We start from the raw sequence: 144,179 nt of genomic DNA on the forward strand, positions 1-144,179 counted from the left end.
ATGAGCTTGGCCTCCACCAGATACTGATGGCATTTTAGCCCTAGCCGTGCCCATTGCCGGAGGCCCTTCACCGTCTCTTTATCAAGCGTAACACCGGAGTCAGGGGTGGCCATCCCCCACCCGGTCTGAAATGGCCACCCTAGTACACTTTGCACCCCGAAGTAGTCCCGCTTCCACATCGGGACCTTGTTGGGAAGTTCATGTAAGAGCTTAAAACCCGGGTGAGGAGACAGGTAATACGCCTGCCTACGCCTGGGAAGGGGACCCGCTTGTTTCTTAAGCATTAAAATAGAAGAAAATATCTCCAAGTCTAAAGGAAAGCCATGTTCGCAAAATAGGGAGATTGTCCCCACCAAGTTATGAATGGAGTTCGGGTGAAGCTGGCCGACAGTAACGCCGAAGTGATTCATGACCTCGACAAGAAGGGGGTGGAAAGGCAGTTGCAGCCCCACACTGAGCTGCTTTCAGAATATCACGATCTCTTCAAGACCGTGTTCCCAAGGAAAGCTACCCAAAGGTATGAAGTAGGCGTACTCCCCAGGCAAGTTGTAATAGGTAATAAGGGATTGGAGCCCCTCAGGCGTCATGGTTGAAGGACCAAACCTGTCTAACATTCGAACTCGACGAGAGGTAGACGCAAAACTTCCAGAGGTGGCTCGGCCTACGGGCTCAAACTCTTCCTCAAGTTCTACCTCAGGTTCGCTAAGGCCGTCGGGGGATGCAACTCGATTCGTAGAACCTGCATCAGACCCACTTGAAGAACCGTCTGAGCTATCCGAGCTAGACATCGAGGAGAAAAGATGGATTCCAGGAAAGTATTCACCCGAAAAAAGGTTTGAACAGACTACGGGAACTGGAACACGAGCAAAAAACCTTGAAGGCGAACTAAAAGCCTAGACGCGAGCTCAAGAAACAAAGCGCAGAAGTGACAAAGCGACTGGGGTCCCCACTATTTATACCCATAGTGATCGAGAACCAATAGTGCAGATCAAAGCCAATTGGACGACCCACAGTCGAGCTGACCGCACGTCCCCTGAGACCGAGATGTGATTGGCGCACGTCTTTCTGAAACTGACAAAACACCGACGCATGTCTTCCTGAAACTGACAGAACACCAGCGCACGTCTTTTTGAAACTGACTGAACACCAGCGCACGTCTCCTCGCATTAAAAATGGCAGCGGCGCATTTTTTTCAAATTCAAAAAGACCCGTTGTCACGTCTCCCAGTGGCGCGCTTTTTTGAAATTTAAAATAAGCATGCACCGCCATGTCTGTTAGCTTTTGTAGGTAGGTCGGCACGTTTCCCGTCTTTTGGGCGCTCGAGAAACCCAAAGAACCCTGACAACGCACCTCGCGCTATCGAAATTCGAAGTATGGGACAAAATCCACCTGCCACCTTGCGAATTCCCTGCGCCAGGGCAAGACCCTTAGCACGAGGAGTGGGGGGCAATTGATGAAGGAAGATTTGACCCAACCTCGTAATTACGCAACACGTGGCAATGGCAACAACTCGGCACAACAGCGCGCCCAAGGCGCGAGCACCAAAGGGTGGAACTAGCGGTCTGAACTCCCTACTAGGAGCCCGAACTCTCCCTTAGGCCTCGAGCCAAACACAAAGGGCAATAACCCGAACTGGCCTACCCCATGGCAGTTCGGGACACACCTCTATCCGAACTCAAGACTTCACCTCGCTCACCACTCTAGCACTTCGCCTCCAGGATGCCAAACTGAACAACCGTACCATGCCTGACACCGAGGAAGTTCATATCCAGGGCGGCGCACCTGACTAACTTGGGATCTAACCCTTGACAGCCGCACTTCAAACGGCCACCTACCACCGCCATCCCCAGTTACAGAGATGGCTCCGACAAGGAGTAGTGGCGGTTCTGTCCCAGCAGAGGAGATGACACCCGAACTGGCAGAGCACAGAAGTAATCATACCTGACCTGACAGAAGCCTCGGAGTGAGTGCGCAAAGTGGTTATAAAAGGCTCCCTACCCCCAAGAACAAGGTATGCGAACTTTGCGCCATCTAGTTTTATCTTGCCTTTGAGAGAATACTAACTTGAGCTTCGGAGCAATCTCACCGGGTTCCCCCCGGAGTTCCCTCATCTTCTCCGTTTCAGGTTCCCTATAGTTCTGTTAAGAGGCAAGGCCGTTGACAGCTAGGACTGGTCAGATTGCACACCATCAGAAGGTATACACAACAATGCAATATCATCTAAATTTCTAGCTCCTAAATTAACCTAGGTTAGCACCAGGTGCAATTCAATAAGGTATAGAAGTAGTTCCAAATATTCAAGTATAACAACAGCTAATAAACAGGTTAAATAAAAAAATTAAAAATGGTAAGGAGCTATGATACCATAAGTTGGGGAGACCAGAGAGAGATTTCAAAAAATGGTCCTAAAATGCATTGTAGGAAATGAGACTGTTAACATGTGGTAGAACATCATCGGCATCGAGTTTTCAATCTTTCGATTGAAAAGGTTGTCTTATAGAAACGTAAAACTGGAATCCACACACATGGCTAAACAAGTTGCAGAAAGATGAAGAAGACGAGCCAAATCTAAGATCTAAGAACCAGAATAAAAGAACAAGTTGCAGATCTAAGCACTAGATAATAAATCGTAGATCTAATAAAACATAGTAGAAAAACAAATCTTAGATATGTTTTTGGGTTGTTTCCAAATCTGAAACGAGTTGACAACATTCCCTCTAGATCTGAATGACAATGTCTAGATCTGTACCTTCTGTTCATTGCAAGATGGAGATGATGAAATGCCTAAGTGCGTCCTCTATTCTGAGATGAGTTCAAACCTGTGAGAGAAAGAGAATACGCAATGAGAAAAGAAGAGAAAGAGCAAGAGAAAGGGAGGGATTGGAAGAGAAAGGGGTGACCAAACGGTGGTGGAGGGTGCTAGTCGGTTGTGCTCGAGAGAGAGAGAGAGAGAGAGAGAGAGAGAGAGAGAGGATCAGAAGAAGAGACGAAGAACCGTTGTGTTTTTACACCGTCATTGTTTCGATCGAATTTTACATCGATAATCAAAGTAAATAAATCTTGAAATTGGTTTTTACACCGATCTTCGGTGTATTTTTACACCCCATCCAAATGGCCACAAAACTGGACCGGAGTGTAAAAATACACCGAACCGGGTTTTACACTCCATCCAAATGCAACCTAATGAGATCGACACCTTATGTTTCCAAACCTTTTGAGAGTTTCTATGAAAGTTGCCTTCAACCTCCAAAGACTCCCTCACCCTCTTAAATTTGAGATCTTTGATCTGAAACTCTCCTTGCAATCTCTTTCATCCTTTAACCTTTTCCAAGTGTCATCCATTATCTTTCAAGTAAACAATTTTTGTGCTTTACCCTAAAGTACTATATTTAGAATCTTCAGTTCCTTTGTCTAATTATAGAGAGCGTAAGAGAGCTATAACCTTGGAAAACAACCTGTCTATCATTCCAGAAGACATGATAGAAGAGAAATAACAGCAGCTACCCACTAATGTGCAATATGAGTAAGAGGATAGTGGAGAATTATAGATCCTCGCAGACAAGGTATACAATCTCACCAACTGAGTGATCGGGATTGAAACAAAGTTGGAGGGCATGAGTGATGGACTTTAGAAGGTGGGTTGCCTTGAACAACAATAGAACATGATGAGGGAAATGATTAAACAACTCCTCTTGCAACCACACCAACAAACCCAACATGATCAACAACAATAGCAATTGAGACCACCACCAAACTCAGTAGCTCCTCCATGTGCAAGGGTTGATTGTAGTCAGTTAAGGTAGGTCCACATCGGCACTATATTTCAAAAGCCCTACTCTATTCACATTCTTCAAAAGTCCTACCTGGTGGGTTACCAATACCATCCTCTACAATAGTGGTCACTATATGATGGGCAGTCTAGAAGCCCACAAGAGAATATAAGCAATTTTGAGAACTTGTTAGGCCCCTTTGCTCTAGATGAGGATTCCAAAATCCCTCAGGGTCCTACTTATTCATGGTTTGTAAATTCGGTTGTAGGCAATGTTCATCCCTAAGAAGAAATGGTGAAAAAGTTCAATGACATGATTCATTAGAGTATAGGATAACCATGGCTAACCTCAGAAATGCCAAACAAGGGTACAAAGAAGAACTTCACAACTATGTTTTATGCTTTAGAAAGGTTACATATGTTGTGTTTAATGAGCACATATGAGAGAAGGACTTTGTCGAGCAATGCACACAAGGAATATGACCCTAGTTCAAAGTCATAATAGAAAAACTAGGAGTTGCCTATCTTTTCCTAGCTCTAGAAATGTGTTGAGTGCATAGACAAGACAATGAAGAGGCCATAACCAAGATAGAACAAACCCTAACAACAACATCAAGAAACTTGTAATAGACAAAAGGCAATGCATGGCTCATGGGACTACACGTAGACCATACACCCGACCATAGACCTAAGGACACAAAAATGATGAACCACCGCCACCCCTACCACCACCTTTTGGTTACATAAAAAATGAGATAATCTTGATTATGAAGAAATCAGTGGAAGATGGCGTTATTGAACTACCCCACCATTGTCATGCATACATTAATCTTCACAAAGACAAACATGGCAAACAATTAATGATGTAAGTTCCATCAGACAACCTTGCACAATATTTTGTGATGTTTCACCCTTCAACGAATTTTCATAGCCAAAGTGAAGCTAAATGATTAAATCCAATATAAGCCTGTAAAAGTGGAAAACAACCCTCTTTCAGGCCATGTACTAGGAGGTAATGTTAACATGGTAAGCATAATCAATTATAGCACATCTTTAGATACCCATGTTGTCCAAATAGCCTAACCCAAGAGGGGAGGTGAATTGAGTTCTAAAAGGACTTCCCCCAACTAAAGCCTTCTAAAATTATGAATGCAAAATTGATGAGAAAAGGAAGGCTATGTATGTGTGTAATGCAATGTGATGCAACTAACAAGATAAATAAACATATAAAGCAAACAATTGTAGAAAATAAAGCACATAAAGATTTATAAAGGTTCGGCCAAACCTAAACCTACATTCTCTCCTCAAGCAACCTCCTAAAAATTTCCACTAAATAGCTAAACTTCTAGGTACCAACTGTTAAAGTTCACAGAACAAGGGTATTTTGGTCATTGGGTGTATCTGTGTGAGAGTGAAAGGTCTATTTTATTTAGGTCTAAGTTGTGTGCCCCATCACTTATGAGGGGCAATATAGTCTTTCTTGTAACCAAACTTATTTTGAGATAAATACAAGTGGGTCGACTAGAGAGGACAAATTTTCCTCATCTGGCCGAACCCTTCTTCTCCTTCTTATTCTCTTCTTATCTTCTTCTTCTCTACTTTAACCTAGAATCGAATAGGGATTTTACATGGTACTAGAGCAATAAAACCTAGTTTTTTTTTTTTCCTTTTTTCTTTTTTCCTCACTGTTTGTCTTCTTCTTGGTTTCGTCTTTAACCATTTCAGCTTTCTTCAGTTTTCTTCTAGCCTGAGTGGAAGCTCGACAAGAGGCCAAAAAGGAGTGGTTGTTTTGTCATTTTGGAGGTGAGTATGCCTCCAGTTACTGTGGTGGTGGTCATTGAGGTGGTGTACTAGATGCCCTCAATTATGTGATACGAAGAGGGTTGTTTGTGGATAGGTATGAATAGTTATGTTTTTTGCCCAAATAGTGGATTGTAAATGGTGTGTTTTGGTTCAAAATATTTTTTGTGGAGGTGTGAAGTGATTAGTATGCATATCAGCCTTGTCTTCCTCTGTTTTTACCTTGTATGTGTGCTGAAAGTAGGTTTTTTGGCAACTGAGGTTCACGACAATAGTGGTGTGGTGGTGGTTGTACTATGTTGAATGGTGTGTGGATGATTCTGAATAGTTGAAAGTAAAACCTTGTGTCGTGTGGTGGTGCTCATACTGATTTCTGTGGTGGTGTTCATACTTCCTTGTGAGGTGAGCAGATTTAGTTGAAAATATCGTCAACCAGAGATGGTAGTGACAACAAAATTGGGGTGATGATCTCTCCAGATTATCTGAATGTTCAAATGGCATCCATTAAGCTGAATGGTGAGAACTATGTGCCTTTGGCCAAGTCGGTGGAGGTGTTCTTAAAGGCCAAGAAGAAGGTGAAGCATGTGAGAGGAAAAACCTTCCTCTAACTCTCTAGGGTTTAGTGACTAGGAGCAGGAGGATGCTCAAATTATGACATGGTTGTGGCATAGCATGGAGCCGAAAATTAGTATGAACTTTATGTTCCTAGATATAACTAAAGAGATCTGGGATCATGCTAAGAAACTGTATTCCGGGCAAGACAATACAACTAGAGTGTATCAGTTGTACCAAGAGTACCTCAATCTGAAGCAAAGTAGCCAGAGCTTGGAAGAATACTATGCAAGTTTGAAGAATATTCGAAATGAGCTTAATGTGTATCATCCTCTGACATCGGATGTTTAGGTTCAGCAATAACAACATGAGCAACTTGATGTAACAAGGTTTTTGGTGGGTTTGAAGGCTAAATATGAACTTGTCCATGCACAAATACTGGGAGGAGGGGTCTGCCATTCCCTCACTTGAAATAGTGTTTGCCCATCTTAGGAGGACATCTATTGAGTCTACAGAGCATTCTTCTCTCTCAGACAGATCTAGTTTGGTGGTGGCTAGAGGTGGAGGCCGTGGAAATAGAGGTGGTGGTGGCCATGGGCTTCCAGAAAAATGAGGTGGTTCCATGTTTAATCGGGTTGGTGGCCGGAGTGGAGGTCGAGACTCAGGGGAAAGTCATGGTAAAGGAAGAAGTAATGCTCCTAGGAAGTGTACATACTGTGGATTAGAGGGGCACACTGTTAATTTCTGCTATGATTTACATGGTCCACCCAACACTTGGGCTAACCATACTGTGAGTAGGGGCAATGGTATAGTTAGTGAAAATCAGCAAACGGATCAGACTCCCTCCACATCAATTGGTGCTTCTAGGAAGGAGATGGTGAGTAACTCGTGCAGTATATGAGTAGTTCCTTTAGACATCTTCTCAGCAAAACACAACTACCCTTACCCATTCAGGTATGACTTGCTTGGCTTCCAAGCCTTCACACTGGATTATTGACTCCGGAGCCTCGGACCATATGTCTGGTACTCTAAATGTATTCTCTTATCTTTCTCAGTCCTCCACATCTTAAGCAGTTACTCTTGCTAATGGTTCTACATCTCCCATTTGTGGTGTTGGTGATGTTGATCTCTCTTCCTTATCTTTGTCATTTGTTTTATATGTTCCTAAGTTTCCTTTTAACCTTATGTCAGTCAGTGGATTAACCAAGTCACTTAATTGTTCCATAACCTTTTATCCCTCTTCTTGTGTGTTTCAGGATCTCAAGACGGGGATGAAGATTGGTGGAGGGCATGAGGTAGGTGGATTGTATTACCTTGATGGTGGTGGTCCTCTAATCGCCTTTTAGTTGTCTCTTACTCCTCTTCAATGGCACTGCAGACTTGGTCATTTATCTCTCAAAACTTTGAAGTTGTTGGTTCCTTCTTTGAGTCTTCTTTTATCATTGGATTGTGAATCGTGTCAACTTCGGAAACATCATAGGGTCTCTTTCAGTCTAAGAGTTGATAGTCGTGTTTTGAGTCCTTTTTCTTTAGTTCATTCTGATGTTTGGGGTCCAATCAAAGTGATGTCATACAATGGCTATAAGTATTTTGTAATTTTTGTTGATCACTTTTCAAGAATGACAAGGATTTATCTTATGAAAGATCATAGTGAATTGTTCTCAATTTTTTAGAAAATTTATGCTAAAATATGTACACAGTTTGGTGTTCATATTAAAATTCTTCGCTCCGATAATGCAAAAGAGTATATTTCATCACCATTTCAGCAATACTTAGAGCACCATGGGATAATTCATCAAACCTCATGTTCCTACACCCCATAATAGAACGGTGTAACTGAACACAAAAATCGACATCTCCTTGAAACTACTCAGTCTATGATGCTTAATATGAATGTCCCAAAGTGTTTTTGGAGTGATGCTATCCTCACATCATGTTTTCTCATCAATTGGATGCCCATGTCCATCCTTGGAAGTCAACCCCCCTTATTCGTGTTGTTTTCCACCTTGTCCCCGTTTCCTTTTACCCTGAGAGTCTTTGGGTGTGTTTGCTTTGTTCAAAATTTGGGTCCTGGTTTAAACAAGTTAGATGCACGAGCTACTAAGTGTATCTTCCTTGGATACTCCAAGACTCAGAAAGGGTATAAGTGCTATAACCCTAACTCCCATAAATCATTTGTGTGCTCCGATGTCATCTTCTTTGAATCGATTCCTTTTTTTTTTGGATACTCTGGTTCCTTCTTCCCTTGTACTTCCTCTTCTTGTCCATGTTGAGGATCATCTTCCCGTGGTCCCCATTCCAGTTACAGTTCCCTCTGTAGTTCCTCCTCCCGTGCCAGTTACTACTGAGAGGCCATCAATCAAACAAGTATACTCACAAAAGCGCATTGACCCCTCCTCCAATCCAGCCCTCGTCGATAGATCCTATGGTTGCTTCTCCCTCGGACCTTGATCTTCCTATTACCCTACAGAAATGTAAACACAGTTGTACTTCTCACCCTATTTCACACTATGTTTATGTTGCTCACCTTTCTGCTTTCATCGCAACTTTATATCATTGCTATCATCTGTTTCCATTCCCAAGACTGTCTAGGAAGCCCTTACCTCCCTAGGGTGGCGGCAAGCAATGGAAGATGAACTATCTGCTCTACAACACAACTACACGTGGGAACTCACTGCTCATCCTCTTGGTAAGCATGTTGTTGGGTGTAAGTGGGTCTACACAGTGAAGTATTTCCCAGATGGTAGTGTGGAGCGATTGAAGGCCAAGTTAGTGGCCAAGGATTATTCTCAGTTGTATGGTGTGGACTATATGGAGACATTTTCTCCTATGGCTAAAATCGGTTTAGTTTGGGTGCTGATTTCCTTAGCTGCTATTTATGATTGGCCTCTTTTGCAACTAAACATTAAAAATGCCTTCCTGCATGGTGATCTCATTGAGGAGGTGTATATGGAGCAACCACTAGGGTTTGTTGCTCAGGGGGAGGACGGTAAGGTTTGTAGACTCAAAAAGGCAATTTATGGACTAAAACAATCTCCACAAGCATGGTTTGGCAGGTTCAGTGAAGTAGTGAAAAACTTTGGGATGAAAAAGTGTCAGATAGACCATTCTGTGTTCAGCCATGACTCAAAAGATGGGAAAATCTTGCTAGTGGTGTATGTGGATGATATTGCCATAACTAGGAGTGACAGTAATGGGATTGACAGGTTGAAGAAATTTCTACAAGATCACTTCAATACGAAAGATTTGGGTAAGCTGAAGTACTTCCTGGGAATAGAAGTTGCAAGGTCAAGACATGGGATTAACTTATGTCAAAGAAAATATGTTTTTGACATATTTGAAGAAACAAGATTGTTAGATGCTAAACCAGCAGAGACTTTTATAGAATTGAATGTCAAGTTGAGCGTTGATGCAAGTGAGGAATTTGATGATCCTGGAAGATATAGAAGGTTGGTGGGAAAGTTGAATTATCTCACTATTACCCAAATAGATATATCATTTGCTGTGAGTATGGTGAGTCATTTTATGCAACATCCTCGGATTCCTCATTGGGAAGCAATTCTAAGGATTGTTAGGTACTTGAAGGGTGCTCCAGGCTGTGGTTTGCTATATAAAAGGGGAGGGCCCCTTGAGATAGTAGGGTATACAAATGTTGATTGGGCTGGTTCTGTATCAGACAGGAGATCAATTACAGGGTATTGCACCTTCCTTGGTGGCAATCTTATAACTTGGAAGAGTAAAAAACAAATAGTGATGGCAAGGAGTAGTGCAGAAGCTGAGTATAAAGATATGGCTCATACCACATGTGAACTGGTATGTTTAAAGAACTTGCTACAAGAGATGGGGTTCTCAATTGACAAACCTATGAGATAACCAAGCAACTGTTCACATCTCTTCCAATCCAGTCTTCCATGAGAGAACCAAGCATATTAAGGTTGATTATCACTTTGTAAGAGAGAAAGTGATCAGTGGAGTGATAACCTCATCTCATGTGAGCTTGGGAAATCAATGGGCAGATCTCTTTACAAAGGGACTGTCTCGAGGCAGAGTAGATTATATTTGTGACAAGTTGGGACTATATAACATATACTCTTCAGCTTGAGGGGGAGTGTTAGAGTTCACAGAACAGGGGTATTTTGGTCATTTGGGTGTCTATGTGAGAGTGAAATGTCTGTTTTATTCAGGTCTAAGTTGTGTGCCTCATCACTTATGAGGGGCAATATGGTCTTTCTTGTAACCAAACTTATTTTGAGATAAATTCAAGTGGGTTGACTAGAGAGGACAGATTTTCCTCCTTTGGCCGAACCCTTCTTCTCTTCTTCTTCTTCTTCTTCTCTACTTTGACCTACAATTGAATAGGGATTTTACACCAACAAAACCTTACAAATAGTTAGACTTTCAGGTGCCAACCAAACCTTATACATTTGAACTTACAGGTAGGAATGAAAATAAGGCAATATCGAAGTGGGGCACCCCTCCTTGTCCTTGCCTTATCCTTGGTGGTGGTGGGGGGGGGGGTTAGGGTGGGGCACCCACACTCATCGAGGACAGGGAATCCCCAAATTTTCCCCACCTGGGGCAACCACCTAAAAATACATTTAACTTAGAGGTATTTTAGAAATAAGATTATGGAAATTTGGGATGTTTTAGGAATTTAATTGTAGAAATTTGTGGGTATTATAAAAATGGAATTATGGCATCCTAGGGTTTTATGAATTTGGGGGAAACTTAGAGGTATTTTAGAAATTAATATTAAACCTAGGGATCTTTTACTGATTTGCCATTGGGTTCTAGGTGGGTTCATGGAATTATATGCCAAACCCGTTTTGCCCCATCTATGTTTAAGATCGGAGAAAACCCACCCCATTCTGAGTGAGGCCCTAATTTTATGGGGAAAATTGCCATCCATACTTACAGTTACCAACAATACCTAATTAGTTAAACTTTTGAGTGTTAACCAAACCTAACCAATTGAGCTTATAAGTTCCAACCAAACCTTTAATGGTGTTCAAACTTGAACACACAAATACAACAAGATAATAAATAATGTAAAGAACAAATACGATAAATGAAGCCTCTAGATAGGTTGATAGAATTGATACAACCAAACTAAGACAAATGCAAGAGTATACACAATGCTATAGTTTCAACCACCTGAACAGATTCAAGAAATCTTAATAAGATATAATTAAGTCCAGAGGCTATAAACTTTTCTAACTTGTATGAACTAATTAAGCTCAACAATATCTCCTTCTTTGAAAACTCTTGCTCATAATGCTCTCTTTTCTACATAGCAAATTTCAACTAGCAAAGCTATTTTACTACTTTTTCTTAGGATTTTAATCCAAGAACATTGATTTATAGTGCTTGAGAGAAAGTGGCCATTATAAATCTATTGGAAAAGGTTAAATCAAACTTAGCAATGCTCAAAGCTGGTTTCCAACAAGGTTGAAGGTTTATTAGAAGAGGAAATAGCCATTGTGACTTCAGTCAGATTTTTTGCCAAGTAGTCAACTGTTACAAGCTAGTAGTTGACCACTATGTGTAGGGAGGGATATCTTTTGTCTACTAGTTGACTTGTAAAGTGGTGTGGTGGTCTTGGCTCTGCATTTGAGGAGATGATTATGACAAAGATATTTGGGTTCAATGGATGTTGTTCATCTTTGATATTACCATGGCAATATACGAGTCCATCCTCTTATATTAGCTCCTTGCTCAATAAAGGGCTTGCCCTTAGAATTCCTAAGAGTTACAAGAATGGAATTAGCCCTTACATTTCTATGAAATTTTAAGTTTTAATGAGATCCTGGGGCATTCCTAACGCAAGTTCGTATTTAGGGTTCCCAATGTCATAAAATGTAAATTTGAGACAACCATAAATGTTATTTTATCTTTTCCTAGCTTTAAGTAGGGGTATCTTTGGGCTTTTAGGTTTTTTAAGTCTACTAGGCTTAATTTTATTGGTTAAGGTGTTTTAATTATAGGCCTCAAATTAGTCCACCCTCTTTAGGATCTTAGGTTGAATTAGCTGAATGGGTGATTTAATATGGTACATTAAAATGGTATCTTTCTAGTTTAATGGTCAAACATGTGAATTAGGTCATAAAATTTAATGTATTGGGGTAGGTTTCTAAACATGGTGGTGAAGTCTAATTGGTCAAACAAGGCTTAGATAATGGAGATCTATGACTGATAATCTCTAATCAATGAGATTTACTGAAATAAAATCTTGGTTTAATAGTGGGTTAAATAAGGAAATCTTGGGAGAAAATTTGGTGGGTGGAAATTTTTGAATATCCCAAATCTGATGGAAATTATGTATCTTTGATTAGAGATTTGGACATAGAATAAATCTTTAATACAAATAGGGAGATCAATTTTTACAATTTAATAATCCATGTTTCTAATGGTTTCCAATTCAATAATTGATTTGATCAATTCAAGAATTAATCCAATATTTGAATTCTTGAAATTTTCCAACTCTTGAAAAGTTAATATTGATATGGATCAACCATCAACACCCCTTTCCAACAATTGAAAAATTGCAAATTGTTCTAAAACAAAAACAAAGAATTCAGATTAGCTGAACGCGATGATTGTTCAACAAATTGTGGAACTAATGATGAGGTTCTACATCAGTAATAAATTCATGACCTCACTGTAAAAGGTGTGGGCCCCATATATTTAAATACTGGTATGGAACCTTATCATTGATTCCACAGCATGTTGAACAGCCATCACATTCAACCAAACCTTACTCAAAAACAAAACCCTACATCTATTTCAACTTTGCCCATGAATAAGAAAATTGTAAGAAAAAAAAAACATCTTTCTTGGTCGAGGGAAACCTAATCCAGCAATTGCTAGAGTTCTTGCAAACCAAGAATCACCAAGATTGTAGCAAGATTGAATCTTGGTATGGTGTTTTCAAGAAAAGCTAAATCGCTATATTGTAGTAATAAGATCCAATCTTGTACATTAGCAAGGATGATGGCATAGATACCACTAAAAGATTCTAGTGGTTTCTTTAATTATTTATCGGCATAAATTTGAAAATTTTGAAGAATCTTGGTCAAACCAAGATCACGTCCATGGTAATGTACAAAACCATAATTAAAATAAATAAAACTATATATCTACATGTAGATCGATTTTCAAGAAAGGTGTGTAGAGAATTGCCTTGGTTTTTTTTTTTTTTTGTTTTTTTGTAGCCTTTCAATTGTTTAGCCTCCAAGATAGTCCACACAAAGTAGTGGTAGATCAAAGCTCCTAAATCTTTTAGAATTCGATCCAACAAAGAAAGAGGAAGAGGGAGAGTAGACCAGCTCTAAGGTTTTGCTAGAAATTTGTTTGTTTTTAGGGTTTAGAGTTACAACATAACAAACTTAATTAAACCCTAAGGATGCCCCATGCACTCCTTATACATCTCTTCTCCAATTGCAATTAGGAGAGCTTATTTCATAAGTTTCTCATAATTACAATTAGGTCCCTTCACTAAGACCCCTCTTAATGATTACACACTTACCTCATACTTTGTTTGCATCTTGCCCTTTAACGTGTGTGGCCTTTGAGGTGCTACACTATTAGGTAGTGGCAAATGATGCCAAACTCCTTTAGTATCCTTGATGGACTTCTACCAACTAAATTGAATTAAAACAAAATCTCCATTTGACATGCATAATTGATCATTATGCACATAGCTAGGTTTCACAAATCATGATGAGTGACACTTAATAATAGTATGTCATGACCACCTTAATAGAATCCTTTTGTCATACAGTGTCCCAAAAGAACAATGGGTCATGGTGAATATGTTAAACCCTACTAGTTCAATCATATTCCCACTAAATTGATGATGACTCATATGATGAAACTTAGAATTCTTTTCATAAATCATATTGCCTTGGCCAAGGACTTGACAAGTCATTAATTTCAATTGCATAGGACATTCCCTCTCCTCATGGAGACTGACAAATTCCACTTTGTGCATTCACATACCTCCATGTACAAGTTATCATAGCCGACCTATGTGTCCTTATATCCCCTGATTAGGGTACAAGTATCCGTGATGCTTCAGATCTAAGGATCATCTACACAACTATGATGATAAAATTAGTTATTGACAAAATATTCCATATAACTATTCTATTAATGAGGGTGCTCTCTAATAAGCACCCATATATTTATTTTAATGCCTCTACACTAGTGACCTGAGAGCATCACCGCAAAAAGGCAAGCATAATATGTGCCAGTCTATCCAGATTATCAAAGCTGTCTTAATAATCTTCAAACTATGAACTATTTAAGTATCTTGTACCAAGATAATCATATCTTAAATTCTTAACACACTTAAGAATACCACTTTCTTGACATAGATGTTTTGAACTATTCATGTAAAAGCCCATTTATTAATAATAAATGTAAATAGTACAATAATGTCCCTTTTAACAATATCATAACATTGGGTTTAGAGCACATGATAACAATATATTCATCCTATTAAACTAAAAATAATTGTGACAAATAATAATTATTTTTATATAAAAATAAAATAAATAATAATAAAAAAACATATTATTACTAGCATTACCATCATCATTATCTAAAATTGATACATGTGCATTTTGCTAATTTGTTACAAGGAAAATTGCTTTTGTTGTTGTATTTAATGTGGATTTGTGGGGTCATTAGTGTTGAGCGGTCTTGATCAGTTGCAGGTGGAGGTTGTCCACCTATATAAATGATTATATTTTAGGAAATATGGAAAAGAATCCATATTTGTTGTTGTTGTTTACTATGACGAAGAATCTTTAGGGGCTTGGCTATGTGCTTAAGATATATGTAGTAGGGAATGGCCGAGTTTCATTCTAAATCCTAATAGAACAGTCATGTTGATTGGTCATTTTTGGAAGGTATATATTGTTGTGGACTCCATTGAAATAAAAAGACTACATTAAGACTTATGTAGGATACCTCTGATTCCATGCGAATAATATCTACAATTCAAGAAGATACCTCACAAAAGAAAAGGAAAAGACCGTTAGTAGAAGCTATTGTTTTTAATGTAGGTGTCTATTACTGTGATCGAAGCAAAAGAAAAAGGAAGCTCAAAAAGGAAAAAAAAAAGGCGAAGACCCCATGATGAACATTCTTTTGCGTGTGTTTGGCAACAGTGCAATACTACATTTTTGCATTGACAAATGACAAATCAATGCATATTTACATTGATAACAAGATATAAAAATACATCAATAAAAAAGAAGTAAATTTGCATTCAAGTGGGCTTCTGATAAAAAAATAACACATGCTTTATTGGAATTCTTGTTTGCATCCATTACATCTAAACGTCTGTTTGGTAAGAAGATAAATTTGTCAGTACAAAACTAACCCAACTTTATAATTTATATTGACCATTTTAAACTCAACATATTTGCATTTATACTTATTTGCATCATTTCCAAACGTAGCCTTAAGAACCACACTGCTTTTTGGTTGGAAATAACTTCTATAATGTAGTCAGAAATGTAATGGGAGGAAAGAAGCTTTGAATGACATTGTCTAATAATTTGTGTAGATGAATTATGAGACGGAGTCAGCTACAAGACGATAAAGTTGTTGCATTTCTTTTATTTTTGTGTATCTGATTCAAAAATTTTGCATTTCTTTTATTTTTGTGTATGTGATTCAAAAGTTTTGTAAGGGTAATTTTGTCTTTTTATTTTTTACATGCTTATAAATTCTAATACATGTGTAATTTATCCAAAATTCTTTTAAATAATTTTTAATTAAAATTTAAATCTTAAGTGACCTTTCATCACTAAGTGGCTTTTCTTACTCTAAATGATTTTTTTATTTAAAGTGTATTTTTATTAAAAGTGTTCTTTTAAATATGTATTTTAATTTAAATTATTAATTTTTCATTGAAGTGCCTCTTCATTTAAAAGTGTCTTTTAAACATGTCTTTTATTAGTAACTTTTCATTAACAACTCTTCATTTAGAATAGTGTATGGCCCTCGTTCGGTTCCCAGGCTGAACGGTCCAATCATCCGAGTCAATGGCAGTTCGAAAACCTTGCCTCAAATCGTGTATGACCCTCGTTCTACTCCCCTCTGTCCGAGCTCGAATCCAACCCCATTTCCAGCAAGGGCAATCACTCCGGCTAGTTCACCGTTACTAGGTACACCCAGGTCAACAGGTTTTGTTTTACCCCAAACACAGTATTTGGCCAAAAACCGTTAAAAATGTCAACAACCCATTGACCCAAGCGATCAAACCGTCAACCAGTTCAATGATTTTTTACCATTTTTTTATTTTAATCATTTTTTATTTTTTAAATTTATTTACCAGAACAGGCCATTCGTTCAAACCAGACGGTCAGACCATCAACCCAAAAACCGATGGCCAAAATGGTTCTATTTCTAAGTCATTTTTTAAAATGTTGTATGGGAAAAATGAAGTTTGAACTGGGGCTACTTGAACGAGCTAACAGCCGCGGGAATGCCCCACTTCGTGCAACTGGACATATGACAGTCACACGTTGTGTGGGGCGGAGATGCGAACTCGAGTGGTTTTTTCTTTCTTTTTTTTTTTTTTTTGGGGGGGGGGGGGGAGGGTGCCAGAAGTTTACCCGCAATGATATTCTAATCAGCGTATCATTACATTTTTGCTTTCTTGGTAGTGTTTAATACTATTTAATCTTTCGCATAGGTGACAATTCTTGACTTGGCTCATAAATTCTAGATGGCTAGATCTCCATGTCAGTATTATTTATTTTTTTAATGACAGTAGCAAATTAGTGGGAAGACTCGGGTACATTCATGACATTAAACAGCAAAGTGGGGTAAATATTAGATGCAAAATGAGGGTCTTATCAATAAAGAGAAGCATTCTCATTTTTATTTTACGACTAATGATAGAATATTAGCCATTCTGTCGATACAGTGTTCACTGTTTTAGTGTTCTGTTGTCGATTTACAGCAGTAATGCAATAGAGTAGCTTGCACGGTCAAAGAATCATCGATGAATAATATCATTGAAAATGGAACAAATATTGATCATTTTGTCTCGTTGGGCACTTTCTTTCTTTTTTTTTTTCCATAAGATGATTATGCTACAGAATACAGAGCAAAACTCACAAGAAGACCTAACAAGGCACCAGCTATAACTTCTACCTCTGTGTGCCCAACTGCTTCTTTTAATAGAGCATTACTTTTGCAAGAATTATTTGATAACTCTTCTTCACCGTCAACTGTTAAGCTTGAGGACCGCATTGCACTTGATCTGCTCATTCTGCTCTCTGCTATAGTTAGTGAAGATGCTTCTTTTTGATTTGATGAATACAACCTTCCCGTTTCCTCTAAAGACAAAAGAGATGTAATAGTCTCCGAGTTTATTGGGGGTCTTCCAGTTTTAGAGTCAATCTTATCATCTTTAACTTTGTCCCTGTTGGGTACTGTGTTGTCTTGGGTCCTGAGCAATCTTCTGTTGAGTACCTTGGCATGGTTGCCAACTTCCCTTCTCACCCCCTGCAAGTCATTTGACAATCCAAAAGATTAAGTCTTGGTCTGTGCAACTGGTCTTAGTTCGAAATAATAGACAAGTATTTGGAGTAACGTGACTGAAATTTTGAATACTCATTTACCACAGCCAAAAAATGCAGGCAAGGCAATATCTGTTTCATATATTTCAAAAAGGAGAGCCGTCCATAAAACAGGGCCTATGATCTACAAATTAACCAATCACCTACCCTTCAACGGAGTGGTTCTTAAGCATACTATTTCTTATGATGTCTATTAACTGGCCTAGGGGATTAGATTGCCAATTGACCTGTGAAAGAAGCATGACTCTCCAGTGACATTTTTACCAAAAAAAAGACTCCACTGACATTTTCTCTTTCCTCAAAACCTACTGTCTGTCATTGCAAACAATCAATGTTCTCAGAACTTGTCTTTAGCATAGTAACTTTATATGTGAGAGCTGGAAATAACTACTTTCTATTACTGAATAAGATCATACACTGCCAAACACCCTATACCACCAATCAAAATGTAATTCAATTTGAAACCTCTCCTATTCCAACTTAACAATGCAATAATATGCCAATCAAACTTAAGACGGACAAGTGTAAGAAACCAACAAAACAAAGGATTAAGGTATTGATTGGTTCCTGCATATCATGGATGGGGAAACATAGACAACAAAAATAACTGCAAATGACATACAAAAATCATAGCAAACCTGTTCAATAAAAGAAATATATTTTTTAATCAGTAATGAAAGTAAGTATTGCATTAAGAAAGAAATGACTAAAGAATAAATTTTAAATATATAGATGTTGAACCTCAAGCCTGATCATATAAAGGGAATGATTTCAAGATAAATATTAGATCATACAGATTATTACAAACCTCCGTAGTAAGAAACCTGGATTTGTGGCATCTATGCACTACTATACCAAACATGGATCCTGAATTGTCATTTCATGCCCATGCTGGGGTGTTCTTGGGAAGTGACATGGGTAGAAATTATTTAAGCACTAATAATTTAACAGTGGATATGACTTTAAATAGAATAAATTGACAAAAACAGGATTCATGTAGCCAACAAGAATTACGTGGGTGAATATGAAAGCATATAAAGTAGTACAATTTCAAGACAGGCTAATAGTAGAAGGAAGGTGAAATCTAGATGAAGAGCCTAATGATATGTGGCCTAAAACGACCAACTATTTAATAAAAAATAATGACAAAAAATGGTTTCAAAGAACTTAAAAGGAAAATGGATGTTGCAAAGATTGGTAAAAGGGAAAGCTAAAAAGAAAGTGAGTGAGGCTAAATGCTGGATGAATGGATGAAGAGTTTTTCTCCTTTCAAATCTCTTGCTCATTCTTTGGTGATCAACAAGTTCTTTAATTGCTCTATATCCATTCATCATCATTAATCACTTCACGAAGTCCACCACCAAGTCTAAAAGTTGTAGGACCCCGTATTTGTCCTACACTAGAATAGTTCACCATAATTGAACATATTCTCCATAACAGGCCCATATGGATAAGGCCAAGATTGTTGATCTTGCAGGAGATGCACAGTGAAGGACATTTTAGATAGATACGTCAAAGCGTTGCCGAGTCTACGAAATGTCCAAAGGGGGACTTTCCAATGCTAGCCTCTATCAGCCACTTCCAGTACCAACTCACCCTTGGGCTGACATCAACATGGATTTTATACTTGGTCTACCTCACATCCCCAGGGGCGTTAATGTTATCCTAGTGGTTGTAGGCAGATTCTCCAAGATGGCTCACTTCATTTCGTTTATAAGGATGAATGACACCTCGCACATAGCCCAACTTGTTCTATATGATGAAGTGGTAAGGCTCCATGGAGTTCCCAAATCCATTATCTTAGACCAAGATCGAAAGTTTGTTGGACACTTCTAGAGATATCTCTAGGCAAGGCTAAATATAAAACTTATGAAGTTGGGAGGTTGCTGAGAATGAGTAAATTTCCCCAATCTTGGGACACTTCCTTGCCTCTGGCTAAACTTTATTACAACAAGACCCCTTACCAAAGAACCCAACTCAGCCCCTATCAAATTGTCTATGGGTTCAACCCTTTGGGTCCTCGAACTCACAGAGTTTCCCGTGAAAGTGAAACCTATCATCAAGGTCAATGACATGCTGACTCACCACAGAGACATCTGCACCAGAGTCAAGGAACAACTAGAAGCTTCAAACACTTACTACAAGGCCTAGGTGGACAGACACCAGAGAAAGATGGCCTTCAAGGTGGGAGACCTAGTTTGGGTGGTACACCATCTCCTGAAAGATTCCCTACTGATGACTATCACAAGCTATTAGAACTGGAAGATTAGCCCTTGTCACATATGCAATTGCATATGCCAGTATATGCAATTGGGATGATAATCTAGTATATGCATGTAGCTCAAACTACTCACCTTGCTGCAGCAGAACAAATTCTTAGATATTTAAAGAAACATCCATATAGAGGTATTCACTTCTATAAGCATAGAACCTGATAATGGAAGCTTATACTGATGTTGACCGGGCTGGAACAGTGGAAGACAAAAGATCTTCAACATGTTATTGTATGTTTGTCAGGGTTAATTTGGTGACTTGGAGGAGTAAAAAGCATACAATTGTTGCAAGATCTAGTGTGGAGGCTGAGTATAGAGTTATGCAATATGACATGGCAGAGATTCTGTGGATCAAGAATATTCTAACTGAATTGAGATTTAAAATACCTAGGCCAATGTCACTTTATTGTGACAACAAGGTGGCAATTAATATTGCTTTCAATCCCATGATGCATGAGAGGACAAAACAGAGGTGGACAAACATTTCATATGTGAGAAACTTGAATGTGAAGAGATCCGTATTCCCTAATGTGAACTCCACTGATCAGCCAAGTGATATCTTCACCAAGGGTGTGATTAGTACTAGTACAGGGATGAGTTTAAAAGATCAAATGGCTTATTAGCAATTTAACAGTGAACTTTCAATGGGAGAGGAGATCGGCCAATGGAATGGCTGATTTTCTAGCCAAGCAAGGGGTTAATAGGGGTCATTTACTCTGGGCTCAAATGTAACTTTTGGATGAGGTGAACCTCTCACCTCTCTCCATGGGAAGCTTGTATTGTTGATTCTCTGCTGTTAATAAAATTACTTTACTTATCAAAAAAGGGTGTGACTAGTACTCAATATGTTGACCTCTGTACCAAGTTGGGAATGATACAATGCAACTTGAGGGGTTATGTTGTTAGAGACTTAAGAATGTTTTTTTTCTTAAGTTGTAACTGATGGCATACTTGTAGTTTCTCCTTTCCTTTTGACACCGCAATATATAAGTCAGAATGGGGTGCCACCACACCTATCTTTTTTTTCTGTAAACTCTCGACTCTTTTATCCCTTTTCTTCCTCATTCAAACTATAATATCTTTCAGGTTGGAAGTGAGAAATTATGTGGAGGGATTCATGTTGTGGGTCAAGGCCCCTACTATAACTGTTCCCTAATTTGTACAACTTGGCCTACAATGAGGCCACAATTAAAGAAACCTATGAGCTGATTCGTGAACGGGCAAGTTGGACCCTAAGACTAAGGAGGAATTGTTTGACTGGGAAAGGCTGGCTCATTTGTTTGAACTGATTCATCATATTCACCCCACTCAATCTACTAGAGACAATAGACATTGGGATGGAGCAAAGTTTGGATGTTTCCCTGTAAAGTCATTTTTACGAGGCCCTTACCCACACTAGTCATGATCTAGTGCTATGGGGCTGGATTGGTTGGTTAAGGCTCCACCAAAGGTGAATTTCTTTGTATGAGCAACTATTCTCAGAAAAATTCACACCATCGACTAATTGCAAGTCAAAGGCTTGTAAAAGGTGAGTAGGATCCACCAAGAACAAATCACAAGCTGAATGGAAACCCCCACCGGATGGAGTGGTAAAGTTGAATTTCGACAGCAGATGCCAAGGTAACCCAAGGCCATCCGGAATTGGAGGGATTCTGAGAGACAAAGACAGCAATATGTTGTCTTTATTTTCAGGACCAGTGGGTGAAGGTGATTCTGTAAGGGCTAGTCAAATTGGAGTGAACAATTTGATAGTAGAAGGGGATTCCAAGGTAATAGTGGGCTGGCTGATAAGTCCAGAAACAGCTTGTTGGGGCTACAGGGATCTCTTAAAGAAAGTTAAATGGGTGACAAGAAATATGACCATCAGGTTTCAGTGGGTCAGCAGATCAGCAAATGCAATGGCTGATTCTCTGGCCAAGCAAGGGGTGTCAAGGGGAGATCTGTTTTGGACTACTTTGTAATTGTGTTCAGGCTTGGGTATGTTTAGTATATATGGTTCAGTCCTCGGGGGAGGTAACATCCCGTGCCTCCTCCTAGGCTGATTGTACTTTTGTTATTTGAATTAATAAAACTACTCTCATTTATCAAAAAAAAAAAAGGAGTAGGATCCATTGGTCAGAATGTTGTCTTGATAGTGGGTAGGGCCGACTGATATTAATATGTTTTGATGATGAGTTTCATCAGATTTATATAAAATAGTGAGTAGGACCCATTGGTCAAAATGCAAATGATGCATATTAGAACAGACTCAGTTAATGGTGGACAAGATCCACCAAATGTATTTTTGGAGATCAGACCAATATTGCATCCAATAAAAAAAAAATCATTTGGATATAAATCAGACCCATCCCATATTACATACAGAATAATGAGATTCAGAAAATCAGTCCTAATCCTTGAGGAGGTTGTTTCTCGATAAGACTGATTTAAAATAGAATCATATCATGCTTGGTTTCTTTTATCGACGTGGATAACAAGAATCCTAACAATGTCATAATTCTAGTCTTACCATGACTAGATAAAGAAAAAAAGTAATAGGACACAACAAGGAAGAGGTGTGTAGTTTTTAGAAGAACGGAAAAGAAAGGCTCTCCTTTCTCCCCCTTATATAGACAAGGGTAGATATCTAAGTAGCAGGAACTTATGAGAAGAGGAGTTAAAATAACCTCCCCTCTCTTCATATGTGGGAGTGGTTATCCAACTCCCTTTTCAATAACCACCTGATTTAAAAATTTAAATTATTTGAGAACTTAAACAACAATTCAGATTCAAATTATTGAAGGAGAAAGGTAGCCATATGAGGTGATGCTAGTGGGCCAGCAGTTAAGCCTGGCCTTTTATTTATTATTTTTATTATTTTTTTTTAATGGGGAAAGTCCAAAGCTAATAGGACTCTCCCAATGCTTTAAACACTGAACAGTTTTCAAGGAATATAGTTTCAGTTCCAGAGTCACATCTCCCATCAAGCAAGAATGGACTAAATGACCAATCTTGTCTTCTTTCTTAGGAGTTCACCTAAAATGGCATCCAAATGAGGGATAGTACCCTTGCTGAGAACAATTTAACACAACAATCAGATGAGGAATTTCCTAAACGAACCAGCTCAAACTCAGTCCACAAATTAACCAAGCCAGCATAATATTCTTGAATTTTTTTCTCCTCTTGATTATAAGAAAAATTTCAGTTTCAATTTGATATTGATGAGAAAATGTTGGATTATTGATACACCTCCATATGCTGAAACATCTCATGAGCAATTTGGAAACCTCTTATAGGGATTTCTATATTAGTTCCATGGAAATAAGAATCCAAGAAATAATTCTAGCATCATCAATCTTCCACCATTGCAAGCCCTTCAAATCAGATCAGCAAGCCTAGGAACTGAATCATCAATATAGCCCTAAAATACCTGTTCCTACAACATAGAATTGGAAGTGGAACTTCCAATAGGGCATATTTGCTCCCGTTAAACTTCCACAGATATAACTTCCTTTTTTCAAAAGACATTGTAGCCAAGAAAGCAGCAAAACAGAGCAGTTCAGACCAAAAACAGCAAGGTATTACAGAAACCAAAGACAAGGATATGCTGGCAGCCTTAGTAAACCTGATCACAAACTAATACAGCCTTAAACTTAAGTAACAGATCCAAAGAAGAAACTGCCCTGGGAAAATCAGTCCAGAAAAGCAAAGAACCAGTCTTCCAACCAGAGGGAAGGAATCAAAATCCTCCTAAACAAATCTGGTCTCAAATCAAATGAAAGAGACTGAAAGAGCAGGCTTGGGCGACACAAACTCCAAGGTTTTATGCAGATCAAATCATCTGATTGAGAGATCTAGATCTGAGATAAAAAACTATACCTCGTTTTACAGAAAAAAAGAGAGAGCAGATGAGTGCTGATTGAAACAACCCTAATACAGATCCAGAAAGTTCCTACAAGATGCAGAAAGAATCCTCTTGATTCCCTTGATTGCATGCTTAGATCCACAGGTCTGATCCCTTACTCAGAAGTAAAAGAAAGAATCTGCTTGATACTATGTCAAGAGCAGTTCCAACAAGAGAAACCAGATGTGATTTTTGGTACATCAACACCTTGGCACATGTACATCTTATGATATAATGTATAGAATAAAAGTTACAACAATATTCCCATTTCCCATTAGGGAAGAATTAGACATAAAATGGGCAATCAGCATGGGAGCCAAGGCCGCATGATTTGGTTCCAATCTTGCTTTCAGAATGTAAAGTTCTCAAGGTTGAACACTACAAGATTGGCTGAGGGCAAGGTGTGACCTAGATCTAACTTGTACTGCACAAACTTGTGATACTTATCTATTAGTGAAATGCTGCATTATGATGTGAAACATTGGAAAGAGAGAAACAAGGTGGAATTTGACAAGGCAGAGTTTAACCCTCATTTAGTTAGTAGTAAAGCTCAAACCAATTTTCTGATGGCATTGAGAACAGGGAAGAATTGAATGATTCATACTTGACACATCTACATCATATGGTAATTTGCAGCCTGCTCCAGGTTTTACTAAAGTAAATGTATATAGAGCAATTTCATTGAGCAAGAATGGTAAAGGGGTTGCCATTTGGAACCATGCTGGTAATTTCATAGTTAGAAGTAGGGGTGTAAATGGATTGAATTGGAATCGAATCAGGCAATATCCAAATTCAAATCCAATTAGAAAATTTGACATCTGAATTCGATTCAATATCCAACGGATATTGAAAATTAATATTTGAATATTCTATTCAAATTTGACTAATTAATTATTTTAGGTAATTAATAAATATATAAATAAATATTTTATTTATATAAAGTACATAAATATATAAATTATTTGTATAATTTAATTATTATATATACATATAAATATATAAAAATTTAAATATTTTAAATATTATATAAGAATTAAATAATTGGTCGGATTCGGATATTTATCAAATTGAATCAGGTCATATCCAAATTCGATTAGATTATGTTGTATCTCAAATTCGAAATCGAATTTTTGAAAACCGTTGACATCCCTAGCTAGAAGGGTTTGAACAATTTTCTGCTCTACTGTTGAAGAAACAGAATGCATGGATCTGTAGAAGGCTTAAAGCTTGCAAGTTCATTTGGCACTGCAAAGAATAGCTCTTGAAGGAGACACTAAAAGGATATGTGATCTTCTGTTGGTGGATAATTTAGAGCGACCTTGGTGTATTCATGACCTGATTGTGAAATGCAGAAGAATTTAATTTTCTTACTCATGCTCAGTCCTCGGAGGCTTGGAGTGTAATAAACTGGCTAATGTTCTAACTTTGGTTTTTGTTGAATGGAACCAACCTTGGAGCTTTCCAGGAAAAAAAAGGCTCCTTAGTGTCACAGACCTAGACTCTTTTAGTGTCACGTGTGGCCCTGCAATAGCACTCTCTTGCAGCACAAGTCAGCCTTCCCTCCTTGAGCACCCTCTTGGTTCTTGGAACAAGCAGGCACCACACCCACAAATGAACTAAGGCACATTCCTAGGCTACTTGAGACAAGGAAGTGTAAGTGGTGTGGTAAGGCAAATTATGGAGGTCTCCTTGAAGGATGAAGAAAGGCTAGGGGTCTCGGGTAATGGAAGTAGGCAAGGATCTTCTATGGACCGAATCTTGTGTTTGTTATGATCTACACCCCTTTTATAAGGGGAGATCCCAAGGCCCTGAAGGAAAGGAGCCAAAAGGGGTTTGACTCCTATTTGGAAAGGGGATCTTTGATTCAATGTTGGTTGTCGAGAGGACACTGCTAGGGATTCACCATGTGTCACACAAGATCTTTCCAGGACGAAATTTTCTTTTGTCCGAGGATTCTCATAGTGCACGTGCGCTACTTCCCTTCAAGGGTCTCCTGTATCGACATGGCACGGGTGATGTCAGAATTAGTCTGACGTGTTCTATTGAGTCTGCTAGATGTCCTGTTGTGAGCGGCTTTGGCTCATTGCAATCATGCAATGGTCCTTTCGTCCATCGCGGGTCCGCGATGACTTCGAGCTCATTGTGAGTGTCTGATGAGTTACAGGTTCATCGCAGGTTCGCGATGGCCCCCGTGATGGTTGTGGATCCATTGCGGGTCTGGTTTGGTGCCTTTGTCACAATCACCGTTGTAGGGGAACGTATGTACTTCCAGGAAGCACAGAGGCTTGGCAAAGTAAACTGTTCATTACTCTTGAACACATTCCTTGGACTCTTGGATCCTTGGATGTTCCTTGCAAATGGGGAGGGGTCCCTATTTCTAAGGATCTCTACCTCCATAGGGGTGAAATTCGGACCGTCCATTATCACCTCTTAATCTCCATCCATTTTCCACCTCATTACCACAACCACTGATGTATCACCTCCTTATCTCAACCACATGTTCTACCTCCTCAATTGAACCTTTCAAGCATCTTCCATGAATATTCCATTCTAGAATATTATAAGATAGTTACAAAGGTAAGCCTAGGATATTCTAGTTAATCCTACACTCTAGACTCCTCTACAACTCTAGACTACTCCAAACCCTTCAAGATGACTCTAGAAAGCTCCAAAATACTATTGATTTGGCTAGAAGGTTCTAGAATGGCCACTAAACCTCTAGCCAGATGCTCCTTTGCTGCTTAACTCAGGTGAGACATGACATCAGAGACACTAAGCATGAAATATAAAAAAATATATGGTCTATATAACAAATAACAAATGTAAAATAAAAGAGTAGATGTGTGCCTATGTATATACTTCTTCTCCATCAGTTTCACAACTCTTACAAAGATGCTACCATGAAAACAGATAAATAAGGTTATGGTACTAAAAGACCCTTCTTTTCCTCTTTCTCCATGCACCCACTACATCACCTAAGTTCAACACAAAGTGCGACTTGGTTCTTTGAGAAAAGGAGTTTATTATTTTTAACTAAGGCCTTTCCAAAGAAAGGAGTTAGAAGGGATGAATCAAAGAATGAAGTTATAACAAGGCAATTACCAATGTTGGTGCCAACTATTTGGGGTCTTCAAAGGGGTGGACTAGGTAATGGACCTAAACTTAAACTTTGGCATTTTTTTTAGCACAAAGTGACCACTCTCAGACTCAAACCTGCATTCTCAGACTCATCAACCCTGGATTTTACCATTACACTAAGCAATGGCCCCTATTGCCTTAAATTCACCACCTAGAGCATTTGTTGAGTTTGTGCCTTGACTTGAATGCAGCCTGCTCCATAACCCAACCCAACATCTGTGGAGAAAAACCTGAATGAGAAATTCCATTATGATTTGTGGTGGATGTGGAGGGCTTGGCCCAAGCCCAAAGCCCACCATTGACCTCCTTTGAGGGTGTGGGGGCAGTTCCAACTGCACAAACCTGGCCTGCTTCATATATGGGTCCCAGGTATATGTATATGTGTGTATCATGTTTCTAGGGTTTCTTATACAAAGAGAGAAAGCTTCAGATATGTACTGTGTATTAGGCACTAGGGTTTGTGTCAAACTGCTCAAGCTCGCACTCCAATTTACTAATATAGTGGCCATTGATCTCCTTTGAGGGTGCGGGGGCGGAGTCCCCGCTGCACAAACCTTCTGATCCATATCGTATATGGGTCCCAGGTATATGTATATGTATATATCATGTTTCTAGATTTTTTTTTTTGTACAAGGAGAGAAAGCTTCAAAGGTGTTCTGGGTATACTAGGCACTAGGGTTTGTGTTAGGCTGCTCAAGCTTGTACTCCATTTTACTAATATAGTGGATTTCTACTACTCCCTCTCTGATGGACATAGGCCAAAGGCCGAACCACATTAAATTCCTGTGTGCTCTTGAATTACTCTTTTTAAGTGAATGCCTGAAATGTTAGACCATGTATCTAGTGATTTCTAAATAATTAATGAAGTTGTGCTTCTTCTTGGGCTAAAGGGAAGAGTATGAAGGGGGGGCTATTTCTTTCTTTCCTCTTCTTTATGGAAAAGGATGTCCCTACTGCCTAGTTAAAAAGAAAAGGATTGGTGTGGCTTGCACATTGATTTTAGGGGTATGCCCAGGAGCATGTAGATGGTTTGGATTTGCAAAGATTTCAAAAGATGATGGTGTACATTAATGTAAAACAAAGTCAATCTATTTCTTTCCTTTTAGATTCATTAATACTATTTTAGTCCACCCCCGTAGGGGTGATCATGGGCCAGGCCCAGGCTGGTTTAACACCCATGATAAAGGCTTCAGCCTAGGCCCAGGCCCGGCCCGACACATACCCTAGGCCTAAAATTACAAGCCTAGGCCTAGCCTGCACATGGGCCTGGGCTGGGCTTACAAGCTTTCCACACCTAATAAAAAAATTAATTATTTAGAAAATTTTAAATTAAATAATATATAATATATAATACATGAAAAAAAAAACATTACACAAGCCCAAACTAGGCTAGGCTTGGTTTGGCTTTGGGCCTTTTGGACAAAAATAAAGGTAATGGGCCTCATTTAATTCTTAAGCTTGGTTTAGCTAATGAAGGCCTTCCATTCTTGAGCAATGTGGGAGATGGAACAACACTCAATAGTGAGTGTTACTATTAACTTTTGTCCCAAGTCCCACATTGCTCAAGAATGAGAATGAAGACCTTGTCTTCATCCATAAAAGGTCTTGCCTAGGAGGACAACTCTCATACTTGAGTTGAAAATTTATATTTTAAATAAAATAGTAAATGTTTATTATAAAACAGAAACAAAAATACATTTGCATATATAACATACAAAATATATAATATTAAGTATATACAATTCATTATATATAATGCATAATATAATATATTATAGTAAAAATAATATATATTTAAGAATATCTATTATATTATATTGCAGCCTGAGCTTGAAGTATTAGGCCCAAGCCTGGCTCAGAATTTTCTGGGCTTAATGTGGGTCCAGGCTTACACAAAAAACTGGGTCATGCTGGGAAATTTACAGGGTGGTCCGGGTCAAGAATGGTCACCCCCCCGCATGCGCGTGCACGCCAAACTTCTTTTAAAATTCATATTGAATCCAGTGTTGCATGGACCCTGCTAAATTTAACATCTCTTCAGCTATGGAAAAAAGGTATATGATGAAGGCCACTATTCCTATAGGATGTAACCTTAACAAAGATAAATTTTTAGACATATTTTATAGGTAATATGATGTTATCTGCCAAAAAAAACATAGATATATGATGTCAAAATTAAGATACATAGACTAATATAATATTACATTATTTTCTGTAAACATGTCCTCTAGTCCATGTTTTTTCATTTTACCAAGTCACTCCTAGACATTCATGGATTCCAATTCCTGTGTCCATGCAACACTGATTACATTTAGCTTCTTAACAAGCATGCAGAAAGAAAATGTCAAATGCCACAAACCCTGATAAAATGAAAAGAGTGAAAGAAGTAATCTCTCTACCTGGGCATCATACATGACAAGGCCAGCAACAACCACTGTCATGCCAAAAATTGAATCTGAAAGCCCCCTGCATTTTAGTAAATGAAAGGAAAGCATACGTCAATTTGTATAAGATATTGGCCTACCATTTTTTTTTTTATAATATTGACCCACCAATTAATACTCCACAGTTTTCAGTTCATAATATAAGGGAAGGGAGTAATCCACGGTAAAAGGACTTGGTAGAGCAAAAACAAAATTTTGGTCACCATTGTGCCATTTCTTGATTGTGTTTCATTTTTGTCATTGTTTTAGAGAGGCTAAACTTTATAGAGTTTTTTGTCTTATGAGATCTTTCCTAGTTATCAACTACGATGTATACAGGACGATGCCGGGGATTGTACACACGCTAGATTGCAAACCTTCCTCTATTAATAAATTTTCTTTCCTTCCGAAAATGAAAAGAATTAGCTGACCTTTCAAGGCCAAGGGATGTTGCAGCAGCCATAACTACCTGCCAATTGAAAAGAACCAAAATTTGGAATGAAGTAACTCAACCATTGATAGGCAAAGAAATCAACGACGAAGAAAATGCAAAGTAAAAGACAAACAAAAAAGAAAGAAAAGGCAAAATAAGAAATGAAAAAGGAAAAGGTGGAAATTCGAAATCAATGGCATCCTACAGCAGAATGGGTAGAAGGGAATCCTCCGGGAAGCACGGCTGTTTTAAAATCGATATCATTTCCGTAAAGAAGGGCCGAAGTAAAAGGCTTTGAGAGCTGCCCAATTGCACAAGAAACACCAGCTGCAACCAAAACCTACCAGAAAGGAATCAATTCGAAAGTATGCATCCATCGGATAAAAGAAACAAGAAAAAATCAAAGATACCCAACAGAAATGAAAGGGAAAAAAATTCAGCATTCCCGAACCCCACCCACAACTGATGTAAATCTCTCTACATTTTAAATTCTTTATAAAAATTAAGACGCGAATATGCGGAAACTTACCTTATTTTGAGTGATTTCTACTAACTGTTCAATTCCAACACTGAGACAAATGAAGGAAGCAGAGTTCGGTTTTCTAAACGAAAGATGGTTGTTCAGAAAAAGATGTTGCTTCCTTGAGCTTGAGGACAAGAAGATTGGCTGTGGAAGACGAGGGAGGATTGCAGAATACGACAACATGGTTTTCCTTAATTTGAAAACCGTACCAGCTGCTCACAACTTCGCCGACCCTACTGTGGCACTCAAACCACCAAAGAAGAAGAGTGAAGTGTTCGTTTTTTTGGCTCCCTCTCGTTACCGTTATCCGTTTTGGCACGCTGCAACAAATTTCTGAAATGGTCCAACGGCTGCCGGGCTCCGTGTCGACTGTCGATGATGTTTGGTTCTCTTGGTAAATGTAATGCGCGCAGCAGCTAGAGTGCAATCGAGTCGAATTCGAGAGTCTGAATCTCCTACCCGTAAAAACTCTGCCCACTTCTACCCACATAACATCGCGCCACATGTGGAGGCATCTTCCTATAATATAATGCACGGGAAAATGTTTTCAAGATAATGTATTATACGTAAACGTGGGCAGAGTTCTAGTGGGCAGCAGATCCAGGGTGGTCGAATTCAAGTTCAAGTTAGATTCGAACTCCATTTTCTTATTTGGGCACAACCTCAGTTGGATTAAATAGCGGATGAATTCATAAGGCCCCGTTCGATGTATGAAAAAAATTAGAAAGTTGATTAATTATTAATTGATAATTTAAAAGATATTAGAGATTTTTTTTGGCAGAGGCTAAAACATAGGGAAGACTTAAAAATTGTTTCTTTAATTTTTTTTATTTAATAATTAGTAAAAATTAATGTAAATTATTAATAATTAATTATCAAAATTATTAAAAGTTTCCAATTTAATAATTTTCAAAAAATATTAAAATTTCTAAATAATTATGAAAATTATAAATATAGCTAAAATTAATTTATTAAATTATTATCAAATTAATATAATATTATTTTATTAAATTACACAAAAAAATAAGACATTTTATATGCAAATCAAGCTTCAAGTTCGAATCCGGGCTCAAACCTGAACATTTTCTATTAATATAGAGGCAAAGCCCGGGCCGACCCGGCCCATAAACAGGCCTACTAATGAGATGATTAGTCATATGGAAAGTCTTGAGTCTGGGATACCTTAATTATTAACTTTACTCCACTCCTCTTTCCATATTTTTGACAAGTGTTCACTGCTTAAGTTTGCCTTGGTGGTAATATAAATTTTGTTTTCATATGGAAAAACCTTACATGCAAATATAGTAAATAAGAGATTGGTATGAATGAAATTACAGAACTTAATTGCTTTGAGGAAGTGACTAACATTGAATGACGGCATCGGTCCCTATCTTGGCTAGCTAAAATTTATTAATTCCCAATTGCTATTATTATTTTTTATCGGTTCACCTAAGCAGTGGTAATATCGGTTGATCTTGATTACCCCATTCTGGCCCCAACCTACATATGTAAATACATTTGTATGTATCAAATTCCAAAGCATTTGACTTTTAAAAACAGATTTTTTTTTAAGCCCGAAGGCAAATTCATTGACCAGGTCGTGGAAATTCTCCAAGGTGGTTCTAAGTCTGAAGATAGTGAATCCACCAGCTCTTTTGCATCACTCTCCAAGGAAATGTAATCCATCTTCATGTTTTCTTTTTTTTGATAGATTAACAATCTGAGCTAACATATGAGTTGCCCTATTTAAAGTTCGAGGAATATAGGCAAATGCTGTGGAGCTGCGAAAGAGCCATATACACACCGCAAACAACTCAGCACGGGGAAATGCTGTGGGGCGCCCGTACGCCAATGCAAATTTGACTTAGGGATTAATATGGTTCTGCCATGGGGCTAATATGATGCCAATAAGTGCAAACCTAAAAGACTAATATACTGCTGTGACATAGATACTAAATTGAACTGATGTGAGTTAAAAAAAAATGCATGCTACTGTAACAGTGAACCAAAACTGGGCTGAAATGGTATCAAAACAATGCAGACCTATAAAGCTACATGTTGCAGCAACAGGGATCCTGAATTGGGCTTAAATGATGCCAAAACAAAATTGCAGGCTGATAGAGCTACATGCTGCAGCAACAGTGGGTCCTAATGGTCCTAATGAGCTGAAGCGAGAGCAAATAGTTCAGAATAGCAGACTTAAGCAATCTATCAAACATGATGATTTTGTGGAAAAGAAGGGCTAGGATAGAGTTTTGAAATGGTTGCACTCTTGTGTTATTTACAGCAGGAAAAAGGCTAACAGAGGATCACATAAAGGCCAAGTTCTACTGGTATTTACAGCAGAGGAACACCTCACAGAGGGGCCTCATGGCGGTTTATACGGGTTAATGGCATTTAATTTCCAGCACTAAAGGGGATTCAAAATGAGAGGTTCAAGTTTCAAAAGAAAATTACACTTCCAGTTCCATACATCTACATTAATACCTCCAATTTCAACCCAACATCAAAATAACCTCCAAATTGCTACTCCACCCAACCATTCATTCATAATGCCAGCTCATACTCCCTCTTCACAATCACTCAACAACCAAATGCATCTTCGAAGCACAAAGAATAGTCATTCATCCAGGAGCCAAGAATCATCTAACCATAATCATCAAGTCAAACTCCAACATCTACTCGGCCTAAAAAAACCAAAGCAAAACACAGATTATTTTATCACTAGGGACAGCAAATGAAGAAAACCAAACCACACAAATACTAAGAAGCAAAGTAAAAGCAAACCAAAAATCTTGAAAACATTTTTCTTTTTCTTCCTTTTCTTCAAGAATGCAAAAGGAATTGAAAACAGAAACTTCCCCTTTTCTTTTCTTTTTCAAAAATACCAAGCGAAACCACAAAAAAATAATGAAATGTAATATCAACAGAACTGTATCCACAAATCACATTCTGTATACATGCTGAAACTAAAGATGGGATAATTATTGATCCACATTCAAAATACAAGCAATGCTTAGTCATTTTCATGAAGTTCAAAGAGTCCTAACCCTGCCTATATGATGAAAAAAGATCATGAACATCTAGAATAGTTATGGCCTCTCAATTGGCATCTTAAATGAAAAGAAAAAAGAGGAATATTCTAAGTTCTAATGCAGGCCGCAACAATGGAAACTCTATGTGAGCTTGAGAGCTGTACTCGAAGTAGAGGAGAGGAGAAGAACACCATTGGTATGCTGTAAATGTCGAACTGTACTGGCCAGTCGACCATGCTATTGTTTATATTTGAATGTAGTACAATGATACAAGTAATTACTGGAATGCCCCTGATTAGTGATGGGACACCCAGTTAACTTAAAACATTAAACAGGCTTAGGCCCATTAACACAGGCCCAGTTACAGGATAACTTAAAGTATGGGCTAATAAGAACTCTTATCAGCCGAACACTCATACAAAGAGACTTCATTCTAACATTCTAACACTCCCCCTCAAGCTAAGCATGAATATCAATCATGTTTATCTTGCCAAGTATGTCCCTGAAGTTTGTTGCTACCAGCCCTTTAGTCAATACATCTGCAATTTGCATCTCGGATAGAGTATAAGGCACACAGAGCTCTCCCGAGACAATTCTCTCTCTGACAAAGTGTCAATCAATTTCAAAATGTTTTGTCCTGTCATGCTGCACGAGATTGTTGGCAATGTTGATAGTAGCTTTATTATCACAATACAGCCTGAGAGGACCCTTAGCCTTAATACCAAGCTCATTAAGAAGAGTTTTGAGCCATAAGAGTTCAGCAACCCCGTGTGCCATAGCTCGGTATTCTGCTTTTGCACTTGATCTAGCCACAACATTCCGCTTCTTACTGTGCCATGTGACCAGGTTTCCTCCCAATAATGTACAGTAACCTGAGGTTGATTTTCTGTCTCCAACAGACCCAACCTAATCTGCATCACTGTAGGCTTCAATTTCAAATCTGCTATTTTTCCTGAATAGAATTCCTTTCCCTGGGCAAGTCTTCAAGTACCTGAGAATTCTTTCCACTGCTATCATATGAGGGATCTTTGGTGAGTGCATGAATTGACTGACAACATGCACTGCATAGGCAATGTCTGGCCGAGTAAGGGACAAGTATATCAGCTTTCCTACCAATTTTTGGTACCTCTCTTTATCACAGTATTCCTCACCCATTGATTCTTGTAGTCCATGGTTCGGTTCTATTGGAGTGTCTGCTAGCCTGCACCCCATCATGCCTGTTTCCTCTAGGAGATCTAGCACATATTTCCGCTGACATATGTAGATTCCTTCTCTTGATCTAGCAACTTCAATCCCAAGAAAATATCTCAAATTTCCTAGGTCTTTGATCTCAAATTCTGAAGCTAAGAACTCCTTCAGCCTCTTCATCTCTTCCACATCATTTCCAGTAATCACCATATCATCCACATAAACAATGAGTGCCATAAGTTTGTCATCCTGTCTCCTTGTAAACAATGTATGATCTGCACTGCTCTGAGTGTACTCCACTTTCTTCATGGCCATACAAAGTCTCTCGAACCATGCCCGGGGGGACTGCTTCAAACCATATAATGCTTTCTTTAGTTTACACGCCTTCTTTCCAACATCATAGCCTGGTGGGGGTTCCATGAATACCTCTTCATGAAAATCACCATTTAGAAAGGCATTCTTCACATCCAGCTGATGGAGTTCCCAAGAGAAATTTGCTACTGGTGACAGTAGAACCCGGATTGTGTTGAACTTTGCCACTGGGGCAAAGGTTTCTTTGTAGTCAATTCCTTCCTTTTGTGTAAATCCCTTTGCCACAAGTCTGGCCTTGTATCTCTCGATTGACCCATCTTCCCTGTGCTTTACTGTGAATACCCACTTGCACCCAACAGTGCCTTTCCCCTCTGCCAGGACCACCAATTCCCACGTTCTTGCTTTCATTAGGGCTTTCATCTCTTCATTCATGGCTTCTTTCCACCTTAGATCAAACGCCGACTCTGAGTACCTGGAAGGGACACATACAAAAGAAAGAGCAGACACAAAGGAGTGATAGGCAGGAGATAAGTGTGAGTAAGAAACAAAATCAGCTATGGGATGCCAGGTGGTACAAGAACGAATAGGCTTACAGAGAGCAATAGGAAGATCCAAATCCGAAGTGAGTGAGTCAGAATTACCTTGGATTGCAGAGACAGATTGATCTAAGTTCAACTGGTTGCAATCATGAGGTTGAGGGCCCTTCTTCCTTCTGCTGTATGTAAGTATGTCTTTCTCTTGCCTACTGGAACCCTCAGGAGCATCTGCTGTATCAGGAGAAGTAACTGGCACATTGGGAGCCTCACTAGGTTGACCCGGAATGTCACAGCTAGGAGTAGTGGAAGGTGATGAAAGGGGAACAAAAAAGAAGGGAGAATGAGAATCCTCTTCCAACCCACTAGTCTCCCCATGAAGAGGATTCTGAGAAGACTGGAAATAGGGTTAAGACTCAAAAAAGGCTACATCTCTGGTGATATACTTTTTCTTGGAGACAGGATCATAACACTTGTACCCCTTTTGTGTAGGAGAGTACCCCAAAAATATTCCCTTCGTCGCCTTGGGATCCAGCTTGGTTTTCTTTGGATCCTTCACATGTATGAAGCATGTACAGCCAAAAACCCGTGGGGGAAGAGATAATTTTGAAAGAGTGGGACACAAAACAGAGAAAGGAGTCTTCATACCCAATACCTTAGATGGCATCCGATTTATCAGGTATGATGCAGTGAGTATAGCTTGAGACCAATATTGCTTGGGCACTTTGTGCTAGAATAGTAGGGCTCAAGTTGTCTCCAGTAGGTGCTTGTTCTTGCGCTCAGCAACCCCATTTTGCCGAGGGGTGTTAGCATAGGATGATTGGTGTAACATTCCTGCATCTTCCATGAATGAGTTCAGGGATCTTTCAAAGTATTCAATCACATTGTCTGACCAGAATTGCTTAATCTTCTTATCAAATTGTGTTTCAGTCATCTTGCAAAAAACCATAGTTACCCGTGATACTTCATCACGTTCTTTTAACAGATAAATCCAAGTGCACCGAGAATAATGGTCAATAAAACTAATAAAGTAACGGAAGCCATCAATGGAAACAATGGGTGAAGGTCCCCAGACATCAGAATGAACCAAATCAAAAGGAGCTCGAATTTCATTACTAGAAATTGGATACACTGTTCTACATTGTTTTGACATTTGACACACATCACAAATTAAACTTTGACTTGGAATTCCCTTAAACAATTCGGAAAACAGCATTGCTAAGGAAGAGAAAGACACATGACCTAGCCTAGCATGCCACAGGTGCAGCCTAGCTATTGACTCCACACTTTCCGGACTAGTAGTAGCAAAAGCTTGTAGGGCTGAGCCGATGTCTGCATCAAAATAGTAGAGGCCCCCATACTCATGACCACTCCCAGTCGTTCTCCTCGTCAATCTGTCCTGGAAGACACAATGAGAAGGAAAAAAGGTTATACTGCAGTTCAAATTTTTTGTAAGCTTTGAAACAGACAAAAGATTTGAGGTAAGACTAGGAACATGTAGGACTGATTTAAGAGAGAGATCCTTGCTTAGGTCAACCATCCCCTTTCCAGAGATGGTGGAGAGAAACCCATAAGCCACTCTCATCTTATCCTGGCCAGACAACAAATGATATGAAGAGAATAAGGAGGACATATGTGTCATATGGTCAGTGGCTCCGGAATCAATCACCCAAGAGGCGGAATTAATGGAACTAGTTGCACTAAATGCAAAGATTGTACCTGATTTGGCAAGAGAGGTGGAAGCTAAAGAATTGTTCTTTAGATGGGCTAATGCCCGGTTGAGGACCTCTACCTCACTAGCTGTGAAGCCCAAAGTACTTGGTCCAGAGGAGTCGGCAACCTGCCCTGTGGAGGAAGAGGACACTGTCGGAGTACTCTGTGAGTTGTCACTACTGTTGTTGGTGGCAAGATTCCCACTTGTTGTGTGACCCTTATGTTGCCTTTTGTCCTTTCTCAAAACAGTTGGCTTCAGATGAGGATACAAGACCCAACATTTCTCTTTTGTGTACTTCTCACCACCACAATGGGTACACTTAAGGGACTTCTTGTCTGGATATCTATTTCCCTCAGTGGAGACTAGGGCTGAATGTTCTCCAGATAGTCCAGTTGACTGTGTCTGGGAGTCAACTTGCATTTCCCTTCTCCTGACTTCTTCATTCCTCACCAGGTAATAGACATGGTGAAGCTCTGGTAATTCATCTCTCCCTAGAATTTGTGGCCTTATACCCTCATATACTGGGTCTAGGCCAGCTAGAAACTTGAAGGCTCTGCTCTCTTCAATTTGCTTATCATGTCTCTCCTTGTCCCTGGCATTTTCCCAATCCAATATCAAGTGATGATCAAGCTCTTCCTAAAGGCCTTCCAGGGTTGCAAAATATGTTGCCACTGACATGTCCCCTTGCCTTAGAGCTGCAATATCTTGGTTTAATCTGTAGATTCTAGCATTGTTCTTTTTCTGGCCGTAGGTCTTGGATACTTTCTCCCAAATCTTCGCGGCTATGGGGAAATGATGAACAGTTCTAGCCACCCGAGGAGTCATGGAGGCCAGCAACCAAGACATGACTGTGGCATTCTCCTTGCGCCACACGACATGCTCAGGACGACCAACTTCAAGTTCTTTCTTGTCTCCATCCAGATAGCCGGTGAGATCACGAGAAGTAATGAACAACCTTGCTGAGACGGACCACTCTCTGAAGTTATATTCATCCAGCAACACGTTTGTAATCTGTAAACTGTGCAGATTAGGGTTTTCCAGGTTAGAGAACCTTGCGGCAGGTCTGTTATCTCTGGAGGAAACTTCTCCGGATAGTGAGGACATGCTGACTTCAGTCTTAGAGTAGTTCGGGTACAGTGCTGGACAATCTGGAGCAGGCAGCTCCCTAGGTAGTCTTCACTTGAGCTGAAGCAGTTCGGGTACAGTAGTGGAGAGAGGTTCCAGACTGATAACCAACCTGAACTTGGAGCTGTTTACCACTGTGCTATGCTGGTTTTGCTGGGGCTTCAAAGCTGCAGTTGTGGAGAAGCTCTCCCCCTTTTGGCTAGGGCTAGGACTGCTGAAATCAGTCCTCAACTAGGTCTGTCCTATACAGACCTCTCTTAGTAGCCAAATAGCTACTATTTGCTGAAAAAATAACCTAGTAGGACATCCACTTCTGGGCCTTACCTCCCTTGAGCCCTACAACCAAGGGAAACCCTAGGTTCGAATCTGCTTTGTTCTCTTACAACCCTAGTTTTTTTCAGCAACCCAGAAAAGAAGAAGGAAAGAACAGCAAGAGAAGAGAGAGTAGAAGCTAGTGCGCCTGCTGAAACCAAAGAGAAGCTAGTGCTCTGATACCATGTGAGCTTGAGAGCTGTACTCGAAGTAGAGGAGAGGAGAAGAACACCACTGATATGCTGTAAATGTCGAACTGTACTAGCCAGTCGACCATGCTATTATTTATATTTGAATGTAGTACAATGATACAAGTAATTATTGGAATGCCCCTGATTAGTGATGGGACACCCAGTTAACTTAAAACATTAAACAGGCTTAGGCCCATTAACACAGGCCCAGTTACAGGATAACTTAAACTTAAGTATGGACTAATAAGAACTCTTATCAGCCGAACACTCATACAAAGAGACTTCATTCTAACATTCTAACACTCTAAGCATGCCAAGTTCCACTTCATGTAATGCATTTCGAAGAGACAAACAGATCCTAAAGCAACAAAACTAAATGCAATCAGAGCTCTTCATCACCAAACCAATATCCAAATAGAATCAGATTAAATTTCATTCGCTTGTAGCTCTATTATACAAAATGAGAAAAAGGAAAGAAACTGAACTGCATGACCATATGGTAATTAAAAATAAATAGCAAACTACCTTAAACCACATCTTATTTACAAATATATGCATATAAACAAACATTTCTGAACTTGTATTGTTTTGCCGTCCTTAATGGTATTTTTATCAACAACAAACAAAATATTTTATTAATATCAAAGAGATGTATACATCATAGACTTAAAATGGTGTATAGCCTCAGCTATTCTTCTATTTCATTCTAGCAAGGGTCATGAATCTCTAATATGGACCCATGCTTGAATGAAATGCTGAAGTAAATAATAGAAAGAAAAAAATATATTTGAATGAAATGCTGGTGAAAATCCAAAATGTCAACTCCGGGTATTGAGAAAATGCCTGCATGGGCAATAAAATAATATTCAGAATATCCATAAAGTAAACTCCTGGTATTCTTAAACTACACTTGAGGCAGGTTTCTGCATGAAACCTAATACAAACTGAAAATATGAGTGTGACACCTTTTGTTAGGTAAAGCTGGATTTTGGTAGGGTGTAACTTGGGTGGACCCCAATATGAGCCTGGGCCAACCCAACCTGATTTTTTTTTCTCTTGGGTAGACTAAAGCTTAGAGCCAGATCCCTTGAATGTGCATATGGACAATATACATCTTCATACAAAAAAAAAAAATGATAGAGTTACGCATATAGGCTGATATCCATTGATTGCCTCTCCTACCCATTTATCTCTTCCTGCAAAAAGAGTGTTGACACTTGTCAGGAGAGGGAAGAGGCTGCCTACTGCAAGGACACAATGATACTGTAACTTTGTTGTTGTAATGTTGCAGACGACCTAACCAAATGGAAACCTTCTACTAACAACTAATCTCTGGATCCTCTCTCTAAAGCTTCAAAAAACCATACCTCCCCCTCTCTCTACACAACTGGGAGGGGGGATCCAATCTCAACAAACTCTACCAGGTGAATCTCATTCATTATGTAAACCGTGCAAAAAAAGTCACTCATTCACTTGCTTCCAGGGATATCAAAGGTGACCCATGGATATATCCCTATGGAGAAGTCGTCTTGGCTGTCCAGATTAATCTCTGTGGATACGCCCCATTGTAATTTGACCTCTTTATAATATGCTTCACTAGTTCCAAAAAAAATGGAAGGTTGTATATAGCCCTCGATGCTCTTACAAAGAGCTCATTAGAAGTTGGAAATCCTGTGCTAAGAAGTGACTTGCCCACCGGGAAGGATCTTCAATAGAAGATTCAAAGTACTGTGTTGAGACATAGGGGCAGCTCAAGTAAATTTTATAATATTTTATAATATTTTATAAACCCATACAACTATATGTGTCCTGCATTTGAGGAAACAATGTCATAGCTCAGATATGAAAAACTTGAATAGTTAGTAACTTAGGGAAGTAGGAAACTAAGAATATCTTTCTAGTTGATGAGAAACTACTATAAACCTGTGAATCAAGCAAGTATACAGCACAGAACTTATTTCCTCTCTAAAGAGCACATCTTATTTACAATATATGCATATAAACAAACCTTTTTGAACTTGTATCGTTTTGCCATCCTTAATGGTATTTTTATTGTAGAGAACACTGATGTGGACCCCACTGCTGTGGTCCCCACTGTGTTCGTATGGCAGCATATTTTTTGTTAGTTATGTCAGTGTTAGTTGGTAGTTATTTCAATTTGTTATTTCAGATTTATTATTAGTTTATTTGCCATGTAAGCAATAAGGGCAATTCAGCCCTTCTACAATTAGTCAACATATATAAATATTAAGAGTGGGTCGGCAGATCTACTGATCAATCCTCTCTCTCTTTTCAAAATCTCTTCGTGTGCTTCTTCTCTTTTCTCCCTCTCTTCTTCTCTTCTGAAATTTCTTCTTTCTTTTCTTTGAATTCAAGACTGATTGTAGTCTTGATCGACTACTTTTATCAGCAACAAGCAGAATATTTTATTAATATCAAAGAGATGTATTCATCATAGACTTAAAATGGTGTATAGCCTCAGCTAGCCACTTCTAAAATTACCAAATGGACATGTAAAAAATACTAAATCATAGAAAATAAAAGAGAAGAAGACACAACAAACAACAGAATCCCTGGAGGGGCTTTATACCTACAAATGTAAAGGCTGCCAAGGCAAGATAAAACAGCAAAATTTATCTTTGCAGAGATAGATTACTGAAATCTAGTTCTAGAAGCATAAAATTTATCTCTGCAGTTTCACTTTGAATCTTATCCAATGATTCTGAGGGACCCAGAATCATGTATTCCATTACCCAAGACAAGCCCATTTAATTAATAGAGAAAGGGTTGTTTCCACTGCTTTTTTTTTTTTTAATTTTCTTGGCTCAGTAATGATAACAGCCCATAGGGAGAGAGTTTTGTAGGATGTGGACAATCTAATTCCTTTTTCATTTCATTGTTACTACTGCTACACTCAAAGACAACTTCCCTTCCCTGAAAACATTAATATTGTAAAGCCACCAAATAAGATATTGTTTCAGAAACAGCTAATGTTTAAGGAAACAGTAACATACAAAACCAAAAATTGACATAAAAAATATAACTTTGTAGAAGAGAAAGAGCTTTTTTTTTTTAAATAACAGAAAGAGCATTTGTAACTTCATATTTTCATATAAATACTAAAATCAGATGATGGTTATTAATAGAGCATGAAATTTAGGAGAGGTATGTCTTGGTCCAGCTGTCATTGGTAGTGGAAACTCCTATTGACTTCATTAGTGGAAAAGAGCAATGAGACAGGGAGATCTATCATTTCACTGTTTGCCATTAGTATCAAGACAGTAAAATTCCTGAAGAACCAATAGGATAAAGAATCAATGAGATTTGAGTGTGTTAGTCTTCCCTGAAATAGCCCATTTCTTATTTGTTTAAGTAGTCGTATAATACTACAATCAGCCTTGGGTTTCGAACAGAAAAGAAAAGGAAAAGATAAGAGGAGAGGAAAAGAGAAGTAGAGAGATGGAGAAGGAGAACTTGTAGAGAGGTTTTGAGAAAAGAGAGAGTGGTTGGTGTGTATTAAACAGCCGCCCCACTCCTTAATTTATATACATAGTTTCCTAATTGTAAAAGAACTTTAATGCTTACATGGCAACAAAAGATAAGATTAAAATAAAACTAATCCTAGATAAGATAGGATAAAACTTATCCTACTAGGAAAGCTGATTCTAATCAATTAAATCTAAGTACATCTCAGGGTGCCACACGAGTACTCTTAATGTGGGGTCCACAGTTTCCTACACTCCCCCTCAAGTTGGGTAGTAGATATTTGTCATTCCCAACTTGCATAGATCTTCTTCTAACTTCTTTCTTGAAACAGCCTCGGTGAGAAGGTCTGCAATCTGCATGTCAGAGGTGTAGGGAAGGCATACTTCTTGAGATGTAACCCTTTCTCTGATAAAATGTTAGTCCACTTTGATATGCTTAGTTCTGTCATGCTGTACTGGATTATGGGCTATATTGATGGCTGCCTGATTATCACAGTACAACATTAGGGGTTTCTCATAAACAATACCCAATTCCTCAAGTAATGATCTCAACCATAGAATCTCAACCACACCATTTGCCATGGACCTATATTCAGCTTCAACACTTGAACGAGAAACAACACTTTGTTTCTTACTCTTCCAGGAGACCAGATTACATTCTACAAAGGCACAATATCCAGAGGTAGATCTTCGGTCATCAACACACCCAGCCCAATCAGCATCTATGTAGACTTTTATCTTCATGTGGTCATTTTTCTTGAACAAAATGCCTTTACCTGGGGACCTCTTCAAATATGCTAATATCCTTTCAATCACAAGGAGGTGAGTAGTTCTAGGAGAGTGCATATACTGACCAACTACACTGACTGCATAACTGATGTCAGGTCTTGTGAGGCAAAGATAGAGAAGCTTTCCAACTAGCCGTTGAAACATAGCTTTATCTTCAATAGGCTCTTCACCTTCTACACTAATCCTGTGGTTCTGTTCAATAGGTGTTTCTGCAGGCATAACTCCCAACTTTCATGTTTCTTCTAACTGATCAAGAACATACTTTCGTTGAGAGACAAAAATCCCATGCTTGGATCAAGCTACCTCAATGCCCAAGAAGTATCGTAGTTCCCCCAGATCTTTTACCTCAAACTCTTGATGAAGGAATTGCTTAAGAGACTCAATTTTACTAGTACCGCTCCCAATTACTACAATATCGTCCACATATGCGGCAAGCAAGGTTACGGAGGAACCCACTCTCTTAATAAACAAAGTGTGGCCTGACTGAGCCTGCACATATCCGAACATATCAGGGGCTCGTCTGAATCTATCAAACCATGCTCTGGGGGACTATTTTAGTTCATATAGAGCTTTGTTCAACCGACAAACCTTTCTTGTCTCCATATCATAAAATTATGGAGGCAACTGCATGTAAACTTATTCCTGCAAGTCTCCAGTGAGAGGCGTTTTTAAGATCCATCTGATATAATGGCCAAGAGTAACTAGCTACAAGAGATAATAGTACTCTGATAATGATCATCTTTGCTACTGGTGCAAAAGTTTCTAAGTAATCAATACCATATGTCTGAGTAAATCCTTTTGCAACTAATCGGGCCTTATACCTTTCAACAAAACCATCAGCATTATGTTTCACAGTGAATACCCATCTACATCCAACCGGTTTCTTTCCTTTAGGTTGATCAACTATCTCCCAGGTATTGTTTCTGATGAGGGCATCCATTTCTACTTTTGTTGCATCTTTCCATTCTGGTACTTCCAATGCTTCTTGTATTATTCTGGGAATGGGAATACCAGCAATGGATGCGAGAAAAGACTTGTAGGAAGGAGACAAATGATCATAGGATAGGAATTGATAAATGCAGTGAGTTGTGGTGCAACGACGTTTGACTTTACGGACTGCTATGGGGAGATCAAGGTCACTGAATGAAGGTGAAGGCTCCATGGTTGGATGTCTCTCATCTGTAGTATCTGTGGTACCTGGATCTGGATCTGCAGAAGGAACTGGAGCTACTATGGTACCTGGATCTGGATCTGCAAAAGGAACTGGGGCTACTGTGGTACAAAATTGACCTGTCTCCATCACATGTGTTAGACTCTCACATACTTGCGCCTTTGACATCCTTCTTCACTTAATGGGATTGGAAAAGGAACTTCCGATGAGCTACTCCCGGTTTCACTATTCTCCTCCTAAGGAGAAACCCTTGGATAATAGGGTTTATCCTCAAAGAAAATGACATCCATTGAGACAAATCTTTTTCCAAAAATTGGTTCATAACAGCAATATCCTTTTTGAGTTTGGGCATAACCAAGGAAAATACATTTGAAGGCCTTGGGATCAAATTTGGAACGATGAGGGCCAAGGATTTGAACGAAACAAGTGCACCCAAAGGTTTTGAGGGGAATGGTAAACAATTCTTTATCAGGGTATAAAAGGGTAAATAGAGTTTTCATGTCAAGAACACGTAAGGGAATCCGATTGATGAGATAAACAACTGTAAGAACAGCATCCCCCCAGAAATGTATAGGCACATTTGAGGTAAACATAATGCCTCTGGCTACCTCCAATATGTATCTATTCTTTCTTTTAGCAACCCCATTCTGCTGTGGTGTATGTGGGAAGGTACTCTGATGGATAATCCCATGATCAAACATGTAGGAGGCTAATGGGTTTGCAAAATATTCTTTTGCATTATCGGATCTAAAAATTTTAATTTTAACCCCAAATTGGGTTAAAATCATTTGATGAAAGATTCGGGTTAATGCAAAAACCTCATCTCGAGAACGCATAATGTAAACCCAAGAAAACCAAGTATAAGCATCAACAAATAACAGGAAATATTTGTACCCCCCACGGCTATGGTATGATAGGGTCCCCAAACATCAGTATGCACAATTTCAAAAGGAATATTGCTTCTACTATTACTTAATGAATAGGTTGTCCTGCAATGTTTTGCAAGCTCACAACTTTCACATTTCAAACTAGACATCTAAACAAATTCAAATAAACTAGGAAACAAACTCTTCAAAGCCTGAAAGGATAAATGACCCAGCCTATTATGCCAAAGCATCACCTGATCAACAGACTGAGAAACAAAGGATTTCTTGGTTTCACTATCTTTCTGATGAGCACTTCCTCCAAGTAGGTAGATTCCATTTGTCTCACGGCCAGTCCTAATCACCTTCCTTGTCTCCAGATCCTGAAAAACACATTGATTCGGAAAAAAGGCTACTGAACAATTCTATTTTTTTGTAATGCTACTAACTAAGAGCAAGTTAGCATTAAGCTTAGGAACATGCAAGACGGAGGATAGGGAAATGGCATCAGACAACTTGATGTCTCCTTTGCCAGAAATAGGAACAAGGGATCCATCAACAATGGACACTTTGTCTTTACCAGAAGATAAATGATAGGTAGAGAAAAGTGATGGCAATCCAGTCATATGGTCAAATGCTCCCGAATCTATTATCCAAGAATATTTTGTATTACCTGGAGCTGAAGCATAATAAGCTGAGGCCCAACTACCTGATTGAACAAACGATGAGGTTGAAGGAGCTGATGGTGGCTAAGGATATGAGACTGAGTTACTAACTTCACTTTCCAATTGTGTCAGAGCATCTCGGACAGCAGCTAGGGTGTCTAGAGGAGTGCCTCTTGAGGCCATTAAGGTTGCAATATCAGTGTTGACAGCCATATTGGCATTCCCATTTTTGCTTTTGAGTTTTGCTAGAACTAGATGTGGATGCAACTTCCAACAAGTGTCTTTAGTATGTTTAGATTTCTTGCAATGCTCACATACTAGGTCCTTCTTAGGTTCCTTCTTCATATCCCTTTCTTCATCACCCCCAGATTTGGGCTTAACTACTGCCGGGGCTGATTCAAAAGGCTGTTGCTGTAGCATAACTTTTCTCCTAGTCTCTTCACTATTGGGAATAGGCCTGGGATAAAGTTACACTCTTGTAACAACTGTTGTCTCACAATATCATATTCAGAATTTAGACCAGCCAGGAACTCGAACACTCTATTAGTTTCAATCTGCTTTCTGTAAGTTTGTGCATCCTTCTGACTCTCCTACTCAATTTTTTTTTATCAATAACACTTTCATTAATTCATCAGTAGAAAATTTACAAGTGGAAGACAAACACACTTATCTTCCAAGAGTTACAAAGAGCTTCAAGAAAGGAACAAAGAAAATACAAAGACACTAACGTTACAGCGTAGCCCAAAACAATGAATCCCTTCCTACCCCTTGTTTAGCTAAACCGTTAGCTAGGGAATTAGCAGATCTTTTAATCCAACATGTCTTCACTTCCATCTCCCGCACCAGCCACTTGAATTTCCTCTTCTCATTATTATACTTCCATAAATCATTTTTATCTTTAGTCAGCCACCCTATCACCACCTCTGAATCCCCTTCAATTATAAGTTTCTTGATGTTCAATTCCTTAGCTTTCCGGACTCCTTCCATAACTGCACAGATCTCAGCTCTAAGGGAGTCACCCACTCCAATTGAGCCTGAGAACATAGCAGAGATGACCCCATTTTCATCCCTAAAAACACCCCCGATCCCCGATTGTCCCGGGTTTCCCCTACTACTAACTCCACTCCATCTACTTACCGACTTGGCCATATCGGTGTTGACCGAATCACAAGACTCGTAAAAGATGGTCCTTTGGATTTTCTAACCGTAGAAAATCTTCCCACTTGTGAGCCTTGTCTTCAAGGTAAGATGACTAAGCGGCCATTTGACGGTAAGCCCGAAAGATCTGAAGGCACACTTGACCTAATACATACTGATGTATGTGGTCCCCTGAGTGTTAGGACACGGAATCAGCACGTGTATTTCATCACCTATACAGATGATTTTTCACGATATGGTTACGTGTACCTAATGAGACACAAGTCTGAATCCTTTGAAAAGTTCAAAGAGTTCAGACAGGAAGTCGAGAAACAGTTAGGGAGAGAAGTTAAGGCCCTTCGATCAGATCGAGGTGGCAAGTATCTCTCTGACGAATTCAGGGACTACTTAAAGGACAATGGGATAGTGTCACAACTATCTCCTCCTGCTACACCTCAACTCAACGGTGTTTCAGAGAGGAGGAATAGGACCTCGTTGGACATGGTCCGGTCACTTCTCGTACGCTCAGAATTACCCACATCCTTTTGGGGATATGCATTAGAGACTGCTATCTACGTGTTGAATTGGGTTCCAACCAAATCAGTTCCGAAAACTCCATATGAACTATGGACCAGAAAGAAGCCAAGTGTAAGACACTTGAAGATTTGGGGTTGTCCTGCACACGTTAAAAGAACAAGTGCGGACAAGTTGGAATCCAAAACCAGCTATTGCCTATTTATAGGCTACCCAAAGGATTCAGTGGGTTATCTATTCTATAACCCAAGTGAGCAGAAAGTGTTCTGCAGTCGAAACGCCCAATTCTTAGAATCCGAATACATCATGGACACTCACCGTCAGGAAATAGTTCTTGATGAGGAGAGCTCAGGAGCAGTGGGAGATGTCCCACAAGTTCCAGGTAGTGACCAACCTAGAAGGTCCACCCGGGTATCCAGACCACCAGTCTGATATGGTTATGACCAGGATACCTACCTGGCGGAAGCCTTGACTAGTGAAGAGGATCCCGTGACTTACGCGGAAGCTATGTTAGACATAGATTCCAGGAAGTGGGTGGAGGCCATGAGAGCGGAGATGGACTCGATGGAGACCAATGGAGTCTGGACTCTAGTAGATCCGCCCTCCGGGGTAAAAGCAATTGGTTGCAAATGGATCTACAAGAGGAAGAAGGGCCCCGATGGCAGGATTGAGACCTACAAAGCTCGCTTGGTGGCGACAGGGTATACTCAGAAAGAAGGCATCGATTATGAGGAAACCTTTTCGCCCGTGACCATGCTTAAATCCATTAGGATCCTGCTAGCTGTAGCAGCATACCATAACTACGAGATTTGGCAAATGGATGTCAAAACCGCGTTCCTGAATGGAGATCTTAGTGAAGATATCTACATGCAGCAGCCGCAAGGCTTCATTGCTGCTGGTCAGGAACACATGGTATGTAAACAATAGATCCATATATGGACTTAAGCAGGCTTCTAGAAGTTGGAACATCCATTTTGATTCTACCGTCAAAACGTTTGACTTTGAGCAGAATCCGGATGAGCCCTGTGTTTATAGGAAGTCCAGTGGGGATAAGATTACCTTTTTGGTATTGTACGTGGACGATATCATACTCATTGGGAATGATGTAGGAATGTTGACTTCGGTCAAGGTATGGCTATCACAGCAGTTCTCCATGAAAGATCTTGGAGAAGCTTCATATATACTGGGTCTTCGACTCTATAGAAATAGATCGAAGCGAATAATTGGATTATCCCAGGCTGCTTACATTGACAAAATTGTCAAAAGGTACAACATGGAAAACTCCAAGAAAGGAAATGTTCCTTTCAGACATGGAGTAACTCTCTCCAAGAAGATGTCTCCCAAGACTTCTGAGGAGATTGAGGGCATGAGAGACGTTCCCTATGCCTCAGCCATAGGGAGCATCATGTATGCCATGTTGTGCACTCGCCCGGACATAGCTCAGGCGGTGAGTGTGGTAAGCAGATTCCAAGCCAGCCCAGGGCAGGAGCATTGGGCTGCTGTGAAGAACATACTTAAATACCTTCGAAGGACAAAAGAGTTTTGTCTAGTATTCGATGGTAGTTCACTACAAGTTCTGGGGTATACCGATGCCGATTTCCAGTCGGATCCAGATGATAGAAAGTCTACATCTGGGTATGTTTTCACGATAGGATCGTGTGCTGTTTGCTGGAAAAGCAGTAAATAGGGGTCCACTGCAGACTCCACAACCGAGGCCGAGTACATTGCCGCAAGTGAAGCTGCCAAGGAAGCCGTGTGGATGAAGAAATTCAAACACGAATTGGGAGTGATTCCGTCCAGCACATCACCCATCCCGTTGTTGTGTGACAACAATGGAGCGATCGCCCAGGCTAAAGAGCCTTACGCCCACTCGAAGTCAAAGCACATCGAGAGGAAGTACCATGTACTGCGGGAGATCGTTGGTAGAGGGGACGTCCTAATTCAGAAGGTAGCATCAGCGGATAATGTGGCAGACCCATTGACTAAGCCACTGACACAGAAGGTGTTTGAGAAACACGTGGAAAGTATGGGACTCCGGCTTATACCAGATTGAACCTAAGTGCAAGTGGGAGCTGTTAGACAGTCTTGTATGCCCTTAGCTTCAATCGGATTTGATGTACTTTTGTTATTTAGTGGAAATAAATTAAAGTGCATGTTTGATTCATGTTGTTTTGTGTAATTCTGTGTAAGACCCTAAAACTGGACACTTATAGAAACTTGTGTTAGTTTTAAATGTTCACAGCCATTGGATAAGTCTGGGGAGATTTATCCTGCCAAGGCTGATACTGATGTGCCACCAAGTGTAGGGATGGCTTGTTTCGGCCATCAGGGTAAGACCCAAGGCACATGCAGTATGGGATTGCTTGAACCCTTGAACCGAACCAGATTTCTAGTATTGCCCTAGACCTTGGAGACAGATGGGCAAAATTGGAAAGTTACACCTGACCCCTAGACTCGATAATGACACATCACTAGGTGTCGGATCGGGCTGTCTTTGATGTGTCAATCAGTGAGATCCTTAGTGGAGGTCAAAACCTAGGCATGTTGGGGCAATCTGAGAATTCATCTGAGTGAGTGGTCATAGTGACAGGATCAGCCCCTTTGTCGGACAATGGTAATGATCGGGAATGCACTCTCTCTGATGGAAACCAAACTGTCGGCAGTTGATTTCAATCGTTGGAATTTTGTTTTGCAAAATTAATATATATATATATATATATATGTATGTATATGTACGGTTTCAAAAAGATTTGCAAAAGGTTTTAATTCCCGGGATCCATGTGAGTAGAGAGTGCGGCACCGTTCCTTACAGCCGAGAGAGAGGTCTTCTCTTGTCGGGCAGTGCTTGATCATTAAGGGCTGAGAGGTTAAGTGTAAGACCATTTAGGATAATACCTGATGGTCGAATCTTGCACCTGCCCACAGTCCCTGGGTTTTTATAAGATGGCTTGGACCAGGGACCACTTAATGTAAGTGTTGGGCCCATAGGGTCCATGTGATGGGCTCAAGGGGGTCACTGAGTTTTTCAGTGAATTCGGTTGGGCCTTGTAATAAAGGCTGGGTCGAACCCATGTGGCTGGTGTGTAGATCAATGCTTGGGTCCCACGCCATACAAAGAAACCCAACTGGGCAGCAGATTGGAAACTAGTTAAACATTGAACACTTAATGGGCCAAAAGCCCATTTCGAACTAGGCTAATATGATCACCTGTTCATGGGGCGAATCTGAGATTAATGTTAGTAAAAGGATTGGGTCTTTAACCTTATCCACTCTAAGAGACCAAATTCAAATTAGATTTGAATCTGGTAACCTCCTGATAAGATCAGGAGTTAACTAACTTAATCTGCAGATAGGATTAAGATTATCCCCTATCCAAATACTGATTTGGATTGGGATAACTCCCAAAAATTAGGAGGTTTCTTAATCAATAAGAAAGAGGAGAAACCCTAATAGAAAGATCAGATTTCGAACTAGAGTTTTTGATGCAAGAGACACATCCTGCGAATTGAGATTTGATCTCTCACAGACTCTAGAGAGAAGAGACAGTTCTGCCCTCTTCATCCCTGGATTTCTCCTCCTCCAGTAGTCACCATTCCCTGTTGGAAGATTGGATCTTTGCAGCAACAGGGAGTCAAGAAATCAGTTCTTAACAACAGTCTCGCAAGAAAGACCAAAAGATTCGGTGTTCAAGGTTTCCAGAGGATTCTTGCGAAGAATCCAGTGTGTAGGACGCACCCTGCTGGTTCCGTTCCATCCACAACTGTGTCATCTTCAGCAGGAGCGGATCTTGGTTTCTTCTTTGGGCGTGAACACCAACTTTGGGAGATATTGTTTCTCCGGATCAGGTATAATCCTTCATGTTTCCTTTTGTTCAGATCTGGTTTGATTATGGTTCAAGTAGAATCCTTGAATAATGTATTCTAAATTTAGGGAATATGATTCCCAGTTGGAAGAAGGTAGGAAATTTTTTTTTGAAATTCGCCCACCCATTCCGCACCCTTCATGGCGTCCATTAGATGGATCCTACCATTCTTTCATTAAAGCCCTCCTCCATTCGGCCCACTGTTGCTGGACTGATTCTACTCAGAAATTTATGGGTTGCTTTGGAGGTGCTATTCGGCTGATTATTGGATTGGGAAGCTATTGAGACTGATTTAAAACTAAGTGATACTAATCTCATCTTCATTGCAGCCTCTTCTTGGACCTATACTAAACACTTTGAAGTGGTTTCTTCTAGTAAACAGTAGGCTGTTAAGTATTGCACACTGAGTGTTCGACAAAAGGTCTCTTAAGGATTGTGGTCTTTTTTCTTTCTCTTTGGGACAACGGCTGTTGGAACCTGAAATACCTTGTGATTGGAGGTTTGCTGGGTGTCCTTTGAAGGCTGAAACAGTAAAGAAAGAACTACCGCTGAACTTTGCATGATGGGTTTCTCAAACCTTGAAAACAAGAATGCTGCTGAATATGGGCAGATTTTGGGAACCCCAACCGATTCTATGCTGGCTGTAACTACAGTCAAGCTTGATGGGATCAACTACTTGGCTTGGTCACAATCAGTGAAAATCCATACTTGTAGCAAAGGAAAATGGGGTTTTATTTCTGGGAGCAAGAAAGCTCCTCCAGAGGATGATCCATCTTATGAGAGATGGGTGCAAGAAAACTACACAGTGATTGGGTGGCTTGTGAACTCAATGCAGCCACAGATCAGTCAACATTATCTGTGGATGAACTCGACTAAAGAAATATGGGATAGTGTTGCAGAAACTTACTCCCAGAAGTTGAATGTTGCTAGAGCTTACAAACTTAGAAGTGATGTGAAGAATCTAAGACAGGGGGAGAAGTCACTTGCAACATAATTCTCAGCCTTAAAATCTATATGGCAAGAGATTGATTTGATAGAGGCTGTGACATGGGATACCCCTAAGGATGCTGAAACATACAGGAAATTGGTTGAACGGAATAGGGTCTTTGAATTCTTGACAGGGCTGAATTTTGAATATGATATTACAAAGCAAAACATCTTGTCCAAGGAAGATGTTTCATTGTCACAAGCATATACTTTGGTCAGCAGTGAAGAAAGTAGAAGGCAAGTGCAGGTTCAAGGAGTTGGTATCAATGATCATTTTGCAAATATGGGATTTAAACCCAAAGGGGTTACAGAAGCTCACAGTGGCACAGGAAGGAAGCAGGTGGTGTGCGAATATTGTAAGCCGAAACACACAAAGGACAAGTGCTGGAAATTGCATCCCAATCTTGTACCTATCAGATTCCAGAAGAAGAATGATAGTAGAAAGACAGGAAGTTCACATGCAGCCACAAGCACAGATACAAAGGTTGAGTCTACCAGTGCACAGTTGGTAGCCATAAAAGCTGAATATGAGAAGTTTGGAAAGATGATCAGTCAGCTTGAAGGTGTATCTTCATCATCCATCCCTTTTGGAAGTCCAGCCACCATTGCATTTGCTCACTCAGGTATAAGGGCTTCCGCTAACCATGCATCCACCTCAGGTAAACACAAAACCCCTTGGATCATAGACTTAGGTGCTTCTGATCACATGACCAACATTTCCACTTTATTTGTTTCATATGATTTACTTCCTGGCCGTGACAAAATCACCTTAGCTGATGGTTCTCTTGCCCCTATTTCCGGCAAGAGAACTGTCAAGGCTACAGACTCCTTACTCTTATCTTCCACTCTTCATGTGCCTAAATTAAATACCAACTTATTATCTATAAGTAGCCTGACCAAGTCATTGAATTGTTGTGTAACCTTTTTCCCTTCTCACTGTGTGTTTCAGGACCTGAAGTCTCAGAAAGTGATTGGGAGTGGCCATGAAGAGAATGGAATATACTTGCTCGACACCCCTGGCCAATGCTTTGATCATCCCAAAAATGTTGCTTTTGGTTCTATTTTTCAGAGTCTGTTAGTCAAATTATGTTGAGTCATTGTCGATTGGGTCATTTACCTTTTTCTGCTTTAAGCCATTTGTTTCCAAAACTGTTTAAGGGAGTCAGTGTGTCCAGTCTCAATTGTGAGTCCTGTCAGTTGTCAAAGCATTGTAGAAAAAATTACCCTGTGAGCAATAAAAGATCCTCTTTTCTTTTTCATATTGTGCACTCTGATGTGTGGGGGCCATACCATTTATCCTCTATGGGGGGTTACAGATATTTTATCTTGTTTATTAATGACTTCTCTAGATTCACTTGGATATACTTAATGAAATCCCAGGATGAAATCCCAAGACTTGTGAGGCAATTTCATGAGCTTGTTCTAACTCAATTTGATACCAGAATTAAGGTTTTCAGATCTGACAATGCAAAAGAGTATTTTGAGAAGAGTTCATCCTTGTATCTCTCTGACATGGGGGTTATTCATCAAAGCTCTTGTGTTAGAACCCCTGAACAAAATGGAGTTGCTGAGAGAAAAAATAGACATATTGTTGAAGTTGCAAGGAGCCTTTTGTTTGCCTCACATGTTCCCACAAGATTTTGGGGTGATGCTGTACTTACTGCTACCTATCTCATAAACCGTATGCCATCCAGGGTATTTGGGTTTAAATCCCCCTTCAGTCTTCTTCATCCAGACAAGGATCTCTTCCCAATTCCTCTTCGTGTGTTTGGCTGTACCTGCTATGTTCACATTCCAAGTGTGCAAAGACATAAGTTTGAACCGAAAGCCCATAAATGCATTTTCCTTGGTTACTCCCCCACACAAAAGGGTTATTGTTGTTTTGATCCAAAGACTGGCACCCGACATGTCTCTATGGATGTTACCTTTAATTAACTTTCTCCTTTTTATGGTTCCTCTCAGGATGGACATTGTCCACAGGGGGAGAGTCTCACAAGTTTTTGCTCTTCCTCTTCCTGTCCCAGTTGAGTCTCTTGACAAACCTATATCCTCACCAAATGAGTCAAAGGAGGATCAATCACTTCATATCTCTTGTCCTAGTACCCCTATTTCTTTACCCCCTCGTCCTATCCATAATCCCAAAGTGTATCAAAGGCAGAGATCCAGGAATGAGCAAGTGGTTTCCTTTACGACAGATGAAGCTCATACATTCCCAATCACAGATGAGATAACAGGTACTGCTTCAACTCCTTTGGAATCATCCTTCCTAGACATTGATGTCCCCATTGCTGTTAGGAAAGGGAAGCGGAAATGTACTGCACACTGCATTTCCAAACACCTTTCATATGACCTACTTTCTCCTTCATACTTTGCCTATCTCTCTTCTGCTGCTTCTAACCCCATTCCTAGGTCTGTCTCAGAAGCTCTTGGGATTCCAAAATGGAGAGATGCCATGGAAACCGAAATGGATGCTCTACATGCAAATGGTACTTGGGAGGTGGTGGATTTGCCTGAAGGGAAGGATCCAGTTGGGTGCAAGTGGGTTTTTACCATTAAATACAGGGCCGATGGAACTATTGAGAGGTACAAGGTCAGACTTGTTGCAAAAGGCTACACACAGACATATGGGATTGACAACCTGGAGACTTTTGCCCCTGTTGCCAAGATGACATCTGTGAGGGTTCTTTTATCTCTGGCAGTTCACTTAGATTGGCCTCTCTATCAGTTGGATGTAAAGAATGCATTTCTGAATGGTGACTTACTTGAGGAAGTCTGCATGTGTCTTCCCCTAGGGATGTATGGGAAAGATATGCAAGGAAAGGTAAGTAAATTGAAAAAATCTCTTTATGGTCTTAAACAATCTCCTAGAGCCTGGTTTGAGAGATTTAGAGCTGCACTTGTTAAATTCGGCTATGTTCAGACACAGTCAGATCATACTCTGTTTGTGAAGAAAAGTAGATCTCTAGTAGTGTATCTCATTGTGTATGTTGATGACATTATAGTGACTGGTGATGATGCCTCAGGCATTCTGGCTCTTAAGTCTTTCCTCCGTACAGAATTTGAGATTAAGGATCTGGGGGAGTTGAGATACTTCCTTGGCATAGAAGTTGCCAGATCCGAGGATGGGATTCTTATTTCCCAAAGGAAATATGTTCTTGATTTATTGTCTGAAACTGGAAAACTGGGTGCAAGACCAGCTGCAACTCCCATTGATATGAGTCACAAACTTTCAGCTACAGATGGAACTCTGTTGGAAGACAAAGGGGTTTTTCAGAGACTTCTTGGGAAGCTTCTGTACCTGTGCATGACTAGACCAAATATTGCGTATGCTGTCAGTTGCATTAGCCAGTTCATGCATGCTCCTAGAGATACTCATATGGCAACAGCAGAACGGATTTTGTGCTATCTGAAAGGCTCTCTAGGGAAAGGAATCCTATTTACCAAGCATGACCACCTGAAACTTAAAGCCTATACCGATGCTGATTGGGCTGGAAATATGGATGACAGAAGATCTACTTCAGGATATTGCAGTCTGGTGGCTGGTAATGTTGTCTCTTGGAGGAGTAAAAAACAATCTATTGTGGCCAGATCCTCCGTAGAAGCAGAGTATAGAGCCATGGCACATGGGGTCTCGGAATTGTTGTGGCTAAGGTCCTTAATGGAAGAACTTGGGATTGATCATGACAAACCCATGATGTTGTACTGTGATAATCAGGCTGCCATCAACATTGCTCACAACCCGGTGCAACATGATCGAACCAAACATATTGAAGTTGATAGACACTTTATTCGAGAAAGAGTCTCCTCCGGAGAAGTGTGCCTTCCATTCGTTACTTCTAAAGGACAATTGGCAGACTTTCTCACCAAGGGCATTTCCAAGGCAAGGCTTCATCATGACACTGGCAAGCTGGGCATGATTGACATCGATGCTCAGCTTGAGGGGGTGTAGAGAAGATGGGCCGAATGGCCCATAGGCTGTTACTGTATATTATCTTTATGTTCTTCTCTGTAATGGGCCTTATTCTGGGCCCATACTCTTCTATGTTCCTTTTTGTAATTTCTTGTCCAACTAAGGACCTCTCTTGTAATTACTAAAAGATTAACTTAATAAAAGAGTATTAGAGTGTTAGAGGGAGGTTAAGTTCGAACACCTCATCCTCTAACCCTTCTTGCCGTAGCTCTCTCTTCTTCTCTAATCTTCTCTTGTTAGTTTTCTTTGTTTTCTAACACAGTCCCTACTTCTAGGACTGTTTTTCAACTGAAACCCTGGATGAAGTAACCACATATTTTCAAATCTAAAGGGGGTAGGACCTCCACACCTTCTTTCCTCCTTACATAACACTATGGGCCAGTGATCCGAGGTCACCCTTGGGAGAGCTCTAGAAGCCAAGGTTCCCCAATGTTCTTCCCAATCCAAAGAGAACAGGAATCTATCTAGCTTAGAGCAAATGGGTCTAGATTGGAGATTTGACCATGTAAATGCCTTATGTACTAGGGGAATCTCTTTGAGTTCAAAGGCATCCACAAAACTGTTAAACTTCCTCATGCTTTTTGTCACCCTCTATTTAACCTTATTGGACTCCTCCGAGAATCTAATCACATTGAAATCCCCACCCATGCACCAAGGCCCATCCCACAACCCTCTAACATTAGCCAGTTCCTCCCACAGCTCCTTTCTCTCTCTGTAGTCATTCGGTCCGTAAACATTTGTGAGCACCCACATATAATCATCCTCTTGCTGCTTAAATTTCATGGAAACCGAGTACTTTCCGATCAACTCCTCCAGATCTTCAACCACATCCCTCTTCCACATTGTTACAATCCCCCCAGAAACACCCCACGATGGAGCCGCCACCCAGCTAATCCCCCTGGCTTTCCATACACTCCTTGCCCACTTGTCATTAAACTCCATTCTCTTAGACTCTTGCAACAACACAATGTCTGGGTCATACCGTCTTATTACCTCTTTTATTGTTGCTCTCTTCTTCGCACTCCCAATTCCCCTCACATTCCAACTAAGAATCTTCATTCCGCTTCTTTTTTTAAAAACCCCTTGCCACCTACCCACTACTTTCCCCCTTTCCTTCTATCTCCCTTTACCTCGAGCTCCTTGTCTCCTTCTACATCTCTCTTTAATCTCTCTACTTCACTCAACCTCCTCTTCTTAGTTATGATCTGCATCTTCCTCTTATGTAAACTTTCTTTCAACTCGTTCAAATCTTCCAGCCTACAGCCCAACCTCCCTACAAATTCCACTATCATGTCTTCTCTCACCGATTCCACCACCCCTACCCTTCCTACAGAATCCCCTTCATCTCTGTCCACCTGTCTTTCCTTCCTCTCCTCTAGTCCCACCTCAGTTCTTTCCTCTCCAACCTTCCTCCCTTTAATGTTACCTCCCTCCTTCCCTGCTTTCTCCCCGTAATCCTCTCCATCTCTACCCTCATTCCTTTCCTCCTCTTGTTCTGGAGGTTGGTAAACATTTGTCTTCCTAAGTTGGTTGGGAAGTACTTCTGTCTTTTGGTCAACCAGGTGATCTTTCCACTCTACCCCCGGGTCACCCCTAGATGGCGTATTCTTGCTCTGCTTCCGGTTCTCCCGGTTTTCCCCTTCTGATAAACCTTGCACACTCTGTGGTCTTGGGAATGAGATAAGCCGATTGCAGTCTTCACCTTGAAATAATCTTACAATATTCCACCCTTCCATGTCACCTCCAACACAGCCGCCTTCATCGTTTACACTGCCCACGCTAGAGCCATCAACAGAAAGGTCCTCCGATTCACCATCGCCTTCACTGCACTGCACCCATCCTTCAATCTTCTCTTTCTTCTCTTCAGTTCTTCCCCTAGTGAAACTTGGCTTCGGCCTCTCTGAGAAGCCTCGCAAGGGGCTAAGCTTCTTCAGACTTCGTCGGGAGACCCACTGTAAAGCTCGCTTCTTTTTTGGTTTCCGGCGCTGCGCGCATTCCCCCCTTTTCCCCGCGACTGGGGACGATGATAGACCGTAACCGTTGTCTATCTTAGTTGAAACCCCAGTCACATGTTTCATTAAAGGCTCACGCGCCTTTTTAACAAGCTGAGTCGGGCCCGTTGACCTGTTTGGGCCTTTAAAAAAACCACTAGCAGTCCACATGGGCTTTTGCTTTGGCCCATTCTTAAACACCCGCGAGCTCACGTGACTTTTAAGAAGGTCACGCACATCCAACCCCGGGCTCGGTTTGGTTTTAACAGGTCTCAGTTCGGTTCTTCCTTGGACCAACCCCTTTTCCTTGTTCAAACAAGTCAAATTGGCACCGGTTACAACTTGTGCAAAGGACCTGCCACCCTCCAGACTGTTCACTACTTCCACACGCGAAAATCCCACCCCCTGAATGCTACCCTTTTGTTTCTCCAGCATTTGTTTTTCCATTTTAGTGAAAGTGCTTTTCTTGTTTGAATCCTCAAACCCTTTCTTGCCACACAGCTCTTCTTCTTCAACCTTCTCATCTCCCTCCCTACGAGCCTCTTTCCAGAGCATCGATTCAATGGATGAAGCCAGCCACACTGAGTAGCAATGCCCTTCAACTAGCACCTCTATCTTCCGAGGAATCTCCTCAGGTTTTACTCCATTCAATAAAATGGAAGTTGAACAAAGGTCTCCCCAAAAGGCACCCCCTAGTGATCCTCCACACATCAAAGCAATGACTTCAGCAGTTTCTTGCTTCCACAAGTGAAAGGGAAGACCTAAGAGACGCACCAACACTCCATCTTCAACAAAGAAATCTTTGGAGTTTGATCCCGGACACCATCTTGATACTGTGAAGTTTCCAAGTTTAGCTTGGATATTTAAAGCCTCAACTTCTACTCTGTTCTCAAGCAGATCCAGCAAAGCCTTGTCCTTCTCAAAAGGTGTTAAAATAAATGTGCTCTTCAACTTTAACCTTGCTGTTAACAGATCTGCAACTTTCCTCCAGTCAAGAATGGGAGCTGAAGCTTTGACTATCAGTTTACTTTCCCAATCACCTCTCTGTATGTTTACTCCCATTCTGTATTTACCTGCCCCAGCTATCACTAAAAGAGTCTCTTGCTTGATATTGTTCACCATACTACTAGAACTTCTTATCTTCCTTTTTACTATTGCTTCTCTTTTAGCACTCAAGCGTTGCAATAGTTCACATAAGGCGCCATGAACTGCCTTCCAGCCCTGACTCTTCCTTCCTTCTGGGAAGCAGATCATCTGCTTTCTACCCTTGCCAAAAAATTCTGTCAAGGAAATAAAATAACCTTTAAGGTTTCTCTTACATTCTACAACAAACCTTCTTCCAGTTACTTGCACCTTCCACAAACTCCTTGAGCCCTTCAATTACCCCCAAACCTTCTAACAGCACCAACCCTCTCTTTGCTTCCCTGATTTTCAAGCTCAGCTGACCATTTAATCTCAGTTCCTCAAATAGGAGCTCCTTAGATTCAACCTTCAAAGCTTTGTTCCAACGGCCTACCTCCACAAATTCTCCCATCTCAGTTCCTCACCCTCTCACCCTCTCACCATCTCAGACAATGGCAACAGATGAAAATGAAACTCAGTTCCTCACCCTCTCACCAACCCTCTCTTTGCTTCACCCTCTCACCCTCTCACCATCTCAGACAATGGCGGAGTGAAGGTCTCCTTTGGAAACCTCCATCTTTTAACAAACTAAAGCTGAATTTTGATGGTACCGTTGGGTAATCCAGGAAGGGCAGGAATAGGTGCTTTTAGAAACCACCAAGAAGTGGTGGTGGCCTTGTTTTCAGGACCAATCGGCTTTGGAGATTCAGTCCAGGCTGAAATTATGACTCTCTTACATGGATTGAGGCTTGCACTACAAATTGGAGCAAGGGAATTGGAAGTTGAAGGAGATTCTCAGTTAGCCATCTCTTGGTCCAAGAATTTCAGATCAGCTCCTTGGAAATATAGACATGCTTTTAGGGAAATTGACTTCCCACTCAATTGTTTCAAGGTGGTCAATTTCATGCCACAGGGATTTCAAGGTGGAAAAATAAATAGAGACCTGTTTCTCTCCTTGCTTGAGATTTTTAACCTCACATTTCAGCTCATAAGCCCTAGCAACATTAAGGGGCTGAGAGTAGGTTTCTTTCACAACATCCCATATTTCCTTAGTTGTTTTTGCTCATGAGTAGTTCCGGATGATGTGTGGCTACATAGAGTTGCACAGCCATGTCATCACCAAATAATTCTCTTGAATCCACTTAGCATAAATTGGATCCTCCTTAGTTGGTTCCTTCATATCCCCCAACAAATAGTTCAGTTTTGCTCTACCCCCAATGGCCATTATGGCTGATTGGGCCCATTCTAAATAGTTTGATCCATCAAACTTAACAGTTGTAATCTGGAAAGTATTCTCAGTCATGTTACCTGAACCAAAAACACCCTCCCCCTGGCTCTTAAACTCCATTCTTGGTTAGGAGTTAATCAAAACCACCTTCTAATTACTAAAACAATCAGCCTACTAAGTCTGAAACTAATAACAGTAAATCTAGAAACAGAAATCAGATTCAGCAGTACTGAGTCTTTGAATACAAAGAACAGAGAACAGAAATCTGATATCAGCCAAGCTTAAATCACAAAAGTCAAGTCTAACTCTTATCCGGACACAGTAACGGTCCTGGATTTCAGTGTTTTCTCTTAAAACCCAAAAACAAAAAAAGAGTATATATATAGCCGTACCTCTCAGATTAAGCTATCCTTGCTGCCGACCTCAAAAAAGGATGAAATCTTACCCATAAGTTTCTGAAGAAGAACTGATCTTGATCCAAAAAAATCTTCTGGAAATTCTGATTGTCATCTTCAGTCTTGCTCCAAAAAACTGACCTTGATTCTGATCAACCTCAGAAAAATTCTGAAAACAAACTGATCCTAAGAGAATCCTCTTTAAAAAACTTCAATCTTGATCAGAAACAAACTGATCGGCACCTCCAATCTTGATCACCAATTCTTCTCTGGTTCTTCCTGATTACAAGGAGCATCCTCCAATCCTCGGACAGTTGCTGAAGAATCCTTGTAACCTCCAAGAATCAGCCGAAAAAAAAAGCTTTTCTAAGCTTCCAGCCCTAATTAATTCTCATGTGGTTGGCTGAATTAATTCCACATGAGATTTCCTAGATCGAGTGCTCTGATACCAAGTAGTCGTATAAGACTACAATCAGCCTTGGGTTTCGAACAGAAAAGAAAAAGGAAAAGATAAGAGGAGAGGAGAAGAGAAGTAGAGAGATGGAGAAGAACAACTTATAGAGAGGTTTTGAGAAAAGAGAGAGTGGTTGGTGTGTATTAAACAGCCGCCCCACTCCTTAATTTATATACATAGTTTCCTAATTGTAAAAGAACTTTAACGCTTATATGGCAATAAAAGATAAGATTAAAATAAAACTAATCCTAAATAAGATAGGATAAAACTTATCCTACTAGGAAAGCTGATCCTAATCAATTAAATCTAAGTACATCTCAGGGTGCCACACGAGTACTCTTAATGTGGGGTCCACAGTTTCCTACAGTTTACAACATGCTAATTGCTTGCTAGTAGAAAATATACTGGAAGCAAGAGAATGGTGGGATAAAATTCATCAGTTTGGGACATTATGTGTAAAGATTGAAAAAGAGTATTTAGCAACAGCCTGCCAAATCAATTCTAATGAACAAATAGAAGAATGGAATTTCTAAATGCTCTTTGAAGAGCAAGTACATGGAAACACTTTTAAATACACCGGGAAAGGAGTTGTAAAAAACACTGGTGTTGATTGAGAATGGTGTTAAAAGGACATGAAGGTTTCTCACCAGCCGGTAAGTGGAGAGAAGTGTTGAGAATAGAACGAAAGGAACTGTTGCTGGAGGAGACTTTTTACCAAAAGGAGCTCACGATTAAGATCAGAGAAGGAAAGAAAGGTACAGTTCTGTTAGTGGGAGATTCCGTTCCGTGGTTTCAGAGTTTCCTAGATGGTGCCGCTGGCCAGGTGAGTTGGAGTGAAAGGTGGAAAGGTACGCTAAGGCAGGCAAGGAGACAATACGCAACTGAGAGAAGGAAGAACTCTAGTGGTTGGTTTGTTACCTTGGAAGAGAAGTTCGACAAAAGGAAGAGACAGATTTTAGTTATCCCTAAAGGTGTTTGGCAGCAAGGATGGACAGTGGTGGCTAATGCTCTACACAGGAGATTAGTCAATAAGGAATCAAAGGCAGTGAAGGTACAAACAGAGAGAGTAGTTGGCGGACAGAGTAAGAAAAAAGAGATGACAGAAAGAAGAAAGAGACTAGAGAGGCTGGGTTTAGAAGACACAGTGGGAACCCAAGGAAAGCCAACTGTGGCATTTACTATCCCAGAACCAAGAGTGGCATTGGATGGGGAGAAAGGAAACTGGGAAAAGAAATACATCTTATCTGCGAGGGAGGAGGTGAAGGACTGGAAGGGGCTGCTAGAAGAGGTGACAACGAAGCTTGGATTGAACCAGATGGTCATCCTTATTCCTTTCAACGATAGGAAAGCAGTCCTTGATGTGGGTGAGTTGTTGATGGATTTCACTATGTTGGAAATGAGTGAAGGTCCTATAAGAATTGAAAACTGGTGTCCTCTTTCAAATGAGGTTGCTGCTGTAGATGGAACCTTTAAACTGAAGCTGCTGGGTTTACCCTTTCATCTCTGGAAAAAATCAACCTTGGAGAATCTGGTGCAGGCGATGGGCGGTGTTCTTCTGTCGTATAAGACCACATATTTGAGGGGCAGCACACTTGAGAGTTGCTGGAATGAAGCCTGAGGAAGTTCCAAGGGTAGTACAAATATGTGCAGAAGGCTATTGGTATAAAGTCTGGGTGAGTTCGGAAGTTGAAACGTTGCAGTGGCTGGGGAGGTCGAAGCTTGAGGGAGATGATGACGTGGCAAGATGGGTTACAGTTGGCAGGTTTGAGCAAAGGAAGTCTGGACATGTGGCAGCCGCTGGAGTGAAGGTTTCTCTGAATGAGGAAGCTGAAAAGTCGAAGGCCAAAATCAAAGAGGCATTTGTGGAAAAGTTTTCAAATTTTTTTGAAAACCAAAACAACTCTACCATGGTTTTGTCCTATGCGGACTTGGTCAAAGGGGTAACCAGGTCACATGAGTCGAATCTCTACTCAGCCATTGATAGACAAGAATATGGGTCTATCTTCTTCTTCACGTGGCTCGACCCCTGGGAACCGAATTTTTTCTTCAAGCAACCAGAGCTTATCGAAGAGGAAGTTGGGCTGGTTATCGGTGACAAAACACAGAGAAGGCGACCAGGACGAATCAAAAGGAGATGTCAGAATGTGAAGACTGTGAAGACGAGGAAGGCAGATGGGTTAATTGCGACAGTTCAGAGGAGATGTCAGACTCAGATGTTGAAGCTGAACTTCAGTCAGAAGATCATCAAGGAGAGTTGGAAGATGCCCTGAATACTGATATCATTTTCTCAGAGCACGTCGTAGAGGATCCTTTCTTGCATAAATCCTCCACTAGGTGCGGAGGGCTGAATGTTGTCGAGCATGCCTTAGAAGATGAGGGGGAAAATCTAACACCAAGTAAGGGAGAATCAAACCAGGAGAGTAACTTAAGACAAGGGACCTGCAAGAGGACTTCGGCTGCTCATCATAATTCGAGCAAAGACGGCACTGACGGGGATGAACAACAGAGCCTTGGAGGTACGAACAAGGGTGAAGTTAGCCTAGGTGTCGACCATATAAGCCCTACACGAAGAGTGAATGGACTTACCCAGTTGGATGTCTCTTCTCCTTCTCCTTCAGTCCCAGGTATGGCCGTGGTTTCGATTTTAGATACTAATGTTTGCTCTGCCTGTGATGTTTGTCTTTTAGATCCCAGTCGTGCCCCTTTGCTGAATACCCAAGGTCCAGAGGCTGATACTGAGGAGGTTGGGGAGTTACAGGAGGGGGGTGAGAAGGTGGGGAGGGTGGGGAGAGCAGATCCAAATGAATTAACCAAAGGGGAAACTAAGGAGGACAATGATAAGATGGAGGAGGAGGGGAATAGGAGGAGTGAGGTAGAGGGGGGAAGGATGAGAAGGGAGAGGAAGAAGTGGAGTCATTAGCTGAATTTGTAGAAAAGTTAGGTTGTAAGGTGAGAAACCTAAACGAGCTGAAAGGGTATTTACGGGCTGAAAAAGATGGTGGGAATAGGAGGAAGAGAAAGTTAGGCGAAGCTGAGAAATTAAAGTTGGAAGTGGACGTGAGCACAGAGGCTAGAGTGAGGAAAGGGAGGGGAAGAAAAGGAGGCTACTAGAAGGAAAGGGAGTGGGGCTAGGCAGAGCTGTGGAAGGAATGAAGATTATAAGCTGGAATGTGAGAGGTTTGGGGGGTGTAAGAAAAAGAACCTTAATAAAGGAAGTTTTAAAGAAAGAAAATCCAGACAATGTTTTAATTCAAGAATCTAAACTTATGACTTTTGACAAAAGGTGGGCTAGAAGTGTGTGGAGAGTGAATGGACTGAGGTGGGTTATGTGCCCCTCCTGGGGCTCATCTGGAGGGTTAATTACTTTGTGGAAGGATGAAGTAGTGGAGGGAGTGGAAGAATTAGAGGGAAGGTTCTCAATTTCTGTCAAATTTAGGCAGGTGTCAAATGGATTTGAGTGGGTCCTTACCAATGTATATGGTCCAAATGATTACAAAGGAAGGAGCATTAGGAGGAACTGGGAGATATTAGAGGTCTGTGGGAGGGGCCATGGTGTGTGGGAGGGGATTTCAATGTGATAAGGTTCATTGAAGAGAGCAACAAGGTGAGACAAAGAAGCACTACCAGTATGAGGAAGTTCAATGAGTTCATTAATGCTTTTGAGTTGAAGGAATTGAACCTTTCTCATAATAGCTTCACTTGGTCTAATCTCCAAGCTGAACCCTTCTGCTCCAAATTAGATAGATTCTTGTTCACCACAGACTGGGAGGAGCATTGGGGAGATCTGGTGTCAAGGGCTCTACCCAGAGTTACTTCTGATCATTGGCCAATAATGCTTGGTAAGTCTGATATTGATGGTAGTGGGCCCTCTCCCTTCAGGTTTGAAAATATGTGGCTACTTCACCCGGAATTCAAAGACAAAGTGAAAACTTGGTGGAATGAAAGTAACCCGAAAGTCAATTGGGAAGGGATGAAATTCCATTGGAAGCTGAAAGAGCTCAAGGTCAAAATTAAGGAATGGAATTCTCTCCACTTTGGTAGGCTAGAAGAGAAGAAGCAGCAGTTGATAAGTAAAATAGAGGAGTTAGATGCTAAGGAAGAAAGAGGATGTTTTGGGGACCAAGATAAAGAAATGAGGTGGGAGTTAAAGAAGAGCTTGGAGGACATAATCTTTTGGAGACAGAAATCTAGACACAAATGGGTGAAGGAAGGAAATAGGAATACAAAATTTTTCCATGCAATAGCCAATGGCAGAAGAAAGAAGAACACCATATCTAAGCTGGTTGTTGATGGAACAGTTTTAACACAACAGCAAGAGATTGTCGGGGCTTTTGTGGAACACTTTAAATCCATCTTTAGAAAGCCTCTGCAGAAGAGATTAAGGATTGAAGGGTTGGTTTGGCCTAAGCTCCCTAATGAGTTGATGTTGTGGCTGGAAAGAGAGTTTGACATGGAAGAAATCAAAGAAGCCATTTTCTCTATGGATAGATCTAAAGCTCCGGGCCCTGATGGCTTCACGATGGCCTTTTATCAAGATTGTTGGGAGATAATTAAGGCTGACATTCAAGCAGTGTTCTTGGAATTCTTTGAAAGAGGTGTGATAATGTTGTGGACGCATTCGTAGGGAAGAAGTACCACCGCCGGCAGCAGCAGTATGAGGTGTCCTCATCAGATTATCTAGCTAGTCACAGTTCATCTTATCTATCTTATCTTATCTTATCTATTTCTTACCTCATCTATTTCAATAAGGATTAGTAGAAGATTAGTAGGAGTCTGATTTATCTTAGGGAGTCTTATCCTTCTTAAGTTAGGAGTATCTGTAAGCAGTCGAATTCAACAAGGAGTCTTCCTACAAGGAGGACTCTACCTCTTGTAATCTCCTATTTAAGGAGCTGCGATTATGGAATAAAGCATCCAATTCAGTCAAGAAAGAAAGTAAGGGAGAGTTAGGGTGATCTCTTGAAAAAATCACCCCCTTTAGGTCACCACGATAGGGTCTGCACGAAAAGGGAGGGGCAAGGGGAAACTAGAGGTTCTCCCCGTGGACCGACCCGTGACGAGATCCTATTCCCGGGCCCATAACATTTTGGTATCAGAGCCAAACGTCATGGGCGATCTGGAGTAGCTGATGTCCAGGGTCCACGAATTGGAGCACCGGCTCGTGGAGAACAACGCAGAGGTACGTGAAGTCAAGGACAATGTCCGAGAGCTACGACGCTTGTTGGAGTCGTATTTCTCTAACAAGGAGAAGAGCCCCGAAGCCACTGTTGTCCCCAAGTACAGTAGGTTGGAGTTCCCTTCGTACAACGGCAGCGGAGATCCGCCGGGATGGCTATACCGCTGTGAACAATTCTTTCGCAATCAGCGTACGGAAGACAGAGACAAGGCCAGTCTGGCTGCATTCCATCTAACGGAAGAAGCACAACTCTAGTTCTACCGAGTGGAGCAGGAGGAACCCGGGCTCAACTGGGGCCAATTTAAGTCCTACTGCCTCCTCAGGTTCGGGCCCCCATTAACGAGCAACCCGCTAGGTGAATTGATCAACCTCAAGCAGAAAGGCACCGTGGCTGAATACCAGCGCCAATTTCAGACCCTCCTTGCCAGAGCAGCCTCGGTATGACCGGATCAGCAGGTGGACATGTTCACCACCGGATTAGCTGAACCCCTGAGGGTGGATGTGGAGATGCAACATCCTCCCAACCTGATCACCGCCATGAACCTAGCTCGCGCCTTCGAACGTAAGCTACAGCTCAGCCGCGGGACCTTCATTATGGGTCGACCGACGACATCATGGACACCCCCGAAGTCAACCAGGGTGGCCCCTTCTTCGGCAACCAGCAAGGAACAAAAACTTCACACAAGTATCGTTCCCAAGTCGGCATCAAGCACAGGAAGCAGCATGACGGCACCCCCCATCAAACGTTTATCCAGAGCCGAGATGGCAGATCACCGGGCAAGGGGGCAATGCTTCAACTGCGATGAGCTATATTCGGCGGGGCACAGATGCAAGAAGCTATTCTGCCTTCTGGTGGACGAATAGGAGGAAGACGAGGATGAACCCGCAGCATTAGAACCCGAGATCTCCCTCCATGCAATCACCGGGATAAAGACCTCTCAAACTATGCAATTGTGGGCACAGTTGGTAGGGAAACCAGTACATATCCTCGTAGATTCGAGAAGCACGCACAATTTTGTAAGTGAGCAAGCTGCCCTTCAGCTGAAACTACCCATGGAAATCAGACCGCAACTGCAGGTAGCCGTCGCAAACGGAGAGAGGGTTCACAGCCCCGGAATCTGTAAGAACATCCAAATACAGGTCGAATCCGAACCCTTCTCTGCTGATTTATTTGTGCTACCCTTGGATGAATTTGATATAGTACTTGGAGCTAAATGGTTGATCACCCTAGGCCCTATCCTATGGGATTTCAGTGCCCTAACAATGTCATTCCGTCTGAATGGAAAACAAGTTACTTGGCAGGGAACCAGAGTAAAGGCAAAAAAACCGCAGGTACATACACTTCAAGGCGAAACTATGCACACAGAAAATATGGAAAGACTCCTCACTGTCTTCTCAGATATATTCCAAGAACCCAAGGAACTTCCACCCGCCCGAGCTTGCGACCATCGGATCCCTCTGATAACGGGTTCAAAGCCGGTCGTCGTCCGGCCGTATCATTACCCACATCTACAGAAGGACGAGATAGAGAAGCAGTGTACAGACATGATGAAACAAGGAATCATCCGTCTTAGCCGCTCCCCCTTCTCCTCGCCGGTTTTATTGGTGCCAAAACGAGATGGTACTTGGAGATTTTGTGTGGACTACAGAGAGCTCAATAACAGAACCGTCAAGGATAAATTCCCTATCCCCGTGGTGGACGAGCTGTTGGATGAACTCCATGGAGCCTAGTACTTCTCGAAACTGGACCTCAGATCGGGATATTTTCAAGTCCGGATGGCCCCCGAGGATGTGGAGAAAACAGCCTTCCGAAAGCATCATGGTCACTTTGAATTTCTAGTTATGTCGTTCGGTCTCACCAACACCCCATCCACATTCCAGTCTCTGATGAACGAGGTATTTCAGTCCCACCTTCGTAGATTCATCTTAGTGTTCTTTGAAGACATCCTCGTCTATAGTAAATCATGGATAGAACATGTGCATCAGCTACAGACTGTTTTTGAACTTCTGCGCCAACACAAGCTCTTCCTGAAGCGGTCCAAATGTTCTTTTGGGGAGCGCCAGGTTCTTTATCTGGGACATATAATCAGTGGGCAAGGTGTCACGGTGGATGGTTCCAAAATTCAAGCAATCCAGGAATGGGCCCAAACCTCAATCCGCCAAGGCTCTCTGCGGGTTCCTAGGACTGACAAGGTACTACCGCAAGTTTGTACAAAATTATGGACTATTGGCTGCCCCATTAACCAATATGCTAAAGAAGAATGCCTTCCAGTGGGATGACGCAGCCGACGCCACCTTTGCAAACTTAAGGGATGCCCTCTCCTCCACACCAGTTCTGCAGTTGCTGAATTTTAACCTAGAATTTACGATCGAATGCGATGCATCTGGTGTAGGTATTCAAGCCGTATTGCAGCAGCAAGGACACCCAATTGCCTTCTTTAGTCGCAAACTGGCGGACCGACATCTAAAATTACCCACCTACGAGCGCGAGTTGATTGGGTTAGCTAAAGCAATGCAACACTAGAGGCCATACTTGTGGGGAAGGTCCTTCGTCGTCAAGATTGATCACTACAGCCTCAAGTATCTGTTGGAGCAACGGCTTACCACTCCGCCTCAACAACATTGGGCTAGCAAACTGCTCAGGTTTGATTTCCAGGTAGATTACAAGGTGGGATCCCTAAATCGGGCCGCAGATGCCTTGTCCAGACGTGACGAAGATGCTATGCTCCTTTGTGCGATTTCACGGCCCCGAGTCACCCTGTTAGAAGGCATTAGGAGCACACTGCCCCAATCACCAGAATGGAGGGACCTTGTTCAGAAAATACAGTCCAGAACGACTGACTCGAATCGGTCCGTTCACGACGGGCTGGTGCTATACAAAGGACGAATATACCTCCTAGTCGACTACAGAAGTAGAGGTGAGAAAGGGCTAGTGTGTAAGTTGGACTTGGAGAAGGCATATGATATGGTTGATTGGTCTCTGTTGTTGGAAGTGCTAGAGTCTTGTGGTTTTGGGCAGAGGTGGTGCATGTGGATTAAAGGGTGCATTAGGACTTGCCATTATTCTGTGTTAGTAAATGGCAAGGTGGTGGATCACTTTCCAGCTATGCGGGGTATTAGGCAAGGGGACCCTCTCTCCCCTTTTCTCTTTACCCTAATTGCTGAAATGCTAGGGAGACTTATTGATGTTGGATTGAAGTCTTTGTATGTATGAGTATTCGGCTGATAAGAGTTCTTACTAGCCTATACTTAAGTTTAAGTTGTCCTATACTGGGCCTTTGTTAATGGGCCTAATCCTGTTTAATGTTTTATGTTGTCTGGGTGTCTCATCACTAATCAGGGGCATTCTAGTAACTTCCTATATCATTGTACTACATCATAATATAAATAATAGTACTGTCGACTGAGCAGTGCAGTTCAACATTCCAGCATCTCTTCTTCTTCTCTTTTCTGCTACTTCGGCTACAGTAATTTAGCTTTCATGGTATCAGAGCATTAGCTTCTTCCTGGTTTCAGCCGGCACACACTCTCCTCTTGCTGTCTTTTCATCTTCTCTCTTCCTTTTCTGGGTTGCTGCAGTGAAGACCTAGGGGTGTAAGAGAGTAAAGCAAGTTCGAACCTAGGGTTTCTCTTGGTTGTAGGACTCAAGGGAAGTAAGACCCAGAAGTAGATGTCCTACTAGGTTATTTCCAGCAAATAGTAGCTATTTGGCTACTAAGAGAGGTCTGTGTAGGACAGACCTAGTTGAGGACTGATTTCAGCAGTCCTAGCACTAGCCGAAAGGGGCTTAGCTACTTCTACAGTTGCAGCTTCGGTGCTCCAGCAAGACTCGCAGAGACTTAGCTTCTTCTACAGAGCCACTGTTCACTTGCTACTGTTGCAGCCTCGTACTGTTCACTCGTTACTGTACCCGAACTGTTGCAGTTTTTGGTTCAGCCCAAGTGAAATCTATCTAGTGTTCTACCAGCACTGTGAACACTTCTACCAGCATAGCAATGTGGCAAACAGCTCCAAGTTCAGGGTGGTTATCAGTCCGAAACCCCTCATCACTGCTGTGAGATTACCTAGGGAGCTGCCAGCTCCAGATTGTTCAGCACTGTGAACCCTAGTTGAGGACTGATGTCAGCAGTCCTAGTATTGGCCGCAAGGAAGGGCACTCTCTTTACAGTTGCAGTACTCGAAGTTCAAGTAGAGTCTGCATAGCACCATAGTTGAGAACCCTTAGCTTCAGGTCGGTTACCAGCCCAGAACTCCTTGCTTGCTGTTGTAACTGAACTGTTTCAGAACTGTGACAGTCTCTGCAAGTCTGAAACTGTGTCGAGTGATGTCAGAACCTGCTGTGATCATTTCAGCTAATCAGATCTGCTCCAGAACTGGTTCAGAACCTTCAGAACTGCTTCGGCTAGTCTTAATCAGTGTCACCTACACAGTGGCTGCAGTCAAGATGTCTTTAATACCCAGAGATGTTTCTTCTAGAGATAACAGGCCTGCGGCAAGTGGGAATTTTGTCACCAGCAACAATGATGACAACTCACAAAATACACCAATAGTGTCTTCTTCTCCTATGGGACAGGTTGTAGATTCCTCTGGAACTGGTACTTTGGGCTTCACTGTTAGTGAGGTTGAGGTCCTTAGCAGGGCATTAGCCCGTCTAAGAAATAATTCTTTTGCTTCTACATCTCTTGCTAGATCAGGTACAGCCTCTGCCTTCAGTGCCACTGGCTCTATTGACTCCACTTGTTGGGTTATTGATTCCGGTGCTACTGACCATATGACACATATGTCTTCTCTATTCTCTTCATATCATTTGTTGTCTGGTCAGGATAAGATGAGACTTGCTGACGGGTCTTTCTCCACTATCTCTGGAAAGGGAATTGTTGACCTAAGCAAAGACTTCTCTCTTAAATCAGTTTTACATGTTCCCAGTCTTACCTCAAATCTTTTGTCTGTTTCAAAACTTACCAAAAATTTGAACTATAGCATAACCTTTTTTCCTACTCATTGTGTCTTCCAGGACAGATTGACAAGGAGAACGATTGGGTGCGGTCATGAGTATAGAGGCCTCTACTACCTTGATGCAGACATCAGCTCAGCCTTACAAGCATCTGCTGCTAGTAATCCGGAAAGTGTGAAGTCAATAGCTAAGCTGCATCTTTGGCATGCTAGGCTAGGTCATGTGTCTTTCTCCTCGTTAGAAATGTTGTTTCCCGAATTGTTTAAGGGCATTCCAAGTCAGAGTCTAACCTGTGAAGTATGTCAAATGTCAAAACAATGTAGAACTGTGTATCCAATTTCCAGCAATGAAATTTGTGCTCCTTTTGATTTGGTTCATTCTGATGTCTGGGGCCCTTCACCCATTGTTTCCTTTGATGGCTTCCGGTACTTTATCAATTTTATTGACCACTACTCTCGTTGTACATGGATCTACCTGTTAAAAGGACGAGATGAAGTACCACGGATAACCATGGCATTTTGCAAGATGATTGAAACACAGTTTAATAAGAAGATTAAGCAATTCAGGTCAGATAATGTTGCTGAATACTTTGAAAAATCCTTGAACTTATTCATGGAAGATGCTAGCATACTACATCAGTCATCCTGTGCTTATACTCCTCAGCAGAATGGGGTTGCTGAGCGCAAGAATAGACATCTATTGGAGACAGCTCGAGCCTTACTATTCTAGCACAAAGTCCCCAAGCAATACTGGTCTCAAGCTGTACTTTCTGCATCATATCTGATAAACCGGATGCCATCTAAGGTGTTGGGTATGAAAACCCCTTTCTCTATTTTGTGCCCCACTCTTCCGGACTTTCCCCTTCCTCCTCGGGTCTTTGGCTGTATATGTTTCATACATGTGAAGGATCCAAAGAAGACCAAGCTGGATCCTAAGGCTACAAAGGGAATATTCTTGGGGTACTCTCCTACATAAAAGGGTTACAAGTGTTATGACCCTGTCTCCAAGAGAAAGTATGTCACCAGAGATGTGGTCTTCTTTGAGTCTCAACCCTATTTTCAATCTTCTCAGAATCCTCTTCAGGGGGAGACTAGTGGGATGGAAGAGGATTCTCATTCTCCCTCCTTTTTTGTTCCCCTATCTGCCTCGGGTCTTCCATCATCCTCTCCTCCTACTCCTTGTTGTGACATTCCAGGTCAACCCAGTGAGGCTCCCATTGTGTCGGCTACCTCTCCTGATGCTGCAAATGTTCTTGAAGGCTCCAGTAGGCAACAAAAAGAGATACTTACATACAACGGAAGAAAAAGGGGCCCTCAACCTCATGACAGCAACCAGTTGGACTCGGATCAATCTGTCTCTACAATCCAAGGTAATTTCAACTCTCATACTTCAGATTTGAATCTTCCTATTGATCTCCGTAAGCCTATCCACTCTTGCACCACCCGGCACCCCATTGTTGATTTTGTTTCTTACTCACATTTATCTCTGACCTATCACTCCTTTGTGTCTGCTCTTTCCTCTATGCCTGTTCCTTCTAGGTACTCAGAGGCTGTGTCTGATCCAAGGTGGAAAGAAGCTATGAATGAAGAGATGAAAGCCCTAATGAAAGCAAGAACTTGGGAATTAGTGGATCTGCCAGAGGGGAAGACCACTGTTGGGTGCAAGTGGGTGTTTACTGTAAAGCACAGGGAGGACGGGTCCATTGAAAGGTACAAGGCCAGACTTGTGGCAAAGGGGTTTACTCATAAAGAAGGGATTGACTACAAAGAAACCTTTGCCCCAGTAGCAAAGCTCAACACAATTCGGGTTCTATTGTCACTAGCAGCAAATTTTTCATGGGAACTTCATCAGCTGGATGTGAAGAATGCCTTCTTAAATGGTGACCTTCATGAAGAAGTATTTATGGAACCTCCACCAGGCTATGACTTTAGTAGAAAGGTGTGCAAACTGAGAAAAGCATTATATGGGTTGAAGCAATCTCCCCGTGCATGGTTTGAGAGGCTCTGTAGGGCCATGAAGAAAGTGGGGTACACTCAGAGTGGTGCAGACCATACCTTGTTCATAAGGAGACAGGATAGCAAACTTACTGCACTCATTGTTTATGTGGATGATATGGTAATTACCGGAATGACTTGGAAGAGATAAAAAGACTGAAGGAGTTTCTAGCTTCTGAATTTGAGATCAAAGAGTTGGGTCATTTGAGATATTTTCTTGGGATTGAAGTTGCCAAGTCAAGAGAGGGAATCTACATATGTCAGCGGAAGTATGTTCTTGACCTCCTAGAGGAAACAGGCATGACGGGATGCAGGCCAGCAGATACTCCAATGGAACAGAATCATGGCCTGCAGAAATCAGTAGGAGATGACTACTGTGATAAAGAGAGATACCAAAAATTGGTAGGGAAGCTGATATACTTATCCCTCACTCGGCCAGATATTGCTTATGTTGTGCATGTTGTCAGCCAATTTATGCACTCTCCAAAGATTCCTCATATGAAAGCAGTTGAAAGGATTCTCAGGTACTTGAAGACTTGCCCAGGGAAGGGAATTCTCTTCAGGAAAAACAATAGAATTGAAATTGAAGCCTACACTGATGCAGATTGGGCAGGGTCTGTTGGAGACAGGAAGTCAACCTCGGGTTACTGTACATTTGTAGGAGGAAACCTGGTCACATGGCACAGTAAGAAGCAGAATGTAGTGGCAAGATCAAGTGTAGAAGCAGAGTATCGAGCTGTGGCCCACGGGGTTGCTGAACTCTTATGGCTCAGAACTCCTCTTAATGAACTTGGCATTAAGGCTGAAGGTCCTCCCAGGCTGTATTGTGACAATAAAGTTGCCATCAACATTGCCAACAATCCCGTGTAGCATGACAGGACAAAACATATTGAGATTGATCGGCACTTTGTTAGAGAAAGAATTGTCTCGGGTGAACTCTATGTGCCTTATACTCCATCTGAGATGCAAATTGCAGATGTACTGACTAAAGGGCTGGCAGTAGCAAAGTTTAGGGACATGCTTGGCAAGCTAAACATGATTGATATCCATGCTTAGCTTGAGGGGGAGTGTTGGATTGAAGTCTTTGTATGTATGAATATTCGGCTGATTAGAGTTCTTATTAGCCTATACTTAAGTTTAAGTTGTCCTGTACTAGGCCTTTGTTAATGGGACTAATCCTGTTTAATGTTTTAAGTTGTCTAGGTGTCCCATACTAATCAGGGGCATTCTAGTAACTTCTTGTATCATTGTACTACATCATAATATAAATAATAGTACTATCGACTGAGCAGTGCAGTTCGACATTCCAGCATCTCTTCTTCTTCTCTTTTCTGCTACTTCGGCTACAGTAATTTAGCTTTCAATTGAGAGGGAAGACTCCAGAAATCTGATAAGTGGTTGGAGAGTGGGGAGGGATAGGGTTCCGGTCACTCATCTACAATTTGCAGATGACACAATTCTGTTTTGTGATGGAGAGGAGATTAGTTGGGTGTGCAATATGAAGATGGCAATTAAGGTTTTTGAACAAATGACCAACCTCAAGGTAAATCTGGGTAAGAGTTGTGTGATTGGTATCAATATGAGTGAGGGAGAGGTGGAGGAAAGAGCTTGAGTGTTAGGATGTGAGATAGCACATTGGCCACTAAAGTACTTAGGGCTTCCTTTGGGAGACAATCCCAGAAAAATGAGCTTTCGGAATCCGGTGATTGACAGGCTCACTAAAAGGCTAGCTTCCTGGAAGAAGAACTACTTGTCTCTGGGGGGCAGGATAACACTGATCAAGTCAACTTTGGCAAACCTTCTAGTATATTTCTTGTTGGTGTTAGAATCACAAAAGGAGTTTGTAGGGAGTTGGAAAAATTAATGAGGGACTTTTTATGGGAACCTAGGGAGGAGAGAAAGGACCATAGAGTTAGGTGGGATCTAATTACAAGACCTAAAAGTGAAGGGGGACTGGGGCTGGGAAATCTGCGGAAGAAGAATGAAGCTCTTTTAGGGAAATGGTTATGGAGATGGTCCAAAGAAAAAGAAAATTTGTGGGCTAAAATAATCCTAAGTATTCATGGGCAAGAGGCAGATGGCTGGGATCCGGGACTATCATCTAGGGCTTCAAGAGCCTCCCCTTGGAAGTCGATTCATGTTGTCCTGCAGTCTTTTATTCCATTTATCAAGTATGGTCTTTGTTCTGGTTTGTCTGTACTTTTTTGGGAACACACTTGGGTGGGGGATTTTCCCTTGAAAGAGCAGTTTCCCTCTTTGGATGAAGTAGTCCTTGAACCTTCCATTGTGGACTCCGGGGTGTGGTCTCTTGTTCCCTCAGGTATCTTCTCCTGCTCCTCCTTCTTCAAAGCATTGACACAGTCTAGTCCGGTACCTGGGCTTCCTTTTCCAGTTCGGGAAGTTTGGGGTAGCCCCATCCCTCCTAGGGTAAGTGCTTTTTGCTGGGAAGCAATCCTAGAAAAGTGTAACACTTGTGACCTACTTCAAAAGAAAAGGCTTAATTGGTGTTTATCCCCACACTGGTGCATCTTATGTAAGAAGAATGGTGAAAGGTACTATCACTTGCTTGTCTCTTGCCCTTTTGTTTCAGATATTTGGTGTTGGTTCCTTTCTTTATTTGGTTGCAAGTGGCCCTCCCCTTCAAGTGTGCAAAGCTTGTTTAGCTCCACTCCAGTGAGGGGTCTAAAGAAGAGGTAAAATTTTGTGGAGATGCGCTAGAGTTGTTGTTTGCTGGACGGTCTAGGAAGAAAGAAATCAAAGATTATTTCATGAAAAAGAGAAAAGCGGGGAAGCCCTCATAAAACTTGTATATGTCAGGGTGGCTCATTGGGTCAAGTCTTTGAAGCTTTTTGAAGCCTATTCAGTAGTAGACATCATTAGAAGCTGGGAAGAAGTGGCTCAGTCAGCTCCTATGTCTAGTGATATCAGACCTATGTGGACTCCACCAGACTTGGGTTTCATCAAATTGAACTTTGATAGTAGTAGTGAAGGAAATCCAGGCCCTTCAGGCATAGGTGGTATGGTATTTTCAGGAACGAAGAAGGGCAAATTATTGCTATGTTCTCATGACCTATAGGCTGGGGGGATTCTCTGAGAGCTGAAATCCTAGCAGTTGTAGAAGGAGTCAAAAGGGCTAAGCAGTTGAATATTAGCAAATTGCTGGTGGAAGGTGACTCCCAACTGACTGTTAGATGGTTGCAGATGGAAGAGTACAGCATGTGGAAGTTCTCAAATGAAAAAAAAAAAAGAAAATCAAGCAACTAACACAGAACATGACCATAAGGTTTCAATGGGCTAAGAGGAGTACCAACTCCATGGCCGACTCCTTGGCTAAACAGGGGGTGGGAAGATCTAATTTGTTTTGGGCTATTCTGTAATATGTTTTTTCGGGTTTGAAAGGGAGGGTTAAGACATTTTACCCCTCATTCCTGGTTGTATCTTACTTATCTCTTTTAATAAAAGTGCTGTTATTGATCAAAAAAAAAAAAAACGCCAGGAAAGGAGAAACCAAGAGTGGGGGCATTGACAATAAGACACTGGTTGACAAAAAAATGCTAATAAAGATATTTTTTGAAAAAAAAAGGTAATATAAATTTTATTTAAAATGGTAAGACTTAGATCATCTAGATACATAGAACACCAATACAGTGATTAACCCATAACCTTACATATTGTCTTATTATTATGCATCATTCCAGGATGTAAAAGAAAGCATATAAGAGTAAATTGACCACTGGTACCTCATTTCAGGTGGTTTAACGGGCCTTCTTAGTACAAAGAAATAGACATGCATACCACAAGCCAAGGGAATATATAGGCAAGGGACAGACAGAGCTAGACTACCAAGAGTGGGGGCTAAGCAAATGCAGATTGGTTACAACAAATACAACTAAGAACAGAACATCAACAGAAATAATATAATGGAAATGCACATCAAAAGATTCCTTCTTCAAGACCAAAGTATCAATTCTGCACACCACTCATTTTCAGATTTCATTACCTGCCTTTCCTTTATCAAAAAGTCTTCTATTTATTTCCTCCCAAATTAACCAAATGACTGCAACAGGAAAAATGTCCATATCATTTATTTCCTGAATGCATGGGCATATCATTTCAGCTTAAAGGAGTTAAGAAAAGATGACCATATCTAATAGGGGGTTGGGCAGTGCAAGAACAGGTGCTCAACTCTCTTCAACTCAGCATAGAAGAACTTGCATCCTGGGTTGGATATGATTACATCCTTGCCCAAAAGCTTGCCTTTGGTGAGTCATTTCACCACACCGTAGTCCACAACATAAAAGCAGCTCTAGATGGTGCCAAATAACCCAAATCCGGTTTATTGACACCTATATTCTTATCTTATATCAATGGATCAGATATTGGATTAATTCAACCCAATCCAATATAAATTTATTACGGATGAACCAGGTCCAATCCAATCTAATAAATATTTTGGACTGGATTGGTTCAATCCGCCCACATTGATTTTGGACTGGACAATTGGAGTCTTCACTGATACTTATAATGAACCCAACAGAACAGTCGGAGTCTTCACCTGTGGTTTTTTGTATGTAAATAAAAGTGATAATAGCTTGACACACCGTGTACCCTTTTGTGAGGGAAATCAAAATCTATGGTAAAATTGCAGCAAGCACCTCTTCACTGATACTTATAATGAACCCAACAGAACAGTTGGAATCTTCACCTGTGGTTTTTTGTATGCAAATAGATGTGATGATAGCTTGGCACACAATGTTCTAAATATGGCTAGACAAAGGAGCTTTTTAAGTGTAAGGATTACAATATTGATATGTCCGATATCCTCAAGTGAATATATTAATTATATGATTGATATTCCTTATTTTTTATTTCTTATATTTTTAATTTTATAGGTATAAAAAGGGACCTTCACTTTGAATCTTATTCAATGTCATGAAAACTGGATTCAAAAAAAAAAAACAGATGCCTATGATCAAATGAACATGTAAAAAAATACCAAAAGACAGCTACAAAACCATCACCTAATACTAAAATACTAACCATCACCAAAACCCAACTCCTAAAACACATAATATACAAAATGCAAGAAACAAAACCATCACTGAAAGGCAGTTTCTAAAACCCAAAATATACAAAATGCAGGAAACTCCAGCTACCTTCAAAATTATATAAAACATAAGAAAGCACTATACTTACAACCTAAAGATGCAAAGGCTGTCTGGACAGGAGGAAACAACTAAAAAACCTGCAAGCACAAAATCATCATCAAATGGACATGTATACTAAATCATAAAATATAAAAGACAAGAAGACAAGACAAACAACAGAATCCCTGGAGGGGCTTTATACCTACAAATGTAAAGGCTGCCAAGTCAAGACCAACAACAAAAATTCCTGGAGGGAGTAGAGCTGAAACCAAGAAAACATGCAAGGATTAAATGATGCAAGGATGAATAAAGAAAAAGAGGAAGGTGAATGGAAAATAAAGAAAGATGAGATTTGTTACCCGAAAAGGTGAAGAGGAGGAAACAAGCAAGGAGATGAGGAGGAAGGCGAGCAACGAGAAAGGAAATTTGTAATGGGAATGAGAAGTGAGGGGGTAAATGTATAGGGGGAAGAAAGAAGAAACCAAAGCAATGATTAGTCATTGCATTGGGGGTGGGTTCAGAGCCTCTAAACCATGGATTGGGCAATTTTTATTCAAAAAAATTGTCTAAAATCCACCAAGATTTATTTGCAGATCAAAATACTTTCAACTCAATTGTTGAGTGGTCAGCTAAGATAAGATAGCTGCAACACTCAACAAAATGACTGCAGCAGTTAACTCTTCAGTTCTCAAGAACGCTCAAAGGAGTGAACTCTCTCAAACAAAACAGCACAACGAACCCTGAGCAACCACTTGGATTAACACGAATGCCATGTGGAGCAAGAACCTCAAACGGCTAGAAATCTGGGATCTGAGATCTGAGAAAGAGAAGGGGAAGATAAAACAAATCAGAAATCTGGAATGACGAAACAGAGAAATAGAGAATGAAGACACATAGAAATCTGGAACAAATCTCTTAAACCTCTACAGACCGAAGAAACAGAGAAACAGAGAAGAACCAAAATGAAGAGATCTTGAACAAATCTGGAATGACAAAACGAAGAAACAGAGAAGAAGCGAAGAAATCTACAATGTCCAAAATGAAGAAAGAGAGAAGAAAAGGAGAAGAGGAAGACGGGGAAGATGAGGGTTTCAAAGCTTCGAAACTGCCTGTTACACTTCTGCTAGCCACTCCAAACCAGAATGAAGAAGGAGAAGAGGATGGAGAAGACGATATATATATATCAAAGATTTCATGCCTTACAAATATAATAAAATGCTACCAGCAGCCTACCGCTGGCCAACCCAACATATCTTTCAATATATGCAATGGGAGATTTCGTGATATTAAATCAGATATAACTTCAGTAACAGAATCAAATTGTCTGCCTAAGAACTGAAAACCCCAAGGAGAGGCACTATTAAACTAAAATACTCATTTTGTGTGTTCATATACTAATTTGTTTTTATTATTTTCTTATTTGTTAGGATTTTATCAATACAAACATTGCTAAATGCCTACTACTAGTACTACTTTTTCTTTTCTTCTTTTCCTATAACAAAAATAAGGGTTCAGACCCTATATTTTTTTAATTTTCTTTTCCTTCTTTTTTTTCTTCTCATGAATATCTTGATTTTCTATACTTTAACATGAACTCTATACTTTTCTTATGAAAATTATGAATAATTATTAAGGAAATATGGCTATGGTACCTAGGGAACTACCCTAGGATCTATATTTTCTATATAAAAAAGTCCATCGCCTAGGTGACGCCTGCGCGCCCACCTAGGCGCCTAGGTGACAAGGCACCCCCTGACGCCCAGCCTCGCCTTGGTGCCTTGAAAACTATGCCAATGTGCAACTAAGAGAGAGAGAGAGAGAGAGAGAGAGAGGAGAGAGACGGAGAGGGTGGGAAGAAGAAATGGGAAGAGGAAAAGGCATGGAGGAAAAGTCAGCCTGCGCCAGATATGTAGCGGCAATCAATTGATCTTTAGCGGCAGTTTAATCGACTACCGCTAAAGATCAATATTTCTAGCAGCAGTCGCCGAATAGCCAGTTCAAAAACTATGCTAGAAATCTAATTTTTTGTAGTGACATTAGGTTACCAGATCAATTTTATAACCTATAAAATGGTAGGATCTAAACTGACATGGGATTCTTTCCAGAGATGATAATACAAGCTTTTAACTGAGAATTTGCCACTCTTTGAAAGCAGCCAAATGAACTTATCTGAGTGATGATGCTGAAAGATAAAAAGTGTTCAATATGAGACTAACCTCCGAAGAATTAAAAGTTTGAAACAGTTTCTCAAGATCCCACTGACCATCTGGGGTGAACAGGTCCCAAAGAGTTATATTTTTCTCTCTACGAGTAGGTGAACCCATTGGGGCACAAAAAGTCTTTCCAATAGTAATCCAAGGAGAATTCCACACCTTCAACGTGGATGATGCAGTACATTGAATTCCAATTTTAGAACAGAACTCCCTTAGATTTGCACTAAAGCTTTTCTAGATTGGGGAAGCCAAAGCTGGAGTTTTCGAAGGAAACAACTCATTGTTCAAGAAATATTTGCTTTTCAACACTTGGACCCAAAGAGATTGAGGTTCATTAAGAAAACGCCACGCTAATTTCGCTAAAAGGGCCTTATTAAGTAAACTAGATTGTCTAAATCCAAGCCCACCTTCTCATTTTGGGGATGCCAATTTATCCCAACTAGCCCATCTAAGGCTCTTTTGATTTTTTTTAACCTTTCCACCAGAAAGCTGCCTGAATCCTATTAATTTCATTTAGGGTGGATTTAGGAAACTGAGTAATGCTCATACAATACACAGGTACAGATTGCAAAGAAGATTGAATTAAAACCCATCGTCCCGCATAAGAAAGGCATGCAGCTTTCCAACGAGATAGTCTCCCTTTCAATTTATCCAGGATAAATTCCAACAATTCTTTCTTTTCTTCCATAATAGTGGAACTCCAAGATATTTACACTCCTTCATGAGAGATGACATCCGTAATTGCTTTGGTAGCATTTTTTTTTTTACCTTTGATAGGGGTGTTACCGCTAAACCACAATCCTGATTTGCTAGAATTAACCATTAAACCAGAAAAACGATGAAAGACATTTAATAAGTCACTTAAATCAGCAGCCTCATCTCGGGTAGCTCTAGCAAAAACTAAAACATATACAAGAAGCAGATGAGAAATAGGAGCATGTGGAGACACTTTAGTTCCAAGCAGCTTACCTTCATTATTAGCCTTATCCATCGACCTAGAAAAACCCTCCATTGCCAAGACAAACAGATAGGGTGAAAGAGGATCACCCTGTCTAATCCCTCTAGAAGGGCTAAACCTACCTTCTGCATAACCATACAAGGATAGAAAATAAAACTGAAGTAATACAAGCTGATATCATATCACACCAATCCTGGCAAAAACTTAAACTCTTTAAGAATCCATAACAGATAATCCCACTCCAAAGAATCATAGGCTTTAGAAACATCAAGCTTGACAATCATAGCCCCTCCTCGTTTTTTGTGTTTGGCAAAATGCACTATTTCCTGAGCTATAACAGTATTATTATCCCAAATCTGTCGTTGAGGGACAAAAGCTGATTTAAAGGGAGAGAGTTATTTTCCTAGCAATTGTTTCAATGGATTAGCTAGGACCTTAGTGATGACTTTATATAAAACAATTACATAGACTAATTGGGGGACAATCCTGATCTCTATGAGCCTCCTGAGACTTAGTAACAAGAGTGGTAATCATGTGGTTGATTCTTCCTACAATTTTTTTTATTTCGGAAAAATTCAGAGACAAATTCATAAATGTCCTCCCCATCTCATCCCAAAAATTTTGGTAGACTATAGCTGGAATACCATCTGGTCCTGGAGCCTTCAGCGCCCCAATAGAGAAAACAGCCTGTTTAACTTCTTCTAAAGGAGGGCCAATTAAAAAACAATTATCTTGGTCTGATATGATTGGATCAAACAGATGAAGAAAGTCAATTGATTCATCTCTAGAATAAGTAAATAGATTTTTAAAATGTTCCACAAAGAGATTAGAGATTTCCTCATGAGTATGAACCCAATTACTTTCTGTATCCTTTACCCAAGCTATAGCATTTCTAGCCCTTTGGAAGAGAGTAACTGGACCAGCAAGTGAAGACATGATGAGGACTAACATCTTTGAGACTCCTAAAATCTTCATTGATAACAATTTTACCATAATACATGTTTGCACTTGGCCCAATTACACATCATTTTACTTAAATATGGATAACCAACACATCTCGATTACTATGGTTTTGTAAAAAATGAAATGAGGTTAATCAATATATAACTCTGCTAATTTAATAGAAACACAATGTGAACATAATGAATATGGCAAATGTTTGAGGTTCCCACCACTATATTGAGACACAAGCAATGGCACACTTTTATGTTGGCGTCATGAGTAATGACATAACCACAAATACAAGGTCAACTAGTGCCACTGATCTTGTTGGTTTTTCTACCCTTTGCATCTGCTCTATCTTTTCTTTGATTCCAACCACTTCATTCCACTTCACCTCATCTAGCCAATCACCATGATTTTTCTACCCTTTGCATCAATTTCTTCATTGAGCTTTTTCATCATTCTAACATTTTTGTGTTGAATCAACTATACATAGGGCCTGCAAAAATATACACACAAATGTTTATTTTCAATAGACTTTTCTATGTTGAATCAACTATACACAGGGCCTCTAGAAATATGCACATAAATGTATACACAGGTCCTGCACCCAAACCAATTGATTTTTACCCAGTCTATGTTTTTCAACTTGCATGCCACGTTTCCTATAAAAACTGCAATATCTTCTTAGATCATTGAAAATCATCTTGTCTAATATATAATCAACACTATCTAACCCATAACAAGTGATGGTAATTTAACAATGTCTAACTATTTCTTAAATCAACCATCAAACAGGTGGTGAGCAATATTCTATGTTCCCCCATCAAAACCAATCTAATAATCATAGATAATATATAGGCTCAAGTACCAATAAACCCATTTTCAAAAAAAAAAGTATCAATAAACCCAATGAAAGGTTGAATATTTGTTTCAATTATCTTAGGCAGTTGGATCCCTAATGAAACAAATGGTAAGCAATATTCTTAACATTTCCTAATCACATCAATAAAAGAAACATTGAGGCATGTATAGATATTGTGTTTTAAATATCATTTGTAAAATAGGTATGGAAAAATGAGGAACTGGAGTGTTTAGAGGAGTTGATCAGACAGTCCATAGTCTCTTTGAAATTTAGAAGAGCCTCAGATGGAAAAGAGTGGGCCCTAACAAATGTGTATGGTTCCAACTCTTGTAGAGACAGGCCTCTATTCTGGGAAAAGTTATTTGCTATCTGGGATTTATGGGCAGGCCCTTGGTGCATAGGGGGAGATTTCAATGTTATCAGATTCCCAAGAGAAACAAATAATCCTAACCAAGGGGTCACTACTAGTATGAGAAATTTTAATGCTTTAGTGGAGACCCTTGAGCTAAAAGAGCTTCCATTGTTGCAAGCAGACTTTACGTGGCCAAATTTCCAAAGAGTGACTTCGGATCACTATCCCATTGGCCTTGAGAAAGAACGTTTTGGAGGAGGTCCATCACCATTCAGATTTGAAAATACGTGGTTTGAAGACCCCTCATTCAAGGAAAGATTGAAGTTTTGGTGGGGAGAACTCAGATCCTTCGGAAGTGAGAAATTAATGAGGTTCGGCAGAAAGCTTAAGAGGAGAAAATTAAAGCTTGGAACAAAGAATCTTTTGGAATAGTAGAGGAAACCAAGGAGAAGATAACTTTGAGGAATGAAGAGTTGAACACAAAAGAGGCTCATAGAACTTTATCTGAAGAGGGAAGGGCGAAAAGGTGGAAACTAAAGCAATCGCTAGAAGAGTTATTAAAGGAAAGAAGAGATTTGCTGGAGGAAAAAATCTAGGTCCAAATGGTTGTTGGAAGGGGATGAAAATAAAAGTTTTTTCACTCACAAGCAAATGGCAGAAGAAAAAAAAATATCATTCACAATGTTGAGGTGGAGGGTCAGGAGATAATAAGGATCTTTGTGAATCATTTTCAAACCCTTTTTGCAGGCCCAGCCAGGGAAAGTACAAGGCTATCAATTTTGGATTGGGATAGAGTGATAGTGGGCCAAGCACAACTTTTGGAAAGAAGATTTTCATTGGAAGAGATTAATTTTGGATTGGGATAGAGTGATAGTGGACCAAGCCCCAGGACTGGTTTTTCAATGGCTTTCTACCAGGAATGTTGGGATTTTTTTGAAAACAGACCTCTTGGAAGTCTTTAATGGTTTTTTCCACCAAGGGGAGATCCCCCCTGGGGTAAATGCCACTTTTATTGCCTTGATCCCAAAAAGGAATGGAGCAAAAACGCCAAAAGACTATAGACCAATAAGCCTAATCGGGAGTCTTTATAAAATTATCTCAAAGGTCTTGTCTGAGAGATTGAAGATGATCCTTCCCTCGGTGATCTCTCTTTTTCAAGGGTCTGTTGTGGAAGGAAGACAAATTTTGGATCAAATTCTGGTGGCTAATGAAAAGAGGAAAAGTAGAGAGAAAATCTGGTTTTCAAGGTGGATTTACAGAAAGCTGTAGGTGTTCAAGACTGCTATCAGTCTTGATCACTAAGAAACTTCAGGTTCGAAGAGAAGAGAAAGTGAAGAAGAAGAAGGAGGAGAAAGAGTGGAGAGAGAGTAGTAGAACACAGTTTTGAGGAGAAGAACAGAATCTCAATATTCTGCTGCCGCCACTTTAATTTAATATTTATATGTTATGCTAGTTACATGAAAGGACACATCTGCCCACGGTGTTTACATCATAACACATAACAATATAAAACTGAAAAATAAATAACAACTAGAATAACAGAATCATAAATCGACCACAGCTGTGACTAGATGCATTCTACCCTACGGACAGAGTGGGACCACAGCTGTGGGGCCCACATCAATGTTCTCTACAAAAGCCTATGACCTAGTAGTTTGGCAAGTGTTGTAGCAAGCCCTGGAGAAATTCGAGTTTGGGGCAAAGTGGAGGGAGTGGATTAAGGGGTGTGTTAGCTCAGTTCATTACTCATTTCTTATTAGGAGTGGCAAAAGATTTCTTCCAAGCCAAACATGGTTTAAAACAAGGAGATCCATTGTCCCCTTTTCTTTTCACTATACTAGTTGAGATTCTAAGTAGGTGGGTGATAAAAGCTTAGCTACATGGTTTGATTAGGGGGTGGAGAATTGGAAGAAACCAAGTGGTAGTTTCCCACCTCCAATCTGTTGACAATACAATTTTGTTTTGTGAGGGTGAGAGTGTAGATGTAAAAATTGGAGAAATCTGAAGTTGTTGATTGATGAATTTGTGGGACTAATAGGCTTGAAAATCAGTCGGGGCAAAAGTGGGATTTTAGGAATCAACGTGGAAGGTAGGGAAATGCAGATTTTTGTTGAGGTTCTGGTTGCAAGATTAAAGATTGGCCATTAGTTTACCTAGGTTTGCCATTAGGAGGAAATCCTAGAAGTGGTGAATTTTGAAAACCAGTGGTGGAAAGGTTCCCTGGAAATTAGCCTTGTGGAAGGGGGCGGGGGGGGAGAATTACTCTAATAAGAGCTACACTAGCAAACCTTCCTATTTATTTCCTTTCCACCTTCCACGTCCCAACTAGGGTTGCAGAGCAGTTAGAGAAATATATAAGGAACCAGGAGATAAAAAAGGATCACTTGGTAAAGTGGGAACAAGTTACGAAACTTATGGAAGAAGGAAGTTTAGGTTTGGGGAATATTATCCCAAAAAGTAAATGGTTGTGGAGATTCCCCTTTGAATGAGAGAAGTTGTAGCACAAGGTTATAGTAAGCATTCATGGGTTGGAAGGCAATGGTTGGGATGCTAAACTTGCTCCCAACTCCTCCTCTTTGTCTCCGTAGAAAGCAATTCGTGAAGTCTACCCAATCTTTCTTAACTTTATCGGGTATGATGTGGGAAGAGGTGAAAATATTCGTTTTTGGGAGGACCTCTGATTGGGGCCAAGTCCACTTAAAGACCAATTGCCTGAACTCTTTTCCATTTCTCAGCTCAAATGAGAGACCATCTCCAAGTTGGTAACCCCCCTCTCCAACTGGTTTAAACTGGAATTTGGGGCTCAGAAGTGGGGGGTGTTCAGGGAAAATGAATGTTCATCCTTGATTCTCCTACTTGAAACCTTAAAGCAGGAGTCTTTGGACTCTTCCCTTAAGGATTCTAGAATTTTTTTTTTTTTTATGAATTAAGGATTCTAGAATTTGGTTGACCTCTATTGATGGTCTCTTTACCTGCTCATCTTTCTTTAAATCCCTCACCTCATCAAGTTCTCAAGGGGTGGACTTCCCAATTAAAGAAATTTGGAGTAAGCCTATCCCACTCAAAATTCAAGCTTTCTGCTGGGAAATTATTCTTGGTAAGGTAAATACTTGTGACTTACTACAGAAAAGAAGGCCTTTTGTTTGCCTCTCTCCTCACATGTGCTTCCTTTGTAGGGGTAACGGTGAGACTTTATTTCATTTACTTCTTTCCTGTCCTTTTGTGCTGAGAATTTGGGAGTTTTTTGTTCTCTTTTTGGCTGCAGGTGGGTCCCATCTCAAGATGTGGAAGGTCTCTTCAACCTTAACTTCTTGAGGCAATCAAAGAAAAAGGGGGAAAGTGCTTTGGAAAGCCACTAAGGCAGCAATCTGCTGGATGGCATGAGAAGAGAGAAATAGCAAAATCTTCTTGGAAAAGAGTTGATTGGAAGATAGACTGTATAAAAATAAAGGTAGTGTTATGGGTGAAGACTGAATATTTTCAAAACCTTCACAGTAACTGATTTCTTGTGAGCCTGGACCAAAATAGCACAGTCATCAAGAACAAAGGACAGAAAAAGGATGGGTTAAAGGCAACAAAGTAAAATTAAATTTTGATGGAAGCTCTCTTGGAAACGCGGGTATGGATGGAATAGGGGGGTTATCAAAAATTCAGAGAGGAGGAATATTGGCTATCTTCTCAAGACCAATTGACTTCAGAAATTCTTTGAAGGTTGAGTTTTTGGCTTTATTACAAGGCCTCAGATTAGCTAAGTAGTTGGGAGGTAGAATGATTGAGGTGGAAGGAGATTCACAAGTAGTCATATCCTCGGCTAAATCCAATAGGAATATTCCTTGGTCCCTAAAGTATATTCCAAGGGAAGTGGAAACGATTGCAGAAGAAATAGTGGTTGATTTTAAATGGATTAGAAGGAGTGCAAATGGCTTAGCTAACACATTAGCTAAGCAAGGGCCTATGAGGCAAGGACTGTTTTGGGAATCCTTGTAATTTGGAATAGCAAAGTGGGCTAAAAAGTTGTACTTATCTTTTCTTCTTCCCAAACTTTTAATAAAATTATTTTTTTACTGATCAAAAAAATATATACATCAATTGTAAAAGCCAAAATAGTGATTCCTAGATGGAATCATGGATGAATAAAAAGAAAACTAACCACTTGAAAAGAAAATGCTGCAACAGAAATACAAGCATTGTTAAAAAAAAAACATAATCCATGGGAAAATACTTACCGGTTATCCATTTATTTTCCTTCCCCTTTTTTGAATGAAAAGTTGCATTTCTTCAAAGAAATATCTGGTTTAAGATCACCGACCAACACCAACACTGCCAGCACTGGAATTGCCAAAAGTAAAAAAGAAATATTGCTTCAGTTGCCTCCTCCACCACCATGGTTCAAGCTAATAATTGTATGAGAAGGTGAAGCATAAGAGGCTGCAGTTGCAAAATGGAAAATTTTTTCAAGGACAAGCAGTATTTTGAAGAGATAAGTTATTGCATTTCAAAGAGGAGAAGATGAAGATGACGAAAAGTCTACATGTGATACCTAAACCAGTATAAGGGTATTTCAGTAAAAAGCAAAAGGCATGGTTCATGGGTAATTTGGGTATTTAAAAAATAGAGCAATAGATTTATTTTTCTGTTAAGTTTCTAGCGTGCAATTAATGGAAGGGGTCAGTGAGCATATTTTATACCAAAGGTCAGGGGAGGATTAATTATTTACCAAAACATTAGAGGAGGAATAAATATTTTACCCAGAAAAGTAATAGAAAAGGTCTAAGTTTAAAAAAAAACAAGGACGTAAGTTTCATATACTAAAACTAAAATTTGTGCGCAATAGCAAAAGTAAAATATAATTTAAATTATATTCTTACAATTTTGATTATTAATATGATGACTAGAAATTGAAGAGAGTCTATGTCCATGTGGGTATTGACTTGTGGCACTGCCAACATCAAGAACCTATCAAAAAATATACAAACTTAAGTGTACAATCTCAAACCACAACATATCTAAACAAACTTGAATATTTATGAGTATTATTACCAATATTTGTCAAGAAAAAAAATGTTATAAAAGAATAGAGCCAAAAATAGATTAAAAAAACATATAGTTTCGAAAGCTAACTTACATTTTACTATTATATTAGCAACTTGTATTTAGTCAGCTAACCTCAAGATTGATGAAGCAGTTTACTGCCCCTAATATGTTCACAACTTTCTTATAGGCACTTCCTTTCAATTACTGACACAAGGCTTACAACCATTCCCTGTAGCCCGTTAACTTCATCTATTAGCCCTGCAACATGTAGCTTTACTTGTTGAACTTCTTCATCATGATCCATTGACTAAGAAGATGGAGAATCAAATGTTTTGGAAGTTGGATATTTTCCCATACAACAGAGTCTTCCCTTCTTTTCTGGTCCTTTCATTTGGGAGAAGACATCATTTTTCCAAGAACTTCTTTGTGTACTCTGTGAAGTCTTAACCTCACCCACAAATTGTTTCATGTGTTCCTAAAAGTTATAATATATTTTATCATTTAACTGAAAGCAAAAAATAGCAAAAGGGAGCACCAATACTCACAAGTTTAAATACCAAGCATATGGAATAAATAATATATGGGTTTGCTTTAGAATGCTTATTATCAACCTGAAATGAAACCATGGTTGAAAGAAGTTTCTAAGGAAAACAAAACACATTTGGGGTTGGTTTCAAAGCAAGCTTCTGTTGCAAATTGTAGCAGTAAAAGGAATAGACGAACAAGATTCATGTAGCTGATCACTATAGTTGGTATAAGCTTAAATATCAAATGAAAAAAAAAAAAATCAAGGAACACGTTTGAAGAATATATGAGAACAAATAGGTAGATGGTTTCATGATTATGCCTTTGTTTTTCCAAAAAAAAAAAAGTAATACACCAAGTTGTACAATCAATTGAACTGCTTTATAATTTTATATCTGGACAAAGAAAAAGGAAGTTGGTTCTTTCAACCAATATGAAAAACCAGAAACTATATTGTGTTATCTAGCATGACTAAGCGGGAGTTGCCAATCCTTATCTTGTCAATTGGCCTCTTGCAAGTTCCTTGGTTTGGACCAGCATGCTTAGCTGATTGAAGTTACCAATCAGGTGATTCCAATGCTTGAAACATGGGACAGGTGGTATTCTTATACATCCTACATGCCTGTACATAAAGTTACTGATTTTCTCCTTTGCCATATGATATGGGCCCTGGGTAGTTGGGTGTTGTTGGCAGATGTTGTTGTACACAAGTTTAGTACCGCAGGGGTACTTTTGTAATTTTTTCATATGTTGTACGACCAGACTAGTATAAATAATAACTACTGCACACGCCTGCAGTATTCTTTTGGGGCTTTCAGTCCTCTCGCCTCTCCTCTCTTCTCTTCCTCTCTTCCTCTCTTCTCTTGCTCAACATGGTATCAAAGCAAGTCGTCCAGGCCTGAAGGGTGGTGTCAAGCAAATCTGTTGTGTTCATCCTCCAATGTCGAGCAGTTAGTCTCTTCATCTTCCAGAAGCTGTATCAATCTGCTGTTCGACCTTAAGCAAGAAGATGCCTGCCTGACTTTTCATCTTCCAGCGCAGAAAAGAGTTCTAGTTATAGAGACTTTTCATCTTCCAGCCCAGAAGCTGTATCCATTATCTGTTCGGCTGTAGAGAGGCTATCACCTGATGTTCGTAGAGAAAGTTCTGGTTTACAGAGAGGCTATCATCTGATGTTCAAGAAGGTACTGTTCATCTACTGTTCGGGTGCCCTGGTATTCAACTGAAGTTTTTCTTGTATTTCTTTGCACCCTTTGATGGACTGTTGATGCCCTAAGATTCGACTGTGGTGTTTCTTTTTTTTTGTGTTACTACTGTTCGGCTACCCTGTTGATGGACTGAAGTAGCCCTTTTTTTCTTTGATCTCATTGACTGTTCGGATGCCCTGAAGTTGGTATTGTACCAGGTCTGCCGATTAGGTGTGTGCTGAACTTCACCTTGTATCTTCCATTCTATTGAGGGGTAATATGATCTCTGTAAAACTGTAGGTCATACAGACCTGGTTATGTACTGCAACTGCGGTGTTTGTCTTTTGGATTCCTACAAAACCGTAGGTCATACAGACCTGTTCAAGTGCTGCAACAGCAGTGTGACTCCCTGTGAAACCGTAGGTCAGAAGGACCTGTTTGTATGCTGCAATAGCAAGTGCTTTTCTTTTGTGGACTGAAGGTCATAAGGACCTGTTTCTGTAACAGCTCTGTGAGGCAGTGCTCCTTCTTTGGGTGCTGTGTTTTTTCTTAAACCTGAAATCATTAGTGAAGATTCAGCCACATCTGGTGTTTCCTCAATGCTGAATGGAATGAGTGGGGGTGGTGACCTATCCTTTCCTATGGCTGTTGTCCCTCTTAATGGTTTAAATACCTAGAGTGGTCAAGAGGGACCAAGTTATACATCACTGCAAGGGGGAAGATAGGCTATATTAATGGGAGAATCAAAGAACCACCCTCTGGGAATGCTGAATATGATGGATGGAATCAGTAGAACAGTATGGTTATGTCTTGGCTCTTGGTCTCCATGCAACCTCAAATAAGGAAGAATTTCATGTGGGCTGAAACCGCAAGTGAGATCTGGGAACAAGGTAAATCTACATATTTAGAACTGCGACACTATGCCAAGATCTATCAACTGCAGGCAACATCATCTACTTGTAGACGGGGGGAGAGATGTTTATCAGTATATTACTCTGACTTGACTTCTGTCTAGAAGGAGTTGGACCGTTACCAGAATGTGGATTGGAAGTGTGATGAGGATGCCAAGATGTACAAGAAACTTGTCTCCCAGCAAAGAGTGTTTGCCTTCTTACATGGTCCGAATCCTATGTATGAATCTATCAGAGTACAGATTCTTAGTTCTAAGGATCTTCCATCAGTTCAGGAAGTCTATGCTCTTGTACAATCTGAAGAGAGCAGAAGGAATTTGATGAACAGCCCTGGTGGGGATGCAGTTGTGTTGGCAGCAAAAGGGGGAGTCTCTACTAGTGTGGGATCTTCTTCCAGGAAAGGAAATCTCTAGAAAAAAACATAAGATAAAGACAAATTGTGGTGCACTCATTGCCAGAAACCCCGACACACCAGAGATACCTATTGGGATCTTCATGGGAAACCAAAATGGGCTCAAGATCTTACTAAGAAGCAAGGTTCAGATGTGAATAAAAGGCCCGGACAGCAAGGTACAAAGAAATACCACATGGCCAACATGGTTACTCGGGAGAATCAGCCCCCCATTCCTACTGTGACTCAGACACATCTCTCTGGATCTGACCCGAGGGAGGATATTATGAACTCCTTCCATGACCATTTAGAGCTCTATGGTAGAGCAATTCGTCAGATGGATGCTCCTCCCTCAACCTCATTTGCATCTACATCAGGTAACCCTACCACAGCTTTCCATGTTTCTTCTCACACCCTTGACTCTCCATGGATCATTGATTCTAGAGCGTCAAAACACATGACTGGTACGTCCTCTTACTTTCAAACCTATCACCTTCTTTCTGGAAGAGACAAGATGAGACTAGCCGATGGATCATACACTTCCATAGCTGGTCAAGGAACCCTCTCTCTTCCTCTTGGTCTTACCCTTCCCGATGTCCTTCATGTTCCAAAATCTCCCATTAATTTGTTCTCTGTTAGTAGTGTTACTAATTCCTTAAACTGCTCCGTGACCTTTTTCCCTTCTCATTGTGTGATTCAGGATTGCTCCGTGACCTTTTTCCCTTCTCATTGTGTGATTCAGGATTTGGCCTCGGGGAGGACGATTGGTAGGGGACGTAAGGTTGATGGACTTTACATGCTGGAGAATAAGGCTGGTCTTCATGTTACAGAGTCTATGAGTCAGTCCTGTAAGAGTAAAGTTTATTTATGGCATTGTCGTCTTGGTCATTTGTCTTTTGAGTCTTTGAAGGTTGTATTTCCAAAACTGTGTAAGTCAATGTCTGTTTCCGATTTCTCTTGTCAAACGTGTCAATTAAGTAAACATTGTAGAACTCATTTTCTTCAGAAAAATAGTAAATCTGAATTTCCTTTTCACATTGTTCATTTTGATGTATGGGGCCCTGTTACTTCATCTGAGAGTGGCTACAAGTATTTCATTACCCTCATTGATGATTATTCTAGATATACTTGGGTATATCCGATGTGAACCAGGGAGGAAGTACCAGAAATTATCCAAGATTTTCAACGGATGGTCTTCACTCAATTTCAAACTGAAATTCAAATTTTTCAGTCAGACAATGCAAAAAGAGTTTTTTCATAGTGATCTCACGGAGTTCTTTGCTTCGCGTGGTTCACTTCACCGTAGCTCTTGTGCCCGCACACCACAACAAAATGGTGTGGCTGAACGGAATAACCGACATCTCCTTGAAGTGGCTCGGAGTTTACTACTTCATATGAATGTCCCCAAACATTTTTGGCTTGCATATTTCTTGGTTACTCCACCCAAAAGGGGTACCGTTGTTTTGATCCTATTTCTCGGAAATTCTATGTCTCCATGGATGTTTCTTTCTTTGAAGATGAGCATTTTTTTCTTGTTTCTCCTTAGGGGGAGTGTAGGCATGAGGAGAAACTGGTTCAGCTCCCTTCTCTTCCTGATCCTCCGCCTTTTTGTGTCTTTTCTCGTCGTCGCAAAGGCCAACCAAATTCAAGAGCTGTGGAGAATCCAGAAACTGTACCTCCAGTGCCACCAAACTCCTCGGAGGAGGATCATACCCACTCAGGTAACTTGGCTCCCAATGACGTTCCTGATTCTATTGAAATTGATTCCTCTACTGCAAATGACCTTGACCTTCCTATTACTCACAAGAAAGGTGTTAGATTGTGCACCACTAAACATCCCATCTCCAACTTTATTTCCTATGAGAACATTTCACCCTCATTTCGTGCTTTCCTTACCTCTATTGACAGCGTCCCTATCCCCAAAAATGTGGCAGAAGCTCTTTCAGTACCTGAATGGACAAATGCCATGAAGGAAGAAATTAATGCCCTTCATAAAAATGGCACGTGGGAACTTGTTGATCTTCCTAAGGGAAAGGATCCAGTTGGATGTAAATGGATGTTCACTGTCAAGCATGGGACTGATGGAACGGTGGAGAGGTATAAAGCTCGCTTAGTGGCAAAGGGGTTTACTCAAGTGTATGGAGTTGATTATGCAGAAACTTTTGCCCCTGTTGCCAAGATGAACTCCATTAGAGTTCTTTTCTCTCTTGCTGCTAATCTGGATTGGGATCTACATCAGCTTGACATCAAGAATGCATTCTTGAATGGTGACCTTGAAGAGAAAGTTTATATGATTCAACCCCCTAGTTTCTAGCTCAAGGCAATGAACAGAAAGTGTGCAAGTTGAAGAAGTCTTTATACGGGCTGAAACAATCACCAAGAGCTTGGTTCAGCAGATTCCATGCTGCGGTTCAGCAGAAAGGATACAAGCAATGTCAATCAGATCACACATTGTTTGTGAAAAGAGAAGAAGGTAAAATGGTTGCCTTAATAGTATATATGGATGACATAATTGTTACTGGTGACTAGAAGGATGAAATTCAGAGGTTGAAGGGTTTCCTTGCCACTCAATTTGAAGTGAAGGATCTAGGACCTGCCATATACTTCATTGAAATTGAAGTTGTCCGATCAAAAAGGGGTATCTTCATTTCTCAAAGGAAATATGTCCTATGGAAAGATGGGGGTGAAGCCAGTTGACTCTCCCATTGACCCCAACCATAAATTAGGTGACATCCAAAGTGAACCTCTCAAGGATGTGAAACAGTTTTAGAGGCTTGTAGGGAGATTGTTATATCTTTCTATTGTTAGACAGTTTTGTATGCCCTTTGCTTCAATCTGATTTGATGTACTTTTGTTATTTAGTGGAAATAAATAAAGTGCATGTTTGATTCATGTTGTTTGGTTTAATTCTGTGTAAAACCCTAAAACTGGACATTTATAGAGAATCGTGTTAGTTTTAAATGTTCACAGCCGTTGGATAAGTCTGGGGAGATTTATCCTGCCAAGGCTGATGCTGGTGTGCCACCAAGTGTTGGGATGGCCTGTCTCAGCCACCAGGGTAAGACCCGAGGCACATGCAGTATGGGATTACTTGAATCCTTGAACCGGACCAGATTTCCAGTATTGCCCTGGACCTTGGAGATAGATGGGCAAAACTGGAAAGTTACACCTGACCCCTAGACTCGATTATGACATTTCACTAGGTGTTGGATCAGGCTGCCTTTGATATGCCATTCAGTGAGATCCTTAGCGGGGATCAAAACCTGGGTATGTTGGGGCAGTTTGAGAATTCATCTGAGTGGATGATCATAGTGACAGAATCAGCCACTTTGTCGGACAAAGGGTAATGATCGGGAATGCACTCTCTCTGATGGAAACCAAACTGCCGGCAGTTGATTTCAATCGTTGGAATTTTGTTTTGAAAAATTAATATATTTATATATATATGTACGGTTTCGAATTATTTGCAAATGGTTTTAATTCCCGGGATCCATGTGAGAGGAGAGTGCGGCACTGTTCCTTGCAGCCGAGGGAGAGGTCCTCTCTTGTCGGGCAGTGCTTGATCATTAAGGGCTGAGAGGTTAAGTGTAAGACCATTGAGGATAATACCTGATGGGCTAATCTTGCATCTGCCCACAGTCCCTGGGTTTTTATAAGATGGCTTGGCCCAGGGACCACTTAATGTAAGTGTTGGGCCCATAGGGTCCATATGATGGACTCAAGGGGTTCATTGAGTTTTTCAGTGAATTCGGCTGGGCCTTGTATTAAAGGCTGGGCCGAACCCATGTGGCTGGTGTGTAGATCAATGCTTGGGTCCCACGCCATACAAAGAAGCCCAACTGGGCAGCAGATTGGAAAGTAATTAGACACTGAACACTTAATGGGCCAGAAGCCCATTTCGAGGTGGGCTGATATGATCACCCATCCATAGGGCGAATTTGAGATTAAAGTTAGTAAAAGGATTGGGCCTTTAGCCTTATCCACTCTTAGAGACCAAATTCAAATTAGATTTGAATCTGGTAACCTCCTGATAAGATCAGGAGTAAGCTAACTCTATCTGCAGAAAGGATTAAGATTATCCCCTATCCAAATACTGATTTGGATTGGGATAACTCCTAAAAAGGAGGTTTCTTAATCAAGAAGAAAGGAGGAGATTTCGAACCACCTTGAAGAGATATAGGATATCTCCTGCGAATTGAGAGAAGATCAGTTCTCATACTCTCCAGAAAAACAGAAAAATCAGTTCAGCCCCTTTCGTTTTGGAGATCTCCTCCTGCCGCCGCCATCTGCCATTGCAAGATTAAATCTTTGCAGAAAAGAAAGTCAAGAAATCTGTTCTTGACATCAGTCTTGCAAGAAAGACTGAAAAGGATTCAGTGTTTATACTTCCAGAGGATTCTTGTGAATGATCCAGTGTGTAGGACGCACCCTGCTGGTTCTGTTCCATCCACAGTTGTGTCATCTTCAGCTGGAACGGATCTTGGAGCATTCTTTGGGCGTGAACACCAACTTTGGGAGATACTGCTTCTCCGGATCAGGTATATTCCTCCCATTTATCTTTTGGTACAGATCTGGTTTGATTATGGTTCAAATAGGACCCTTGAATATTGTATTCTAAATTTAGGGAATATGATTCCCAGTTGAGAGAAGGTAGGAATTTTTTGAAATTCGCCCACCCATTCCGCAACCTTTATGGTGTCCATTAGATGGATCCTACCATTCTTTCATCTATAAATCGTCCAGACATTGCATATGTTGTTGGTGTCCTCAGCCAATTCATGCATGCACCAAAATCCACTCATCTTGAAGCAATAGAGAGAATTCTCCGATATCTAAAGAAGTTTCCTGGTGCTGGCTTGTTATTTCAAAAACACGGGCATTTGAAAGTTGAAGTTTATACAGATGCAGATTGGGCAGGATCTCAAAGTGACAGAAAGTCTACTAGTGGCTACTGCACCTTTATAGGAGGGAACCTTGTTACATGGAGGAGTAAAAAGCAAAACGTGGTGGCTAGATCCAGTGCTGAAACTGAATATCGTGCAATGGCCCACGGAGTGGCTAAAGGTATGTGGATAAAGAATCTGTTGAGTGAGTTGGGTTTCCCAATGAACAAACCTATGACTCTATTCTGTGAAAACAAAGCAGCTATAAGCATTGTTTCTAACCCAGTGCTACATGATAGAACAAAACACATCAAGTTGACAAGCATTTTATCAAACAGAAGGTCATCACAGGCGAAGTATGTACTTCCTATGTCAACTCTGAGAACCAACTTGCAGACATCTTTACAAAAGGGCTAAACCATTCCAGACATCATGATCTCTGTGACAAGTTGGGCATGATTGATATCTATGCTCCAACTTGAGGGGGAGTTTTGGCAGATGTTGTTGTACACAAGTTTAGTACCGCAGGGGTACTTTTGTAATTTCTTCTTACTTTATGTTGTACGACCATACTAGTATAAATAAAAACTACTGCACACGCCTGCAGTATTCTTTTGGGGCTTTCAGTCCTCTCGCCTCTCCTCTCTTCTCTTCCTCTCTTCCTCCTCTCTTCTCTTGCTCAACAGGTGTTATTATTTTAATTTTTGGACTTGAACCTGTCCAACTTGCTACATATGCTAATCAGAGCCTCATATCTCACCAATTTCTTCATGATATGAGCTAAAATGCCAAATCTTAGGCTCAATCCTGAACCTATCAATTCTTCATGATATGAGCTTAAATGCTGAATCTTAGGCTCAATCCTGAGTTTTCTACTACTATTCACAGCAGTTTAAAAAGGAAAGGAGGTGTTAAAAGTGTTGGCTTAGATGGATATCCAAAGAAAAAGATGTAGGGTAGGCTAGGTGAGTTTGAGCTGCAAGTAGGTTGTTATTTGCAACAGGAAACGAAATCAACTTGGTTAGGTTTCGGGGGTGAGTTCAACTTTTGTTCCAAGCAGCAAACTAAGGGTAAATAAGGGTGACTTTGGGTTGGGGTGCTCTGTTATTTGTAGTAGCAGAATATGGGTAAAACGGGGGTGATTCAGGGCTATCAACTACTATTATTTATAGTAGTGAGAGTGAAATAAATTGGGTTGAAAGCTATTCTTTGTTGGGACTTGTTCAGCAAAACGATCCACAGTTAAAAAATCTGATATCATGCGCTATGGTTGACAAAAATGAAGCAAAGAGAAACCAAACTTGACTATATAAGATGAATTAACACATCAGTAGACTCTAGTATATTCATGTAATATAAATTGCAAAGATTAATTAATTAATCACTTAAAAAAATACATACATATATTGCAACTACCTATGTTTACAACTCTCAATGTATATTTGTGCATGTGAAGGTCATACCCCATTTCTTGGGTCTAATATCATAGTTGTAGAAGATCAAGACTGTAATCAGTCTTGAATCCTAATAGGTTTTAGGTTTACAAAACAGAAGAAAAGTGAGAGAAAATGAGAGAGAATAGAAGAGAAACAGGAGAACACAAGTGGTTGAAAGGAAGGACAGATTCTTACTGATCTGCCGCCGCCACTTTCTTATTATTTATAGGTTATGTTTAGTACATAATGGAAAGGACACATCTGCCCTTAGTACTTACATAATAAATAAAGTAAATAAAAACTGAAATAAATAACAACTGAATTAACAAACTGACTCAAACTGACACTACTATAACTGAAACAAATAACTACACATGTTGTCCTACGAACACAGTGGGGCCCACACCAGTGTTCTCTGCACTCCCCCTCAAGTTGGGAGTAGATATTTATCATTCCCAACTTGGATAGGCCTGTCTCTAACTTCTTCCTTGGTATGGCCGTGGTGAGGATATCCGCGAGCTGCATATTAGATGTGATGTACGGAAGACACACTTCTTGTGATGTGACCCTTTCTCGCACAAAATGTCGATCAACTTCGATATGTTTAGTTCTGTCATGCTGCACTGGGTTGTGGGCTATATTAATAGTTGTTTGATTATCACAATACAGCATTAAGGGCTTTTCATAGTCAATACCCAACTCTTCAAGTAGTGACCTCAGCCATAAGATTTTAGCCACTCCATTAGCCATTGACCTGTATTCCGCTTCAGCACTGGAGCGGGAAACAACATTCTGTTTCTTACTCCTCCAAGAGACAAGGTTACCTCCCACAAGGGCACAATATCTAAAGGTAGACCTGTCATCAACACTTCCAGCCCAATTGGCATCTGTATACACTTCCACCCTCATGTGATTATTGTTCTTGAGTAGTATATCTCTACCCGGACATCTCTTCAAGTATGCTAATATTCTCTCTGCCGCAAGAAGATGAGAAGTTCTAGGGGAGTGCATGTACTGGCTAACAACACTGACTGCATAGCTGATATCCGGCCGAGTGAGGCAGAGATATAGGAGCTTTCCAACTAACCGTTGGAACATAACTTTGTCTTCAAGAGGCTCCCCGCCCTCTACACTAATCTTGTGATTTTGTTCGATTGGTGTATCAGTCGGCTTAACACCCAGCTTTCCAGTTTCCGCCAACAGGTCTAGAACATATTTTCTCTGAGAGATAAAAATCCCCTGCTTGGATCTAGCAACCTCAATACCCAAAAAGTATCGTAGTACACCAAGATCTTTCATCTCAAACTCTTAATGAAGGAGCTGTTTGAGGGACTCAATCTCATGACTGTCATTTCCTGTCACCACAATATCATCAACATATACTGCAAAAAATGTCAGAGGGGACTCCACCCTCTTGATAAATAGTGTATGATCTGACAGGGCCTGTACATAACCAAACATTCCAAGGGCTAATCTGAACCTATCAAACCAGGCTCTAGGTGACTGCTTCAAACCATACAATGCCTTGTTCAGTCGGCAAACCTTCTTACCAGTCTTTGTATCATAGAATCCAGGAGGAACTGCATGTAAACCTCCTCCTATAAGTCTCCATTCAGAAAGGCATTTTTAACATCCATCTGAAACAGGGGCCAAGAATGATTTGCTGCAAGGGATAACAGAAATCGGATAGTGGTCATCTTGGCTACTAGGGCAAAAGTCTCCAAGTAGTCTATACCATAAGTCTGAGTGAACCCCTTTGCAACCAGCCGGGCTTTGTACCTTTCAATAGAACCATCAGCATTATGCTTCACAGTGAACACCCATCTGCATCCCACCAGTTTCTTTCCTTTTGGTGGGTCAACCAATGCCCAAGTATTATTCTTCAACAGGGCATCCATTTCGACTTGCATTGCATTGCACTGTTCTTGGAATAGGGACATCAGCAATGGAAGTGAGATAGGACCGGTAAGATGGAGACAAACGATCATAGGATAAGAATTGTGAGATGCTGTGAGCTGTAGAAGTGGTGCAATGTCGTTTCCCTTTGCAAATGGCAATAGGGAGATCAAGGTCATCCACAAGAGGGGAAGTGGCAACAGTGAGAGGTATCTCAGTAGGCTCTGGATCTAGAGCCGCGGAAGGAACTGGAGTCGGTCGGGACTGCCGATGACTAGGATCAACCTGCCTGCATCGCCTGTGATAGACTCTCAACTCCGACTCCCTCTAACCACCCTCACCACCACCTCCTTTATTATCCAGTGGAATAGGTAAAGGAACAGCCCCACTTCCACTCCCACTGCTCTCCCCCTGAGGAGAAACCTTAGGATAATAGCGTGTCTCCTCAAAGAAGGTGACATCCATGGAGACAAACCGGATCATAGCAGCAATAACCCTTTTGAGTTTGTGCATAACCAAGGAAAATGCATTTGGAAGCCTTAGGTTCAAACTAGGAATGATGAGGCCCGAGAAGCTGAACGAAACAGGTATAACCAAAGGTTTTAAGGGGAATAATGAACAACTCCTCGTCTGGGTATAGAAGGGAAAAGGGGGTTCTCATATCAAGAACCCGGGAAGGAACTCGATTAATGAGATAAACTACCGTGAGGATAGCATCACCCCAGAAGCGAATAGGTACATTGGAGGTAAACATAATGCTTCTAGCCACCTCCAAGATATGCCTATTCTTCCTTTCGGCAACACCGTTCTGCAGTAGTGTATAAGGGCAAGTACTCTGGTGAATAACTCCATGGCTAAGAAGGTAGGAGGTCAATGGCTGAGCAAAGTATTCATTTGCATTATCAGATCTAAGGACTTTGATTTTGGTCCCAAACTGAGTGAGAACCATCTGATGGAAGTTTTGGGTCAGAGCAGGAACCTCATCCCGAGAACACATAAGATAGACCCAAGAAAAACGGGTATGGTCATCAACAAACAGTAGAAAATATTTGTACCCACCCATAGAAAATATATGATATGGCCCCCAAACATCAGTATGCACAATATCAAAAGAGGAATTACTCCTTTTATTACTTAAAGAATAAGAGGTTCTACAATGTTTGGCAAACTCACAACTCTCACACCTCAACTTTGATAACTCAACAGACTCAAATAAAGCAGAAAGCAAACTCTTCAAAGACTTAAAAGACAAATGACCTAATCGGTTATGCCAAAGCATAACCGAACTCACATATTGGGAAACAAAAGACTTCTTATCCACTGACTCCTCCTGACGAGAACTCTCTCCAAGCAGATAGATCCCGTTCGTCTCACGGCCAGTCCCAATCACCTTCCTCGTCTCCAAATCCTGAAAAACACATCGGTCAGGGAAAAAGGTTACTGAACAGTTCATGTGTTTGGTAATACTACTAACTGAAAGCAGGTTAGTATCAAGCTTAGGAACATGCAAGACAGAAGATAAAGAGATAGTATCCGATAGCTTGATGTCCCCCTTGCCCGAAATGGGAACAAGAGAGCCATCAGCAATGGATACTCTATCTCGGCCAGAGGACAAGTGATAAGAAGTAAACAAAGATGGCAAGCTAGTCATATGGTCAGATGCATCTGAATCTATTACCCAGCAGTGGTCAGTATTACCTGGAGCTGAAGCATGGTAAGCTGAGGCTCGAGTACCTGAATGTGCAAATGCAGATGTGGCAGGAGTTGATGGTGACTGAGAAGGCTGAGCTGAACTCCCAACTTCCTTTTCCAAATGTATGAGGGCAACCCGAACAGCAGCTAAAGTCTCTAAGGATGTGCCTGATGAGGATGTTGAATCAGTGTTCACGGCCACATGAGCATTACCCTTCTTATTTCTTAGTTTTGCTGGGACCAAGTGAGGATGTAGCTTCCAACAAGTATCTTTTGTGTGCTTGGGTTTCTTGCAATGTTCACATACCAGATCCCGTTTATCTTCCTTCTTCCGGTCCCTTTGTGAGTCACCCCCTGGCTTAGGTTTAATAGCTGTCAAGGTTGGGAAAGAGGGTTGAGGCTGCATCATGACTTTCCTCCTGGTCTCTTCACTATGCACCAGGGAGTATGCTTGAGAAAGGGTCACACTATCTCTTGTCAATATCTGTTGTCGCACAATGTCATATTCTAAATTCAAACCAGCCAGAAACTCAAATACCCTATTCGTCTTGACTTGCTTTCTGTGAGTCTGTGCATCTTTGGGACTCTCCCACTCAAGGGTCTCTAGATGGTCAATCTCATGCCACAAGAATTTCAAGGTAGAGAAGTAGACAGAAACTGGCTTCTCTCCTTGTTTAAGGTTGTTCACCTCACACTTCAGTTCGTAGGCTTTGGCAACATTAAGGGGTTGGGAATAGGTTTCTTTCACAACATCCCATATCTCTTGGGCTGTTTGCCCACAAGTAATTTCGGCTTATATGTGGCTGCATAGAATTACACAGCCACGCCATAACCAAATAGTTCTCTTGAACCCACTTGGTGTATGTTGGGTCCTCCTTTGAAGGTTCTTTCACATCTCCCAAGAGGTAACCCAGTTTTCCCCTTCCTCCAATAGCCATCATGGCTGATTGAGCCCACTCCAAATAATTTGACCCATCAAATCTCATAGTTGTAATCTGAAACCCGGTTTCAGATACACTACCATAACTGTGGTTTCCAAAACTACTTTCTCCCTGACCCTTAAACTCCATCTTTGATCAAGATTCAGTGGCTACAAACTGTTAGAGTCACTATACCAAAAAACAGAGTCAAACAAGCAGGTCTGAAAACTGATCCGAAACCAACACAAATATGATCTGATCTGAAATCTGATCTGATCCGAAATCTGATCTGAAACCAACCCAAAACTGATCTGAAATCAATCGCCTATCACAGTATAGGCAAGGAATCAACTCAAATCTGATCTGAAAACAATCGACATGCATAGTACCAGGCAGCCTGTCAATCTAAGATGCTATTTTCTGAAATCACTACTGTGGGGCCCACTGCTGCGAGAGCAAAATTAGGGTTTCAACTGTGGGTCTGAAATAAGTGATCAGCTGCACTCTCCAAGCAGTCCACACAAGTGGGACTTGTCGTAGGGCAATATGAAACCCTAAAAACTAATCAACTGTAGGGCAATATGAAACCCTATAAACAAACTTGAACACAGTTCGGCCCCTACTTCTAGATAGGTCCAACCTATCTCGACTGATTGCAGTCTCTGAAACTCAATAAAAAAAAAACTTACTTATGTACCTCGGTTTACTATCTTCTAGGGTTACCTGAACCCTAACCTTCGCTGCTTCTTCCCGATTACCAACTCTCTGCAAGCCGCAGCAAGTCTTCAACTGCAGCGAACCTCTCCTGGTAATCTCCAAGATTCAGCCACCGAATACTTCTTCAAAGCTTCCAGCCCTAGCTAGTCCTCATGCGGTCGGCTGGAATAGACACACATGAGAAGCCCTAGATAGGCTCTAATACCAAGTAGAAGATCAAGGCTGTAATCAGTCTTGAATCCTAATAGGTTTTAGGTTTACAAAACAGAAGAAAAGTGAGAGAAAAGGAGAGAGAACAGAAGAGAAACAGGAGAACACAAGTGGTTGAAAGGAGGGACAGATTCTTACTGATCTGCCGCCACCACTTTCTTATTATTTATAGGTTATGTTTAGTACATAATGGAAAGGACACATCTGCCCTTAGTACTTACATAATAAATAAAGTAAATAAAAGCTGAAATAAATAACTGAATTGACAAACTGACTCAAACTGACACTACTATAACTGGAACAAATAACTACACATGTTATCCTACGAACACAATGGGGACCACTGCAGTGGGGCCCACATCAGTGTTCTCTACAGTAGTGAAATCATTAAATAATAGGCTTGTAAAATTTGCCATAAAATTGCAATAGTTAGAAAAAAAGAGGGACAAAAGAAACATTAATGTGCATATCACCTTCTCCTCAATGAACATAGGAAAAGATTTTGTTCCTACGCAATGAGGCTCATCTAGTTTTGCCCGACTTTCCTTGTTTATCTTGCTAATTCTCTTTAGGAGGGAGAATTACCCTAATAAGAGCTACCTTGGCTAACTTACCTACCTATTTTTTGTCTGTTTTTAGGATACCAATTAGGGAAGCTAGGAAACTGGAGAAGTTGATGAGAGATTTCTTATGGGAACCGGGACAAGAAAAAAATGATCACTTGGTTAATTGGGAAATTGTGTGCAGAAGTAAAGAAGAGAGGGGTTTGGGACTTGGGAGGGTAACTAGAAAAAATCAAGCTCTGATAGGGAAATGGCTGTGGCGATGGCCATTGGAAAGAGAGAGATTGTGGCATGAGGTGGTGGGAAGCATTCATGGGAGGTCAGAGAATGGATGGGATGCTGGTGTATCAAGGCAAGCTAACCTAACAGCACCTTGGAAGGCCATTCACAACACCCTTCCTCAATTCCTCAATTTTATCAAGTATGAAGTTTGTTCTGGCAACACTGTTCATTTTTTGGAGGATATTTGGGTAGGAGACACACCTTTAAAGGATATGTTCCCTTCGCTATTTTTTGTTTCTTTGTATAAAAAAGAGGTGGTCTCAAAATTTGTCTCACCTTTGGGAACACCCTTAGATCCTACTTCGGATTTTGGGTTTCGTAGGACTTAGGGATGATGAAATTGAATCTCTTTCTGTCTTGCTTGGTTGTCTTAAGAGGGTATGGACTCCTAGACCCAATGGAACCTTCACTTGTGCTTCTTTCTTCAAGTCCATCTCTCAACTTTCTACGCACCAGCCCTTTCCGTTAAAAGAAATTTGGTGCAAGCCAGTTCCCCAAAAAATTATGGCGTTTGTTGGGAAGTATTCCATGGGAAAGTAAACACTCTAGATAACCTACAAAAGATAAGACCTTTCCTCTGTATTTCTCCTAATTGGTGTATCCTCTGTAGAGCTCACAGTGAGGATTGTAACCACCTATTAATATCTTGTCCCTTTTCTACAAACCTTTGGGCTTGGCTACTTTCGTTGTTTGGGAGTAGTTGGAATCTACCAGCAGAAGTTCACATGCTCTTCAACCATTCTACCTTTTATTGGCCTACAAAAATAGGGAGAATTATGTTGAGATGTGCTCGTGTTGCCTTGATTTGGACTCTTTAGAAGAAAGGAATGTTAGAATTTTTCAAGAAAAGGAAAGGAACAATTAGGAATCGAAAGACTATGTGTTAAATAGGGCAATACCTTGGCTGAAGACCTTGGAAATCTTTCATCAATTCTCCTTTAATGACCTTTGGAGAAATTGGTCAGCAGTAGTGAAGTGTTCATCCCTAAAGGACAAATCAATTACAAGCTGGTCTCCTCCATCCGAAGGCTCACTGAAGTTGAATTTTGATGGAAGTAGCATGGGTAATCCAGGATTATCCGGAATGGGGGGTGCTTTGAGAAATGAGAAGGGAGAGATTTTGTTGCTCTACTTAGGTCCCTTGGGAATTGGGGATTCCACCAGGACAGAACTTTTAGCTATTGTACAAGGGGTGCAATTTGCAAACCAGCTGGGGGTACAACACCTAACAATCGAGGGGGATTCCAAAGTGGTGGTGGGTTGGTTGAAAAACCCTGAAGAGGCTATGTGGCGTTACAAGAATGAAATTAAGAAATTTAGTTGGTTGACAAGGAATATGTTGGTCACTGTATAGTGGGTGGGGAGATCAGTAAATACTTTGTCAGATGTGTTAGCTAAGCAAGGGGTAAATAGGGAAGAATTGTTTTGGGCTCAGTTGTGATTCTTGCTTTTCTTTCCTAGTTTACTTGTAAGATTCAAGGAGGGGCTGCAGCTCGCGCCTCTCCTAGGGATGTCGTCTGAACTCACTCTAAATCTGCTTCTGAATTAATAAATTTATTATCATTCATCAAAAAAAGGTAACAAGTAAAATTATACAATAAAATCTAGTCTATACCTTTCCTTTGTCAGAGTTCTAGTAGTCAACTAAACGACCCCATTGATCTCTATCTACACGGGAATCTAGAATGTTTGCTTTTATCTCATCAACTAAGTTTCGGCATTATAACCTCTAGACTTAATCTCACTCTTTCACTACCTCCACTTTAGTAGACATCTCAAAATCTATTAGCTTCTTAGTTTTCTCGGTGCAAAATGGTAGAATTTTCTGGTCTACCACCTTATCCCAGCTAATCAAATGATCTTTCTTTCCCTCTCCAAGCTCCCAAAGGAAATCTCTCATAATCTTTTCAATCCTTTTCAGTTTTCACCACTACTTGGGGCATCCTAAAAACTGACATGAAGTAAACTAGGAGATTTGCTAGAGTGGATTTCATCAATGTTATTCTCCCTCCCAATGAAATATAATGCCTTTTCCAGCTTGCTAGCCTTTTCTCAAACCTCTCCACTACCGGGGTCCAAAAATTAACTGATCTAGGATTGCCACCAAGGGGTAATCCTAAGTAACACAAAGGCCAATTACCTTTCTCACAACCCAACAAGTCTGCCATTTCTCTCAGATCATCATCCCCCAACTTGATTCCAGCCAATAAACTTTTAGACCAATTGCTTTTCAAATTAGAGATCCTTCCAAAGAACTTCAATACCAGTTCCAAATTTTCTACCCCTTCTTTACCTTCCCCATCACAAAAAACCAGGAATATCATCTACAAATTGCAAATGGTAGACCAGAACTCTATTTCTTCCTATTACCCAGCCCTTAAATAGCTCTATAGAGTTAACCTTAGAGATTAACTTACTTAAGACCTCAGCTATCAGAGTGAATAGAAAGGGAGAAAGTGGATGATTGTGTCTAAGACCTTGAAGCCCCTCAATGAAATCAAATGCCGACCCATTAACTATAATAGAGAAGTGGCTTGTTTGCAAGCAACCTCTGATCCATTTACACCATAAATCCCCAAAGCCACATTTCCTCATAATGTTGATCAAGAAATCCTAGTCCACTAAATCGTCAGCTTTCTCCAAATCCAACTCGATTGCTATTCCCTTCTTCTTCAACCATTTTTTAGCCTCCACACATTCATTTGCAATTAGAATCTGATCAATTATCCGTCTGTCCTGGATAAAAGCATTGTATGGTTTGAAGCAGTCACCTAGAGTCTGGTTTGATAGATTCAGATTAGCCCTTGGAAGGTTTGGTTATGTACAGGCCCAGTCAGATCATACACTATTCATCAAAAGGATGGAGTCCTCTCTGACACTACTAGCAATATATGTAGATGATATTGTGGTGACAGGAAATGACAGTCATGAGATTGAGTCTCTCAAACAGCTCATTCATCAAGAGTTAGAGGTAAAAGATCTTGGTGCACTACGGTATTTTTTGGGTATTAAGGTTGCTATATCCAAGCAGGGGATTTTTATCTCTCAGAGAAAATATGTTCTAGACCTGTTGGCGGAAACTGGAAAGCTGGGTGTTAAGCCGGCCGATACACCCATCGAAGAAAATCACAAGATTAGTGCAGAGGGTGGGGACCCTCTTGAGGACAAAGTTATGTTCCAACGGTTGGTTGGAAAGCTTCTATATCTCTGTCTCACTCGGCCGGATATCAGCTATGCAGTTAGTGTTGTCAGCCAGTACATGCACTCCCTTAAAACTTCTCATCTTCTTGCGACAGAACGAACATTTGCATACTTGAAGAGATGTCCGGGTAGAGGTATATTACTCAAGAACAATAATCACATGAGAGTGGAAGTCTATACAGATGCCGATTGGGCTGGAAGTGTTGATGACAGAAGGTCTACCTCTGGATATTATGCCCTTGTGAAAGGTAACCTTGTCTCTTGGAGGAGTAAGAAGCAGAGTGTTGTTTCCCGCTCCAGTGCTGAAGCAGAATACAGGTCAATGGCTAATGGAGTGGCTAAAATCTTATGGCTGAGGTCACTACTTGAAGAGTTGGGTATTGACTATGAAAAGCCCTTAATGTTGTATTGTGATAATCAGGCAGCTATTAATATAGCCCACAACCCAGTGCAGCATGACAGAACTAAACATATCGAAGTTGATCGACATTTTGTGCGAGAAAGAGTTATATCACAAGAAGTGTATCTTCCGTACATCACATCCAATATGCAACTCGCAGATATCCTCACCAAGGCAGTACCGAGGAAGAAGTTAGAGACAGACCTATCCAAGTTGGGCATGATAGATATCTACTCCCAACTTGAGGGGGAGTGTAGAGAACACTGATGTGGGCCCCACTGCAGTGGTCCCCACTGTGTTCGTAGGACAGCAGTATTTGTTTCAGTTATAGTAGTGTCAGTTTGAGTCAGTTTGCTAATTCAGCTGTTATTTATTTCAGTTTTATTTACTTTCTTTATTATGTAAGTACCAAGGGCAGATGTGCCCTTTCATCATGTACTAAACATAAACCTATAAATATTAAGAGAGTGGCGGCGGCAGATCTGTTAGAATCTGTCCCTCCTTTCAGCAACTTGTGTTCTCTTACTTCTCTTCTATTCTCTCCCTTTTCTCTCATCTTCTTTTCTGTTTTACAAACCTAAAACCTTTTAGGATTCAAGACTGATTACAGTCTTGATCTTCTACTATATACATAGAGAGAAATAGGTGACAGAATTGAAATTTTATGCTTTACAAATACTAGCAAGTATCAGTTGCGATGTTTTAAAACTGAAGAGGTATCAAACGTAGAAGTTCCTAGTTCACAGAACAGAACTACATAATGTGATTAGAACTACATTAAAGAATTGATAAAAAATGAAAATAAGATTAAAAAATGAAAAGGCAATAAATTTATAAAATATGGACAAAATAAATAAAGAACCTAACAACATTCATACTTAATAAAAGTTTGGCATTTTCCTGATAAGTATAGAAGTTCAATATTTTGACCATTCAAAAATTAGATGATAAATTAGACATGAGAGAAACAGGCTGATCTTGACCAAGTCAATGATTTTCTTACCAATTTAAAGCCTGCAGATTAACCTGAACCATAGAAATGGAGTTTGGTCATTCCAACAGTTCAACCATCTGATCTGCTCCAGATTTAAAAATGCATCAGTTCTAACCCAAATTCCAGAAAAGAAAATTTGCTTCATTTATGAAAAAGATAACTCACCTTCACTCAATGAATTTTTTTAAATTGTTATATAGTTTACCCAAATCACCAGATGTTAGATGTCCCTTAATGGATGGTATTAATGATGAAATGTTCATTATATCACCTTCTTGCTCGTCCTCAGGTAAAAATGTTTTAGGAAGTGATTCCATAATTTCTTGATACTGAACTTTTGAAAGTAAGTCAACAATGATGGAGAGTGTACAGGTATCTGGTGGCACATTTCTCTCTGCCATTTTATGGAGAAACTTCATTGCACTGTGCATCTCATTCTTTAGACAAAAGCCATGGATAATTGTATTAAATGTCACTGTGTTAGGCAAGTAACCCTTTTCTTCCATTTGTGAGAATAACTCAGTTGCCTCTTGCAAAAACCCTCCCTTGCAGAGGCCATTGATCATTGTGTTAAATGTAACAACATCAGGTGCCATATCATTGAAGAGCGTTTTTGCAGCTTCAACTTGACCACTTTCCCACAGTCCATTTAGTAGTGTATTATAGGAACTAATTGTTGGTTTCAATCCCTTGTTATGCATTTCCTGAATGAACCTTAAGGCCTCATCTATTCTCTTAGTTTTGCAGTGGCCATTAATTAACATGTTGCAGGTGAGATCATCTGGTATAAGCCCGTCAGCCAGCATATAGTGAAATAATTTCAATGCATCATCCACTTGGCCTATTGAAGTATATCCACCAATCAATATTTTATATGATGTTCTATTGGGTTCCTCACCTCTATGAATCATCTGAACAAACAGTGCATGTGCTTCTCTAATCTTCCCTTCTTTACAAGATGCATCTATTAATATGTTGAATGTCATGATATTAGGAGAAATTCTCCGCTCCATCATTTCATAGAAACATCTGATCATTTCTTTCAACTGCCCTGAATTACAAAAGCCCTGGATTAAATGATTGTACGTGATCACATTTGGTGTAATTCCTCCATGGACCATCTCATCGAAAACCCTTGTGGCTTCTTCCAACATCCCTGAATTGTAAAGTCCATAAATTATAGAATTGTAAGTAACAACATTTGGAGATATCCCCTGTTCCACCATCTCATTGAAGAGATTCTGTGCAGCCTCAACTTTCCTAAATTGGCATAGTCCACCAAGTAGTGTATTATAGGTATCAATTGTTGGCTTTAATCCCTTATAAGACATTTTCTCAAAGATCCTTATAGCCTCATCTATTTTACCACTCTTGAAATTCCCATTTATCAGTACAGTGTAGCTAATAGAATCATAAAGACCTTTAGCTTCCATGGAATCAAAAAGCTTTAGAGCATCATCCATTTGCCCTGCCAAACAATATCCACTTAACAATGTATTATAAGTAATTATATCTGGCTGATTCCCTCTTTGGATCATCATCTCTAAAAATCTCCGCGCATCTTTTGTTTTCCCATACTTGCAGAGAGCATTCATCAGTATGTTAAATATTACAATATCAGGTTGAATTCTTTGATCCATCATTTGACCAAACAATCTACTCGCTTCTTGCCACTGTCCCAAGTTACAGTATCCATGGATCACAGAACTGTAAGTAATGGCATTTGGTGAAATTCTTCTATCCACCATATCATTCATATACTCTGTGGCTTCCTTCAGCAAACCCAAATCACAAAGGCCGTTGATTATGCAATTATATGTGATCACATCTGGAGAAATTCCCTTGTCTTTCATCTCATTGAAAAGAGCCTGGGCAGCCTCAACTTTCCCTACTTGGCATAATCCATGCATAAGAGTAGTATAGTTAGCAGGACTAGGTTTCAATCCTTTGTGATGCATTTCCTCAAACAGATTCACAGCCTCATCCATCCTCCTACTTCTGCAATATCCATTTATCAATGCATTGTAGCTGAAAACATCCACCTCAAGACCCTTAGTCACCCTGAAATGAAAGAGCTTTTCTGCAACATCCACCTTACCTATCGAGCAATATCCTTCCATCAACGTATTATAAGAATCTATGTTGGGCTCTTCCCCTCTTCGGATAATCACAAATAATAGTCCATGTGCTTCTTTGACTTTCCTTTCTTTGCAGAGTGCACACATCAATATATTGTATGTAATCACATTGGGTGGAATTCCTCGATCCATCATTTCATAGAAAAATCTAATAGCTTCTTTCCATTGATTTGAAATGCAGAACCCGTGAATCAAAGAACTGTAAGTGGTAACGTCAGGGGAAATGTTCTTTTGGGTCATTTCTTCGAGCAGTTTTAGCACCTCATCCATAGATCCCTCTTTGCAAAGACCGTCGATAACCATGTTGTATGCAACCACGTTAGGCCTGCAACCCCGTTTCTCCATTTCCCTGAGCAGGCTAAAAGCTGCTGAAGTCTTTCCTGCTCTGCAAAGCCCATTAATTAGAAAGCCATACGTTATCACGTCAGGTGGATAACCCAACTTGGCCATCACCTCAAGCAGATTAGTTGCCTCAGCAATCCTATCCTCCATGCAGAGACCCTTCATCAAAGAAGTGAAAATTAAAGTGTCTGGATAATAAGCCCGTTTTAATATACTGCCCAAAACAGAAAAACCAAAACCCACCCAATTCAGATAGCAATAGCAGTGAAGCAGAATCGTCAGCATATGTCTATCGGGTGAGATTCCAATAGCACCCATCCTTTTATATAGGGAAATCACAGTTTTGTAGTGCTTGCTTCTGTAAATTGCCCGTAACAGAAGACTAAACGAATAAACTGAAGGAGTTGGCTTCAAATCAATCATTCGATTGAAGAAGCTTAATGCATCGTCAGAACTCATTTTTCTTTTTCGGTATAAATCCGCCACCATAATTTCCAACTGGGACTGGGTACCCTCGTGGGGAACATCGGAGTTGGAAGAACATTCCACAGTTTTAGAGTCTGGTAGATGGGGCCCAGACGTGTAATTAGAGAAAGAAGAAAGAGAACGACAACAGAGACAGAGAGTACCCGTATGAGCAGAAGCTTGCCTACAACATAACGAAGAAGAGAAGGAAGAAAATGCAGTTCTCGGCACCATTTGAGCTGCACTCTAAGATGGGTTTCCTGGAATCCGGTTTCTGAAATTGAAGAAAACTGGGTCTTCTGTACAGAAATGGATCCCTCCGAGAATGGCCTATGATTGCGGCTTTCCCCGTCCTCATGGAGACCTGTTTAAGCTTAGATTTCCACAGGCTGTTCTCACATCCCTCCCCACAGTACACTACTGGGAGATGTTCCCAGTACACGGCGACAGTGTTGTGTGGGTATGTTAGTGGGAACAGTTAGTGGGTAGGAGATTGGGAATTGAGCAGATGTAAGTTTCTGCTTTAGTTGTCTCTTGTGTGAGTGTGAGAAGAAATTCTCGACCCAGATATCGAGTAAGTGAAGTGCAATTCACTTTTTCACCGCTCTAACTTTATAGCTATGAGAAGGAAAAATTTATTTTCTCAATGAGAAAATTTCATAGGATAGTTGGATTCATTCTACTTCGACAAATCCATGCAATCAATGAAGGTCAACCAACCCCACCCAAACATCTTATATGACTTCTCTTCCTTTCCATCTCCTTCCTCCTTGGAGATTGAAGGGCAACCTTGATTGCAGTGTCAAAAACATCTCTCATACTCTGTTGAGTTTTAGAGCTGCACTCAATATAAGTTGTTTTACCAATTTGTTCCCTCAACTCTTCTCCTTGAGTAGATGTTATTGCACCAGAGCCAATATGATCAGCCAGATACCCTTTGTCATCATAAAGAATGGATACAATAGATTGTATGGCCCGATAAAGTCAGCCTAAAGTTGGTCTGTCAACGATACATGAAAACTCGTAGCTCAATCTAATAATCTCGGATTTCGTTGGGATGGATGTCATATCTGATTACAAATTGGATCGAACTCGGATGCACCTCCGTTCGATCCAATAAAAATCCAAATTCGATATATATATTACAAATTGGATCGAACTCGGATGCACCTCCATTCGATCCAATAAAAATCCAAATTCGATATATATATATATATTTATGTATTATATATTTATAAATTTTTATACATTATTATAATAAATAAAATCTCTCAGGGGTAAAGGAAGAAATCCAAAGCAAACAAGAACGGCAAGAGGAAATTGGTTCTCCCAGACAAAGAGCAGACCAGCAGATTGAAGCAAGCTACCACCGTTGAAACTTTTCATTCTCTCAACCCTTAATCCTATTACAAATTACAAATTGATCTTTAATTGATTACATATTACAGATCGATCTCCTATTCTTTTTTATCTTTTCATTTGTTCTGATTAATTACTTTTGTTTCAAGTAAAGAATTGTTTTATTTCAAAACTTTTGAATAAAAATTTAAGGTTCTTGAAAAACAGCTTTATAATGGCCTTTATTTGGCTAAACATTTATATTGGTGTGGAGAAATCAATCAAAGTTGGATAGAAATCCGCAAAACATATAAAAATAAAAATCGATCGATTTCAAACTCAGATGCTCTTCACATAATCCGACTAGAATTTCAAATCGAAGTCGGATGCAGCTAATATCTTGTTGAATCAAACATGGATTTAGATTAATATGATCCGAGTCTGATCCGATTGAGACCTACCCTAAAGTTACAATAAGCTCCCTAAAGGAAAAGAGAGAGAATTTACCCTATTACCTTATCCACATTCCCAGCTACTATCTATCTTGGTTAAAGATGGATATCAAGAGATGTCTCACGAGAAACTCCTATTAGAGCATAAACCAAAGTGTTGTAATGAAAATGCCTATTATAAAAACCATAGAAGCTCGTGCCACACCACTGATAATTGCCATCAACTCAAAATTGTTGTTGATGGCTCTCACCCCATTTGAGAAGAGTTATTAATGTTGTTAGAAAAAAGCATTGTACTATGCCAAGGAAAATTGAAATACGACCACTATTGGGGCAAAGGCGACTAATTCAATACAAAAAAAAAAAAAAAACCTCAAGATTGTTGTTCAAAAGTTGATTAATCAATGTCTTGTTACATTCTCGGGGCCTCAAGAACCATCTTTTACCTAGAACAATAATTGTCTCTTCAACAAGCCATGAGTGCTTTTTTTGTCAACATTGGGTACCAACTTCAACTTCGAACCAGCTGCATGAATTTGAGGTTGGGGGTCAATGCCCTCCACCCTTTGTCCAATCATCAAGACTGCCTTTGTGTATATAGTTTGTTATCCTCTTTTTTCTTGCCATTCCACGACATTTTAAATTATGTGCTGCTTGATCCCTTTCAAAGGGGTACAAGAGCATCCTATCTCATGGGTTCAAACACTTCCATTAACAAAGTAGTATTTTTCTCCATTCCCTTTTCTCTTGCTTAAAATTCTTACTTATAAAACAATAGTTAGTCCAATCAAGGCAAGTTGCCTGCAAAAAAATGTAGAGTTTTTCCCTTCTCGAAATAACTACATTCGACTCATGACTCGTGGGAATCCCCAAAGGTATACCTATGAAAAAAGTTCTTTGTTAATCAAGACCCTATAGTTGATAATCCTTTTTTAGGAGATGTTTCCTTTCAACTTGCTAAACCATCCTTGACCCCTAACCCTTAATAAAGCAACCCTCGTTGTCTAAATTGGGGTAACATTAAAAATGTTAGAGCGAAAACTCCCTACAAATATAATGCTTGAGACGACAAAGAACAAAGGCACCATTTAACCTAGTGCTTTGTCGATGATCAAAGAAATGATTGAAGGCCATCCTTGGTCATCTCTATTTCCTTGGTGACCCTATGAATTTGCAAAAATCTCTTGTTAACCAATTGAGCTTATGCATTAGACTTTTTTCATTGAAAAACTAGCCAAATCCATAGGATGCACCTCAAGGGCTATCAAAGGGATTAAAAAAAATGGACCAAAGAAGGAGAACTGAAAAAGAAAAAAAAAAAGGAAAGAGTGAAGAATGAGAATGTTTAAGGGGAATTCTCTCATACCAAAGGAATCCTAGTTGTACCAAGAGTGAAGAAATGCTAAACCAAATATATGCATTGCTAAGCCTATACTTCTTCAATATGTGTCATGCAGTCAATTATGAAATAAATGGATGTCATCTTTGCCCGCTCGCTTGACCTTTGTGCATTCAATCCTGATTATATGAAGTAAGGTCCTCCAGTTAGCCTTATATGAACTTTTTTTTTCCTCACAGTAAATACCACTTAGCAAACGGGTGTCAAAACTAGGTAAAGCGCAATTAGAGCAATCAATAAAGAGCTATAGCAAAAAAAAGGAAAGGAAAATGAAAAAAAGAGGATAAAAGGAGAAAATATAAAAAGAAAGATAAAAGAATAAAAAAGTAGAAAGATCTTTTAGCAACTTTGTCAATAAGGGAATAATCAATGAAAATTGGACAATTCTTAAGGAAGGCTAGTGCAATAGTTAATTGGCAAAAGGAGAATCAAGGATTAGTTACCAAGAAACTAGGGAAGCTAAGCGAATTCAATCACTATGGAATCTTTCGTGATGACATCCACCCACTAGCCTTGATCTTCCCTACCAATCTACATTTTGTCATAAAATTAAGTCCTCCCCGATCAATAAGAAGCCAAGGGTTCATGTTGATGAAAAATAATGAAGAGTTATCCCCACCCTTGTGGCTATGAGAGGAGCTTAAAAGAAATAAAAAAAAAATAGATATGAGAAAGGAAAAGAAAGAGATAGAAGAGAAAAGAGAAAAAGAAAATATGATGATGAGATCAACCCTTGAAATATGTTCCCTAAATGGTGAGTCAACCATCCAATGCCTATATTAATAATTATTTAGGACTTTTAACACGTCATTTGTAACCTCTATCTCATGCCACGTTTCATCCTAAAAAGTAATACCTCCTTGATTTTTGATAAATTAGCAAATTAGCACTTAATAAACCTATTTGGGCTACAACTAATAATCATAATATGCATTTTTTTGCACTAAAGTATTAGCTTCAAAACTACCTTTTATTGCAACAAAAAAAACAAAAAAAAAAAAAACTAGGGCAAACTCCATGTGATAAAGGTATTTCCTAAGGTATGTCCTTGATCAGTAATTTACACTTCCATCACGCAACCTTTTAAAGTCCATGAGTTTTTAAGTGATGGTCCTAAAAAGAGGGTACCCGTTTTAGTCTTTGATGCAAACTAACATATAACCACTTTGGGCATAATTACTCTCATATGAGTCAAAATTGAAGGCATTTTGCCCTTGAATTTATAGCTTTTTCCTTCTTACCATTCACCATATTTCATGTACTTATGCATTGCCCAATAATTGAATACTTCCTTATGTATCACATTTTGGGAGACATTTCAACCTTCTTGGTGCACTCTCAGCTTCTATCGTGGCTCTGCTATCACATCATATCCTTTACTTCCTTGCATTTGGTTCTTCTAAGCTTTTTTGTACAAACCATTGCCTCATTTGCCAAAAGTCACTTTCAAGTGTTTTTTCTCACATTATAGTGTTCTCAAAAGCTTATTGAGTATGTGACTTGATTAAAGATTTTCGATAAAGTAACAATTATGCAAAAAAAAAATGTAAGATAAAATATAGAGAGAGAAAGAAAGTGAGGTAAGAAAAATATATATATTGATTGAATCATAACTTCATTGATGATATTCTTACTAGTATTCCACTGCGGTCATGTAAGCCTCTTTGCCTTGACCCATGCCAATATTCTCAGTTGGAATCCATGCCAACCTTTATGCTTTGACCCACCTAGTATTCTGTTGGAGTCATGTAAGCCTCTCTGCCTTGAATGATGATATTTTTCCATGGAGTCATGTTAGCCTATGCCTTAACCCTTGTCAGTTTTCTGTTTGAATTATGCTATCCCTTATGCATTAACCCATGCTAATAGTCCATTGCAGTCATGTATGCCTTTATGCTTTGATCCACACCAATTCTCCGATTAAGTCATGTCAACCTCTATGCTTTAACCCCCACCAATCCATTAGAGACATGTAAACCTCTATGCTTTGACCTTCACCAATTTTTTGATGAAGTCATGTTAGTCTCTTTGCTTTGACTCTTACAAATATTCATCCAAGTCATGTTAGTTTTTATGCATTGACCCTCTTCATATTTTGACATTAAAACGCTAATTAATAATTAAATATCAAAGTAATAATTGAATGAAAAGTGGAAATAACTCTAGGTCCCCCTTTTTATATTTTGAGTTTCTTTGTATTTCACACACGCATTGTGCCCCATTCCTTGAGGATACACCATTCCCCAGTAGTCAAGCAAGTGCAAAATAATAAAACTAGCCTTCACATGATGGAAAGATGTTGCATGGGAACCTTATGCCTTGCCTTAAACCTCCTTCTTCACATTAACCTTCTTTTAAGCTTGCCCTTCGCAAAATTCTCAATGTACTTCATTTGGTCCTTGTTGTTTTACAACCTACTATGTTACAATAAAGAAAGGCACTTGTCAACACTCGATTTCTACTCAATCATTTGTCGGAACCATAACTTATCCACAAACACCCAATCAGATCATTCTAATCTCCCTTTGAAACATTAGAAAACCTAAAGATCTCAAATCTCAGTCCCAAATCCTCAAAATCCACCATTGAACCGCCCCCCAAACTGATGACCTAAACCAAACCCTACACACCATGATCATCAAACTTAGAACTTTAAAAATACTTGTTCAGATCAAGGATCAAATCCAAATCCCAGAATTTGACCGTAACTAGTTGTAAATTCCATTTCTATGACCCAATTCACAAAATACCTTTAGAGCATAAGGATACTAAATTCCCAAAATGCCACCCATCATAGAAAATTATCAAAATACCCTTCACACTAAATTTCCAAAAAGACCTTTTATGCCAAATTATCAAAATACCCAACTCTTTCCAAATTACCAAAATACCCCTAATCATAAATTACTAAAATACCTCTCCTTCCGAACTACTAAAATACCCCTAATCCTAAATCACCAAAATACCCCTAATCCCAAATTACCAAAATTCGCTCCACTTTTCCCAATCGCTAGAATATTACCACCGAACACCAAGCTATCAATTTTTTCATGTGTTCACAGGCCCCAAAAAATCACTGGTCCGTTTTGGTTCGCAGGAATAAGGGTTCGGAACCAAAATCGAAATGGATTCCGATTCTAGGTGTTTGGTTGGGCAGAATCGGAATTCGATTCCCATTCTAAGCAGAATGGTAATCCCCCGGAATAGCCATTCCCGAACCAACCCCAGGAATATTCCCGTTTCTTAAAATAACAAAAAGAAAAATGACATTTAAATCCCTAAAACCCCTTTCACTACCCAATTCCAAACACCTCTCTCACTCATCTTTCATCTCTGAAGAAGAACGGATTTGGATGAAGCTCCGGTGACGGCAAGTCACCGTCAATTTTGCTCTCTCTCCTCTCCTATTCTTCTTCTTCTTCCTCATTCTCTCTCTTACACTCTTTTTCATTCCTGTTATTACAGGTCCGGTGAGGATTACCGTGGAAAGCGAGTACTAGTTGCGGCAATTCTGGCATGGAAGTCTCTCTTGATCTCTAAAACCACGAGGCCTTCTCGTCCATGGTGGTTCGTAGCTTGGTGAGTAATCCATGACATATCACTCACTCCCTTCCACTGGTCTTGTTCAATTCAAACACTTGTTTCTAACCGAGGATGAATTTGACTTCAATCCACAGGTTCATGTCTTGTCGAGGGAGGTTCTTGGGAAACCAACATTCGAATTGGTGGTTCTGATGATGAAATGGTTGCCTCTGTGGCTGGTTGATAAGCTATTGTTGATTCTGGCATGGTTAGTGCTTGGAAACGTTGAGAAATATGGGCTGAAATGACCTTCAGTGGGTCCTTTACAGCTCAAGAACTCTACTGGAAAGACCCTTATTCTGGATATTGGTGCACCGTTGAAGATCAAATCTCGTGACATTAATATCGTCACTGGAATCAAAAGGTTCAATCGTGATAGTGTGGAGCTTGTCGATGGAGAAAACTTGATGTTGATTCGGTTGTTCTGGCAACTAGGTACCGCAGCAACGTCCCTTCTTGGCTTTTAGGTGAGAAGATGTTCTTATTTTATTTTCCATTTTTGGATGTGTTTGACAGCTCTGGAAGTTAGATTTCTGTTACTAGATTCTTTCTAGTTTTCATTCCCATTTGGGTTGTTTTGATGCTCAGAAAAAAGTCAAGAGTTCTTAAGTTGGGCTTTAGTTAATTTTTTTCTTTTCTGAGACAAGAAGTGGACAAATGGATTGAAGTTGCTTTCAATATTTGTGTTATGACAGGAGAGTGAATTCTTCTCCAAGAATGGGCTTCCAAAGACTCCATTTCCAAATGGGTGGAAGGCAAGGTAGGGCATTACCAATTTGTACTCTCAAATTTTTTATTACTTATATATTAGGAAAAGCTTACATGAATTGTTTGTGTTTAGAAAATGATTATATTGCTAACAATTTACACTGAACTCACCATGTTCAGGCTAGCTTTGGTCAGGCTGAAGCAAATATGTGTCAATGAATTAACTGGTCTAAAACTCCTCCAAGCCTTTCCCAATTTTTACATTTCCAATTTCAAAACTAATAGGATGCACTGGTCTCAACCTTCTCATTTTCTTCCTGATCAATGCATTCCTTTTATTGATACAAAGAGATTTAGTTTCTAGTCACCTGATACATAGAAAGCAAATTCTAGTTTGAAATATATTGATCCAAAAAATAAATCTAGTTTGAAACATTTTTCCTTTTGCCTACATTTCATTTCTTTTCTTAATAAAATCTCTTTTTCTACCACAAACCTTTGAGAAGGGTTGCCACCTTTAATTTTAATTTAAATTTCTTTCATCTTGTTACTAATAAAAAACAGAATAAATTATTTTGTTGTTTGGTTGTATTCTATTGCTAAGATTATATGAATGATAAGAAATCGGCTGTGAATTTTAGGGAATAAAACAAAGTTTCCAAGACATAATAATCATCTTGATAGAATTTAGTTTGGCAATCCTTGTAGTTACTTTCCTACTGTAGCATCACTAGCTCTAATTTGGATTGTTCTGTCAGTTTGTTCTGGCAAAGAGTTTGTTCTAACAAACCTCATTGGAAATAAACCTCTTTTAGAGAACAAGGACTCTGAATCCGGTTTAAAAGACATCTAATTTCCAGTTCATCCCCAAAAAGCAAATAGTTATATATTTCAAGCATAGTACATTGAATTAGTTACATTTTGGGAACACTTATTAAAAGCCAGTAAAAGAGTAGAACTTCAAGCACCTTTATAGCACATAATAAGTGAAAATTGTGGAGTTGGTTTGAACTTTGTACATCATCTATGACGTTGTAAGACAGTTTTCAATGATAACCACCAAAGTTTTAATCCGTGGTTTAAGACTAGTACTTAATCCTGAAAAACACATATAGCTTTTATTTTTACATGCTATCTTTCTTAATCAGATAGAAGCTGTGATGAATGACTTTATTCAGCTGAAGCCACAATCTAATGTTTATGAGGCTGAAACAATGATTGAAGGTTAGGTCTTCTGAAACAATGATTGAATGACTTTATGCTTTTCTTTTTATCTTTTATTTTTTTATTTTGGTTGCCTGGACTGGGACATATATCTTTATTACAATGTGGTTGCAAACCCATTTAGCCAGAGCTGGAGCCTTGAAGTTGGATGGCGAATAACCTAGATTTGGGAATATGATGATCTCATGATCAAGATAAGACTGATCAACCAACTGTGCCACGAGTTTTTTTTTTTTTTTTTTTTTATGTTATATCTGCAAAAGTCCAGATGAAGCACTAGAGATGGCAAAGCTTATATATGCAAAAATTTCCCAACAAGCAAATGATAAGCCATTATTACACTTAAAGATGTACTAGTAATCTTTGAGGTTCTTTTAATAGCGGCAGAATTGGAAATTTTGGCTGATTCCGGTTCCAGCTTATAGTTGAACCAAACAGTGGGAATTGGAATCTTGACTGAACCAAACAGATGTCAAGAATAGGTGATTCCAATTCGGATTCCGGTCCTGTCCGCGAACCAAACACACCCTAAAGCATCATTTTGTCTCTCCCTACGTTAAGGATCAACATCACACTCTTCCTATCAACACTTACTCAAAATTACAAAAAGACCCCAACCGTAACCCCCCTTTATATTAAAAGTTTACAAAAAGGACCCCTCCTAAAATCCCTCACCTATTCCTAAACCCACATAAACCCTCTTAAAACGCAAAGGGAAATCTAGTCGTCCCAGCCTCCTTCCATCAATATTAGTTCGCTTGATAAGAATCTTTGAATTAGGGCTGCAAGTCAGGCCGGGTTAGGTCGGGTTGAGGCCAACCCTAGCCCAACCCTATATTCTAAACTCCTAACCCAACCCTAACCCTAACCCTAACTAATTCTTTCAACCCTAACCCAACCCGATGTCAACTTCAGGTTGGGTTGGGCCCAACCCAACCTTCCCATCCCTTAAAATCTAGTAGAAAAATAAATATTTATTTATCATGAGTTATGACTTATGATAAAATTTTTCTCAAAAATATAAATTCATGAAATCAACAACAATGGAACATAAAATTATGGAAATAAAACCACTAATAACAACTCATAAGATCAAGCAAATAATTTGAACATAAAAATTACAAGACGAAAGGAAAAGACGAGTAGTCAAGTACATGTGAATAACTTAAAGAAAGGCATGATAGTATGTAGGGGGGCTATACAACTATCATGCATCTAAACAAATAAGTAAGTGTTCTCTCTCTCTCTATCTATCTATATATATATATATATATGACATGTAGTAGACTACTATAGGGGTCGGGTTCGGGTTGCCCAAGGAATCAACCCCAACCCAACTCAAACTAAGGTCGGATTCAAAAATTTCAACCCTAACCCTAACCCAATCATCAACCCGACCCAAGTTGCAGCCCTACTTTGAATCCTCCTGTATTTCTTGCTCCTCATTATAAAAGGTGAAGCATTGTTCCCAAGAGGGAGGGATCAATTTTTTGAAAGGGGAGAGGGGAACTCTCGAGCTGGAACAAAAAGGAGGGAGAGCAAACAAAAGATAAGGGAGATTCAGATTGAGAAGAGAGAGAGAGAGAGAGAGAGAGAGAGAGACGAGAAACTGGGAAAGGGGAAGCTCCATTCGATGATTCTATTCACCATCCATGGATTAAAGGGTTTAGTAGGAGGAAGATTCTTCTTCTTCTCCATCCTTGTTTTGAATAGCACAGTCACCTACTATTGATTGTTTATCGTCACCAACAGTCAATTAAAACTGTCGTAGAACACCATGCGACAACCGCTACATTAATGGCACGGGCTGGGTATGTTTTCCACTTTTCCTCTGCGCCTCTTCCTCTTCAAGTTTCTTCTTCCTGCCCTCTCCGTCTCTATCCTCTCCCAGTTGACTCTCTCCCTCTCTCTCTCTCAATAGTGTTTCTCTCTCAGTAGTCTCTCTCTCTGCTTTACCTATAGTCGACACTTCAACGGCCCTGTGACTTACTCCAAGCTTCCGAGATTGCTGCTCTCTCTTCTTCGAACGCTTTCTATCTCCTCAAGGTATTGGATTTTATACCCCAAGTTATTCTATTGCTTTACCGGTTTCTATTTCAATTTGATTTTCGGTATGAAAAAATGATTGTTACAAATTAACTAGAATTCCTCATGTCCATATAGGTTTTACTGGATTATTTAGGTGAACTATACTCTTAATTAGATTTTGAGGCTGGATTATTTAGGTATGAAAAATTGATTGTTTCAATTTGCTTTACCGATTGCTTTACTAGATTGTTTCAAATTAACTTAGATTCTGAGGCCACCATCCATGTGCCCATATGCATTGAACATGGTCGCTCTTCTATGACAATCTTATCTAGCTAATATCCTGAGCACTAAACCCCACATCAATTCTATAAGTTTAAACTAAAGGGAAAAATGCCTTCAACTTTGACTCATATGAGAGTAATTATGCCCAAAGTGGTTTTGTATCAAAGACTAGAGCGGGTACCCTCTTTTTAGGGCCATCACTTAAAAACTCACTGACTTTAAAAGGATGCATGGTGGAAGTGTAAGTTACTGATCAAGGACTTGCCTTAGGAAATACCATTATCATAGGGAGTTTGCCCTAGTTTTTTCTTTTTTTTTTATTGCCATAAAAGGTGGGTTTTGAAGCTGATACTTTAGTGAAAAAAAATGCATATTATGATTTTTAACAGTAGTCCAAATAAGTTTATCAAGTGCTAATTTGCTAATTTATCAAAGATCAAGGAGGTATTGCTTTTTAGGATGAAACATGGCATGGGAAGGAGGTTACAAATGACATGTTAAAAATCCTAAATAATTATTAATATAGGCATTGGATGGTTGAATCACCATTTAGGGAACATATTTCAGGGGTTGATCTCATCGTCATATTTTCTTTCTCTCTTTTCCCTTCTATCTCCTTCTTTTTCTTTCTCATATCTTTATTTATTTATTTATTTTTTTCTTTCTTTTAAGCTCCTCTCATAGCCACAAGGGTGGGCATAACTCTTCATATCTTTCATCAACATGAACCCTGGCTTCTTATTGACAGGGGAGGACTTGATTTTAGGATGAAATGTAGATTGGTAGGGAAGATCAAGGCTAGTGGGTGGATGTCATCATGAAAGATTCCATAGAGCCATTTTGTTTCGATGCCAAAGAAATTGTATTGCCTGGATAAAAGATGAAGAGATTGTTATGTTAGAGCAAGTTGAAAACATGGCTGAAAATGGGAGGAAATTAGATGAGTTGGTGAAATTTTGAGGGGAATTATTGAGTCAGTAGGAATCTTTTTGGAGGCAGAAATGTAGGCAATTATGGTTAGAAAAAGGTGATCAAAATACAATCTATTTCCATAGAGCCACTTTGTTTCGATGCTAGAGAAATTGTGTTGCCTGACTAAAAGATGAGGAGAATAACTAGTTAAATGACCATATTGATATCTCTCACTCTTAGTTAATCATTTCAAGAACCTCTTTGAGTCACAAAGAGAGGCTGAAATTTGTTCCCAAATATTTTTGATAGAGTCACTTCTGATGAAGACAATGCCTCTCTTTTGCAACCTCAATTTGGAGGTTCAAAGAGTTGTTATGTCTATGGGGGGCTTAAAGCTCCGGGCCCTGATGGGATCCTTGTAATTGTTTATCATAGGTTTTGGGAGGAAATGGGACAGGATCTGTTTAATGTTTTGTGAATAAAAAGTTTGTAAGTGAGATCAACATACTTCCATTTCTTTAATCCCAAAATGTGGTGATCCCCATAGGGTCAGGGAATTCAAGCCTCTTCGTCTATGTAACGTTATGTACAAAATTATTTATTGGCTTATAGCTAATAGGCTGAAACCTATGCTACAAAAGCGTATATCCCCTTTTCAAAGTGCCTTGTCCCAGGCAAGCTAATTCATGACAACATTGTTATTGCTCAATAACTTTTACCTTTTGTCAAAACGAAGAGATCAAGGGGAGGCTACATGATTGCTAAGTTAGACATATCCAAGGCCTATGACACTCTAGAGTGGGATTATTTATTCTAGGTTTTAAGAGAACTGGGTTTCTATTTTGAGTGGTGTGATCTTATTAAGGCATGTGTTCAAAGTGTAGCTTTTCTGTCCTGGTTAATAGAATGGTTAAAGGCCATTTTGGAGCTAATAAAGGCCTTAGGCAGGGTGATCCTCTGTCACCTTTTTTTTTAGCTATTGAAGGGCTCTCAAGGCTCATTCTCAAAGCTAATGGGGAGGGAAAGTTGGAGGGTATTAAAATTCGTAGGCATGGCTCTACTATTTCTCGTCTTATGTTTGTTGATGATGTTTTATTTTTTGGAAAAGCTAATCAAGAAGTTACAACTACTTTTTAGAATCCTAAATAATTTTCAAAATATATCTGGACTACAAATAAATTTCTAGAAATCAGAGTTGTGGTTTAGTAAAACTACTCCTCCAAAAGGACAAAAAATGATTAGAAGACAACTTAAAATGTTTGTTCAGCCTAAGGATAGCAAGTACTTGGGAGTGCTCCTCTTATTCAAGAAGAGTAAGTAGGAACCACTTGAATATATTTTGGAGAAAACGCAAGCTAGATTAGCACAATGGAAGGCTTCATATCTTTCTTTCACTACAAAGAGAACCTTAATCCAGTCAGCCTTGGTGTCCATTCATATGTATTGCATGTCTATTTCTCAATTACTCTCTACGACTGCAAAGGAAATTCAGAAGATACAAAGAAATTTTTGGTAAAAAAGACATAAGATTCATAAAGGTATCAAATGGGCTAGCTGGTCAAAACTTGTTGATCCTAAGGGGGTGTTCTTTTTTTGGATTTGTAGAGGGGGGAAAGTTGGTCAATGGGATTTTGGTTCCCATTGACCAAGAATCCCATTTTCTTTTTTCAGCTTTTTGTGGGGACCAGGGAAAGTTTATTTTCCTGGGTATCACTTGCCCAGAAAAGTGATACACATTTCCTAGGTGGGTAAATAACTTTCCCACATAGGAGGAAAGTTGTCAACACTTGAATGGGACAAAAGTGCCCTTTTCAATAATGGATTTCTATGGCTAAAACAGCCATTGCCTTATTTACCTGAGAAATAAAAGAACATGGGTAAATGCACTTACTTGGGCAAGTGCTTCCCAGGAAAAACTTACCCAGGTAATTGATCAAAAAAAAAAAAACTTACCCAGTTAATTGCATTTACCCGGGTAAGTAACTTACCAAAAAGCGAACAGGGCCTAAGAGAGAGTGTGGGTTGGGATTTAGACAAGTAACTCTATTGAATAAAGTTAGCCTGGAGATTTTTTAGGGAACCGAATGCGTTATGAGTCAAGTTCCTAAAGTGCATATATTTAGAAATTCGTGAGCTAATCCATTACAGATTTCCAAATGGAGCTTTTCAAATCTGAAAATAGTTTGTAAAGCACTTTGGCCTATGTTGCCTAGACTGGGGGTTCAAATATGCAGAAATACTGGAATTAACATTTGGAATTGCCCCTAGATCTATGATGGACATAGATTTAGAGCTCTGGTTGGTCCTCCAGTTAAAGGGGATCAAACTTTAACTGTGAAAGATTTGATCATGGAGAATGAGGATTGAAATGTGTCAAAATTACACCAGCTGTTTACCTATAAAAAAAAAAGTCTGAGAGCAGCCAATTTGTATAAAAAGCAGTGTAAAATTTTAAGACTGATTCCAGTCCACTCCTCCCAAAACCCCAAATAGCTACAACCAAGATTGGCTAATTGCCATTTTTTACATGGGCTCCAAAAAGCCAAAAAAGCAGATTTGCTATTTCAAATATTAGATCTATAAAAGTGCTTTGCTTTTACATTTCAGATATCAGACTTTTGTCAAATGCCACCATAATATACAACTTAATTAAGTAGTTCTTGAGCTTCTTAATGGTTGTATGGCATCTTGGGTTGATTACTTTTTTCTCCTTTTTATTAATCCTGATAAGGCAAACAAGCTTTAATTAACCTTCAGTGCATCCTTATTTGCAGCTCTAGGAGCAAAATAAACTGAGCACTGGGATAATGATGTAATAAGACCTTCGCAATCAGCAAGAATCTTCTGAATCCGCCATGGAAGATTCGAGAGTCCAATGTGAGTCCATTACAAATGGACCAGGTCTAATCCAATCCAATGAATATTTTGGACCATTTTGGACTGGTCCAATTCAATGTCTGAACTGTCCAATCTGTTTAACTTTGTTTGAATTTACATTAATTCTAACCCAAACCTGGTCCATTGACACCTATGCTTTTATCTTCTATCAATGGACCAGATATTGGCTCAATCCAACCCAATCCAATATAAATTCATTACGGTGGATTAGGTCCAATCCAATCAAATAAATACTTTGAACCATTAAGTCTGGACTGGTCCAATTCAATATGTCTTGTTGGTCCATCCAAATTGATTTTGGTTTGGATGGGGTCCAATCCAAAACCAATCCATTGACACCCTTATTTGAGTATTTGACTGTTCCTCTGACAAAGCCTTTATAACCTTTGATACATCTCCCTCAATCACCAAATATTGAATCTAAAGCTCTAATGGAAATGACAATCTGTCAAATAAAGCACGAACTTCAACTTCTAGAGCTGAAAAACAATTTACTATACAACAATGATATCCACTAAAAGAGAAACAATTCAGCAACTCCAGCCATTATCAAATAGCCCCTGAGGAACTCTTTCTGATTGTAAACAGGAATTAAACTAACAGTTCATTGCTAGGTAAGATAAATTTATAGCTGGTACATAGTACACAAAACCACGAAAATGAAGTACTCAAACAGCTCATTATAATGGTTTGGGAGGTATAAAATTAAAGAAAAAAAAAAGGAAAGAAGAAAACAAATTGAGAAAAATTGAATTGAATGAAAATTGCTTTCTGTGAATGGAAACCATGTAGTTCTGTAAAAATTCTCTTACTCCGGCAAAACTCAGAGACTACTAGGCAAGAATTTCGAGTTAGACATGACTTCTCTTCTAACTTCATCTCTTCTCAGTTTCCCAGTTGTAGTCAATGGAAATGGCTTCCTCCATAACATGAATATCTTGGGAATTTTAAACCTGAAAATGAATACAATATGATTTACCTCATTAAGCAAAATGTTGCAAAGAATTCAAGGTTGAAAAGATGCATACCCGGTTAGATTCTTCTGTTTGCAATACATCTGGAGTATCTTGCTAGATAACCATAGCTTGCTTTCAGGTCTGTGTTTCAAGTTAAAGTCATCCCAATGCCAATTCTCCTTCATCTGAATACATGCTGCTACTACCTCTGTCAGCCGAGAGTCTGGGAGTCCGACGACAACAGCACTGGAAACTCCAGGATGTTGATTAAGGATGACCTCTACCTGGATCGCCAAACATCTATCCTATAGTAAGAATCTTTAGTTGCCAACTTTTAGGACTGCAAATGGTATCTAAATTTGATTCACTTGTATCTAAGCTTGAATCAGATGTTATCCATTGGATTTGTATTAGATTCCAATCTAAATCAGATTGCAATTGGATATTGTTAATAAATTAAACGAAAAATGATCAAAATATAATATATTATTAATAAAATGAACTAAAAATGACTTTGATGTAGAATTTCATGAATACAATCAAGTGAGTAATTTATATAAACATGAACGTATGACAATCTAATAAACATTCAAACAACAGACTCTACTCGATACAATATATAAATTCCAAGTATATATCCAAGTATATATGACCTCTCTCTCTCTCTCTCTCTCTCTCTCTCTCTCTCTTACAAACATCTCCTAGAGCTACATTTGCTGCATAATTCAAACTTGTCAACATGGGCTTACCTCTTCGGGACAAACATTCTCTCCTCCACTCTTGATTCGACCGTTTGCTCGTCCAACCAGCCAAAGATGGCCATGGCCATCAACCCATCCTATGTCACCTGTGTCAAGCCAACCTCTCTCCCCGGAGTCTGACACCGTTGCCAGATTTTGATCCCAATAACCGAGCATTACATGTGGGCCTCTAGTGAAAATTCTCCCACTAGGAGAAGACCCGTCACCCTGTACCTGTAGTTCAACATGGGGTGCAGGCTTCCCTACACAAACCCCTCCTAGCCTGTGAACCATGCTCCATGTCATTTCAGGTTCCTTTTGAATGGGCTCGCCGGAGAATTTGTCCTTCGGATCATGGAGAGTCATGAAAGTTAGTGAAGAACATGCTTCTGTCATCCCTTCAAAAGAGAACAAGAAATTGAACAATGGGTCAGATCTGTGTTCCAGTCCCGAACCGATTATTAATCAGTCCTATTGGATAGACCCAAAATTGAACAAGTGTTTTTCACAGTAAAATACTAAAGTGTTTATATACTGAATTGAACTGATTATTAATCAGTTTAGATGTTAACCGGTCCCAACCCAATTATTAATTGGAATAAAAACAAATCATCAGAACCGACATAGTTGGTTTGATCGGTTCAGTTCTATAGGATAGACTCGAGTCATTAACAGCCCTAAATTAAAATTTGAAGAATTTACACTAGGAATGATGCAGTGTAAATTCTTTAAATCGGGTACCCGATTTGCCTCCCTATAACATACGATACATCATACATGTGCTCAGTACATAGAATTTCGATACAAGGATCAAACATGGATGAGAAAGACAGACCCACCATAAGCTGAAAGAATCTTAGCTGAGGGGAATATTTTTGCCACATCTCTTACAAGCTCAAAAGAAAGCCCTCCACCTCCATTCAGTATCTTTTTCACATGTTCACCACCTTTCCATCCTCCATTTCTCCTGATTCCATCTTTAAAAACATCAATCAGAAACAAAGTAACATGCATTAACCTATGTTTTGAATCTCTTAGTCCTTAAACTAGTGTTCATTAAAGGCACATAGGTTTCACTTGGGATTTCTTACTCACTTTTCATACCCACTTTCTACCCACCGTCAATTGGAGCCACACATCTCTATTGTGAATTGAGAGATGTGTGGCTGTAATATAGAGAGTGGGTAAGAAAAATTAAGAAATCTGGGCTCTATAGCCTTAGGGCTGCAAGTCAAGTTGCCCCAAGTTGAAGAAATTTCAATTACATTGGGCTTTGGTTGGGTTTTGGCCCATTTAAAATGTTACAAATTCCCCAACCGTCCTGACCCGAATTGCACCCTTGAATGACAGACTCGGGATCGGCTATTTGCACCGTTGTGTTTAGCGGGCTACATAGCCAATCACATGTGAACATGCTAGTGTTCCATAGACATGAGACCCAAATGGATGTGGTGCAAGCACCAGATCCGAACTGGGATTCATCCAATTAAGAAGCCAATCGATTGAATCCCGAGTCCCGACCAATAATTCTACTGGCTGAAGTTATGGTTTCTAGTTGAAATATTGAGCCAAAGTACGCTAAATCATGTTTGTGGTTTACCTGATCATGGAAATCAGATCAGCCATTATTGCAGGGACAGTGATCAGTGAGGAGACATGGTGTTGTTCTATGGCTTCAATGGCTGATCCAGCTTCAAACTTTGGTATGAAGACATGGCAAGCTCCTACCATGAGCATGGCCATACATGAAGATATTCCTCCAATGTGGCACAATGGTGCTGTGTGTAGATAAACCTACAAAATCCACAGAAGGTGAGCACGTTCAATGAGCACTTAGAAATTTCTGACATCTTTCTATTAAAATATCCTAATCTATCCTTGAAAAAGATTAAAAACAATTTTTGATACAATTGTCAGAATATTTATCAACTGCTCAGAATTCTGTGCCTACTAGATTTATCCAGACCCTGCAGAAATCAGTATGCTAGGCACATTTAGTGAGCACATTTCAGGCTGCAAACAGGTCATATTGTGCATCTAAGTCCGATATGATAAGAATTCGAAAGATCTGAAATCAATCTATTGTCCCATGGATGTGTAAAAGAAATATTTGGATTTGAATTGATTATATGTATGTATGTATTAAAATATCAGTAGATTTATATACACAACTACCACATTGAGTAAGTACATAATTATTTTGACACTTGTCCCACAAATGTGTTTAAAATTAGGGGTGCAAGTTGGGTTGAAAAGTTTCCGAAACCGTTGGAATTGAAATTCTTCAAATTGGACAAGTCGAACAACCTAACTTGCAGATATACCTTAAACTGGACTGGGAAACATTTAAGGCTCAGTTTTAAGGCTCAGTTTTGTAGGAGTATAAACACAAATATATACTGTGTAAATACATACAAAAGACAAGGTTTTGCACTCTATAAATCTACATATTTGTATTTTGTATTTATACTCCTTCCAAACTGAGCCTAAATAATGAAATCGACAAAATAATTATGTGCTTGCTCAATGAGTCAATGTGCTTTCGGAGTGTGCCTATTAGATTTGGACTCTCCTGGCCCAGCCCATATTCAAAATTGGGCTAGGCCTAGAATGGCCGACCCAGTACTCCTTAAGTCCAGTAATTGTTGATAACCTACATCATCCTCACCGTAGCCGACAACAGCGATTTTTGCAAGTGATTGAACGATCAGAGCTCTGTGGTTGATGACAACTCCCTTCGGCTTCCCAGTGGTTCCTGTATTGAAGTAAGCTGTTCAGACCGGAACTATCATGGTCCAAATCGACTAAACCAACTAAAAAAAATAAATCAATCTCATCACTATGATACCGGAAAAACTTGAAACTAATCAACCGGTACCGGAAAAAATCACCGGAGGATTTTAATTGGTCAAAGCCGAACATATCCAGTTTGTCTTTATTCCGATTGGGGTTTGGGAATAAGGGTCTGATATTAAGAGCCGGTTTAATCCAGACAGGACCAGAACAAGGGAGCATTTGGCAGATTTTGTTAATAAGCAAGTAAACAATTATTTGAATGGAAACTGAGAAGATCACTGTACCTGAAGTGAAACATATAAGAGCAATGCCCTCTGGTGCCCACTGCAAACCAAAAGGGTTGAATCGTTGAGGACTACTGAGCATTTCCATAGTTAAAACTGGCCAAACCAAAATGAAGACCCACCTCGTCAGCAAATACTTTATTGGATGGACCAGCCAACCCGGTCCTTACACAACCCCTACAAATTTGCCATAGGCTGTGTTTGGTATGAATGCAAACGCTGAACTCACCCGAATTTGTATTCTAAGTCAGCTTTGCAGTCATTTGGTAAGAATAAATGATTGTACAAAAATCTAAAAATGACAACAAATTTGTTTTCTATATGCATGCATTAAAATGAAAACAAATTTGGGTTTCAAAGATGGAATACAATATTATTGGTCAAGTCAATGAGAGAGAGAGATTACTTTCATTTTGACGAAGAGTGCCTAATTTGCATTTTGCACTCTTACCAACAAATACATACTTTTCAAAACCGGACCGGACTGGATGGTTGGACCGGAAAAAGGGAACCAGTCAGGTGACTGATTCTGTTTACCCCAGGACTGTTATTTTCCAAAAAACCATTGATTTGGTCAATAAACCATTGACCTGGGCAGTCGAATCGTTCAAACCGTTTGAACCTTCTAACAGTTTTGACTTTTTTTCTTTTTCAGAACAGGCCCATTCAGTTTGAATGGTCAGACTTGTTCAACCCGGGGACCAGCCCCCTGACCGATTCATTGTCTGGTTTAGTTTTATAAACCTTGTACCAACAAATGAACTCACTTATCTGCTATCCAACAACTTGGGCTGGGTTAGCCTAAACCTAAACCTGAGCCAAATAAAAAAAAGTTAAAAGAAAAAAAAATGGATTGGGTTAATGTTTGGATAGAGTTAGAGTTGGAAAATATGGGCCCAATCCAGACTGTGCATGTTTGACTAATTGGACCAGTCGGACCAACTCGGCCTGGATTTGGTTTATCTAGGCTATGATTGACCAGAAATATAATAAGGCATAGACCCAAATCTTAAGCACGCCTCACCCCGACCTCACAGTCACATCCCATTCTTATTTGGAACATCTCCAAAAATAATAGAAGTATAAGAGATGTTCCCATTGTGCGGTCAGGACATATCTGAAGTCGCTGTGAGGCGCGGCATATCCGGACTCTATGTGCTTGTGATACTGAGCATAATTACCATCTCCACTGCCGAAGAGGGTTGAAGGCTCTCCGAGGAAAATACGCCACCTCAGAGAAGACACATTATTATTGTGTAGCCAGGAGCACCAGATACTACAGCTCTCGTCCAAAACCACCATTACAGGACTCACGACCTGCATTGCCCATCTCGCATCTTTTGAGCTCTGCGTGTTTAACAGATGTTCGGTCATGAATTTTTGTAAGAAAACACTTTCCCACCAATAAATAAAGACAAATTCTAGTTAACGAGAATTGCATAAACTCGTTACATAATAGCATTATTCCCAGCGCCACATGCAACGAGATTGTGCAACTCTGGAACCTTGTTGCATATATTTTTCTTTCTGTCTAAAGCGAAGAATTGAACAAGCTGCACGCCGTGTTGTATGCGAACATTTCTCATGAAACTTCCTAAGTTCTTACCCAACGGAAATTGAGAGGAGCTGAAACGCCTCCAACGTATGCAACTGCAAGCAACCACTCGAGATACCAGTCGCTGTTAAACGGCAAGAGTAACAGAGAAAAGCAGAACATTAAAAATAAAATATAGATTCTACCAAAAAAAGAAAAAGAAAATCTAGAAAGAGAATAGGAGGGAGAAGCGCAGACCTGTTCAGAGCAGCGATAGCGACAACGTCTCCTCTCTTGAGGCCGAGCTCACGCAATCCACTGGCAAGGCTCAATACGCTCTGCACGAATTCTTCGCCAGTCTTTCGCCGGTTCCTGAAGATTGTGACTGGAGAATTACGTCGGAGAATTGATATCCGGCTCAAGCACTGGCAAATGTGGCCTTCCGAGGAGTAACCCATTTCCAGGAGCTCAAAGAGGGAAGTAATTGGCCTTACTTCGGACGGAGTTCGAGCTACTCTGCACTAAAATATCATCGATTGCAATTGACGCAGGCTCCAGGTTTTCGATCTATCCGACTATCCGGCCAGAGAACTTCTTAGCCACATATTTTTTTGTTTGACCAAAAGGCCCTTGGTCTATGTATATTATAAATATACTGCCTGATTGACTGTTCACCTGACGGCTGACGCGACGTTGCATTGTTTTTTCCATGTTCCCAAATTCCAACCCAAGCGACCCGAATATAGAAAGTGTTGCCTGACCCGACCCGGATATCGTCCACGGAATGACCTCACGCACTTTATCGAAATTTTGTAGGCTACCTTGACCCGATATACAACTGAAACTTATCCGACCCATTTACATCACTACTACTATTGGACGAAATGATAAAGTCACATCTATCCCATAAGATTAGGGGTGTAAACGGATGGAATTCCAATCAATTCAGATAATATTTGAATTTGAATCTTATTAAAGATTTGAATATTTGATTTGATTCAAATTCGATTAATTAATTATTTAATATAATAAATAAATATTTTATTGATATAAAATATATAAGTATGTATATAAGAACTAAATAATCGTTGAATTTGGATATTTATCGAATCGAATCAGGTCATATCCGAATTCGAATCCCATTAACTATTCGGTAATAATAGGATATCCCGAATTCAATCGATTATATATTCAAATTATCCGAATTCAATTTGATTATGTCGAATATCAAATTCAAAATTGAATTTTTCAAATACCGTTGACACCCCTAAATGAGATCACTTCCGTATAAAAGTGATTAGGTCCCTCACGTCATCAATTCTCTCCATCTTCTATTCCCCGTATGCTATGTTTGGTTTGAAGGAAAATGTAGGGAAAGTAGGGAAACTTTTACAAACCTTTATACCTGTTCATGAGTCCAGTTCGGGCCAAGCTTGTATATATGCATCAATAGAATACACCCAGGCCTGAGCCCAAGCTTGGCCTAACCATCGGGCCTAGGTCTTGAGTCTAAGCCCGACCCTCATATAAAGCCTGAAGCCCAAGCCCAAGCCTAGCTAGAAATTCGAAAACATAATTTTTTTCTTTTTTTATTCAATAAAAAAGTGTTTTATTGTAATTAAAAAGTTCAAAACTCAAAAATAATAAACATCTCACTATTACTTTGAAAAAAATAGAACAATAAAGAAAAAATATTGTATATATATTTTTTATTAAATAAAATATATTTTTATTATTTAATATATACTATCAAGTCGGGCTCGGGCTCAGGCTCAGGCCAAGATTTTTTGAAAAAGCCCCAACTCGGCCCGAAAAAAAGTCAGGCCCGATGCTTTAGGCCCAAGCTCAAGCCCATGGGCCTAAAATTATGACCACCCGACTTATAAAAGATCATCGGGCTACCCGGTCATGAACATGTCTGCAAACATTGTATTAGTTTCATTACTTTTCCCTTCTTTTCCTTACCTTGTCTTTCCCTTCTTTTCTCTTACCCCTTTCCGCTCTCTCATTCACTCTCTTTTTCCTCCCCTTACCCATGCCACCCACTAAGCCACATCATCGGGCCTTGAACCATCTCGATTAGCCGCATCATCAAGGTTCTACAATCATGACAAAGAAAGCAACTTCTTAAAACCGACCACCCTACATCTCCACTTATCTTCCAAATTCTGAGTTCAGATCTGAGCCCCACAAGGGGGTGCCCCACAGTGTCCTACAGTAATCCCTGTCGTGTATTGGAAACATCTCCCAATGATGATATTATCAGGACTGGTACTATCGTCGGGAGATGATCCCAATGCACGCTGGAGATGTGCTGTGGAACGTTGAGATGTGTTGTGGAACGTTGTGGGGCGCAGATGTTAACTCCCAAACTCCATGCTATCACGTTTTTAAGAAAAGAAACCTAACATATTTGCAACTTTCCAATATCACTCAACTTTTCCTTCTTAATTTATTGTAGATTTTATCACAACAAAGAGTGCTTTTTGAGAACTAATAGAGTGACATCCCCTTCTCCCCTTTAGTGACATTTTCACACTACGATCACCTTCTCTTCATCTCATATATGAGAGGGCTTAAGGTGAGTTCTGGAAAATACAAGGTGTAGGGTCTTATTGACCAGACATCGTTGTGTTCGCTAGCGAATACTATATCTCCTTACCGGGTGAAGAAGATTGGTTATATGGGTCGGGTTTATACCACATATAGATCCACCCCTTACCCATATAACTTAAGTTGTTTTGGTTTGATCTAACCCAAGCTGCCCAACTGCATATATCAAACAGGACTGGAACGGTTTCACCCAAATTGGACTGTTAATTAGTTTGGCTATTTTTGTTTATAGTAACTTTGTTGAGTTATGTTAATGTTAAGTTAACTAAAGGGCAACTTAGTCATTATATTACTGTTAAGTAATGACATTAATTTAATTACATTAATTTTTAAAATTTATTACCTTTAGATGAAATTAAATTTAATATAGTTTCAATGAAATAATAATAATTTAATTAATTATATTTAGATAAATTTATATAAACATAATTAAAAGTAAGGTACGCTATTTTGTTAAGTTCATTATTACAATATATTAATTTCGTTTAGTTAATTTAGTTTATAGAAACTTGGTAAATTTAATTTAACTAATTTAAAATAGTTAAGTAAAGTAATTAATGTACTTAAAATAAATCATTAATTTCATATATATATAACCAGGCCATTAATTCAATTAATTAGTTTAGATAATAATTAATCTCCTTTCTCTTTATTTAACAGTACATTATTTAGTAATTATTAAAAATACCAGAAATTATCAATAGATTATTGTTAAATTAACATCAAACATTGAAAATTACCATAAATCAGTACTAATTATTCAAATTTTATTTAACAGTAATTTATTAATAATTATTTAAAATTACAAAAAAGTAGTAGTAATTTTAATAAAATTACCAGAAATTATCAATGAATTATTGTTTTTTCTTTAATTATTAGCAGTAATTGTTTAAAATTACCACAAATTATCGATAAATTTTTGCCTTTTATTTTAATAAATTAATACTAAATGTGTAAGATTGCCATAAATTAATAATATTAAAAAATAAGCAATTAATAACATTTGAAATGTTGGAAAAAATAAGACTAAAATAAGTATTATTTAAAATTAATTAAAGAATTAAATATCATTTGAAAATTTTGGTAACATTTAATAAAAATAATAATAAAATGTAGTAGCATTTAAAAATAATAATTAATTACATTTATATAGTAGGAAAACAAAGATTAAAATATGTAAAAAATAAAATTTAGAAAACAAGGAAAAAGATTAACATCTTAAAATTTAGAATGTTTAGTAACATTTAATAAAATGCTTATTAATTTAAAAATTAGGTTTAAGGCCTTGAAGCCCAAAACTTAGGATTTATGTTGAATATTTGTGTTTTTCTTATGAATTATTTAAGGAATTTGTATTACTATCATTAAGAATGCGGTTGGGTATGTTTGGATGTATTTGAATATATTTAGATATATTGGATCTATTTTGAAAGGGGTCTGGATCACCGGCCAACAAAACACGTTCCACCCCTCTTACCAACGAGATCTCACACTACACATCTCATACATGGCAGGTCTTGGTTTCATGGTGAGATGTGCAGTATTAGAACAAGTTGGGAGAGGGTTAGAATGTTTTTTGTTGGTAGAAGATCCTAACTCTTTTGAAAGGATTGTACATTATTATTTTATTTTTAGAGTAAAAGTAAAAGTAAATAAAATGATTTTTGACATCATAAAAAAGGGCAAGTGGGAATCTGCATGGGAATGGGGATGTATGGGTTCAAGGACTTTCTCTTGTGAGGAAGTGGATGGGAGTGGCTCCCTCTCCCCATCCCAACCTGTTGCCATTCCTACATAAAATTATTAAATATAGTTTTCTATTGTTTAACTTTCCTTAACAAAAGTTGTGTGTGTGTTATACATTTAATGTAATATATACCAACTTAATGGCTTTGATCCAACTTTGACCGTTTGTTGCAAGCATCATTGAAGGGCCCACTCACTATCATTTGGGGGCATGCTATTTGTGCCATGTGACATGTAAATATACAAGGTCCTTCACTTTGATTTTTTTTTTTTTTTTTTTATAATTGGGTCATGGTTTAACTAGTTGGGTAAAGTGGGTCACTCTATGTTGTTGTAGACAAATAAAATTAGTTAAAATATCAAAATATCAAAAAAAAAACTAAATTTTGTTGGAAATAGCAAGTAGGTTTTATATTCATTATATTAAACAAATATGCCTAATTTGATTAGTAGTCCAATTGGGTCAACCATTGGCATCATAAAAAAAATAAAAATTATATAAAAAATATAAAAATTACAAAACATATATGTAAACATTTAACAAGGTTCTAATATTATTTAGGGATATCATCTAAAATTCACAATGACATTTTCATGTTTCTCTTAAACTCACCATGACTTTTAAACTCCTCTAAAGAGCCCTCGGGAGTGAATTTTATTGTCTAAAAGTCACATTTTGTTAAATTTCCTTTCACCATTAGTGATTATTAATAGAAGTTGTCCACATAAGCTTTTAAGCATTTTACATGATCATACTACTCTTGAATGCCTAAGACAAGATTATGAAATATCTTTCATGACAAAATTACCCTTGAGTTGAACCCAAGCCCACACCATGCCTATAGATTTTAGTTTATATATATATATATTAGTTTATGTAATATTATATATTATACATATATAAATATTATAATATGACACATGTTATATTATATATAATATTTATACTAATAATATATAAAATAAATTTATATGCAAATTAATATGACTAGGCTTGGAACCTAGGTTGGGCCAGGACTAGGCTATAGAACTTATCATAGGTTTAAAGCCCAGAATGCTCACAACCCTATATTTAGGGTTATCAACGAGTCGTGTATGGTTTGTTATAACTTGTACCAATCCAGTCCCAAAAATTTTTATTTATTTAGTTTAATAAACTATCTCTTCCACTCTTTACAAGATAGGTTTGGCTCAGGATAACCTGTACTATTCCTATTCCGATAATTAATTAATTAATTATTTTATTAAATTGTCTTTCCCGCTCTCTCTTCCAAAGCCCATTATTTAAGGCTATCAATGTGTTGTGTTTGATTCAAGGTACCTTGTATAAGTCTCGTCCTAATAAACTTTTATTTATTTTATCAAAATAACTACTTTATTATCTATGGACTTTTATTTATTTAATTTAATAAATTATTTATTTATTTATAAATGATTTCCTCGATCCCAATGTTAAGAAGAGAAACAACATTTTTTCTAATTTCCAAAAGAAAGGGGATGACTATGGATAATTTCTTATTCCTTAAAGGCTAAAAGCTTCAACCTCCGATACACACTTAATTTAAAGTTCAAACCAATCAATGTACCAACACCTTATCTCTGATTGTATATATTATTCTTCTTATTTATTCTCAATTAATCCCATTTTACCTTTGTAAGAGAAAACTCTATGAGAAAGTAAAATGTAAAAGACAAATAATGCTTACCCAACTAATGAAAGTGATTATCCACCATCTAGATTATTTGTATATTATTGATAATTCTTGATTAAAATAATTACCATATAATCAATTATTTTTCGAAGTGTACCACAAGCAATCAATAGGTGTGTTCACGGTCTAGTTAATCGAACCATTTTTTTTTTAACTAAACCAATCACTTATTGAAACTGAACCGATGCAATCGGTTAACCAGTTAAGTGCATTGCATTTTTTTAAGATTTTTTATACTCTAGTTTTGCACTCTTTTTTTTTAAGAAATGAAATGTATGACCTAAACAAAAAAAAGGTGCAAAATCAAATAAAGAAACAAAGCAATCTAAACTTTTCAAAAGGAATGATTAAATTTTTCTCTAATCATATTTTCTCCATATACAACACATATTCTACTTTTTTAATCTGGTTGCAATATTGTGTTTAGTATTGAAATTAGATGATTAAAAATGATATTGCCTTGTATATATTTTATTTTTTATATGCATTTCATTGTAATTTATTGAAGGTTTTACTAATTTGCATTCTAGATCATTATCAATTGCTAGTTTTGCATAGGGATTTAATGTAGAAACTATGTTCTTTTTATAAAAATTCATTGCCTAGAAACCAAAAAGTTTAGTGTCACCTAGCACTACAATTCACCTTCCTCCCTTAACAACCATGGCTTGAAAAGGAAATTGGCTTGTGGTTGTTATATCTATTACATTAGTCCAAAAACCTAGTTTAAAAGTAAGGAAGGCCACGAGCCGAGCTTCTCATGAGCTATTCGAGCTTGGCTCGTGAGAAGCTCAACTCGACTCGGTTTAAACCAAGCTTCGAGCGGAGCTCAAGCCCAGTAAAGCTCCGCTCGTGAGGCATGCGAGCCTAGTATAATAAATAAATATTTTTTATTATATACATACATACATACATACATATACATATACATATAAATATAAATATATATAATAAATAATTATTATTTTATATAATAATATTTTTATTTTTATGTATAACAGTAAATAATTTTTATATTTTTATAATTCTTTTTGTTCATATGTAAAATAAAAACATTTTATATGTATTTTTTTATTTTTATATGTGTAATAATAAATAATTTTATAATTCTTAATTCTTTGTATGTAAAATGAAAAATATTTTTAGATGTATATTTTTTATTTTTTATTTTTAAAAAACTTGGCTTTTAGTCAAGCTCGAACTTGTGAGCTTTGAACCGAGCCAAGCTCAAGCTCGAGCTTGAGCCTAAAACAGTTTCAATGAACCAAGTCTTTGGTTCGGCTCAACTAGAATCTACCCCTATTTAAAAGATAGGAAATGGAAACAAAAATTATTAACGTTCTATTTATCAAACTTCTAAGCATTCTACCACTAGAGGTAAGAGCAATGCCTTCTTTCATTTCTATTTGTTTTCAGAGAATTCCCATCACTTTTGGGAATGAAATATATTTATGAAATACTCTAACACACAAGCAAAATCTAACCCATCAATATCTTCAAAACTTAAATACAAAGACAAACATAAGAGGTATTATAGAATTCATACCTTCACAAGTAGAAGAGGAGTTGCAGATCATAAGAAAGTATCAGATAGTCTTGTAAATCCAATATCAAATACAATACTCCCATCTGCTTTGAATAATCCAAAGTTCCTCTCAGAGGTTAGCCCAATGTTTCAAATTCTCATTGTCAAAATGAAAGAAAGAGAATAATTCCATTAACCACTATGTCAAAATGAACCACATTCATCAAATAAAGATAACAATTAGAAAAATACACATATTTTGAAGGAATGAGATGGTAGCAAAGAGTAAACTACATACTTAATTAAGTTCTTTGACATGTCAAAACTCTCCACCAATTGAAAGTAAATCCTTCAATTCGGCCCCACTACCTCATAACAAAATTATACCATGAAGATGAACCATAATTTTCATGTCTTGTGCATTATTCAGCCCCCCACCCACCTACAAAAAAAAAAGAAAAAAAATCCAAAAGCTAAAAAATACATTTGGTAACAAAATAGAGGGTTAAACATGTCATTAAGTTGAAGAATACCATTCCCAAAGCTCAATGATAATCATACTGTCATTCATATTTCATAAACATGTTATTCATAAACTTGCACATCCATCAAAATAACAATAAATTAATCAATCAACCATTCAACCTGCATCATAAAAACCACAATCACAATATTATCAAAGATAACACAAAAGATGTTCACATCCATAACCACAAGTCCACAACCATAATAAATAAAGAATACAACCACATGGTCCACAACCACAATCACTTAGTCATCAATGTTGACAAGAGGATTATCTTCGGTCAATGATGACATTTTGAAAATTGTAGATGCATACATAGTTAATAATAAATCCCAAACCATCATAGAAAAAACACAATATTTAAAGAAATTAGTTTTCCACCAATTAAATATGTTGAATGATTTATTTTATTGGATTTTTACATTCCTCTAAATATTTATCCAATTCCATTTTGTCTTCTATACTTCCTTAGTCCACTTTTTTCTTGTATAATGTATTCATGAAATCAACAACATCTTCCGTGTTCTCAATTTTTATCTCATTTGGATTTTGGAATTGATTACTTGGTTGAACATTAGGGGATGGCTAGGTGAACTATAAAACTCACACATAAAATCCTATGGGGGTTTGGGTTTGAGTTTCTACCACATGGCAAGATTCAAAGGGTTAAATGGGGATCGACCGTCATGGGTATCAAGACTTGGTCCGTCTAAAATGGGTCTGAGTTGAGTCACGCCCCACATCCGAACATTAAACCAGGGCTTAGCTAAGGCTCCCCGAAAGGGACTAATGTGGACCTCAAGGTGTAACATTTCCTTCTTTTCCTTCATTTTTTTCATTTGCCTTGAATGACTTATGGTGACCCCTTTTATAGTGCATCCCCTATTTGTCCTCTTGTACACGCAAAATGGGGGACTAAACAACATTCTCATTACACTTGGCCCCCCTAAGTTCCTATGTGTGCTTCAGATCTTACCTATAATATTGCTCTTAAGTTACGTTGCCACCTCGGTTTATCCTATTGAGAGGTCCCATCCTGGTGTGGTCATGCTATTCATAAATTAAGTTACGTTGCCACCTGAACCAGCAATCAGGTGATGATTAAATTATTGGACTTCTTACCTGGTTTACATGTCTAGCACGATTTCTCGTCTCATAAAATATGCTATCAACCCATCACATCTACCGCATCGCTTGCCGCATGGCGTACCACCAACCCTTGGATAGTGCGTCTTATTGTAGTTACAATAAACCCAACTTGCACTTCACCTTCTCTTTTAGCGTTTTAGAAGTAACAATATCATATGATTCACTACTAACCCAATCCACAAACTCCAATTTACACCGAGGGTAAAAAACAATTACAATGAACAACATGATGTTGATATTATTAACATTTGCCCAATACTTGTCATACTTCCTCTTTGTCTTGGAATCCATCAAACCAATAGAAAAATCATCACTACTATTCTTCATAGAAATAACAATTCCAATACCATACATTTTTTTAACATATTGATTTCAAGTGACATAAAGTAAACCAAACAATTTCAATGTAGTTTCATATAAAATCTTAAAAAAGGCAGCAAACTATGAGCATACTCTCAATCTCGAGTTATAGGTAAACCCTTATTTTTTAAAATTGGTAAGATCCTCTACATACCTAATATCAACACTATCTAACAAATTAAATACATTATGACAACTTTTTAAAAAAATTCTTTCAACAGCTTTTCCTCTACATAAAGATTATAACAATCTCTAGCTACTATGGCGTGAAGGAACTATAAATCTCGATTGCATCTTACTATACAGGACATAAAGTTGCTCACATTTCACATGCTCAAAGGGTAATTCATCTACAATGATCATCCTAAAATGTTCCTTTCTACATTCATCTTGGTCAAACTTGTAAGGAACAAATGATTTTGGGGTGTCCCCCTCTTTAGCGCTTTGAAAAGAAGTCTCCAAAGACTTTTGTCTCTTGTTTATATTACTAAGAAAATACTTTTTACATCTAAACATGTGATTACTTAACTAGGTAGTAGCACTTGCATGTGGACAAGCTAAGTCCATACCACAATAATCTTATACCACCCTTTATTCACTTTTATCCTTACAATCAAGCTAAGTAAGACGATTCCACACTCAAGATTTTTTTATAGAATAAAAAGTGGCACAAACTTTTGAGTTAATCTCTGAAACAATTGGTTAGATGAATTACCAACATTACTTGAACGTATAAGAGAAGGGTTTATGCTTATGCTTCTAACTGGAGGATTGGCTTCCTAACTATCTGTCATTGTATCGTTATCATCCATACTTAATACATAATGCAATGAAAATATAAACAATTGATGAATTGTTTCGTACTACATAGTTTGTTTTCAATGACTAATGGAAAATTGGTTATGCATTTAAGTGTATGGCTATATTGTTTCAATAATGCATAACTCCTATGGTGGTTATTTGGTTACCAACTATCACCTTAGAGTTGGTTAATGATGTCCTTATTCTTTGTCTACTAGTGAAATTCATATATTCTCTTAATTCAACTTCTTATTGATGTAGTGTAAATATGATCCAAAGTCGGACTGTTAACAAATTCGAAGGAAACTAAAAAGTAAATGTGTAGGGTTAATCTAGACAAGGGGAGTCAAGATTTTTCTAAAGTAC

The 144,179-nt window shown here is 39.4% G+C and overlaps 3 protein-coding genes across 35 annotated transcripts; all 3 read right to left on the reverse strand.

Moving 5' to 3' along the window:
* Positions 1–17,119: 17,119 nt before the first annotated feature.
* On the reverse strand, positions 17,120–31,124 carry LOC148862209 (Acid phosphatase/vanadium-dependent haloperoxidase-related protein). 2 transcript variants are annotated; one of them, XM_088984268.1, is made up of 5 exons: positions 30,401–31,107; positions 30,077–30,211; positions 29,870–29,907; positions 29,415–29,481; positions 17,120–17,647 (listed from the first exon to the last, which is right to left on the reverse strand). In XM_088984268.1, exons 1-5 carry the CDS (start codon positions 30,575–30,577, stop codon positions 17,228–17,230), a joined length of 837 nt encoding a protein of 278 aa, XP_088840394.1. In that variant the 5' UTR covers positions 30,578–31,107; the 3' UTR covers positions 17,120–17,227. The 2 variants fall into 2 exon arrangements, with proteins under 2 accessions (XP_088840394.1, XP_088840395.1); XM_088984269.1 differs by lacking the exons at positions 29,415–29,481; positions 29,870–29,907 and having other exon boundaries at positions 30,401–31,124.
* A 1,518-nt stretch (positions 31,125–32,642) lies between these two features.
* On the reverse strand, positions 32,643–113,132 carry LOC148862210 (uncharacterized). Of its 32 annotated transcripts, none has more exons than XM_088984266.1 (10): positions 112,024–113,132; positions 109,466–111,939; positions 109,310–109,382; positions 89,225–89,567; positions 88,927–89,014; positions 88,285–88,387; positions 83,072–83,340; positions 78,931–78,990; positions 78,778–78,826; positions 32,643–33,081 (listed from the first exon to the last, which is right to left on the reverse strand). In XM_088984266.1, the coding sequence occupies exons 1-2, from the start codon at positions 112,477–112,479 to the stop codon at positions 109,468–109,470; spliced, it is 2,928 nt and encodes a 975-aa protein (XP_088840392.1). In that variant the 5' UTR covers positions 112,480–113,132; the 3' UTR covers positions 32,643–33,081; positions 78,778–78,826; positions 78,931–78,990; positions 83,072–83,340; positions 88,285–88,387; positions 88,927–89,014; positions 89,225–89,567; positions 109,310–109,382; positions 109,466–109,467. The 32 variants fall into 32 exon arrangements, with proteins under 32 accessions (XP_088840392.1, XP_088840393.1, XP_088840373.1 ...); XM_088984267.1 differs by having other exon boundaries at positions 112,410–113,130; XM_088984247.1 differs by having other exon boundaries at positions 109,310–109,377; positions 109,466–113,132.
* Positions 113,133–127,617: 14,485 nt separating this feature from the next.
* AAE14 (acyl-activating enzyme 14) lies at positions 127,618–134,002 on the reverse strand. The gene is made up of 10 exons (XM_088984270.1): positions 133,640–134,002; positions 133,454–133,526; positions 133,029–133,194; positions 131,848–131,943; positions 131,425–131,522; positions 130,368–130,561; positions 129,607–129,734; positions 128,777–129,165; positions 128,100–128,311; positions 127,618–128,024 (listed from the first exon to the last, which is right to left on the reverse strand). Exons 1-10 carry the CDS (start codon positions 133,837–133,839, stop codon positions 127,895–127,897), a joined length of 1,686 nt encoding a protein of 561 aa, XP_088840396.1. The 5' UTR covers positions 133,840–134,002; the 3' UTR covers positions 127,618–127,894.
* Positions 134,003–144,179: the final 10,177 nt, after the last annotated feature.

The sequence above is a fragment of the Nelumbo lutea genome, chromosome 4 (assembly GCF_056320005.1).
Source record: "Nelumbo lutea isolate HS-2025 chromosome 4, American lotus-T2T, whole genome shotgun sequence".
NCBI lineage: Eukaryota > Viridiplantae > Streptophyta > Magnoliopsida > Proteales > Nelumbonaceae > Nelumbo > Nelumbo lutea.

Excerpts from the sequence above, each read along its gene's own strand:
- LOC148862209 (XM_088984268.1), bottom strand. The coding sequence starts at position 30,577 with ATGTTGTCGTATTCTGCAATCCTCCCTCGTCTTCCACAGCCAATCTTC. Across the intron at positions 30,212-30,400 it reads TAGAAATCACTCAAAATAAG|GTTTTGGTTGCAGCTGGTGT; the intron begins GTAAGTTTCCGC and ends CCTTTCTGGTAG. Across the intron at positions 29,482-29,869 it reads ACATCCCTTGGCCTTGAAAG|GGGGCTTTCAGATTCAATTT; the intron begins GTCAGCTAATTC and ends ACTAAAATGCAG.
- LOC148862210 (XM_088984262.1), bottom strand. The coding sequence starts at position 112,479 with ATGGTGCCGAGAACTGCATTTTCTTCCTTCTCTTCTTCGTTATGTTGT.
- AAE14 (XM_088984270.1), bottom strand. The coding sequence starts at position 133,839 with ATGGGTTACTCCTCGGAAGGCCACATTTGCCAGTGCTTGAGCCGGATA. Across the intron at positions 131,523-131,847 it reads TCTTATATGTTTCACTTCAG|GAACCACTGGGAAGCCGAAG; the intron begins GTACAGTGATCT and ends ACTTCAATACAG. Across the intron at positions 129,166-129,606 it reads TAAGATTCTTTCAGCTTATG|GGATGACAGAAGCATGTTCT; the intron begins GTGGGTCTGTCT and ends TCTCTTTTGAAG.